This window comes from Epinephelus fuscoguttatus, linkage group LG22, assembly GCF_011397635.1.
Source record: "Epinephelus fuscoguttatus linkage group LG22, E.fuscoguttatus.final_Chr_v1".
In the NCBI taxonomy this organism is placed as follows: Eukaryota; Metazoa; Chordata; class Actinopteri; order Perciformes; family Serranidae; genus Epinephelus; species Epinephelus fuscoguttatus.
Window position 1 is genome coordinate 2,794,746 of NC_064773.1, and position 144,179 is coordinate 2,938,924.

Here is a 144,179-nt window from a genome sequence, read left to right on the forward strand (position 1 = left end):
TTTTTCTTCACACTGTCTCGTGTATTTCTTTGTACAAAAATCACCAGCTGCATCTTTAATGAGCTGCTGGTCCAGTTCAAAGTTACATATGAAGATTAAATATTTGTATTTATAGATCAGAGTCTTGGTTGCTGTGGTCACTTTTAATCATAGCGCTGTGTGTTTAAACTTTTCCGTTTGTTTCTTTGAGCGTTTTTCTTTAATGACTGTGCCTGAGTCTGAGCAGCCGGACTGTATCACCCACCAGTCGCCTTTATTCTCTCCATTGATAAGACTCAGACTCCATCTGTTGTCTCAGTTCATTCAGACATCACCAGAGTTGACTTCACTCTCTCACAGTTACAGTCGGCGGTGTCGGCAGCAGATCTGTCGAGGAGGGAAGCTGCAGATTAGGGGTTTATTTTCTGTGAACGCTCACTCGACTTTTGTTTGTTCCATATATACAGATGCAGTGACAGTTCAAACAAACGCAGCAGCGACATCCGGCTGAACCTTTTCAAGCCCCATCAATGACTGCACAACAGTTGGCTGGGATCGTGACTTCAGCACAAGCTTCAGAATAAATATCTGATGACAGTTTATCGTTTCGTAATCTCGAGTCAAAAGACTTTATATGCGCTGTCATCTAGGTCACTATCAATAAATAAAACATCCTCCTTTTAAGTCCTTTTCATCGGCCTGAGTGTGTTTCCATCAAAATACAAGCACGAGTCCTTCACTGAGAATGTGCCTGCAGTAAAAGTATGTAAGTATGATGTTGTTAAAGTATTAAAAATATCAAACTGTGACTTTTATCTCTGATCTCATTAGATGGATCTAACTCATGCATTAATGTGAATGGATTTATGGATTAATCCGATGATTATTTTCTAGTACCAGTCCAGCACCTTTGGAACCAGCAGTGACCCTTCAGACATGGTACCTAGACCCTCGGTGTGTTCAGACAGTCCTCTTAAATGTGGGCGGGGTTGTTGTCACTCACTGCTCCGTCCAGCACTCGCTGTATTTCCTCATCAGCGGTGACACAGATGGAAGTCTGCACCTGGTTTATCGTCCACAGAACGAGGCTGCACGCCCACATTTTCACAACAAAATAGAACAGGCTGCAGTGAGAGTCTCTCTCCATGGGATATTTCAAAATAGCAGCTTTGTGCATTTAGTCCTTCTCAGGCAAGCTCAGGGGTTTAGTGTTGCTGTAGCCCACAGGAAGTGAGGATTAGAATATATGACCTTCACATAATCTGCTCCAAATGAATCTATATTTTTAAAGTCATTACTAAAAGTGTGTGTCATATAAAAACTAAAGTGATGGTCAAAGTTGTCACAGTGAAATTTAAGGTGTGCTGATGGATTCACGTCATCAACTCATGCATTGAGTAACATTACAAGTTAACGTTCCACCTTAAAAGTTGCCGGCAGTCGGCCCAGTGAATGAAGTTATTTTTTTCTCTTTCATTTTATAGTTGTAGTTTACTGATGTATGAACAGAGGTTACATAAAACCAGAGTGAGTGTCCTCTACTGACCAATCAGACTGCAGGGTTTCTAGCTCCACCTTTTAGTACCAGATCTGTGTGCTAGGTACCCCAACAGAGGGGGGACCAAACATGGGGACGCTAAGGAACGCTGCTGTTGGGACCATCCACAACTTTCACTGTGGAGACAGAAACTATGAACTGAACTGCTCTGTGGAAACAGGGCTTAAGTGGGCCTATATCATGTTTTTACCAGGCCCCCAGGAACAGCGCTGGGTGTTGAAGCCAATTTTCATAGTGGCCAAACTGTGAAATTACAACTTTCAGGTTCATCATGTGATGCCATAGGCTTCAGAAAGACTTTCTCCTATTGACTAACATTGGGAAAAAGTTGGCTGTAAATCAGTTGATGTGTTATTTTGAGCGTCAACCCCAAAAATTGACTGGCTTCACCATCAGGATTTGATCCATTCAGTGCAATAACATTTCAAAAGTCTACAAGATCTGCGCAATTAAATTACTTCTTTACCCATTCAAGTTAATGAAAAGCTAAACCGGAAGTTAGCTGCTCTGCCTGCCAAGTCTTGAGTGCACCTGCTCTATGGGCCCAGTGATGTGGAAGCTACACCGATCATTCCAGTAATTCTATACCTGAACTTTTTGGCTTCAGTCACCACATTCATAGGAATGAACGTGGCCCCGCCTCCAACGTTTTGAAGCCTGGTGTTCGGCATTTTAGTCAACGCCATCTTCGATGTTTTTGAGCTAGATGTGACTATATTTGGAAGAGAGGATGGAGCTAACCCTAACGCTGTCTGCTAGCTTGGTTAGCTTAGTGCATTTACACCAATGGTTAACTTTGATAATGCTAATGCTATTTTTCGTGAGCAAAAAACAGGCTTAAACTCGCTAAAACAAAGTAAAGTGTAGAAACTGAGTAACAGACTCCTTCAAGGGTTTTAGTTCAACCAAACACTGAACAAGACTTTGAGACACTAAAATGATAAAATTAACTTTCATGAGCTGAGAACACACTGAAATATCTACAGCTACGTTTGTGACTCTGGTGTTACGCCATGATTACATTAGAAGTCTGTGGACTGAGTCGTCCTGAATTGTGGAGTTGAACTATTTTTCACCATTTCTATATCCAGGATTTTTTTGGGTGGGCCTGAAATCATGGCTTGATGATAACTGCTTGGAAATAACGTACATTTCAGTCCTTCAGCCAGAATCAGCGACCCGGCCCTCCAGCAGCTACTGCTCACTGCTGTAGGTGTGTGATTAGTGCTAACGTTAGCTATTGGATGAGGGGCTATCATGACACTGTGGCGCTCTGGTTCTTTGGTTTGGACGGTGTGCTGTGCCACTAAAGAGTTTGTGCGCTGGATGCTAACGAGGTGGCACACTTTTTGGCTCGGGAAGCGTGTGTGCTTTGTGCTACTGGGTTAGCTGCTGATGCGAGGCTGCCACTTTGCAGCTGCTCGTTCTTCAACTCGGTACCTTCAGTAGACACGCCCCCCGTGTCACAGAGCAGAGGTTATGCTAATTTTCTTTGTCATGATTTCAAAACCTAATTTTATACACTTGCTGATTTCTTTTAATCAATCAGATTTCACTGGGTGGTTAATACACATTTTTCTGTGGCGTGACAAACTTATGATGCACATTTATTTTTGCTTTACCCGGAATACCCAGGGGAACCAACTGGTTGCTCTGGTTTGTGAACATTAAATTGTTGTTACTGTAATTGACCCTTCACTAAGTCCCGCCCCCGGTGGCAGACTGACCAATCATAGTGTAGGATCAGGCCGGGTCCCACAACAACACAGCTGTGCTCCATTGATTCAGATTTCCTTCATTTTCAGGCTGGTTTTGTGGATTTGGAGCTAAATGTTGTGCCTGGGGCATGTCGTGTATTAATGATACTCGTTCCCTGGAGAGGTTGGAAAAAGATACACGTTTCTTCCCTGTTCCAAAACCAAAATCAGACCCTGAAAAATGTAGGGTTAGCTAGCTAGCTACTGAAGATGTAGCTGACTGAATATATACGCATGCTGCTTTCAACCAGCTCTGTGTCATCGCAGTGTGCACAGATGCAGGGGGAGGTCCGGGTGCTGGCAGCAGCACGGGGGCGAAGCCAAACACCGTTCATCTGCGCACACTGCGTTGACACAGCTGGTTCAATATCGGTGAAGTTTCACTCCTTACGTGGTGAAGAGGGAGCTGAGCCGGAAGGCGAGGCTTTCGACTTCCTGGTCCATCTACGTCCCAACCCTCACCTATGGTCATGAGCTCTGGGTAGTGACTGAAAGAATGAGATCGCGGATACAAACGTCTGAAATGAGTTTCCTCTGTAGGGTGTCTGGGCTCAGCCTTAGAGACACGGGGAGGAGCTCGGAGTAGAGCCGCTGCTCCTTCATGTTGATGTGGTTCAACATCTGATCAGGATCCTCCTGGGCGCCTCCTGTTAGAGGTGTTCTGGGCACGTCCCACTGGTAGGAGGCCCCGGGGCAGACCCAGAACACACTGGAGGGATTATATATCTCATCTGGCCTGGGAACACCTCGGGGCCCTCCAGTGTTGGTTCGCTTTTTGTAGTGCCGTATATACTGGTGTGTATTGGTGTGTACTGGTATGTGCACCAGTATATGTGAGTGGAGCAGTGTTTTTGCGCTGATGTCAGTGATCCTCAGCTTCCTGCCTCCGACTGAGGTTCACATGTGGAAAACACCCTCTTCATCTCCTGGCGGGGGTCATGTGACTCCTGCTGCCACGTGGCGTTCTGATTGGTCGCTCCCACTTATATAAAAAAAAACCGATGTCATGAAAGCAAACATTTGGTGAAATGATTGAAGAAAGGATTTTTTTTCACCCCCATCATGCACTATGGCTCCTCATCATTGGCCAGCAGCGATGATGATGATGATGATGCTTGGATGCCTTTTTTCTCTTTTTTTTTTGCTTTTGCATCGTTGCCATGGCGACGGGGCCGCTCCTCCACACCCACGCTGCTTACCCCCTCTCTCTTTTTCTCCCTCGCTCGCTCAGGAGAGGGAGAGAGAGGGAGAGGTGTGTTTTCTAACCCACGCATTAGAGTGGGAGACAGCGTGCGCACTCACACGTGCACGCACACACACACTCACACGCACATATGCACAGAGTGTGTGTCATGCTAGCAGTGTGTGGGCTGAACCGACCAGCCTTCCACTCATCCTGCCTCTCCCTCCCTCTCTCTTCCTCTCTCCTCTTCTTCTTCTCTCTCTCTCTCTCTCTCTCTTTTCGTCTCCAGATACACCTCCTCCTCCTCTTCTTCTTCTTCCTCTTCTTCCTCTTCTTCTTCTTCTTCTTCTTCTTTTTTTCCCATCCTCCATCATCTCTCTCCTCCACCTCTCTCCATCAGTCCCTTCCTTTTCTTTTCAGTTTATCATCATGGAGAACGAGTCGCCGATCTTCTGGGTGAGTCTCTCTGCAGCTCCGTGTGTGTGTGTCTCATGTGTGTGTGTCAAAGTGAATGCATGTGTGTGTGGCTAATGTCGCTTTGGCAATATGTTTGTGTGTGTGTATTGGTGTGTGTGTGTGTGTGTGTGTCAGTCACTTGCTGCCGGTCTGTAACTTTAAAAGTCGTGACTAAATTACCTTTGCACTTTACCTTTTTTCATACCTGTCGTCATCCTCTCATCTCCTCCTCTCCTTTCCTTATTCCCTCCCTTCCTGTCCTTCTCTCCTATCTGCATTCCTTCTGTCTTTTTCTTTCCTTGCTCTCCTTCTTTCCCTTTCCTTTCATCGTTTCTTCCATCATCTCTTCATCTTGTCTTTTTTGCTGTCACCGTCTGTCCTGTCATCTCCTTCACTCATCCGTCGTTTGCTTCCTTACCTCTCCTCACCCCTCCACTCGTCTCCTCTTTATCTCTTTTCCTTGTTTCCTTTCCTCTTCCCCTCATTTTCCTTCTTTCCTTTTCTTGCTCTCCTTCTTGCATCTTGTCTTTTTCTCCCTCTGTCCTGTCATCTCCTTTCCTCATCCCTGATTTCCACTTCATTTCCTTCCCTTGCCCCACTCCATTCACCTTTTCTATCTCCTTTCCTCACTTCATTTCCTCCTTTGCCTCCCCCATCCCTCATTTCTTCCATCCTTTCCTTCATCTCATCTTTTTTGGCTATCTTCCGTCTGTCCTGTCATCTCCTTCCCTGATCCGTCATTTGCTTCTTTCCCTGTCCTCACCCTCCACTCATCTTGTCTTTATCACCTTTCCTTGTGTCCTTTCCTCTTTTCCTGGTTTGCCTTATTTCCTTTCCTTGCTCTCTCTTCATTCGTCCTTTCCTCTCCCTCCTCTTGCATCTTGTCTTTTTTCTCCGTCTGTCCTGTCATCTCCTTTCCTCATCTCTCATTTCCACCCCCCCCTCCTCCACTCATCTCTTCTTTATCTCCTTTCCTCATTTCCTTTCCTCTTTTGCCTTCTTTTACTTACCCATCCCTCATTTCTTCCATCTTTTCTGTCACCTTGTCCTTTTTTGCTGTCCTCCATCTGTCCTGTCATCTCCTTCCTTGATCTGTCATTTGATTCGTCCCCTCTCCTCACCCTCCACTCATCTCGTCTTTATCTCCTTTCCTCATTTCCTTTCCTCTTGTCCTCGTTTGCCTTCTTTCCTTTCCTTGCTCCCTTTTCTTTTGTCCTTCTCTCCCCGTCCTTGTGCATTTCATCCATCCTTTCTTTCATCTTGTCTTCTTTTTCCTTCTGTCCTGTCATCTCCTTCCCTATCCCTCATTCTTACTTCCTTTCCATCCCTTGCCCCCCCCCCCCCCATCTCCTCTATATCTCCTTTCCTCATTTCCTTTCCTTCTTTGCCTTCTCTTTTTCCTCCTCCACTCCTCTCTTCCATTCCTTCTTTGACCTCAGTCCTGTCATCTCCTTCCCTCATTTGTCACTGGCTTCCTTCCCTCTCCTCACCCTCCACTCATCCCCTTTATTTCTTTTCCTCTTTTTCTCATTTGTCTCCTTTCCTTTCCTTGCTCTCTTTTAGTTCATCCTTTCCCCATCTTCCTCTTTCATCTCATCTTTTTTCTCCTTCCCTCATCTCCACCTCCTTCTCTTCCCTTGCCTCTCATTTCCACCTCTCCTCATTTGCCCTCTTTTCTCTCCTCCCTCCCCTCTTCCTTTCCTTCCCTTCCCACCTTTCCTCTTTCCCTTCATTTCTTCCTCTTTCTACTTCTGTCCTGTCATCTCCTTCCCTCATTTTCTTCCATCCTTTCCTTTCCATGCCTTCCTCTCTTTATCTCCTTCCCTCATCCCTCATTTGCTTCCTCGCCGTCTTTCCCTTTCTCTTCATCTCCTTCGCTCATCCCTCACTTCCTTCCTGTCCTTGCCTTCCTCACTTCTTTTCATGCTCTCAGCCCTTCATTTGCTTCCTCCACTTTCCTTTTCCTTTCCTTTCCTTTCCTTTCCTTTCCTTTCCTTTTCCTTTCCTCATTTGCTTCCATTCCTTTACTTTCCTAGTCTCCTCTTTCCTCTTCCCTCCTTTCCTTCTTTCCTGTTCCTTCCTCTCCACTTCCTCTTTCTCCACTTGTGTCTTTCCACCTTTATCCTCTTCCTCTCTGCCTCTCCCTTTCCTTCCCTTTCTTTTACATTTTCCTCATTTTCCTTCTCTCCTCTTGTCATTTCCTTTCCTTTCTTCTGCTCCTTTGCTTTCTCTGATCCCTTTTCCCGTGTCCTCCCTCTCTTCTTTTATTCATTTTCTCCTTCATCTGCTTCCCCTCCTTTACTCCTCTCCTCCTTTTCTTATGTTTTTTAAATTTGTGTCCTCTTTCTCTCATTTCATTTCCTTTTCTATCCCTCCTCCTGTCTCTTTCCTTCTCTCTGAGGGTTGTCTTTATTTCCTGTTTCCTCCAGCATCACTTTACCGTCCTTGTGTGTGTGTGTGTGTGTATGTGTGTGTGTGTTATGTAAGCTAAGCTGAGCAGAGAGAGTGTGTAGGCCGTAGTCTCAGACCGTCTATCTAAAGAGATGATCTGCCCCCCCCCCCCCCCCAAAAATCAAACACTTCAAACAGGAAGTGGATCTTCTTCTTCTTCTTCTTCTTCTTCTTCTTCTTCTTCTGCAGCGCTGACACTCTTTAACATCACATGGTTGTCATGGCAACATGTTAAGCTCAGCGCCACTGTGACTGCATGCATGAGTGACTCCTCGATGGTCAGAGGTGAAACGGCTTCACTGGCTACCAGAGAGGAAAATCAAACAAGCCTGTTTTATTTTTTTTAATTCTTTAAGCACAGTTACAGGACTACATTTCCCATGATGCAGCATGTGTTCAGACCGTCATGGTTCGCTTGTATTCACAATCGTGAAGACCTGCCACTGACTGTTAATAAAAAATGACTGACACGAGCTCAGACAGCCTCAGCCATCTTTTTAATCTACTGCCTACGTTTATGCTATGCTCTACGTACCACCCCTTCCTTAGTAACTGTTGCTATGTCAGATAACATACAGTCAATAAATTGGCAGTGTTTACTCTGCACTGGGCACCAAAATAAACTTATAATAAATTTAATAGTTCTCATGAAAAATAAGGTGAAGTCAGCTCAGTACAGATCAGATAAAGCCACGGCTGTAATGTCTGTGTTCATAATAATAATGTGTTGCAGTTAAATCTGCGGCTCCTCTCAGCTTCAGGGAGCTTGATAGTGAGTTTAAGCTCAATGTTTCTGTGTCCGGCTGTAACTTCACTGTCCTGGTTAACTCTCAGTGCTCTCATAGTGTCAGTTTCACTGAGCACGACCTGCTCAGCAGCAAACAGCAGACAGACACATTCAGGGCGTCTGTTCAACCAACGTTTGGGGAGCACTTCATCCCAGTGCTCCATATAAAATATATATGTCCTTTATTTAACCAGGTAAAAGTCTTACTGAGATTTAAAAAGTAACCTGGCACAACATTCAGTTAAAATACAACACACACAAAAAGTTAAATAAAGAAATAAATATGTACAATTTTCTGAAACGATTACAGTGAAAATTTAAGTAGCAACACACTGACCAGGAGTGTTTTTTTTCTCGACTGTTTGAAATTGACTGAAATTCAGACAATTACAGGACCTTCTGTAAGTTATTTCACGATGAAAGTGCAACGTATTTTAAAGCTAATTTGCGCTCTGTGTGAAACTTACACATGTACTTACACATGTTGATGAAGCACTGTGTGTATTTATTTTTTCTGTGACAATATTGTGACATTACCATCACGTAGGACGCTATCATAATGCTGTGAACTAAGGACGGGCGTTTTAAATAACTTCCATATTGGTGTAATCGCTTTAAATAATTATGGAGTGCTTGAGTCCTCGTATAAAAAAACAAAAAACAAATTCAAGATTATGTGATGGGCAAAGCAGTTCTTTAGATGTTACTGAATCACTAGAATCAGTTCATTAAAAAGATTCGGTCACTGAATCGTTCAGTGCTCAGTCTCTCCATTGCTGCTGCTGCGTCTGCGTCTGCCCTGCACTGGTAAGACTCATCTCTGGACGGCCTAACGCTTTAAGTTTGTTTATCTGGAAACTAAGTCTGTTAAAACAGTGGGGAGGTGTGTGATTGTGTTCATGCAGCTTGACTCCTGGCTACATTAGGGAGCGATCACACCGAGATGAAACGCTGGAAACGTGACGGCAGTAAAACCATTGTTTTCCTATGATATAGCGCATCTGACCGACATTCAAGCATCTTTTTAGACGGGCGTTTTTCCGGCATCTTTTTAGACGCACGTAGATGCTGAAAAGTTAAAATATTTTCAACTTTTTGAGCGTCAGATGCCAGTAGCTAGTGCGCATTGAATAAGCGCTTCCAGCGTTTCAAGCGTCTTTGAAACGTCTGCGTCTCTAGCGTCTCATTTCTGTGTGATCACCCCCTTAGCTGTTAGCTTGGAGAAAACGGTCCCTATGAAAGTGTATCGCTGAGAAGAAATGATTTGATACACTCAGGGATCGGGTTACGTCGTTCACCGAGTGATGCGTTCACAGAGTGATTTGTCATGTGGTAAGCAGTCCCTCCCCTGCACCCTGGCTTTTTCTCAATTCGCGAGTGATTCATCATTCGCACAGACCGAATCAGCAGTTCCACTCCAGGCCTGCACGCTCACTGCTGAACTTAACTGAACTGAGAGATGAACGAGTCAGTTCCGGAAGTGATTCAGTTCAGTACGTTCACTCAACAGATTCATTCTTTTGAATGATTCGTTCGTGAACGACACAACACTAGATTAGGAATGTCAGTTGGCCAACAATGGAAAATAAGTGCAATTTGAAATTAATTTATTGAACAATTAGCCTGTTACATTATTATTCAAATGCAACACAAGTTAAATCACTTTCTGTCACTACGGTTACTGTGAGACGCAGCACCGAAGCACCGTCTCCTCGCTGCTCTCCTCCCGGTCCGTTCAGCATTAGCCTGGTTAGCATGAGCTAACACAGAAGCACCAGGTAACATCCCACACGGAGGAGTTTAATGGTCCCAACAAAGAGCTCGACTCTGTCCTGTTACTGCCTGCTAGGAAACGTTAGCTATGTGGAGCTCACAGTTAGCTCTGTCATTGTGTTTGTGTGTGCAGGGGATGTGGAGCTCACACTCTTGCAGAGTTCGTCTTGTGATAAACAGAGAGAGAGCGACAATGAAATAAGATTTTACCCATTTCCTTTAAAAATATAATCATGTTCACACGTGGAAGGTTGGACTGCGATTATCCTTGGAACGAGTGCTTGAGTGCTCACGCCCGTCCTTAATGTAACAGAGGGTCGACTACACAGTTATTAACAAGCTTACAATGCACACAGTGATAAAAGGACACGACTCAGCAGCAACATTCAGTGTCCGCTGATCTGCTGACACAGACGAGCCTCTCTTTCTTTGTTTCTGACTGACGGCTTGGGATAGACATTGAAGGGACGACAGTGATGACACCCTTTTTGATTAGTGATTTTCATCCAGAAGCGCTCGAAGCAGCTGCACAAAAATGTCGGATATTTTCTCTAAGTGGCTCCATACAAATTCTGGAGCCACTGGCACTCAAAAACACACATAAAAAAAAAAAAGATGCTATGTAGACACTGAGCCTTTGAGCCCTCACACACCAAGCTGACGGTTGGTCGTTGGTCAGTGTCCATCAGTGAGTGTCTGTCGCCCTAGTTTTTGCAATATGTACCACCGTGTTGGCACCACTCAGCCATTGTCATTGTTATCAGCCATTTTAAGCCAATTCATCACGTTAGTAAAGAATCCATCTGATTGGCTGTTGAGCTCAGTGCACACAAAGAGAAACGGATGTAAGGAAAGCAAACAACTGAAGTCGCGAGGGAGTGTGAGCAAGACAAAGTTGTTATATCGGCCAAGATTTTTGTTTTTAGTCATCAAGCTGTTTTGCAGAAACATTTCATAATTGTTCATGTTATTGTTCACTAGCGCATGGTCAACATTCTTCAGGTTGTGTTGTTAACGTGCTAACTGGCTAACTAGCATCTTGAATCCGTTCTGTTGGTCTCCAGATCTCCCTTTTTGAATGATGAATACAGACTAACGCCACCTGCTGTTGTGGAGAGTTATTTCCTCTCACGCAGGTGCAGAACGTACGTGTTGGTTGAGTGTTGGTTTGAGTCTTTGCGTTGTGCTCAGGTGCAACATTTTAACCGAGACACAGGCAACGTGAGGCGACGCAACAGCCTGTCTTCGCTGCCAGTAGTTCTTTGATGTCAGTTTGGTGAGTCTGGGCCTTTTGAGACAGCAGAACATTTAGCAGCTAGTGAGTCAGATAGTTCCCTCAGGAGGTGGTGGAGACCAAACACAGAGCTAAAATTTTGGATGGAATTCATCAGTCTGAATTCATCCTAATGAATCATCACGTTGCTCTGTGACTGCTGTAAGAAACTGTTTGCGAGTAAGTTGTTGTGTTGTTTCTGCCCCCAAGTGGCCAAAACAAAAATTGCAGATTTAAGTTAAAGCTAGTATCATTGATTCTGATCAGTGATTCTGAACAACTCAGATGTAATTAGAGGTAATTTTTTACTGGATTTGGATTCAATAAAATGCAGTAGAACTCCAGCCCTGATCATCATTACGTTGTTCGGTTCATCCAATACTTGACTGCTGATGGCTGTGGTGAAGATTTGGACCTGTAGGGGGCGCTGACGGGATTATAGGGCTTTAGTTCTTGCTCCTATGTGAAGAGAAAGAAACAGAACAGATCTGCCTCAGTTTTTAGGTTCCCAGTGATGTGAGAAACTTGACAAGATAAAGTCTGTGTCTGTGTGTGTGTGTGTGTGTGTGCGTGCACGTGTGCATGTGCGCGCGCAATGATAATACAGTGTGTATTATCAGCTCCTGCCATTGGTTACCATGGTAATGGCCAAGAGAGCTACATTTTCAGGGCACACACATCCTGTTCACACCTCACAGTGAAAAGCTTCTGTCCACAACTGGGCGGCTTCAGATCGACGTCTCTTCACACCTGAGCGGCGCTTATCAGGATCAGATGGTTTAGATTCCGAGCGACATGTGAGCAGTGAACACATGATGAATGCAAATATAGTCAAATGACTCCTCGACTTCACTGCACGGTAGATACTGCTGGAAGGGAACTCAGTAAGTCGGCGCTAATTAACAGTAAGAGTCCTGAATTAATGTGAGTTAAAGGGTCATTTTAACACCAAGATTAGACTGAACTCACAACCAGAATCAGCTTTGTGGACCAAGTATGTGAACGCATACAGTTTATATGTCTTCAGTTTTAATTTGCTCTCATTATAATAAACATAAACTACAAACAAGGACAACAAGGCTGAACAAGAAGGAAAATAAAACATGTCATGTACGTACAAAGAGGTGTAAAACAGGTGTATAAATATCCGTAACAAGCAACATACATCTATATACACGCTTAGTGCTTCTGTAAGTAATCTAAATAGTGCACAGGAAGAAAAAGAGAGCGGGTATTGTAATAGATTACTGTCTATACACCCACTGCATGTATAGATTACTGTCTATACATGCAGTGGGTGGTTGTGTGCAGTATACATGTCTATTTACAGTAAATCCAGTGTGCAGGATTTACAGATGGATGATACATATATGTTAAAGGTCCAGTGTGCAGGATTTAGGGGGATATTTTTGACGGAAATGGAACATAATATAATGAGTGTTTTTTCCTTTATGTATAATCACCTGAAAATAAGAATTGCTGTGTGCTCGTTACCTGACAATGAGACATTTATATCTACATAGGGAACACGTCATAGACTGTAAGAATAATAAACGTAGCTACTGTGACGTCACCCATTTGTTTGACATTTTGGCCGTCGCCATCTTGAGTTTTAGTAGCCAGAAGTGAACATATTTGGGCGAGAATGTGCCGATGTGGAGCGAGGGGTGGATCTGACCGAGAAGCCAAAGACACGACCTGCAGACATTCCGTCACTCAAAAAGGCCCACCCTTAATTATACGTAACTTTGAGCCACCAAATATCGTCAAATCTGGCTCCAGACAGCTGTAATGCCAAACTTGAAGTTTCAGAACGGGGGTCCACAAACCAATGGGTGATGTCATGGTAGCTACAGCCATTTTTTTTTTTTTTTTTACGGTCTATGGTTTGTAGGCATGAAAGGCCCTAAAGCACAGTTCAGACCAAAAATTTGTGACGAGACAAAACCGTTCTAGAAGGTTTCAGCAGTGTGAACTGGCCGGTCTGAGCTCAACTCAAGCCGGCTGATGGTGTCACCTGACACTCAGCAGGTCAAATGGCCGGCGGCTGGTTTTAGATAGATAATGATAATGGCTGAATTTTCATTTTTGGGTGCACTATCCCTTTAAGTCAAGTCTCAAGCCATGAATACCAGGTTAAAGCCAATTCGAGTTTGTTTTTTTTTTAAAATCAATGTCAAGCCAAGTCTCAAGTTCTCAGATTTGTGACTTGAATCTGACTCAAGTCGTGTGGCTTGGAGTCCCCCCACCTCTGTGTGTTAGCGTTTTTGATTACCTGATGAACAACAGTGGTGGAAGACGTACTAGTTGTATTGTCACACTGAAAAAAATATTGTGTCACAAGTAAAAGTCCTGCATTCAAAATCTTACCTGGGTAAAATTACACAACTTTGCAACATATTGCACTACAGTATGTGAGATAAGATAAGATAACGTAACATAATGTAACATAACGTAAGGTAACGTAACGTAAGGAAATGTAACGTAACGTAAGACTTTAGTGATCCCACACCTGGTATATTCACGTGTTACAGCAGCTCAAGGGTCAAAAAAGGGTTAAAATATTACATAAATACATATGAGATAAAATGTAAAATAAAGTAATAGATAATAAAATCTATATACACCTTTCACTTATACAGACATTGTATGAGTGTATGAGTACATGAGTGCGATACTCCATGATTGATTGTTGCACAGCACAGCTGAGATATAAAAATATAACCTATAAATATTAAATATTATTGCACCGAGATAACGAGAATGCTAATTAATGGCAATCAGATGTCATTATCCTGACAACATGTTCAGATACACATCACATGTTGAGATCATGTGGAGACAGGCTCTTAGCTTTGGATGTTTCTACATTCTCACTGCTGATTGTCTTCAATATAACTGCTGCTGCTCCTCGGGCAAGAGCCACTTAGCGCTGATGCAAAAACCGGAAAATGACACAGTTTTACAATTTGACAAAATGCATCATTTCTTGTTTCCCACACAGTTTGACACCTGTGAGAAAACCCAACCAGGCACCTTCCTGTTCTCCTCAATGTGCTGCTCTGATTCGTATGTGCTGTTAGTTTTCTGTCAGCTGTGTCTGCCTGGTTTTACCTGGTTGTGCTGCTGCTTTCATGTTTCACGTGATCCTCTCAGAGAGATGCTTGAGATCCCGAAAGCCTGTTCTTGACCAGGTACCGTCTCCTCGAGGCAAAACAACAAAAGGCTCCTGGCAGTGAGAACCACTCTACGTTAAATCTGATTATTTTTACAAGAGGTTTGGCTTGTAACAGGATCCCACAGCTGGAGGTGGGCACAGAGGTGTTTAATCTCAAGTGTTTCTTCAAAAGGCGGACTTCAAAATCTGTTCTGTAGAAAATAATACACATTGTTCACGGTGACCTCAGTTACCATCTCCTTTAAAAGAGATACTAGTGTCTGACAGCCATGAGCTGCCGATGACAGGTTTCCCAGCTCGGGTCCAAACTGTTCTTTACTCATTCTTCATTCTTTATACGTTTTAGAGGTTGAGCTAAACTGTGGTTCATTTTTTATAATCCAAAAGTGTTTCTAGCTGTTATAAAATGATTGGACCAAAATAGGTAACAGAGAGAAGAGTGTTACCACAGCCTACACATAAAATATATATATAAAATATCAGTGGAGTTTTATCACTGATGCTTTAACAGGTACGCAGCTTTTTAATGTTACAGCCAGTGGAGCACATTTAGTTGAGTACTGTCCTGAAGTACAAGTTTGAAGCACCTTATTTGAGTATTTCCATTTAAAGAAGAAGAAGGAGAAAATAAACTTTATTAATCCCCTGAGGAGAAACTCAATTCTTTAACTTGAAATACTGAAATACTCACAGATGCACAAACAGGACATATTTATGCATTAAATGGAGAGCTGTCAGAGCGAGGGAGGTGTTGGGGGTTCTGTGCTTTCCTCAAGAGTTCCTTGGTGGTGCCCAGGAGGTGAACTGGCACCTCCCTAGCTACCAGTCCATGCTCCATATTTGGTCCTTACGGGACCTCGAATCTGTGGCCCTCTGGTTACAAACCCAAGTGGTCTGAGCTACTGCTGCCATATTCTGTGCTACTTTATATTTCTACTCTGCCACATCTCAGATGGAGGCATTGTTACTTACTTACTTAGGCCGTTGACAAGGGACCTCCAGAGTACCCGATTGATAGCTTTCTTTTCTATCTGTGACCAGGTGTATCCCATCTTCTTGGATTCCACATCAGAGCCTGTCTGGTGATGTTTGACATTGGTTTTCGAAGAGTGTGCCCTATCCATTTCCATCCTCTTCGTCCAATTTCATCTTTAGCTGGTATTTGCTGTGTCTTTGTCCAAAGATCTTCATTTGTGATCTCGTTTGGCCAATGGATTTTCAAGATTCTTCTCAGGCACCTGTTTATGAAGCTTTGCACTTTGTTAGCTGTGTTATTTGTTGTTCTCTGGGTCTCGGCTCCATAGAACAGGACTGATTTTACGTTGGAGTTGAAGATTCTTATTTTTGTTTGTTGTTGAATCTCCTTTGAGCACCATATGTTCTTAAGTTGTTAGAAGGCTGCCCTTGCCTTACCTACTCTGGCTTTGATGGAGGCATTGTTACCTACATTCATTTAACACCTTTGGTTACTTTGCAGATTCTGGCTATTATAGAAAATATAATTAGATCATGTATTATTGAGATGAATCTACCCAGCATTATTTAAAGTCATTAAAATGAGCTCCACCTTCGCCAGCTGCAACATTAAAGAGATGAACACATTAATGCATCAATAATTATAACCTAATAATATACATTATTCTGCATAATGAGCACTTTTCCTTTTGGTAATTTAAATATATGTTCATACTAATTATTATGTACTATGATATATTGGCCGAAATGGATCATAGTATAATAAGTATGTTTTCTTTAGTCACCTGAAAATAAGAGTCATTGTGTTTTTGTTACCTCAGAATGAGACGTTTATATCTATATAAGGAACGAGTCCTCATTTACAGAGATTGGCATGGTGCACCACCATGTTTCTACAGTAGCCCAGAATGGACAAACCAAACACTAACTCTAGAAAAGGAATATACGGTTCCGTAGACATGTAAACAGGATGGACAGAGATTTTGGAAAACGATGACGTTGCAACCCAGTTCGCACATGCCCATTAGGCTCCCGGGAACCACGACAACAATAGCGGATATATGCTGGGTTGTTTAGGTTTGTTAGCACTTTTGGGACTACTTAAGGCTATACTTGTTGCATGGGCACTTTTCGTGCACGTTTGGCTGCCATGCGTATTTTGCGGTCGTTTGGCGTGTAGGCCGCACACTGCGAGGTAGCGTGACGTGTACGTGAGATGCAATATTGACATGAACAAAAGCGGCGCTTGTGCGAAGTATACCTAGAGACTGTGAACGTGAAGTTGGAGGTGGACTGGTGAAAAGGACATAATGGAATGAAAGATGTAGGAGCAAGGTAGACCCAGAAGATGTCAGTAATGCAACGTATCGGATGTCAACTGCCGTAAAATTCCAAAGAAGAAGAAGAAGTGAGGTCGGAGGTCATCACAATGTGATTGGTTAAGGGGCCGCACATGCCATCTCCGATGGCGGCGGAGACAACACCTTTTCCGCTGCCGAGATCTTAACAGCAATAAAATATGATCTCCTCTTCACTGAGAGTGTCCATGTTTGTGTTTATCTGGAAATACACTGTCACCGCCTTCTTCACTTTTCGCGACCTCTGTGTCTGAGTGCTACGGTCTCCCCCTAGCGGAGACCACCAGTATCAGGCGTTTTGGCTGCATCGACGAACGTCCGTGCTGCAGCAAGTATACACACAGGTGCAGCACACCGTGTACGCCTACGTTTGGCCACGCAGCAAGTATACTTCTTGCTTTACGAGCTTACAAATTAACTTAGCACTGCTGCATCAACATCAGCGCTACATCGGCGCACAAAGACGTGTGCTGTGCCCAATATTACTTGGTCCACAGGTCCGCCAGAAACTACGGTTTTAGATCAGACCTGTTTTTATCACTAGCGCCAAGAGGAAAACAAAGCACTGTGCATGTGCAGAACGTTCTTCTATGGTGTTTGACATATGGCGTATCGCCACCTACTGGCCTGGCATGCTAATTGCAGCAAAAAACTGCCGTTTTTGCATTTTTGTTTAAACATGGATATCATTTTCACAACTGATTGTGTAAACCCAGAATTTTTTTTATATGGGATAAATAAAAATCCGTTTTTATTTGTATCCGTATCCGTGTAAACGAGGCCTAAATCAGCTGATCTGTTTGAAATTTTAACCAGGAGAAGTTTCAGCTGGTTATAATCCGCAGTCCTCACCGTTCAGTGCCACTAAATCCCCCTAAATCTGACTCAGTGGACCTTTAAGTAAAGATTTGAATGCACAACTTTTACGTGAAACAGAGCATTTCTACACTGTTGTATCACTACTTTTACTTATGTAAAAGATAGGGGTCATTGTTCCAACTGTAAGTAAAGATACAAAAGTATTATGTAACACTTGGTGGAGGTGGAGCACATTTTAACTACTTTATTTACTTTTGGAGAGTTTAATCTGTGAAGCTGTGTCCTGTTTTATGAAGTTATAAAATATTTTTGTTTGTAAAATCTTGATCTGAACAGTAACTGAAGCTGCCAGATTTTTGTAGCGGAGTAAAAGTACAATAATTACGTTGAGACATACGTGGAGTAGAAGCATGAAGTACTATTGTGTGTGTGTGTGTGTTATCAGTGCCGTCCAGCTTCTGGGCTTTTTCCTGCCAAACATCCGTTTCTTGGCAACCCAGACAGGAAACAGGAAGTGTGAGTCACAGGAAGAACTTCTAATCTTTGTCAAGTTTTTTTTAAATTGTTCTCTTGTTTCCAACATGTCCTCCTGCTGTCTGCGTTGCCATGGAAACACCCTGGTGTCCTCAGACATACAAACACACACCAGCTGGCTAGCATGCTGTTAGCAATTAGCTGGCTACCAGCTGGCTACTGGCTGACTAAACAGGAAGCTAGCAGCCCTCTGCTAATAGGCTACCAAAGGTCAACTGCTGGTTCCTCGCAGGCTGCCAGCCTTATGCTGCTATCTGACAACCAGTTAGCAAAAAGCTGTCTGCTGACAGGCTGAGCGCTAACATGACAGGAAATCAACAAGGACAGTTAGCTGGAATCATGATAGCTGTTATTTTCGTGATGATGGGCTACAAAGGCTGCGGCTAAGTGGCTAATATGAAACTAACTGACTATTACTCAGGAGTCTATTAACAGGCTGCTGAGAGCTAACCGTTTTAAGTGCCTGCATCCACATAGCAGGATAGCATAGTTTTTGTTTCCATGACAACAATATCTTGACACTAACATTAGCCAGGTAGCTAACATCATGCTACATTAACAGAGGGTTGACAACACAGTTAATAACAAGCGTACAAAATGAACGGTGATAGACGCACAACACTCAACAACAGCATCCAATGTCTGTCGACAATTGTGACCTAGCTAAAGAAATGGAACGTCACTCGTGTCACTGAAAAAAAAAAGATGCTAGGAGCAGCGCTTTTTCTTTAAGCAGCCGCATGCGGCCACATACGATCACTCCTTATTGAGAGCAACTGAAAAACAAAACTTGCGCTGAGAAAAAATGCTTTGTGGATACACTAGAGCACATCTCGGGCCACATTTTCCTGACCGGACCCGACCCGAGTCTGAGACAGTTAAAACCAAGCCCGACCCGACCCCGACAGACTTTCTGATTTCTAAGTCCGAACCTGACCCAAGCCTGACGCAGTTTGTTGCCTGACATAAGCTATGTTTCCATCCAAAAGTGATTGGAATCATTGGGAAATGTGCATCAAAAGAAATACGAATCCTGTGTGTTTACATTAAATGTACGGACTTTGGTGAAAACTACGAACTTGCGCGAGTTTTCCGCAGAACCGGAAGCAAAACAAGTCTCATATTCTTCTTCTATGTTTTCTGGCAGTTGGCAACCAGTTTGTAAATGCATTACCGCCTTCCCGACCCGGAGTGTGGATATCACCATGGAGAGAGGTGCGCTACGTCAGACTTAATTCAAACATAACTGTTTCCATCCCCCGTTTTGCGAATCAACATTTTTTCGAATCAACCAAAATCTGGCTAAAGCGAGTGTATTTTAGTTTGTGCTAATCAGGGGATTTTAATTCGAATTTTGGCGTTTCCATCATAATTTTCCGATGTGATACTTCTAGATGCGCATCTAAACAGGCTGATGGAAACATGGCCATAGTTATTGTTATGGACAGTGTGTAAATGACCATCAAAAGGCTGCCGTTACGCACAGTCAGACATGCCACACGCACCTGCCTGAAATGTAACTATTGGCCTGTGTTGCATTCAGACGTTGTCACGTAAATAACGTATTCCAACACTAAAATAGGCCACAGCACAACACAGCAGCATGTCAAGTGGGCCAAACCTGTGCAAAACTTCTGATTTGTTGTCCAAACCTGGCCTAACCTGTACGCCTCGGGTTGGTTATCCATACTCTAGGACACAGGCCCTAACATGACAGAACGTCAACAACGACAACTAGTTAGGCTGATGTTAGCTGTTATTTGTGTGATATGGGCTACCAAAGGCTAACAACTATGGCTAAGTTGCTAATATGAGATTAACTGAGTATTAGTCAGGAGTCTACTAACAGGCTGCCAATAGCTAACAATGCCAACATGACAGAAAGTCAACCAGGATAGCTAGCTGTTAGCTGTTAATACTCTGATAATGGGCTACCAAAGGCTAACAGCTAATATACAGCTAATATCAGTCAGGAGCCTACTAACAGGCTGCCAATACAGTAGCTAATGGCTGTCCACAATGACAACTACAAATGCTACTGGTTGCCTTCCACTGTTAGCATTCTACTAGCATGCTAGGCTAACACCTGAACAGTGACAGGCTACTAGCTCTGCGACACAAGAGCAGCTAGCTGGCTCCCAGTAAACTCATCAGTGACTAAAGATTCCTCACAGCTGCTGGCAGAAACTTGTAAAAGTGTTCATGTGAACTTGGATTTATTTGGTGCCTGAAAAACCAAAGCCAAAAGATATTAAACAGAGATAGTCTGGAAAATCTGTGGTTTGATTCAGGGAAAATTGCAATAGATAATAATAATAATTTAGGGCTTGAAATCTGGGGCCATTATGTCACTGTATCACCTCAGCATCCACCACAAATGACATTTTTGCATCCAGTATTTGACATACCGATGACGTAGCTTTGATCGCCAACCACTGGTTCGGAGAGTGTTTGGAGTTACTCTAGTGTGGACAGAGATCTTTTGTAAAACAAAAGCTGAGTAAACAGATGTTTTTTTCATATGTAGGGGAAAATATAAATTTAAAATATATCCATATACTTCCAGGGCCTAAAACTCCAAAGTCAGTTGGTTCATTAGTGTCACCACCTGTCAGGATTAGATCCCTCCAAAGCCAAACACAAAATCCACGTTATCATCAGTTTAATATTTTTGTGTCTCTGATTTTGGACATGACAGTGATTCAGTCCACAACTGCTACCTGAAGCTCACAGTAAATCCTAATCTTCTGCACTGAGCCCCACCATCAGTTTTATATTTTTTGGACTCCTCTGAGAATAGAAAGAGAGAGATGGATCAATATTTAGAACTTTACATAATACTACCAGTTAGAAACGTGGTGTGCGTCTCTTCTGTTGGCCTTGTTGCCATGCTAACAGCTTCATATTGTGTAACTGACTGAACCTGAAATGGCCTCCACAAAATGCAACTGTGTCTGACCCAATTCTGCTTTAAACTGCAAGACAGCTCTCTCCGTCGTCTCTGTACTCCCTCCACTCCTCTTCTGACATGTTTTTTTTTCTTTTTCTCCCCCTCCTCCCTCTCCTTCACATCCTGGCCTCCCCTTCTCCTTTACCTCCCACCCGCCTCCTCCCCATCTTCCTCTCGCTCTTCCTCCCTCTTTTCCTCCCTTTCTACAGGATGGGCAGGGCAGCTCCCAGAATACAATCTGAAACTCTGAGACCTCTCACTCTGCTGCAGGATTACTACACATTACCTACAGTTAGACTTCAGTAACGAACTCACCGTTTACTGTAAAACTACTGCGGACTCTGTTCATCCTACGAGAGGAAACTACAACATCTGAGGAAACTACTTCATCTGCTGCAGAAACTACTCACTCTGACACTACTGTCACTACACACAGGATTACAACAGTCCACCAGAGGTCCAACCAATCAGAACCCAACCAGAGACACAAGAACCTGGCACCTCAGGCTGGACCAGAACCAGAAGCCAAACCAGTACCGGACCAGTAAGCCAGTCAGACTCTGTAGAGTGGATCAGACCAGTCCAGGACAGACCAGAAGAGACCAGTAGAAATCAGTAAAGGCCATTGGAAAAGTTTGATGGGACTGCTGACGATAGGTGAGTGACTCTTATCTTTATTACTGGAAGTGTTGGGGTTACTGGGACTAAACTGGGATGGATCTAGAACCAGTCAGTCAAATTAAAGTAGGACGCCACAGGATGGTGGTTCCTGTAAAATCAGTTAATGTAGGACCCGAAGATGAGCAGCATTTTTTTAATTGTTCCATTTCCTGTTTTGTTTCCGTCTGGTTTCTATGAAAGTCAAAGTCTTGGCCCTGATTGGTTCACACAGCCTCCAATATATCATCAAGGTTGGAAACACTCGTTCACATTTTTAATGCGGTCAGTGAATATTAAAATGATATTTGAAAATTCTGTGAATTTCTGGTTAATTTTCAGTACATTTTCTGACATCATACGCGGGAAGTTGAGCTTTTTGTAAAATAAATAAACAAATAATTTCATGAGGTGAAAAAAGAAGGATTATAATAAATAAATAAATAAATAAACAATATTTTTTGTGACAAATAGATATATTTCCACAATTTCAATATAAAAACCCTTCTGTGCAATATTGAACTTATGTGTTGGGAAACACACATAAAATCTGACACGGAGGAAGACCATGGAGAGGATGATGAAGGCCTGAAAGCAAAATTATGTTTGTTTCCATTTACATATGACATAGAAAATAGCCTGAGCAATAGATTCAGTCATTTACATTTTCTTCCTGTTAATTCCCATAATGTCTAATTAATTTCTGTTAATTTTTATTTCATTTGATTTCACTTTATCAGAATATATTCTGAAATGTGTCACTGTTGTACACACTGCACATCATATCAGACATTATGAAAAGTGGATGCAGTGAGTAATTTAATTATTAATGTTATATTCAGTGTTGGACTCAGGTACACTGAGACTACTTTGAACCTAAACTCTGATTTAGCAGGAATAGAACAGACCTGTTCAACTGAGCCTGTTGGACTTTAAATCTTCTTCCCATGAAAAACTCCCCCCTTGAATCCTCCCAGTATTTTGCAACCCTTTAGTCATAAGGCTTGATAACATGAGCAGATGTCAGATAAAAAAAAAAGAGCATCACTGGAGCAAAGTTACCGACTGACCTCAACTCGGTCACGACCAGCTCAACTAGCGTCGCTGATGTCGCAGCAGTAAATTAGCTCAGTGTTTTTTAAGAGCTCGGATGTTTAACTTATCTGTACAGGTTATGAACATTATTTACACTCTTAACAACCTGCTGATTTTCACTTTGATGGTTTCAATGTTCTCCTAATTTCTTAACAAAGAAATGAAGATATCGATTGATGGAGAAAATAATCAGTAGTTAATAGTTCAAACTGAACTCCACCTCAAACAACTCCAACACTTAAAACCTGCTTTTACATAAATGCATGAGTCAGAATCATCTAATGAGATCAGATATGATAATATAAGAGTCAGTTTGGTACTTGTAAGACTTAACTACATTTTACTGATAATACTTACACAGTTTTACTGAAGGAACATTTTCAATGCAGGACTTTTACTTTTACCACCGAGTGTTTTTACACTGTGGCATTAGTTCTTTTACGCAAGTAAAGGATCTAATACTCCCTCCACCACTGTCTGGGTTTGATCATTTGAAAGTAAAAAAAATATCTCTATTGTAAGGTCCAGTGTGTGGGGTTAGGGGCATCTGTTGGCAGAAATTGAATATGATATAAGAAGTATGTTTTCGTTAGTGTATAATCAGCTGAAAATAAGACTAGTCGTGTTTTTGTTACCTCAGAATGGGACGTTTAAATCTACATACTAGGGCTGTAGTCTCCTGGTCGACGAGTCGATTATTTGGTCGTTATGCTCTCATCCGACCAAATTCTCATAGGTCGAATAATCGCTGTGTTACTCTCATACGGAGAAAAGTGCTACATCAACAGCTTTCCAGGATTAATCCATTATTTCCTGCGACGGGGGGACAGGCTGTGAAACCTGTGAAAATGGAGGTGTGTTCAAAACACGAGCAGAGGAAATCTCCGCTCGTTGCTAGGTTAATGTACAGTATACAATGTAAAATGCCATAGGCTTGTGCTAATAACGTTAGCATGTTGTATTTGTTTGGAAAACGTGTTTAGTATAAGACAGTTGTTTTGTCAGTGAATGTTGTGAGCTGTAATGGAGCCAAGTTATGTGCCGTTGCATTGTTGCTGTTGTCGCTGTATTTATATGAGAAGAGGAAAAGATCACTAGCTGCTAGGCTAATTTATACAATGTAAAATGCCATAGGCTTGTGCTAATAACATTAGCATGTTGTATTTGTGGGGAAAATGTGTCCAGATAAAGACAAGTGTTCGTCTGTGAATGCTGCGAGTTATAGTGAAGCTGATTTGTGTTTGAAACTGTCTCTATTAAGCCATGTTTAATGTGTGTTTAATGTGTGTTTTGAATCAACTATATAAACAAAGTTTGATTTGAACTAAACTTTACAGCACTTAACACAGTTTCAGTTCTGCTACCTCACTAATAGATGTCACTAAATCCAGCACACTGGACCTTTTAAACTGGACCAAATATTATTTAAAACTTTAACTAAACCCGCTGATTTTTACTTTGTTGTTTTGGAATCTGGTTTAGCAACATAACACCTCTTCACCCAGTTATATAATCCAATATTTTATTATTTAACACTGTCTGTGTCAGGGGTGCTTTAAGTTTTGATGAAAAGTGCCAATTTATGGAGCCAGCACGTGACTGAAGGATAAATGCACATATCTCACTCTCACATTAAACTGCTGAATTTACCACCAAGATGGCTGACTTCAGAGCAGCACTGTGACAGAACGTAATTCCTGTGACACTTGTGAGGTGCCAGTGGTTGCCTAACCTGACAGACACTTGTTAGAGGGGTGCAGTTTGACGCAGTTGCCAAACATAGACTGTATAGAGTAACAGACGTAGCCACAGTGACGTCACTCATTGGTTCGTGGACTCAAGCCTCGAGTTTGGCATATTGACTGTCGCCATCTTGCTTTTTTGGCAACACATCCTCACTGCAACCTCGTCACATGTCCACGTTTGGTCATGGACTTTCCACGTCCACATATGACGTCCAAGGTACCCTGGGTGTGTTGGTTGTTGACGTTCTTGGACGCCGTGTCAACTTCAGCCTGTTACATGCATTGTCTGTTTTCAAAATACACTTCTGTTTTCACAGGAAATGTACAGTTTGATACAGTCTCTTTCAAAATAAAAGCACCATGTCGGTACAACACAGCAAATTGGCATTTTTTTTCCCTTCAGCAACAAACACACGTGGTTAAGTATAGCCAACACATGTACGTGGTTGGGTTAGGGAAAAAATAAAATGGTTTGGCTTTACAATCTTACAGGAAGTGAACACCGGCCTCCCGCGTAAAAGTTGGTGGTTGCTGGACCCATCCACCACCCCTACTGCCCACCCCACTCGGACATCTGCCACCTTAACTTTAGTTGTTGTACCGCTGGTTTCCCCCTAACGTCGCTGCATATCATGCCGGCATGAAAGAACAGCTTCTTTCGTCTGTGTCTGAAGCTGGAAGTCACCAACCGAGCGCCGTTTTTTCGATGATTTCGGAGTGAGACCTGGTTGTTTTTGGAGTCAGAAGTGACCGTGTTTGGATGAGAGGATGGAGATAATCCTAACGTTAGCTTCTAGCTTAGTTGGCAAAGTTTTAACATGACGGGGATTGACTCGCTCTTGGAGTCAGCCTCAAGTGGACATTAGAGGAACTGCAGTTTTTGGCACTTTATTCTTCAGCCCTGGGGGTTGCAGCTTGTTGCCGAGTAGTGTCTTAAATGTGAGCTGCTGACAGTATTGAGACGGACTGTGGATGATTAAAATATAATGCATAGATTTCATGTCACGTTCGGGGGCCACACAGAATGTTTCTGAGGGCCGCCATTGGCCCGTGGGCCGCACTTTGAGTAACTACGGTCTACATCGTGGAAAACTGTTTGTAACGTATGTCATGACTGTGACAGTGTGAGCTTGGGATGGAGTATTAACACATTCTGAACGTCCACTCATACGACGTCTGTTACATCATATTGTTATAAAACACAAACACATTCTGATCAGTCACCATGACGGTTCTGACAATAACATGACCAGCTGATCCCAGGAGCTGTGTGGGAGAATGATCTGATGCCAGACGATGTTTGTCAGTGTTTACTCGACGTCTACTGACTGTTGTAGGGGAAAAGTCAGTCCTTCACTTCGCTGTATGTTACATTATGATACTGGTCATATTCTCACTTCCTGTGTAGACAGGAAGTTAAAGACAAAATATTGGAGCTGGAGGACTTCTTAAGATTAACATGATTCTTGTGAAGCACTTTGCAACACCTGTTTTAAAAAGTGTTATATAAATTATTTGTGTTATGATATACGCTCAATAGTACACAAGATATCGGACACCTATGAATTTTGATTTTGCATCATCACTGACAGGTGTAGAGAAAAATGACTGGAATGAAATGTGATGCACTGCACTGTTGGATTGTTACATTCAAAATTTAGACCCAAAATGGTGGACAGTGAATGTGGAAAATTACAGCAATACTGTATATAAAGTAATGTACAGTACAGGCCAAAAGTTTGGACACACCTTCTCATTCAATGCGTTTTCTTTATCTTCATGACTATTTACATTGTAGATTCTCACTGAAGGCATCAAAGCTATGAATGAACACATGTGGAGTTATGTACTTAACAAAAAAAGGTGAAATAACTGAAAACATGTTTTATATTCTAGTTTCTTCAAAATAGCCACCCTTTGCTCTGATTACTGCTTTGCACACTCTTGGCATTCTCTCCATGAGCTTCAAGAGGTAGTCACCTGAAATGGTTTTCCAACAGTCTTGAAGGAGTTCCCAGAGGTGTTTAGCACTTGTTGGCCCCTTTGCCTTCACTCTGCGGTCCAGCTCACCCCAAACCATCTCCATTGGGTTCAGGTCCGGTGACTGTGGAGGCCAGGTCATCTGCCGCAGCACTCCATCACTCTCCTTCTTGGTCAAATAGCCCTTACACAGCCTGGAGGTGTGTTTGGGGTCATTGTCCTGTTGAAAAATAAATGATCGTCCAACTAAACGCAAACCGGATGGGATGGCATGTCGCTGCAGGATGCTGTGGTAGCCATGCTGGTTCAGTGTGCCTTCAATTTTGAATAAATCCCCAACAGTGTCACCAGCAAAACACCCCCACACCATCACACCTCCTCCTCCATGCTTCACAGTGGGAACCAGGCATGTGGAATCCATCCGTTCACCTTTTCTGCGTCTCACAAAGACACGGCGGTTGGAACCAAAGATCTCAAATTTGGACTCATCAGACCAAAGCACAGATTTCCACTGGTCTAATGTCCATTCCTTGTGTTTCTTGGCCCAAACAAATCTCTGCTGCTTGTTGCCTCTCCTTAGCAGTGGTTTCCTAGCAGCTATTTGACCATGAAGGCCTGATTCGCGCAGTCTCCTCTTAACAGTTGTTCTAGAGATGGGTCTGCTGCTAGAACTCTGTGTGGCATTCATCTGCTCTCTGATCTGAGCTGCTGTTAACTTGCGATTTCTGAGGCTGGTGACTCGGATGAACTTATCCTCAGAAGCAGAGGTGACTCTTGGTCTTCCTTTCCTGGGTCGGTCCTCATGTGTGCCAGTTTCGTTGTAGCGCTTGATGGTTTTTGCGACTCCACTTGGGGACACATTTCAAGTTTTTGCAATTTTCCGGACTGACTGACCTTCATTTCTTAAAGTGATGATGGCCACTGGTTTTTCTTTAGTTAGCTGATTGGTTCTTGCCATAATATGAATTTTAACAGTTGTCCAATAGGGCTGTCGGCTGTGTATTAACCTGACTTCTGCACAACACAACTGATGGTCCCAACCCCATTGATAAAGCAAGAAATTCCACTAATTAACCCTGATAAGGCACACCTGTGAAGTGGAAACCATTTCAGGTGACTACCTCTTGAAGCTCATGGAGAGAATGCCAAGAGTGTGCAAAGCAGTAATCAGAGCAAAGGGTGGCTATTTTGAAGAAACTAGAATATAAAACATGTTTTCAGTTATTTCACCTTTTTTGTTAAGTACATAACTCCACATGTGTTCATTCATAGTTTTGATGCCTTCAGTGAGAATCTACAATGTAAATAGTCATGAAAATAAAGAAAACGCATTGAATGAGAAGGTGTGTCCAAACTTTTGGCCTGTACTGTATATATAAAATATGAAGAAATAAAAATGAGCTCCACCTTCACCAGCTGCAACATTAAAGTGATGAACACATTAATGCATCAATAATTATAATTTAATGTTATAATATATATTGTTCTGATATGAGCCATACTGCATAATTTGTCATTTTACTTAAGTAACTTTAAGTATATTTTGATGCTAAAACTTTTGTACTTTTATGTGCAGAACAGAGTATTTCTACACTGTGGTACTTTTACTTCAGTAAAAGGTCTCAGTACTTCTTCCACTGCTGCACATTTGTAGTTAAAGCTGAGGAAGGCATTTTTATTTTCGCATAGGTATTTGTCGGACCCATCCACTTCCCCTCCCGACCGTTGTTTTCCAGTGGCATTTCAAACTGACGCCTTTTCTTGTCTGTGTCTGACCCAGAAATTACTGACCACGCAGTGGTATTTGATGACTTGGGAATGAGAACAGGTTGGAATCACTTCAGTGGATAATATGTAAAGATTAGAATAGGAACTGTGACTTCCTGTTGGTGCATCCTGATGGAGCTGCAGCCTCTTTAAAAAAATACCACTAAATCATAATCTCGACATTATGGAAAATAAACTGCTTAAATTTAAAGCTGGGGTAGGCAGTTTTATTTTTGGCAAAAATCCCATAATAACCATTGAGCATGTTGTAATTCAAGTGTTCTGAGAGAAAACTAGACTCCTGCTCCTCCTCCTGCTCTGTTTTCAGACTTTAGAAAATCCAACCTGTGACGGGAGACTTTGGCCTATCACAGGTCATTTCAGAGAGAGGGCGTTCCTATTGGCTGTTGTGAAAATGCAGATGTGCGAACATGTCCCTTCAGATGCTGAAAGTCTGAGTTCAGCAACTTCGGTTGAGGAGAATCCAAAAGAGAGTCTGACAAACAAAATGGAGATGGAGAGAAAATGTTGCTAACTGTTTAGCCTTCTGCTAACTGGAGCTAAAGGCTCATGGCTGCAGCTTCATGTTCACGTTTATGTAGCTAATGTTAGCGAGAGCCTTAAGTCACACTGTGAACTCCCCCTCACTCCCCGCCGCTACACACCACCCCACCAGGGGTCTCATTTATACAACAATGTGTAGGATCCATACTAAAAATTAGGGATGGGTCATGATTTTCGAATTTTGAATAGTCGTTTTATTTTTGAAAAATCGATTTTTTAATGCGACGATTACTATTCGCCATCTTATTCCCCCCCTTTATTTGACATGCAATTCAGCTCCTAACCGCACGAGGGCAGTATAGGATTGCTACAGCGGTGTGAGATGGGCTACCAGCTAGTTGGATGCTCTTCTACAAACAGGAGAAACATGCAGAGACTACTACTCCGCGAGGAATGTCCGCAGTCATTCGGGCTTTCGTAGTCGAGCGCACTTCCGCGTTGTAGTTTCCTGTAAAAATGTCCGTGAAAAACCCCCGCGATGTGAAAAATACATGCTGAGCATGTATTCGACAATTCGAAAAATTGTCGAATAGTTGCCACAATTTTCGAATAGTGTTTTTGCTTGTGCTGCCCATCCCTACTAAAAATGTAGAAATGGACAAAAGCCAACAATGGCGTGCACAAAAACTATTAGACAATTTCCACAATCAGGCTTCCTTTTCACCGTCTGTTTTGTAAATCACAACTTTTGCGTGGGAAGTGGTGTACGCCTCTTTCAGGCCTTGTTTGGTGCGTACGCAATGCTTACAAATAAGACCCCAGGACAAGAGCAGGCAGCAGCTCTGGAGACAGACCCCCAGTCAGCTGCAGCAGCAACTTGAATCCAGCCAGCGAAACCCCAGCTCCGGAGGGGACCGGACAGCCCGACTCCCTGCTGGATCGGCAAACTTTCTGTTGCTGCTGTTACACAGTCAGACTAGATGCTGCTGGACACCAGCCCGCTGTGACACCCAATGCTGGGGGGTTTGCGCAAGTTTGAGCTGCTACAACGGCCGACTGAAGGTCTGTCTCCTGAGCTGCTGCTCGCTCTACTCATGGCGAAGCAGCCCACAGCAGCAGAGGGTGAGGCGGAGAGAGCGTGTGGTAGCTAGCAGCTAATTCTTGACTCATTTGTGGTCAGAGCGGGGCAGAGAGGGGCTGAGTGAATGACCTGTGTGCAGCTCATTGGAATGAATCAATGTATGGGAAACACTGGGTCACTGTATGAAGTGCGTACACATGCCTGTGGTCGTCTGGTGGGAGGGGCTGAGGACAGAGAGAAGAGAGCTGCAGGAGGAGGGCGTGTTTTCATATTCTGCCTTTTTTTTATGCCTTTTGCAGATTTCTGCCTACACCAGCTTTAACAAGCTAAACAGCGAAACACGAGGTCCCTTAAGCTTCCAGATAATGACACTATGAGCTCATCCCTGCTTGTGTTCACGGCCTAATTTAAGACCTGGTTCTGCCGGTTCCTCCACCTCTTCATCTTCACATTCGCTGAGTTCCAGGGATATTTAAGGTCTCAGAAGTGTTTTTATATCTCAGCCTTTAACAAGTGCAAATGACTCCTCGCTGGCTGAAGAACACAAACACAGAAACCTTGATTCATTTTATCTGGTTTGAAGAAGAAGTGAATAAGCTTTTCTGCCTTCGCTGGAACGCGAGGATGAACCTGACGCTGGTGATCCCCTGAATGCTTACGTGCACATGTTGAATACTTCAGGTCTTTGTTGCCTCCAATGATTCATGCTTACATTTACTTAAAGCTCCAGTGTGGAGGATTTTGGGGGTTTGATTGGCAGAAATGGAATATGATATTTACAACTATATTTTCTTTTGTGTATAATCACCTGAAAATAATAATTATGTTTTCGATACCTGATAATGAGCCGCTCATATCTACATATGGAGTGGCTCCTCTTCTGTGGAGTCAGCCATGTTGTGTCTACAGCAGCCCAGAACGGACAAACCTATGACACCTAGACGAGACGCCTGCCAAGCTGCAGACCATTGTTGAATGGTCATAACATAAAATTATTCAACACAGTTATACAGCACGTCTGCCGACAATACCCACCACATGAATTATAGCCAGTTGGAAATAAAGATTCCACTATCAGACTCCTTCCTGCTCCGTGAGGACATTTCTCTCACTTCTTGTGTCCGTGAAACTGATTTTTTTCATCCCGATCACGTCGCGTGCACAAAGACTGTGATCATTGTCAGCTGGTAACACAGACGCTGCTCTCACTATAGAGGAACACTCAGTGTGTCTGGATTATGCAAGAGGACGAATGGCAGGACGTCTTCTGCATCTTTTCATGATTTAAACCAGAATTACACCAAGAATGATGATAAATAGATATTATACTTTGTAAATTAAAATCTGCAATATCTAATTTTTATGTAGTTTGATGGCTGATGGAATTTTTGACACATAAAAAACATCCAAACTCATTTTTTACCTTTTAGCTTCATCTGTGGCTTTCTTTTTCTTTTTGATGAATGGTCCATTAATTTTTTCATTTTTTATATCAAGTTTTAGCTTCATGAAATCAGGAACTGTAGTTGTTGCAAAGCCAATTTTAGACGTGAGTAAATTCTTGATAAGAACACATTTTTTGCGAAGGGGTCAGATATTTGAATGTTGAGCAGTCAACTGACTCATTGATACCAATGATGATTAAAATATAAACCAGCTTCCCATCAGGACACACGGTCGGCCTCTCAGAGCCGTGTGGGCAAACACACCAAAGCAGCTAGAGTCTTATTTCCAGATGATCGTGGCTGCTGTGTTGTTCAGGCTGTGTGGGAGGACAGCGGCTCTGCTCAGGACAAAAACGGGAAATGATCAAAATGGTGACCCCGAGTTATTTCAGGATGAAGCCTCCCGCTGCTTGAGTCGAACGAGAATTTCACCTCTGCGCAAGACAATGATGTGGAGCCAAAATCGGACCTGAACATCCTGGATCTGATCGGTCGTGAAGGAAACCTGAGGACGGTCCTGAGGAGTCGTTACATAACTGAACTCTCTGCAGAGTACAATGGAGGAAAACAACCGCTGTGAGCAACACAAAAGCTGCCTCTGCTCCCACTGAGTATTACCTGAAGGACCCATTCACATTTACAACAGCCAGCACAAAGATAACCAGAGACCGTGCATTTTCCATCACAGAAATGTGGTGTGATTGCAAATAGCAGAAGTGTTCTGTGTACTGAGGTGTGACAGTCGGATTCTCAGAAAGAGTCTCAACTGTTGGAAGAGTATTAGGAGACTGAAGGAGAGGAGGAAGGAAACATAAAAAGGAAGATTGGAAGACCAAGGAAGGGATGGGCGTCCTGGTGGGTGGGGGGTCTCGCCTTGTTTTTTTTAATTATATTTCAGCTGTTAACTCAGATACAGGCATAAAAATATCACGTAGTATTTTTAAACAAATAGAAGAAAGAGAGATGAACTGTCCTGGTGTTAGAAGATGTACAGATTAAGTCCTGATCTACGTATCCGGCTGAATTTCTTCCATAGTTGTTTGATGTTCAGTTTTAAAGGGGCTGGGTCATGAGTCGCCCGATATCATGAGACCAAATCGCAAATGCAAGTTAGTCTGGGACCGCTCAGTTCATTTCTATTTCAAGTGCCCTTAGATCAAAATCCCTCAGCACAGTTGGATAGATCTACAACCTGTCAGAGCAACGAAACATGGGACCTAGCACTCAGCACGTTTCCAGTCACAGTGAAGTGGAGCTACAGTCCCAGCTGGACGAGGACATCTAACTGGCCTACTGTCCTTGTCCCAGTATACAAGCACGGGAGGGGAATCCATTTATTGAGCCAAGTATGTGCGACTCCTCTACGATAGGTGGAGATATGCCCCCTTTCAGCTTGTTAGTATTGGACCTTTTTCCTGTTGACCTATTACGTCACAGACCAAACAATGGACAAACAAGTTAGCTACGGTTAGCTAGCAGCTAACTGCTACCATGGTGGACAACTTTACAGCTCTGTACATTTGGTCCGTCCAAAAAGTCACGGCTCTGGATGTAGATTTCGGAGCATGCTCAGAGCGACTCGACCGGTTTGGGTCTGACTGACTGTATACATGCAGGAGTCACATGATCTGGGTGTGTTAGTCCCATGTTGAGAAATTCTCAATTTCAGTTGGAGCAAAATGTTTACATGGACTGACACGATAAATCGATTTTCGATTTTCTGAATACGGTGGCCAACAAGGGCAAATGCGCTACAACTTCCCTCTCTTACCGGCGTTAAACAGTAAAACACAAGTTATAGAAGGTGAAAATATACAAGCAAGAATGTAAGAAAATAAGAGATAAAGATGACGAAAAAAAAAAGCTGCAGAGCACTAAACGCTGCATATCCAGCTAGCACAGTAAGTAGAAGTTACCCAGACCTTTAGGGGCAGCTCTGTAAATCTGTTGCTGTTTCAAAAAAACCAAGGCCTAAAGTAAAAATCAGTACAGACCTTTTCTTTACACTTCAAAAACAGACAATCACACTCTCTGGTCTTGTTTCTCTCTCAGGCTCACTCCTGTGGAATGAAACCTAGTTTACTACTCCAGCAAGTAGGTCCACCCCAATGACCCTAGCCACAGAGATGATTGCTAGTCCCCATCGAGTCAGCCAGCCAACTTGAGCTAACGCTAATGCTTTGTAGAGATGGTCCGATTTCCCAAACTGAATAAATACCACGCATGTAAACACATAACTAGCTGCTAGATCTACCTTGTCGTGACTGAGTTATCCACTGGGAAAAAAAAGTATGTCCATGTACTATTAGTCTCTATATACAGACTCTACATTCAGTGACTGTAGAGTCTGTAGGCAAACCCTGGAGATCTTGCCTCCGGAAGAAGAGCGGAAGAGCCCTGTTTTCCGGTTGTAGGCTGTTTGTAGTCCGCATGATATTGACCAATCACGTTTGAGCCGGCTGCAGTTGTTGCCAGGTTAAACGGTCCGTGTGAACTAACGAGGCGGAACATAATTGGCGTCACTGCAAACTCTGAGTTCATCGCAATGGTTCAGCATATTTACTGATATATAAACGGAAGTCGGAAACGGAAATTCGCCTCCTCCGCCCCAAATCAAACCAGAATGCCAAAAAATCGGGGGTCTGCCCCCAGAGGCTGTATCGCCGTCTGCCAGAAGTCAGACGCTGAATACAACCGATGGGTTCCGAGAATGATGTACTATATCCACAAACTTTACATGAAGGGTCGTATGATGCAAACATTTCTAATAGCAGACCACCACCAGTGACCGCGTTGCAGCCCCAAAAGTTCAAAATTTATTGAAAAAAAGACAAATGCAATCATTTCCAAAATTCACAACATGATTTTATTAGCCTGGAAATCCAGACTCAAATCTAGAAAGATTTTGAGTCTGGCCCTCACCGATACACCATTCCTACCCAAGGGGCGGCACTAACTGAGGCATTTCAAATGCCGCTGTACGCAATTGGATAGCACGATGGCCAATCAGAGCAAAAAACAAGTTGACGTATTCATTGCACTAAGCGCCATGTGTTTGCCGACCAGTGGGGCTAACTGATATATTATCTTTTGCTGTATCCTGTCGGCAAAAGCGTTCTTCCTGGAAGCGAAGGCTTCTAGGGCAGTCTTCTGTTCCTCTCTCAAGGAGAAAGATAAGTGTAGTTGGCTTCCAAAGCTAAACTGAATGGACGCGGTCCTTCAGCAGCTGCCATCTTGGCTGTTTACTTTTCAACTCCTACGATGCAGCGCTGTCTTCATAGAGCCCACCTCTGTCAGATGGACTGATCTGATTGGTCCAATGGCGATTCACTGGGCTCTGCTCGTCGGGGTCAGATCCCCGTGCAGAGCAAATTCGAATTTGCTAGGGGCAGGGCATCTCCAGGTTTCCAGGTTACGATTTTATCTGAAGAAATATTAAGCACATACAGCCAGCAGCAGCACCGTCTGACACCGGCACACCGTGAGGACGTAAACAGAGGGCTCGGCGAGGACGGGGCACCTGCTACAGCAAGCCAACATACCATGCGGTCATTTTGACTTGACCAACGGGCTTTACTACAAGCTGATTGGCTGTTGAAACAGGTGTCGTGCTTTAAAACCAGCCGCCGGCCATTTGATCAGCTGAGTTGTACAAGGCTCAAACCGTCCAGTTTACACCGCTCACAACATTTCTGTGCAGCGTTCTAAAACGGTTTAGTCTGGTCGTGAATCTTTGGTCTGAACTGGGCTTTAAAGAAACAGACGATGAATTCAGTGCTGCAGCATGGACAGTATGTGGAAAATAAAGTGTTTTCTGAACACTGAAGCATGTGAACATGTTGGAGCAGAAACCCATAATGCAAGTGTGAATGAGCAGAACAGTTCCTCTGTAGTGAAACCCTCCAGTGTGTGAGAGGTTATTTCCTCCAGACTGACGCTGTACAGACGACTGTAACGTTGGGAATTATCATTTTAGAAATGTGTAATTGAGCTCTTTCACAACAGTGTGTGTGTCACAGATTCATATTTGAACAGCTGTCTGAGAGCTGGCTCGCTTTTTATCTTTACCTTCATTTTGAAGGTTAATCCATCAAACGGATTTGATGAGCTTTTATTCCGGGCACTGATGCATGAAAAGCCCCAAAACTGGTTTTCAGTTTCTGTGGTTTCTTCTTTGTTACGGCAAATAAGAGTTTCTCAGTTCAAAACCTCAGAGCAGGTCGAAGACTCGCAGAACACAAGATGGAAAACACTCTCGACAGCTCCAGGGTTGTTCAGAAGTGCTTCGTCAGTTTTGCAGTGTTTGTTGGCTCGTTAAAGCGACTCAGAGGGAGGTTCTGGGGAGGTGGGAGCTGCTCGTCACATTTATCAGTGCTAGAGAAAACATTATCATTTGTTTCAGATGAGTTTCTGTCAGGATCTCGACTTGTGGAGCTCAGTGTTTCTCTGTCAGCTAACGTCCCCCTCAGAGAAGTGGAGGTTTTGTTTTAAATGGCAGGAAGGTGATTCAGAGCCTCTGATTGGTGGATCTGAAGTGTTCTCTGAAGTGGAGAGAAACAATTGAAGGCTGAAAATCAAACCCAACAATTCAGAGCTGATTGCAGAGGCAGGAAATGGACAGAAACGAGTCATTGGGATGTTTATACCACAGATACGGTTTAGTAGGATTACATAAGCTGCTAATCTGTTGTTTGGGCTCTGTGTTTACTGCTCTGTCAAAACAGGGAGTTCATCAACACGCTGAGAACAAATGTAGTGAACTGTAGTGATAAAGCAACGACGGGTTTCAGCTCGCAGCTTTTGTTTCTGTTACAGAACATGAACAAAAGCAAAGAACTGATAAAACTGTGTCCTCTCTGCACGCTGACCAGCCAGAGTCAGAATACACAGTGTTATATCTTTATTAGCTGTTCATGTCTGATGAGTGAGAGACTCCTCTGTATGTCTGATGCTCTTTGATGCTTTCAGGTTGTAGAAAGACCTCTTTACTAACACACGTCATTTATTATGAAGGGTTTGTTTTGTACATGGAGAACAAAACGCTGTTGGATGGTTCAGCCAGACTGACAACTGAAAGAGACAAAGATCCCTCTGATCAGCAGCTGAATGAGAGAAGAAATCAAAAAGAAGCTTAGCATCAAAATGTGTTAAATATTAACAGGTTCCTGTTTCACTGTCAGGTTGCACAATAACGCCTCTAACAAGCTGGAATGAACTTTAGCAAAGCTCCTCACAACAGAAACAGAAGGTCAGTTTCAGGTTAGCTCTCTTGGAATATCAGCTGAGCGAGCTACGGACCAACAAGTCACAGTTTAAAGCTCTTCAGTTGAATCACTGAGCAGACTGCAGAGGGCCCAGAGAAAAACACTCTTACTCAGTATTAGGAACCGAGCTGCACCGTTGCGGTTTGATAACAGGGTTACATTAATTCATCTAAAAATAAGACCTTACTTACGGCCCGACACCAACTGCAGGCACACAGAGCTAGTTCTGTTAATCTAAATAACTCAGTCATTCATTTATTCATTCGTCCCTCGTCCTCCTCCTGATCTAACGCTAAGGGAGGTGTGTGTGGAACGAGCCGCCCACTGTAGCTACGCTAATCTCTAACCCCACCCACTTTTAGCAGTCCAGTCAAATCCCTTTTGTAATTGTACACTATAGGGCTGCAACTAACGATTATTTTCATTGTCGACTAATCTGTCGATTATTTCTTCGATTAGTCGACTAATAGTCTCGCTCACCAGACCTTTCTCAAGAAAAGAAAGGTCTGGCTGGGCCGACTCTCACTTTAAGAGTGGAGAAAAAAACGCCCCGGCTGCTTGTATTTCTTTGAACCAATCACAATTGTTCTGGGCGGTGCCACAGCAACGGTGCGCTTGCAAAAATGTTGCCGGGGGGAAACAGGTTTTGGTGTAACACGCCCACAAAAATATCTCCTACAGGACGCGAACCATGGCAGAAAAATTGCTACATCCTCGCAAGATCAAACACCGCAAAAGTTAGTAAAGGACGTGTTGAAAACTGCAACCAGAGGTGGTAGGGCAGGACTTCAGCGGATGGCTCGTTCCGCCCAGTGAGAGGCTGATCTATGCAGCGAATTTCTGCCCACTCAGACTAGACTAGATGTTGAAAAACGTCGGTCTGTCTCTCCCAAACCCCAGAATGATGTCATCTAATGTCTTGTTTTGTGCTCCGAAGTGAACTCAAACCGAAGGGTTTGAGTTCACCGTCATGGGAGGGTGTGTAAAGCTGCCAATATTTGAACGTTATGAAGCCGTAATAAGGGAGCGATCACACCGAGATGAAACGCTAGAAACGCGACGCCAGTAAAACCATTATTTTCCTATGATACAGTGCGTCTGACCGGCGTTCAATGCGTCTTTTTAGATGGGCGTTTTTCCGGCGTCTTTTTAGACGGGCGTTTTTCCGGCGTCTTTTTAGACGCTTCTTTTAAGACGCACGTAGAGGCTGAAAAGTTAAAATATTTTCAGCGTTTTTGAGCGTCAGACGCCAGTAGCTAGCGCACATTGAATAAGTGCTTCCAGTGTTTCAAGTGTCTTTGAAGCGTCCGTGTCTCATTTCTGTGTGATCATCACCTAAGAGTATTTTGGGTACTTTTACAGTACTTTTCTATGAAAAAAGACTCAAACCGATTAGTGGACTACTAAAATAGTCACTGATTATTTTAATAGTTGATTAGTCATTGATTGGTCAACTAGTCGTTGCAGCCCTAGTGCACTGATCAGGAGCTAAAGACACTAACGTCTGTTTCACTGAGACTTTAATGTGACAATAAACATTGGGGCAGAACTCTTAGTAACTGATATCAGTTCATTTATTCATTTATTTCTTATCCTTAATTTTGGTTCTTGTCAAATTCGTCTTAAATTTACTTCCAACTGGCAAATAAAAAAGTCTGAAAGAGTCCTACGTCTAAATTGCCTGAACTTGTAGGAACCCTGAATAATGATCAGGGGTCACTGACATTTTTCAGGACTGGAAAACAAATTCAACATTCGAGTTCACTCAGTTTTCTCCTCTGTAATGCAGCACAGTGGGAACATCGAGTAAATGACAGTTTGAATCATTTACTTCTTTTTCTTCTGAAATGTAAACAATACATTTGGTGTCTTAACTTTACTGAATTATATCAGTTATCATAATTATTATTGAAGGAAAGAGGAAAAATATTCATATAACCGCTGATCACAAACTTTTGATCAATACAGAACACACACTCATTGTCCAGTTTATTAGGTACAGCTAACTAAAACTAATGCAGCCTTAGTCCATGTTTACAAGAAAACAATCCGCTGAAAAGAGTCGTTTCTCATTTTAGTTTTGAAAAAACTTCCACGTTCAGACGACAACGTTTTGACAACAATCGTCGGATGCGCAAAAATGACCAAACACACTGCAGTATACATGCCAGGCCAGTAGGTGGCGGTGTGACTTTGTAATGAAACAACACATGAGCTTCCTTCTACAGAGCGGTGATGTATAAACAAACAAAATGGCAACCGCACAAACATTTGTCTGGACGAACAACAAGGTGGAGTTGCTGCAGTAAATCTACACTTTGCTGGAGAAGCGTTGATAAATCCAACAGGCTGAGCTGCACAAACAGAGCTCAGTATTGTTGTTGTGACGGTTGACTTCTCGCACATGCCTCGTGACTGGAAGCGTAATGAGCATGTGCGAGAAGTCTCTGTTCTCAGAGGAACCACATATCCAAGTTTACATGACAACAGAGATGGCGCTGTTTCCAAAAAATTGCACTCTGGAACCTGTTTTCAAAACGTTGCATTTTCAGGCACCCAAAATGCTGCTGTCGTGTAAACAATCGGCCAAAACGTAACTAAAGTTTACCGTTTTCGGTTGGAATCGTTGTCATAGAAACAGGACCTAATACAATCCAGTCATCTTCTCATGGATGAGTGATACTCATGATAAAGCAAGATGCAAACATTAATGCCGTCCTCCTCGGCTGAGCTGTAACGTTAGCTAGCTCCGCGGTGCAAGGTGAGCGAGCAGTAGATGCACTCTTCCTTCTGCTCAGTGATACAGTTGATGGGTGATGTTCAGTAGAAAGAAAATAGTCCCCACATGAAACTGCTCACAGCAAGGTCTGTGGATTATCTTGAGTAACTGAGTCATGATTTCTGGAAAGAGACATTGATGTTGAATTTTCATATGCACTACAACCCGAGAGCCTTCTAGTCCCGTCATATTGGAGAGAGAACAGACGTCTCCAACACTCGGCAACTCACGCCAAAACTATCTAGACTGATAAATAACACCACAGGTCAGAGGGAAACATGTATTTTCAATGTTGGGGTGAACTGTCCCTTTAAGCCTTGACGAGACACCAACATGAGAGACATAGAGTCAGAGTAAAACAAAAGAACAGATATAAAAACCAGAGTTACTCTACAAACACAGCGACCGTCAGCATCTCAGAGGTGAATGTTTGTGGTCGACCTGTCCGTGACCTCCACCCGGTGCATGCTGGGACACTGTGCAGCCTGTTGTGACCCTGAGTGGCAGCGCGTGGTGAAAGAAACCCAGTGAATGAGTCTGTAATTTCTTTAAATCTGGTCCTCTGGCATTTCAAAGATTGACATTGTGTGCCGAGGATTCCTCCGCAGGGTGAGATGTTAGCGTTAAATATCGCTGCAATTACCGGGCTTTTATTGTAGTAAATGAAGGGAAGTGATTCATGTCAGTGAGCCGCTTCTCTTGTGTGTCCTGCCAGCTCCGCTTCATTACAGTCACTTCATTTCAGCCGGCTGCGAAAAATCAACTTGCTGGGACTTAAAACATGTTTTGGATATTGACTTTCATGGCGAATTAAATTATCGTCGTGGGTTAAACGCAGCTGAGAGCAGGGACTGTTTAGAAAACTCTCTCCGCCGGTGCCTTCAAGGACGCTCAGACATCTGAGGCTTGAGAGGCGACCGCTCAGCTGCAGCGTTTAAATTCACATCATCCTTTTCACGTGTTTGCTTTTTGTTTGGCTCAAAGCTCACTGGAAACACCAGAGAGAGACATTTACAGAACTTTAGAGGGGCTGAGTGGATCCAACATACATGTTTCATGTGTGTTTCCAGGTGTTGCATACATTACTGAATACTAGCTGTTGTAGTAAGGAACATTACCCATCGTTATTACATTAAAACATCAAAAATCAAATCTAAGTACTTTTGTTTTACTTCACAATCAGACATTAAAGTGATTGCACCTTAAACTAAAAACAAAAGGACAGACTCAAATTTTATCTTTAAGCGTCTCAAAACATTTTCAGTGCATTTGGTCAAATCAGATTAGCCTTTAAAAACAGGACTGGCACAAACTTGTGCTGCATGTTTTTGAAGTTGAAGTTAGAGCGATGTTGCCAGGAATGGAGGCTGTTTTGGAGGGAGTGCTGCTGCTTGAACCTTCTGCCTTCACTCAGCACCGTTCTTTTTACCTCTCACCAAAGTGGAGCACTTGTTTAATGAACTCAATCTGGCACACACACTTTTCATGAGTTAAAGGAGCACTGGTTGTCCTGATTTTAAAATTGCCATAATGTAATGTCAACCTAACTATTTTTAAAAATGTAATCTAGGCTACTTACTTCTATTTGTGGTCTAGTTATATAATCAGATTACCTGTAATCTGAAACTACCGAACGATAAAAGTATCCAGGGTTTCCCACACATTTATTTATTTGTGGCGGCCCACCAAGATTAAAACATCTGCCGCCATATTGTGATTTTCTATTTTTGGAGCTTGATTGTTCATTTGGAGTTTTACTGAAAACTTATATGTTCAGTTATTTATTTCACCACACTGTGGGAGCGCAGAGCAGACTCAAGGCAGAGACGGAGCAGCAGAACGTCAGGCGCGTTGAAACGTAACCGTTTATTGTGCTTGGTCTAAAAGTTTGCATTCACTCACAGCAGCTGCTCCTCTCGTCCATCAATCTGATCTGATCGGCTTTGAACGGATCAGCAGATCAATTATCCACCCTGCGAGTCACAAACTTCTGCCGAGGATAAAAAGAACTCACAGAGAACTTACTGGCCGCTGGATCGTACGTTAGTGGCAATACCATATTGGAGAGTGAAAGACTTGCCTATAAATAAATGCAAGCAAACAGGAGCTGCTGTTTTTCTAGATAAAAAGCACCACAGCGTTTATATTTCTCAACCAAAAAAAGTTTTGTCTCAAGTTAAATAGACTTTTGATATTTAGGATATAATGAATAAATAACTTTATTTCGAACAAAACATAATAAAAAACAACAACACAAAGATAACCGTGTCCAAAAAGAAGTAGGTAGATGTAAAACTTAAATGTCCCTGACAATTTCTTACATTTCTTCTTTTAACTCATATTATTTCAACAAATTCCCAAATTTATTTACAGCTAGTAAACAACTATCCCCAGTCTGTTTACCACCAAATTAAATATATAAGTAATAAACCCAGTTTATTTACAGTCCAAGTGCCACCCAGTGTTACAAAATAAATATGCACTCCCCGAACACAACTTTTCCTCGTCTGTATATCTGCCAAAAATATAATAGTTTATTTTTTTTTTGCACAATTAAAACACAAAAAGGCAAGAAAAAATGAATAATGAAACACAGTGCAGGGAGAGGAAAAAAACCCAGAGGGCTCATTTGAAGCCTTCACCTAATAAAGTTTTCACAGAGTTATTCAGAACTCAGAAGTACCGAAAGATAAAGAACAATACGTAAAATAATACAAGTGATAACAAACTACTTATAGCAAATATTGTTTCATTGCAACAACAAAAAACCCCAGTAATAATAGTTTCCATTTAAGAGCAGAAAATGTGAGTATGTGAGGCGTTCCCAGACCAGATGAGATATATAATCCCTCTAGTGTGTTCTGGGTCTGCCCCGGGACCTCCTACCAGTGGGACGTGCCCAGAGCACCCCCAGCAAGGCGCCCAGGAGGATCCTGATCAGATGTTGAACCACCTCAACTGACCCCTTTCAATTTCGGCCTCTTGTATCTGCAATCTCATTCTTTCGGTCACTACCCAGAGCTCATGACCATAGGTGAGGGTTGGGATGTTCAGAAGGAGCTCGGAGTAGAGCCACTGCTCCTTCACGTCAAAAGGGGTCAGTTGAGGTGGTTCAACATCTGATCAGGATCCTCCTGGGCGCCTCCTGTTAGAGTTGTTCCAGGCACGTCCCACTGGTAGGAGGCCCCGGGGCAGACCCAGAACACACTGGAGGGATTACATATCTCATCTGGGAACGCCTCGGGCTCTTCCAGGACGAGCTGGAAGGTGTTGTTGGGGAGAGGGTTTGCTTGGCCTGCTGCCCCCACAACCTGACCCTGGATAAGCGGATGAAAATGGATGAATTGATGAAGGTGGTCTTTTTCTGTATTCCTGTTCTGACGTCCAACAAGACATTTTTATCTCGGGTATCTTGGCCGTTGCTCTCCAGTTTCCGCTGTTTTTCTGCCACTAAGATGCTCACACAACTGCTGTGACATAACTGTGACGTCCACTCCAAATCGGCCTATTGTTAACATCATGTTTAACAATTATGCGCATCACGTATTTTCCTCACACTGTGCACTTGTACTGACGACATGTTCTAGAGTCAGGCGTCAGCTGTGACAAACAGAACACAGGATTTGTATTTAAGAGGCTAAAACATGTAAAAGTAGTCTGGTCCTTTAAACACGAGTGGCTCTGCAGCTCCGCTCTGCACACATGTCAGACGCCCTCGACACCTGACCTCCAATCACTCCAACCGCTTCACTGATACTGGAAATCAATCACATGATCCAGGTCCTCGTCACCATCATGAGAAGACCCGAGGACAGGACAGACACAGAGAGAGAGTCAGCAGGTAGGGTGGTAGTTTTAAACGGGATCTGCGAAAATTGTTCAACTGCGTTGCCATAGCAACAGCGAGCATGTAGATCAGGGGGGCTTTTTTTAACACACACACACACACACACACACACACGCACACACAGAGTGACACTGTGAGGTTAGCACAGGATTCCCTGCTATTCCAGTTTCTATGACAACTCACAACTCATCCTCCTCTCCCTCAGTCTCTCTGTCTCTCCGTCTCTTTCATCTTCAGCTGTATTATAATGGAAGCAGCCATTAAGTTCTGACTTCAGCTCCGGCTCTATAGGCATGAATGGTAATCAAGTGTTAATTAGCACCAATGATGATTAATACAGATGATAATTAAATACATCAAACTGTCTCGTGTTGATTAGAAAATAACATCGGCAGCAGCAGAGGTTGTCGGTAAGGGACCGTACCAAAATTATTAGGGTTACCAGGGCTGGCTGAACTTTCAGTTTGTTGTTGTTGTTGCTGTTGTTTTTAAAGGAAGACCCACCTCTCCACCCACATCATTGTTACAGCAGCTATAATCAATACTTTCATAATTACTATAATATGAGAGTCGCTCGCAGTGATACAGAGAATTATCTTCTTCTGCAGCTGTGTGACGTTCAGTTCTCTGGTCATGACGCCTGTTAAAATATGAACGATCAGCGCTCTGCCGGTTGGATGATGGGATAGATTTCTGATAGATAAGTCCCTGGTGTTAAAAGATCTGTTATAGATAGCAGTGAGCTTGTTTTAATATGGTAATAGAAGTATTTAAAATGTTGTGGTCTGACCTATATGACCTCTCTTTTGCCAGACACGAATGTATTTATTCGTCCTGTTCTCAGTCTGAAGTCGTCAAGTACCTGCGCTTTGTCTGTGATTTTGGCATCAGACACTGGATGTCAAAAGTCACCATTTGCAAAGGGATGATGCACCACCAGGTGGCGTCAGTTTGTAACGCAACCGGATGGAACTTTTTGTGGTGTTATGATACGTCGTCAGCCGAACAAGCAGCATCTGTCGCGGCAGTACGATACACGGCTGTGTGGCGTCAGTTCATAGCAAGGCTGGATGGCACCTGCCACTGCGGTATGATACGCCGCTTGACGGCGTCAGGTTGAAAAGCTGCAGGTAACGACATATTATAAGGAGCTGGAACGTCCCTACAGGGCAGGCAGGAGGGGCAATGGATGGGTCAAACAAACTTCGGACTTTCACCCAGGAGGCCGGTGTTCGCTTTCTGTATGAATGTAGCGCCAAACCATGATGTTTCTTTCTGAACCTAACCACGTGCCTTTATTGCTGAAACCAAAGGTGCTTTTGTTGATGTTCCAGTGTTGATTGTGGCGTTGTGAAACGCCAACGCCCGATCAGGAGGTTACATAGCACGTAATACCCGCCTCTCCTCCACTCTGATTTGTGATATTGGGCTTTATAAATAAAATTGATTGATTGATTGAATACGTAGACGTGAAAGTCCACTGACAACGCGCCAATATGTGACGACTTGGGATGAGAACGTGTCGAAATATTGGATGATTCTGCAAAACCCCAAGTTACCCTTCTTGCTCTCTATGATATCTGCTCATATTAAACTACGGGGTGGTTAAGATTTCGTGAAGATCTTGGTCATGGCGAACAAATGAAGATCAAGATATCTACGTAGTTAAAGCAGCTGTAGTTGTTTGATGTTCAGTTTTAGAAATCTGTGTAATTCTGACCAAGGTTCTGGCTGTAGCATAATTCTATGAATTTGGGTCGGCTGTTGTCGAATTTTTCTATTTACCCATGTACCCTGTTTTATTTGATGTATCATAAACTGCAGTGCAGTGAGTTTGTTTTAACATCATCAGAAATGTTGTGGTGTAATCTATATAAGCTCACTTTTATGTACCTTTATAGTGAGTTTCAGCTCATTGTTCATCTTTCCGACCCACAACTTTACTTTATTTTGCAGCCATGTTAGCGCCCTCTACATTAGTGTTCTCAAAGGGTTGTGAATTTGTAGTTCAGTACAGTTTGTTAAAATAATTTGTTGTAATATTGGTGCAAAATCTGTGAGGGCAGGCACAGGAAATACATTCTGTGGTGTGTCTACAGACACACCCCCGAGACAGTTTAGAAAAACAAAATCATATATAGATACTGGTATAGCTGCAGTGTCATTATAGTTTATATTTTCTCACACGAGCAGCTCAACATTAAATTTTCTTTGGGCTGTCTCTCCTGAAAGGTCAAAACAATATAACAGTGTTGAACTAGTACATTTGGTTGCATCCTGTGTAACTAAACATGCATAAAGAATTCAATGTGGTATTTGTTTAACCTTAATTTTTTGAGACAATCACACTCTCACATCATAAATATGGAACTGGGTGCAGGTGATGACTAGCTTAGCATAAAGACCGGAGGCGATGTAAAACAGCTCTGTCAGAAGTTTCAGAAACACACGTCCCTGCATTAGTTAGTAATTCATTAAATTTCTGATTATGTACAGTTTTAAAACAAAAAGAAGTCACAACAGGCTCATTGGTTTTTCTTTTAAGCTCCAGACTGAGCTAGCCTAGCTGTTTCCCCCTGTTTTCACTCTTTATGCTAAGCTAAGCTAACCAGCTGCAGCTTGTAGCTTCATATTAAAGGGATAGTGCACCCAGAAATGAAAATTCAGCCATTATCTACTCACCCATATGCCGAGGGAGGCTCAGGTGAAGTTTTAGAGTCCTCACAACACTTGCAGAGATCCAAGGGGAGAGGAGGTAGCAACACAACTCCACCTAATGGAGGCTGACGGCGCCCCAGATTCAAACGTCCAAAAACACATCATTGAAACCACAAAATATCTCCATACTGCTCGTCCATAGTGATCCAAGTGTCCTGAAGCCCCGACATAAAAAGTTGTTTGGAAAAACCTCATTTGAACTCTGTTTTTAGACTCACTGTAGCCTGTAGCTCTTCAGGCTTCAGGACACTTGGATCACTACAGACGAGCAGTATGGAGATATTTTGTGGTTTCAATGATGTGTTTTTGGACGTTTGAATCTGGGGCGCCGTCAGTCTCCATTAGGTGGAGTTGTGTTGCTACCTCCTCTCCCCTTGGATCTCTGCAAGTGATGTGAGGACTCTAAAACTTCACCTGAGCCTCCCTCAGCATATGGGTGAGTAGATAATGGCTGAATTTTCATTTATGGGTGCACTATTCCTTTAAGGGGCCGTGTTTTTCTCCCAGCTCAAAACACTGGGTGCTCCTCAGGAAACACCCAGCTGGGAGAGCGTGAGAGCTCTCTGGAGGCGCAGCATTTTTTCACCTAATCCATTTTGGTTGCGTGTGGTTGCTATGATACGGGACAGAAACATAAATGTAGGTGCAAGGCAGCGTACCTGCTCTAGATGACAGGAACGTTGAAGCATGTCGGGAGAGAGAACAAACCAGCTGGCTTATGTGAGTTCATGAGAGGAGACAAATTTAAATATTTATACAGTATATTAACATATTTCTCTTCCAGTGTTGTTCAGATCTTGTACATATAAGATTAGATGGTTGGTCTTTGTGGTGTATTTGTCCTGCCTCTCCTCCACTGTGATTGGACAGCTGGGTAAAAAGTGACAGTGACAGGTGCATTGTTGACCCACAGTTGAACACTTCTAATTCCTGGTGAACGCTTAGCGCCTCGTCCTGCTGCTGGCTTTTGGTCAGTATACTCTAGCCTGGAAAACGCTTCGTTGGACACCACCCCCAAGTGTAGAGACATGTGGGTGGTGTTGAGTTTGTCATCTAAGTCTGCAAGAAGTGTTGAACTATTCCTTTAACATGCAAACATAACAGTTTTCACAGAGGAAGTTAATTGTGCATTAGAAGGAGAAATTCAAATCACAGACATTAAAACGCTGCGTCCTCTTGAAAAATGAAAGAACTCTCCCCTCTTATCTCTCTAATAATTTTCACACAGTCCCTAAACTTCCTGTAAAACTGGTGTTTCAACTTTCGTCCAGAACAATTGGACTCTTCTCTGTGTTGTGTGAGTCTGTGTGCGCGCTCAGGCTGAAAAACAGGATGTGATGTAACATCCTGCAGGCGGCCATTATTAGTGTCGGAGAAGGTGGAGGTCAGATCAGAGTCAGAGTCAGCAGACGATCTGAGTAAGATGTCGTCCCACAATCAGAGGGAAACAACACAGAGGCCTCGTTTGGGGAAATCACAGATGTCGTTAATTACTAGCTCTGAGGGAAAATTATTCAGATCGTTATCTGCAGTGACAGGACTAATAACAAACTGTGAAAAGAATCCACCACACGTAGAAGTCCTGTGTCCAAAACCTTAGAGAACATTTAGAGAAAATGGAAATGCTTAGGTCCAGTACTGTAGATGTATTTTGTTCCATCCCACCACTGTTACTGACACCAACATGGCTGTGTCACATTTTGTGGAACACCTCGATGGAGCGCAGCCATTATTGCTGTTATTACTTACACCTTTGGAAATGCAAAATGTCTGCGGTGAGAAGTGTCTGTGGGAGGCTGTCAGATTCATGCTAATGTCTCTCTGACACAAAGTACGAATCAGATCCAGCTGCTAATGTTATTAAAATGCAAGGATACCTCTTCATTTGATATACAAAACTTGTCATGTAACTCCTTCAGTCTGGGGCGCTCTGTATGTGTGTGTGTGTGTGTGTGTGTGTGTGTGTGTGTGTGTGTTTCCAATCCTAATAAGCACAAGTGGCTGTCATGTTAATATGCAGGGTTTACACACATTTTCATGGACAGTATTTTAAAACTTTTCCATGACATCAAAGGACCATTCACGATGTGAAACAGAAACGGAGCTTTATAATTGTTGGTTAATATGTTCGATCTACCCTCGAACTACCACGCTTTACTTTCACCGCAAAAAATGCCCAAAAAAATATCTTTAAAAAAAAGGAAAGCCCAATCAGTGTTTTTTCAGCATTGGCAGTATAAAAACAAAATCAGGGAGTGCAGCAAAATGCTGCCTACCTACTTTTGTTTATACAGAATGTGCCTTTTTCGGGGCAATGGGGGGCGTGAGCAAGTAACAAATGTCTTGTTTCGTACTCACGCCAAAGTGTTTTAGTGCACCATCATGGGAGAGTGTGTAAAGCTGCCAATATTTGAACATAAGAAGCTGCAATAAGAGTATCTGGGGTACTTTTATAGTACTTTTCTATGAAAAATGACTCAAACCGATTAGTCGACTACTAAAATAGTCACGATTATTTAAATAGTTGATTAGTCACCGATTAGTTGACTAATCGTTGCAGCCCTAGTAGTAGGCTGCGTTGTAGGGTGCACTCTGTTGATGCTGTTAGCAGCATTAAGGTTCATTCTCACTGCCGCGATGCGGAAATGCGGGACGGATTTGCGGAATATTTGCGCAGCACTTTTCCACGTTTAACCATACACACAGGCGCGGTACGGACGCGGAGCGGAATTTCACGTTGTTGTGTTCCAATTCCGTGCAGTGTGAACGGGTGTGGGTGAACATGCACATGCAGAGTAGTAGCAGCAGCAGCAGCAGTGAGCCAGCAACCTAAAGTTTAACAAGCGTCAACATCAACTTTCTTTAGCACTTACCACTCTCACCGCAGCCACCAAGCTGGACAATGGACTGCCAGACGTTGTCCTTTAATTTATTGTTCATAAAATCATCCCGTCTTTTATCAAAGGACGGGGTGCTGTGAAACGAGGTTTATCAACCTTACCATACTGTCCTGCCTGACCGGATTTTGGACTCTCCCGGGTCTGCGCAACTATAAACAAACAATTTCATTGGCCCAGCTGTGTAGTTCCACCGGCGAATTCTGCGGGGGTTCAAAGTCTGGGCGGAAACTTTTTGTCACTGCACGAAAGTTCCGCCCCGGTGTGCAAACTTCCATAAGAACCCATGAAATCAACATTTAATCCGCGCGGATATTCACCCTCAGTGAGAATGGACTTTTAGCACGGCTAGTGGTGCTAGCATAGCTAACAATGCTAGAGTGGGTTTTGTGATGACACCACTTACTCACCGTGGCAACACGTTTCCACTCTAATTTAGTCACATATCGACGTTTGGTCGTTAACTTTCCACGTCCACATATGGCGTCCAAGGTACCCTGGGTGTGTTGGTTGTTGACGTTCTGGGACGCCGTGTCAACTTCAGCCTGTTACATGCATTGTCTGTTTTCAAAATACACTTCTGTTTTCACAGGAAATGTACAGTTTGCATACAGTCTCTTTCAAAATAAAAGCAGTACGTCGGTACAACACAGTGAATTAATTTTTTTCCTTCAACAACAGCACGTGGTTACGTTTAGAAAAAAAGAACAGGGTTTGGCTTTACAACCTTACGGGAGGCGAACACTGGCTCTCAGGTGAAAGTCGGTGGTTGTTGGACTTCCACTGCATTAACTTATGTTGTTGTCCCACCGTATTTCCTCCTGACGCTGCCGGGTGCAACAACAGCGACCAGCCAGGTATCATGCTAACGTGAAATGACAGCTTTTTTGTCAGTCTGACTCCGGAAGTCACTGACCGAGTGGCGATTTTCGACAACTTCAGAGTGAGACCGGGTTGACCATGGCTACCTGGGGTGCAACTGGAGGGTGCCTACCACTGGGACTTCATTGCTAGCAGTAACGGCCACTAATTAACACTCATCCAACCCAGGTGGTGCAGAGTGGACACGGCTAACATTAGCTAACCAGTGGAGACCGGAGGGTGGGCAGTCAAGGGTGATACAGGAGTGGATTTTCACTCCTGTCCCGCCTCAGCCCCGTGTTGTCTTTTTAAATAACAAACAAAATCGAGCCTATTCTTGTTAGAACAACATATTAAACACATAAAAAGTTTTGGTTGAACACTGCAGTTTAGCATGGTGCTGAAATAAGTCTTTATTAATGTGACGATGATCTGTTCCCTCAGCTGCACGCTGTCATCACAGCTCTGTGTGTGTTTTTCAGCCACATGCCTCTGAGTCCGGCTGCTGACACCAAACATGATCGCCCGCGGCAACAGGCGGTTACTAACGGCAACCCGACAGGCTCTGCTGTTGCCAGGGACGAGGACGCGGATGACACGCCCCCTGGAAACAGCATTGTCGTCCGCATCGGCATCCCGGACCTGCAGCAGACGGTAACACACACATATATACAGTTATATATGCAGTATATATATAAGCATATATATATATACAGTATATATATAACCTCGAGTGGAGGTTATATAAAGGAAATGAATGAATCAGCACGACAAACCTGTGTGTCTGTCTGTCTGTGTCTGTCTGTCTCTTTCTCTGTCTGTCTGTTCCTCTGTCTCTGGCTCTCTCAGAAGTGTTTGCGGTTGGACCCAGAGTTACCAGTTTGGACCAGTAAGCAGAGGGTTCTGGTGACGTTGACTCAGTCTCTGTCGGATGTTTTGAACTATGGTCTCTTCCAGCCGGCGTTCAACGGCCGAGCCGGAAAGTTTCTGGACGAGGAGCGGCTGCTGAAGGAGTATCCTCTCCCTCCCATCACGCCCATCCCATACCTGGAGGTACGGTAGAGTTTATATGTTGGCATCATTTTAAAGGTGTTTTTTGTTCCTGTCAACTAATCCCACGAAAAGATCAAAACCAGTACATGAGTGTCTCAGTGTTGTCTGACTTCCTGTCTGCGTCTCTTTGCTCCGAGCCCATTGGTTCCTACTGAGGACGTAAATCTCTAAGAACACAAATATACAGGTTCATCAGTAACAGCTCCTCATGGTAGTTTGACTTTGACTTTGTTGGGGACTATTTTCAGCGGTGGATTCATTCGCATTTGGTGCTCCAGTGAGTTTTTGTGGCAGCAGGATGTTCCTGACATCACCATCATCAAACCCATCAGACTTCATCAAACCTTTTAAAACCTGGAGCGACATCACTTTCTTTGTGCTGTTTTCAGACGCCTTTCACAAGTCTTTAAACCTCTGAGCCCTGAGCTCACTGGTGTGATGTCTTTCAGAAACATGGGGGGGGGAATGTAGTGAGCAACTTGGTAAGAAATGTCCCACAAATTGCAAGAAAATAATAGATTTTGAAAATTATTTTTTAAAAAAACAGGGAACAAGAAAAAAAGCCAGGGAGAACTATATTTATGATTATTTTTAAAGTTTAAAATTATTTTGCAGAATTATTAGAATTTTTAAGCACCTTTTCAGATCATTTCCTTAATTGTTTGTTTTTAACTGTTTTTGAAGGTTTTAGTTCTTTTTACTAATTTGTTGCTAATATTTTGGGTCATGCCTCCTTTGTGCTCATTGCCTTCTTCCTGTGTTTTTAAAATAAATCAAGCCAATTCGATTCTCAGGTTTCAAAGGGTTAAATAAACAGTCCTGTTAGTGTGTATAGAGGCAGTATGATGTCACATCTAACTGGTGAATTAAGGGTTAATTTACACCAAACCAGAGCTGGTGGTTGTTGGAACAGTGGAAAGATGAACCAAGATGGTTTCTGTGAGTTTTATTTTCTATCTGTTGACTTCGAATGAAAATCATTTTGTGATTTACAATCATAAAACGTCTGTTTATTTAAATGGAGTCTGGTGGGTTTGGTGACGGTGATTTCAGGGCTGTTTCTGGTTAAACAAAAAGGATCTTACTCTTTAACACAAAGCTCTATCTCTGTAGGGATCCTTTCATAATGTTGTCAGACACTTAGAATAACAGTCTGAGCCTGTCAGTGACAAAAACAAACACTGTGAGTGGACGGACACGGACAGTGTGAACAGAGTGGAAACATTACAGCCTGTCTCACTTACACATGAAGACATGGGATAACAGGGTCCAGGTTATAAAATACCAAACATATCCTTTAAATGTATTAAATTTGAAATGTGTTGACATTATGAAATAAGTAACCATAGGAATGACCACAGACAAGATAGATGATATAATCATGAAACTGAAATAATCTGATTCGTTTTTAAAGCTCAGCTCATTATTTTGATATGCTATTTCAACCTGCTTCTTTACACAATCATAAATTTTTATTTCAAATTGCCCTTTTTTAAAGGTTTGTGTCATTTCATGGCGCCATTTTTCCTCCTATGACCATCTTCAACATCTCTATGTGTGATTGCCCGACCATAGCAACAGCAGAACGCCTACATACCTGCCTGAGTGTCAGACAAAGACAGTGATGAACAGTGATGTCATGAAATAAAAACTGTTGAAATTAAATGTAGTTAACTTCATTTGGAAAATAATCAGGATGCAAAAATTTTTCATGACAATTAGCTGAGTTTAAACTGTGTTAATTCAAAGGTGTATGTTTATTAGGGGTGAGGGAAAAAATCAAGACAGCACAGTACTGCAATATATTTGCCTGGCAATATCGTATCATTACATGGATGCAAAGTATGTTTTTTCATTATAGAAATTAATATAACATACAAATTAAACTTTTGGTAGCCTACTAGAATAATAAAATAAAATGTTTTCACAGCCCACGAGATACAATCTGCTGCAACAGACTGAAAATTTTATTTTAAAACAGATGCTGACATTGTTTTACTTTTGGGACGTAACTTGCAGTTGAAAAACGCAACAAATCACAATATATGTAATTATAATACTCATATTGCTGCACGTTTTAAATCGCAGTAATAACCCGATATAACTCGATATGTTGGTTTTTGTGTTTTCGTGGGATTTAATGTGACAAATACTGTGTGTGACGACTCTACATGTTTGTGTCAGCATCTGTTGTGTGTGAGCACAAACTAACAGTGACCTTTCACCTCTTATTCTACAGTTTCGTTATAAGAGGAGAGTTTACACGCAGAGCTACGTGGACGATAAGCAGCTGGCCAAGCTGCACACCAAGGTACACACACACACACACACACACACATACTTAGACACACACATGCATATATGCATAAAATGAGTCTGATGAATCACTTAAAGTGCAGCTGTAGACACAAATGTTGTGTTTTAAGTAGGTCTGGACAAAACAGCTCCTTAATAATCACGTACATCTGAACCCACGATACGTAACGCTAACAATCTGTCGCAGCTCTGTAAACTTCTCTGCCTTCATCAAACTGTGTCTGTGGGAGAATGTGTTTCCTTCTTCAGATAAATGCCTGATTTAGATTTTGTTTTCCAGGCCAACCTAAAGCGCTTTATGGAACATGTTCACCAGAAGAATGTGGAGAAGGTTTCCAAATGGTTGGAGAAGGGCCTGGACCCCAACTTCCATGACTCAGACACCGGGGGTGAGTCCTAACACACACACACACACGCACACACAGTGCCTCCTAAACATTCACACAACACTCAGCTGTTATTATACTGTTTGAAGGTTCTGTATGTGACATTCAGAGTGTTAATACAGACTCACAGACTGAACATAAAGATGGACGACACGTCTCAGCTTCCTCCCACTGAACAAAAGTGAAGCCAAAATATCCTGGCTGCTGCCGTCTCGGGCTGCTGACATCATTTGGAGCCAGAGTCTGTGCAGTAGCGATCTCCAGCAGGTGTCAAGTTCCTGCGCAAACGCCTGTCTGACCAATCACGAGCAGCGCCATTGATCATAGATACACTGACTGACACACACAGCTGCCCCTTTTTATAGCTTAAATTAACTAATTAAAATCAAACTTATCAGAAAAACAAGCACTTGAACAAAGATCAGAATGAGAACTACCTAAAATGGCAGAAACCATATTTGGGAAAATTTTATGTGAGGTGTACTTTCAGTTTTTAATCGGTTAACATGGAGGGGGAGGGCGGCCCAGATGTTTTGGCTTCACTTTTGGGGAGCTGTCATGTCATCCATCTTTATTATACAGAACAATCTCACGCTCAGTGTGTGTGTTGTACTCTGAGCTTCTCTGTTGTTTGTTGTGGTGAGCCAGCATGGCTGCGAGTCTCCGTGTGTGTGTGTGTGTGTGTGTGTGTGTGTGTGTGTCCCACTGACTGGCTCATCGCCGCTGCTTTGCACTGCGCTGACACAGCCATCACTGCTGATAACACCCTCCTGACCCACGGCGTTGTGTAGCGCTCACCCTCTGGTCCCCCCCCCCACATGCTAACACCATTAGCTCTGTCAGCACTGTTACTGTTGTTAGAGCTGTTAGCTGTTAGCTGCTAGCCGCCAGCTCAGTCACCTCCATGTTGAGAACCATGTGCAGACAACCTGAATCATACATGTGCTCTGAATGTCGAATACAACTCTTTTAATTAAAACTACAAACTTAAAGTAATCTATCATTTTATATGAATATATATATATATATATATATATATATATATATATAATGTTATGTCATGTAAAAAGTAATTATAACTGTAAATAAATATAGTGGAGTAAAAAGTAAAGTAGTGGAGTACAATATTTCCCTCTGAGATGACGTAGAAGTATTTTAAAGTGGCAGACAATGAAAATACTTGAGTACTGTCCACAGTACACATACAGTACTTACGTTCCAGTGATGTGCTGTTATTATCGGACAGTATTAACTTGTTTCATTTTGGTTGTTTGCGTCTCAGAGTGTCCTCTGACTCTGGCGGTCCAGCTGGAGGAGAGCTGTGACCTGATTAAAGTCCTCCGCAGTGGAGGAGCTCACCTGGACTTCAGGACCAGAGACGGTATCACCGCTCTGCACCGGGCCGTCCTCTGCAGGAACAGCGCTTCTCTCACTGTAAGAAAACAACACTCTCTGCTGCTCTAATTAAACAAGCTTTTACTGAGGCTTCTCACTGTGTTTGACCTGATGTTACTGTCGGAGCTGGAAAATGACTCATGTACATTCACTCATGTTCTGTCCTCACATACAGCTCGGAAGTTTACTTAATTTTATGCGACTTTATACTTATTAATTTTTTACTCTTAACTCCACTACACTTCTCTGACAGCTTTAGTTACTTTACAGATTCAGATGGTTAATACACAGTATAATAAACTGATAACTGATTACCTATTATCACAGATTAAACTAACCAGCAGTATATAAAGTAATTAAAATTAATCTGTCAGCATGTATGAACCATATGATTGCAAATTTTGGAACTTCCGGGACAATCTGTATGTCACAGAGACCCAGTGAATTAAGCTTTAAGGCCTTCACACAGCGGGGGCGTGATGGATAAACGACTCACAAAACTATTCATGCTGGCAGTGACAGAAATTTGTGACAGATGCAACAGGTCGTTTGTAGCTGTGACTTTGTGACGTGAGTCCGTTCCACACAAAGTGACTGGTTGGTGCCTTTATGTGAGGCGCAAAAGCTCGAAAATCAACTTTATTACCAAAAAAGTTATGTTGCTTCTTTGTCGCGTAATATTCTGCGTGAAAAAACAACAGTTTGTAAAAATATATTGATGTGCAAATTAACTGCACACATTTTTTTTTAAAATTAAAGGCCTTCATTCTGGTTTTGTCTCAGTGCAGTTTATTGAGTTTAGACATATTTAACTTAAATACTTCTTCAAGACTGAGGGTTTAATATTTTGGTAAATTCAACTTTAATATTAATAGTTTTACTTAACAAATGTAATCAAAGTTCTTTAGTCTTATTTTTTTGTCGTATCGTATTTATTGATAAATGCGTATCGTATTTATTGATAAATATGATACAATAGGATAAGATAAAATAAGATAAGATTAGTTAAGATGTGTTACAATTGGATACGAGATGAGACGATATGATACGAGACAAAAAGATACAATACAATGAGATACAAGACGATATGATATGATACGATAAAATAAGATGTGATACGATATAATATAGGATAAAATACAATACGATACAGTACAATATGATACAATATAAGATACAACGCGATACGATAAGATGCGACAATACAATACAATATGATTTGATCAGATGCAATACGATAAAATATATAATAAAGTATGATACAATATGATCCGATAAGATGCAACATGATACGGTACAATACGATACGATATAAGATATGATACGATGCGATACAAGATGATAAAATAAGATAGGATAGGATAAAATGCAAAACGATACAGTACATTATGATAAAATATAAGATACAGTGTGATACCAGATGGTACGATAAGATGCGATGAGCGACGATACAATACAATACGACACGATACAATATGATATGATATAAGAGGAGACGAGACAAAAATATCAGATGAGTTATGATACGATAAGGTGCGATACGATACGATACAATACAGTAAGATAAGATCAGATGCAATACGACATAAAATATAATAAAGTACAATACAATATGATACGATAAGATAAAATGCAACAGGATACGTTACGGTACAATACGATACGATATAAGATATGTTACGATGTGATACAAGATGATAAGATAAGATAGGGTAGGATAAAATGCAATACGATATGGTACATTGTGATTCAATTTAAGATACAGTGTGACACGATAAGATGCAATGAGCGACGATACGATACAATATCATATATGAGAGGAGAGGGGACGAGACGAAAATATAAGATGCCTTATGATACGATACAATATGGTAAGATAAGATGCGAGACAATACGATAGATGAGATACTATATGATACTGCGTGAGATGATATGAGACAATAAGATACAACTGGATATGATACCAAGTGAGACGAGATGATATGATAGATATGATAAGATGCGAGACGATGCGAGACACTCATATTGTCACTCGTTGCATCTTCGAATCATCTCGTATCACATTGTATCATATTGTACTGAATCGTATTGCATTTTATCTTATTGTATCATATCATATGGTCCTGTATCGCATCGTATCGTATTGTACCGTATCGTATCATATTGTATCGTACGTTAATACATCTTATATCGTATTGCGATGTGATGTGATATGTTTTTATTGATCTCCAGACAATATTCGATTGTGGTGGCAGCACAAGGGTAGAAACAAGTTCAGATAAATAGAGAAAGGTAAAAATAAAAAAGATAAAGAAAATATTTTAAGGATATGAAACAAGAATAGAGACGACAAAAGACTCGAATTAAATCGCAAGCCGTACACAAACAGTACTCAAGACCAGAGTTTACTTGAACTAACACTGCAGTGCTGTCTAAGGCAAAGTGAGTTATATGATACCAACTATAACAGTGAACCCCAGAATACTGTAGTGTAATATCATGTGGGATATAAAGGTAAATGCAATATGAGATGAAATCTGTAGATGTGGTGCCACATAATGTAGCATACATCACAGTGCACACTATAAGACATAATATAGTATTAGCTATGTGTACAATGTGATATATAAGGAATAATAATACTACATGTATATGATGTGCAGTGTTACAGTTAAATACAATTAATCTACATAATGTCTCGTCCTGTCCTGGTCCTCAGACTCTGCTGGACCTTGGGGCGTCTCCGGACTACAAAGACAGCAGAGGTCTAACTCCTCTCTATCACTCTGCCATGGTGGGCGGCGCCCCCTACTGCTGCGAGCTGCTGCTGCAGGACCACGCCACCATCGGTACGGAGGCTCACAGGGGTCAATCTGTTGTTAGTGATACAACGTCACCGTGTGATTATTTTTATTTGTTCATTTTGTTGGTGTCATCTGTGGAGAAAAAAAACAACACTTCAGTGGTGAAAGAATTCTTGTTGTCATGGTTGCAGGGATGACTGATGAGAATGGGTGGCAGGAAATTCACCAGGTGACACACGCACACACACGCACACACACACACACACACACACACATACATACATGCGCAAGCATCCACAATTAATTGAATTACTTGCCCTATACAATTATGATTTTTCTGTGTGTGTGTGTGTGTGTGTGTGTGTGTGTGTGTGTGTGTGTGTGTATGTGTGTGGGCGCATGTCTGTGTGAGTTCAGGCATGTCGCTATGGTAACGTGCAGCACTTGGAGCACCTGCTGTTCTACGGAGCTGACATGAGTTCCCAGAATGCATCGGGAAACACCGCACTGCACCTCTGTGCTCTATACAACCAGGTAACACACCAAAAAACACATCATAAGAATAATATTTTTAAGTCCTCTTACTGTTACTCTGTGTGTGATGTTTTTTTTTAACTTAATGAAATAATTGCTGCTGGTTTTGCAGGACAGCTGCGCCAGAGTGCTGCTGTTCAGAGGGGCAAATAAAGACATCAAAAACTACAACAACCAGACTGCCTTTCAGGTAAAATAAAAACACACAATTCTTATCTTGGATTATTATTTTGTGTGAGTAATTATACTCTGGATACACAGGATAATAATTTAAAGGGTGAGTTTGGTATTTTTTAACCTGAATCCTATTTTCCTGTTTTTGTGTCTAAGTGATGGGAAGAGCAGTTTTTTAAACTGGCCCAGTATTCAGAGAGAGCACTGCAGACAGCAGCGGAAAAACAAGCTGTAATGATTCACTCACTTGGGGCAACTGTGCACCGTCAGTGTCCGTCCACTAACAGTGTTTGTTTCTGTCACTGACAGGCTCAGATTGTTATTCTAAGTGTGTGACAACATCATGAAGGATCCCTACAGAGATAGAGCTTTGTGTTAGAGAGTAAGATCCTTTTTGTTTAACCAGAAACAGTCCTGAAATCACCGTCACCAAACCCACCAGACTCAATTTAAATAAATAGTCATTTTATGATTGTAAGACACACTTCATTAAAAGTTGACGGAAGCAAAATTAAACTCACAGAAACCATCTTGGTTCATCTTTCCACTGTTCCAACTAAACCCTTAACTCACCAGTTAGATGTGACAACATGCTGCCTCTATACAGGCTAAAATTACTGTGTTTTTAAATGGAGTCTGGTGGGTTTGACGATAGCGATTTTGGGGCTGTTTCACGTCGCCCTGTGTCAGTTGCATTTGAACACACTACACGGACTACATCTGACAGCCAAGTAGCACGTACGTTCTGCGCCTGCGTGAGAGAGAGTGGTACATCCTGTCAGCCGAGGGGTTTCCTATCTGTGCAGCCGAGCACCGCAGCACCTCCACGGACTATTACATCCAGACGATCCCGGTGTTTCCTCCGCAGGTTCCACTTCACTCAGCTGCCCGATAAACCCGCTGCTTCTTCCCACTTTAACCTGAATAACAAACCAGGGCTCGGTGCTCCGGTTGGATCCAAACGGAGAGCCGGGGCTAGCTGGGAGGCACACTGATGGTGTGAACAAACCTTGAGTCATTACATTGCCGCCTGTGTGGCTGCTGCCGGTTAGAAAAGGTTAGAAATACCAAAGTTACGTTTTAAAACACATTTGGATCTCTGAACATTTCCCTGTAAAACTGTTGTCAGGAGACCTCCACTTGAAAACAAGTGCAGGTTTCACCCTTTGTTTTATCACTGATTTGATATTTGCTAAATTTCCCCGGAGGCTTGAAATGTGCAACATTATCCTGAGTGTGTAAATCCAGCAGGACCGAGCGGGCGGATCTAGAAAAAGAAACACAGATGAACACGTTCAGTCTTTTCATGGGTTTTGTTGATAATTAGAATATAGAATAAAAGCCTGATGCTTTTTAATGGTGGTATATATAAAGCCCAATGTCTGATCCATTTGTTGTTGTTATGATAATGCACGGACTCTCCTTGTGTGTGTGTGTGTGTGTGTGTGTGTGTGTGTAGGTGGCAATAATTGCTGGGAACTTTGAACTTGCAGAAATCATTAAGATCCACAAAACCTCTGACGTTGGTGAGTTGGCTGAGACTGTAAACACATTTAAATTCTGTGTATATGTGTGTGTGCAAATGCACACGTCACAGTAGCAGTAGAAGTTAACTGTGTGTGTGTGTGTCTGTGTTTGCGTGTGTGTGTTAATGTGCCCAAGTAGTTCCCTTCAGAGAAACTCCATCCTACACAAAGCGCCGCAGAGCCGGCGTGAGCAGGACGGCGGCTGGAAATGGTCTGGCTTCACCGCGCTCCCTTATTCGCTCAGCTAGTGACAACGCTCTAGAAAGCCCCGCCTCCTCTCCTGGCCCCTCCCTCCAAAGCCTGGAAACGCACCACGACACGCACACACATTCGCTACGACGACACACACGCCGCCTCAGGTACACACATACGGACACTTATGGACACTATACTCAGACACAGGATCAGTATGTTTGATGTTTGCACACTGTTGTCGTCAAACATGTCATCCAGCTGTTACAACTATTAGTCCATGTCAGCACTGGGGTGTAGGTGACATCAGTGCTGATGTAGCTGGCTTTAGTACTGGTGTTCTTAGCATCAGTAATTCTGCATTTAGCATCAGTACTGGTCTAGGTATCATTTGTAATGGTATTGTTAACATTAGGGTTGGTGTAGTTGGCATCAGTACTGGTGTGTAAAGCCTTAGTACTGGTGAAGTTTCCTGAGTAATGGTGTGGTCTGTATCAATACTGGTGTATATAGCATTAGCACTTGTTTATTTTACATTAGTGCCACTTTCTTTGGTAACAGCATTGCATTGTTATTGGTAGTTAGCATCAGTACCGGTTTGGTTAGCATCAGTATTGGTGTAGTTAGTGGTAGTATTGGTGTAGTTAGCATCAGTACTGGTGTAGTTAACTTTAGTATTGGTGTAGTTAGCATTTCTGTCTGTGTAGTTAGCATTAGCATCGGTGTAGTTAGCATTAGTATTGGTGTAGCTAGCATTAGCCTCAGTGTAGGTAGCATTAGCATTGGTGTAGCTAGCATTAGCATTGGTGTAGTTAGCATTTGTGTCGGTGTAGTTAGCATTAGCATCGGTGTAGTTAGCATTACTATTGGTGTAGCTAGCATTAGCCTTGATGTAGCTAGCATTAGCATTGGTGTAGATAGCATTAGCACTGGTGTAGTTAGCATTAGTACTGGTGTAGTTAGCATTAGTATTGGTGTAGCTAGGATTAGCATTGGAGTAGTTAGCATTAGTACTGGTGTAGTTAGCATTAGTATTGGTGTAGCTAGGATTAGCATTGGAGTAGTTAGCATTAGCACTGGTGTAGTTAGCAGCGGTATTGGTGTAGTTAGAAACTTACTAGTGTTGTAGTTAGCATTAGTACTGGTGTATTTTGCATTAGCACTGCTTTAGTAGGCAACAGTAATGGTATAGTTAGCACCAGTACTTTGTTTGACATTAGTAGTGGTGGAGTTTACAACAGCACCAGATGCAGCCATATTCCTTGTTCCCAACTGCACACTCAGTATCAGTGTAGTTCTGTTTTGGTTTTGAGTAACAGAGTATTAATCCTTACTTGACTTTGTTGCATAAATGTGACTGCCATGTTTTAAAGCAATTTCAAATATTATTATAACTAATAATAGTTGGCAACAGATCTGCTGTAGATGACACAGTTGATAACAGTGCTGTTTAAACCTTGGTTTTAGTAGTCTTAGTCATAACAGTGTATTTGTTAACAGTATTATTGTAGCTAGTTAAGAACCAGTCGTTAGACACAGCCCTGGTGAGTTTAATTACACTGTCGTTGGTTGACTTGTCTGTCTGCAGCCCGAGTGGCGGAGGTCATGTGGAGACCAGTCCCCCCTCCTCCCCTCCCCTAACCCCTCAAATGAGGAAGAGGAGGCTGTACAGCGCCGTACCAGGACGCACCTTCATCGCTACACGGTCCCACGTCCCCCAGGGCACCGGAGAGATCCAGCTGCACCGAGGAGAGAGGGTCAAAGGTCAGACTGTAGCTCTGTGTACAGTTGAGACAGCAGTACCTGTTGGTGTAGTGATACTGTAACACTCTGTGTGTTGTGGATCTACAGTTCTGTCAATAGGTGAAGGAGGATTCTGGGAAGGAAGTGTTAAAGGAAGGACGGGATGGTTTCCTGCTGACTGTGTTGAAGAAGTCCAGATGAGACAATATGACCCGCGACTGGGTAAATACATATAAATATTTGTATATAAATAGTAGGACATTTGATACCATATTTATGTACAGTACTTTATAATATATGTTGATGTATGTTTCAGAAACGAGAGAGGACCGCACCAAGCGACTGTTCAGACATTATACTGTAGGATCTTATGACAACTACACCTCCTACAGGTAAGGCACCATCATTACACCTCCTGCATGTGCTATACCTACCCCCCGATAGTGCCCCTCACACAGGTCTGGTACTGATACTCCCACCACCGCTTGGTTAGTTAGTTTATTTATTGGCTTTAATATCACATCATTAATAAAATAACTTTACATAGTTGAATAAATACAGCAGGGTATGCTTACAAATATCAGTCAATAAAGCTGCTTTAAACACCATAATTAGTTGCTAAAAAGATTTAAAAAATCGTAATTTTACTCTCGATGTTGCTAAGATGACATTCATGAAAAGCTGGAGTCATTTTACGACAGCCTCATTTAATATTACATAAAATACAGGTAGGTTATTAAATTAATTAAATACAGGTTTTTGACTGTGATTTTTTTGTATTATTATAACATTTCTGTAATTTATTTTGTTTTCATATTTATTTATTAGTTTTTTAAAATTCACTCCTACTATTGCTATTGCTCTATGTCTCCACGTATAGAAGTATTTATCTATGTATATTTACTTGTATAAACACATAACATTATCTCCTAAAAAAGTTTTTAAATTCGCTTTCATTGGCAACAGTACTGGTACTAGTTAGCACTATTATTGGTGTCGTTACCATTAGTACTGTATTTTGTATTGGTGCCATTTTAGTTGGCAACAGTATTGGTGTAGTTAGCATTAGTATTGGTGTAGTTAGTATTAGCATTATTGTAGTTAGCTTTAGGATTGGTGTAGTTAGCATCAGTATTGGTGTAGCTAGCATTAGTACTGGTGTAGTTAGTATTAGTGTAGCTAGCATTAGTACTGGTGTAGTTAGCATTTTACATGTGTTTCGTGTAATCTTTGTAAACTGGTGTTGATAGTTTAACCTCTTACGTAAATGCATTTCACTAATCCCCCCAAGCATAATATTAGATCTTAGAATTATCTGTTTAGACTATATCTAAGGATTGTCCGGTTGCACAAAACACCTTAGGTTAGGATTTTCCTTAAACTCCGAGTTAAGGTTTTAATAAAATACCTAGAATTTTGACCAGCATTTAGCATTTGAACTGTGAAGCTGACATTACCAAACTCAGACAGTATCTTTCAGCTGAGAAGTTCCAAAAATCAAACTATCATTAATCTTTTCTTTTAGACTGTTGTGACTCCCTCTTTTCTTGCATCATTTAGTCCTTCCCACCTCGTTTTCAACTGGTGCAAAATGCCGCGGCTAGGCTGTAAACAAAAACTGTCATTGGTCCTACATCACACCAGTTCTTTCCTCTCTTTATTGGCGTTCAGTAAAGCACACGATTGACTTCACTAATCACTTACAAGGCCTTGCACAGCCTGGTCCCTGCATATATAGCCAAGCTGTTGAGCCCCTTTTTTAGTTGTTGGCTACTCCGATCTTCTGATCAAGGCCTTTTCTCTGTTCCCCATTCCTACTTCAAATCCAGAGGAGGCCGTGCTCATGGGGCTGTAGCTCCCAAACTTTGGAACAGCCTTCCCCATTCCATCAGATCTGCTGAATCTGTGGTTTGTTATAAGCGGCTACTGAAAAAGAATAGGTTAGCCTTTTTATAAACACTCTGCCTTTAGCTTTGTTTATTTTGGTCATGTGCTTCAATTAATTCATGTCTACGTATTGTGCATATGTATGCGTATGTGGGTATGTTTGTATGTACATTCTTAAAAATAAAGGTGCTAGGAAGAACCATACAGGGTTCTTAGGCTTTTTTCTCCTGTAGAAGAACCCTTTTCAGTTCCTGGAAGACCTGTTCATTCTTCAGAGAGCTATTCCATGGTGTAATACCTCCACCCAGAACCCTCTCTTAGGGTATTGTATTGGGGTTAAGGGTTCTATCCTATTCATATTATTAAGGGTGCTATCAAGAATGCAGACGGGATTCTACCAAAGAAAGTATATCCATATGTCCATCCATTTTTATCCACTTATCTGGGCCCCAGTCGTGGGGACAGCAGGCCAAGCAAGGTACCCCAGACGTCCCTCTTCCCAGCAGCGCTTTCCAGCTCCTCCTGGAGGACCCGAGGTGTTCCCAGGCCAGATGAGATATGTAATCCCTCCAGTGTGTTCTGGGTCTGCCCCGGGGCCTCCTACCAGTGGGATGTGCCCAGAACACCTCTAACAGGAGGCATCCAGGAGGATCCTGATCAGATGCCCGAACCACCTCAACTGACCCCTTTCAACGTGAAGGGGCAGCGGCTCTACTCCGAGCTCCCCGCAAATGTCCGAGCACCTTACCCTATCTCTAAGGCTGAGTCCAGACACCCCAGGGAGGAAACTCGCCGTTGCTTGTATTCGCAGCCTCATACTTTCAGCCACTACCCAGAGCTCATGACCATAGGTGAGGGTTGGGACTTAAAGCAAAAATTTCGCCTTCTGGCTGAGCTCCCTCTTCACCACCACGATCCAGCACAGTGTTCGCAACGCTGTAGACACCACACCAAACCGAGAAATGCCATCTTGACATGGTGGAGGGGTGGAGGGGTTTGCGTGTCCCTGTGATTCTGGGAGCTGTGTTGTTTGGGGCTTATAGCCCCTGGTAAGGCAAAGTGGTCCCAGGGGAGGGGCCAGATTAAGAACGATTCAAGAAAACCTTGATGGCTAATTCGGATACTGAGTACCAGCCTAGAGGGTTGTACCAAGAACGCCTTTATATTCCAAGGATTTCATCTAGAACCCATCCAAGGGGGCTTGACCAAGAACCTTTTTATATTCCAAGGGTTTCATCTACAACCCACCCTGGGGGTTCTACCAAAAACCCCTTAATATTCCTAGGGTTTCATCTTAAATCCAACCAGGTTCTAATGAGAACCCTTCTATATTTCAAGGGTCATGTCTAGGCGCACTCAGGGATATTTACTGAGAATATATTTATATTCCAAGGTCCTCATCCAGAAACCTGTCAAGAGACACTTGTGGTTCACAATAATGTTTTTAAGGGGGCGGAGATTTCGTGAAATCACTTCCACTACGACAGTCTGTACTATTTCAATAGCACATTAGGGTTGGGAAGGGACACTCATTTCCATACTAGAACTGAATACAAAATGCCAAGTACCAGGTACCCATAAAAAAAATAATAATAATAATTTCAGCAAACCATGTGTTATTGCATGGTGTTAAAGCGTGGTAAAGAGATCAACTGCGGCAGAACACAAGTAAAATTAATTAATTAAGGGGATTCTAGATACGTCTTACATTTAACAATACAAGTGAAACATGGGTAAATGTTCAATCCTTGAAGAAATGGTTCTTCCAAAAAGGGTTTTTCAGAAGCAATTGGTTCTGGGCAGAACCTCAGCCCTTGTGGAAGAACCCTTTTAGAACCCTTATTTCTAAGAGTGTATGTATGAATGTATGTATACGTATATGTATATACTTGTATTTGTACTTATATATGTGTAGCACTTTATAACTGTGTTTCTAAAAGTGCTACATAAATACAAAACACCCATATGTCTTCTCCTTAAGGTTTCCTTAAGATGTTCACTTAAGTGCTATACAAGGTTTTCTCCTTATCTTGGTCTTATACTTAAGTATTCCCTTAATGTTAGTTATATGGTTGAACCGTATCTTAACAGCAACGAGGACGAATTTATGGTGATAAGTGAAGAAAATGGACGCATCCGGAGAAGAGTGTTCCCTCTTGAATTGATTTGTTTAATTATCTTCCATATTTGTTGTTTCCCGTTGTCTGTTTCTTTTCTTCTGACATTTTTTTGATGATCTCTAGGCCAACTTTCTGAGAGGAGAACAGGTGAGGTGGTAACATGTATCACAAGCGCGACTGCACGCAAATGGTCTCCATGGAAGTTCTAGAATTTTACAACTGTAAAATCTATTTCAGTGCCGTACATGCCTTAACGTTTTTCCTTAACGAACGAAACCATTTCCTGTGCAACACCCTTAAGTAAGTTCCTCAGCTAAGGAGAAATAAAGCCTTAAGTGTAATATTTAAAGGTCCAGTGTGGAGGATTTAGGGGGATATATTGGCAGGAATAGATAATAATATAAGTATGTTTTCTTTAGTGTGCAATCACCTGAAGTTAAGGATCGTTTTTCGTTACCCTATGCCGGGTTCACACGACATGATATCAGCCCAATTACGGACCAACATAGGGTCGTACGGTATCGGCTCGGCTCATGAATAACGAGTGTTGTACGTGATAATCCATCGTTTCATCTTGATCATCACGACGTTCCAACAGAAAGTCTAGCATGTTTGATTTTCTTTTTGTCGTTCACGACTTCTCCCGTCACAGCCGTCACTTTGACCAGTAGGAACACAGAGTAATCTGCTGCCGTGGAAACTGTAGGACAACAACAGCCCAGCCTTGAAGATATTTTTTGGGCATTTTTGCCTTTAATCGATAGGAGAGCTGAGTGTGAAAGGGAGAGAGAGAGAGGGAATGACATGCAGCAAAGGGCCACAGGCTGGAGTCGAACCCGGGCCGCTGCGACAACAGCCTTGTATATGGGGTGCCTGCTCTACCACTAATCCACCGACGCCCCGACTTGTAGATATTTCCTGTAGGGACGTTAGGACACAGAGTAAAAAGGAAAAACTGATGGTGTGAAACAGCAGAGGCACTTTATCAACCTGCTGAGTACTGCCATTAGCATAAAGCTAGCAAACAATGCTATTTCTTCATAATGGAGACGGACATAAACTAAGAAAATTAAAAAATAGTGTCTTTTACTCAGCACAGCTGCAGAGGCTACCAGCCTCATTTCAAACAGACTGCATTAGAAACAGGCCGTCATTTCTCATTCTATTTTTACTTTTAATCGCCCCCGTTTGCCTTGATAAAGATAATGCATCGCGCCATCATTTCAAACTCAACACTTCCTATATCTGTTTCACATTAAAAGCCCATTATCATTTCAGCTGAGAGAATCCCTCCATTTTCCAAACAGGCTTTTATTGTGAAACATTCTCAGGAACTTGTTGAGGAGGTCCTCGTCTACGGAGATCGCCATTTTTGCCGGGTTTTTTTCTACAGTAGATCTGAACGGACAAACCAAACACTGGCTCTAGACAGGGACCTTCGTGTTTTCACATTGGCCACTGTAGTTAGCAGCCCCTCTGCAACAGGCTGAACAACAACGGAAGATCACTGATTTGTAAAGTGAAACTGCTTTATTCAGTGTTTGTACTGGTTTCAATCTCCTGGTCTGTTTGTATTGGAGAGAGAGGGATAATTCAGCTCCTGAACTATGAACACTGAAGGAATTCTAACCAGGAGAAGTTTCAGCTGGTTGCAATCCTCACTGCTAGACGCCACTAATTCCCCCTCAATCTTACACACTGGACCTTTAAGGAGAAACCTCAAGGTGTTTTGTGCAACCGGCCCCTGTATGTGAGCTTTCTGAACCTCTCCACGCTTTGCATTTACTCTACAGCTCATATAACTACATACAACCTGAAAACATTTCCTGTTTCTGTCTGTCAGTGACTATGTGATCGAGGAGAAGACCGCCGTGCTGCAGAAGAGAGAGAGCGAAGGATTCGGCTTTGTCCTCAGAGGAGCTAAAGGTAGAAACAGCAGGATGGATGGATGGAGGAGTGGATGGATGGATGGATGGATGGATGGATGGAGGAGCGGTGGGTGTTTGGAGGTGTTGGGAAAGAAAAAAGAGAGATATTTAAAACAGAGTGAAGTCTTCAGAGGAAGAGCAGTGAGCTTTAAAACTCCTCGCTGTGTCGTTTCATAATAATTACAGAGTCCACTGAGTCTTATCCTGAAAAGACTACAACCCCCATCCCAGCACCCAGTGATGGAAAAAACACTCAGATCTTTCTCTTAAGTTAAAGTACAACAGAGTAAAAATACTCTGTTACAAGTAAAAGTCCTGCATTTAAAAGTAAAAATACAAAAGTATAAGCATCAGGATACACTTCAAGTAAAAGTACTCTGCCTCTCTTTACAGCTGAGACCCCCATCGAGGAGTTCGCCCCCACCCCTGCGTTCCCCGCCCTCCAGTACCTGGAGTCAGTGGACCAGGGGGGCGTGGCTTGGAGGGCGGGGCTACGGACTGGAGACTTCCTCATAGAGGTAACGCACCTGTCCTCTGATGTGTGGCTTCATTAGATCTCTGCTACAGATCATTACAACTCTGTGACGTACCTGTCTGTGTGTCGTCCAGGTGAACGGCAATGACGTGGTGAAGGTGGGTCACCGGCAGGTCGTCTCTCTGATCCGTCAGGGTGGAAGTCGACTGCTGATGAAGGTCGTATCTGTTTCCAGGAAATCTGAATCCAACCTGATCAGGAAGAAAGGTCCAGCTCAGAGTTTTGATTTACTTATTATTTCATTTATTTATTTATTTTTTATTTATTTATTTTTATTTCATTCATTCACCTGGTTTAGCGCCCCGTTTTTTGGGGGGGGACAGATTTGACGTGTGATCGTACTTTATTTGGTCACACAAATGCCTTTGTTTTTCACTAACTGTGATCTGATTGGTTCTTGCTTTGTAGCTCCGCCCCCTCCAAAACGAGCCCCCAGCACCTCATTGACGCTCCGATCCAAGTCCATGACCGCTGACCTGGAGGACATAGGTAAAGCACACACACACACACACATACACACACTCACTCACACAGTGCAGAGTTAAGTCAAACTGTAGGAGTGCGTGTTGTTGACCTCTGTTCTGTCTGCAGCCAGGAGGAGACGCTACGGTGAGTCGCATCTGATCTGATGATGTCATAGTTGTTGTTTGTGGCGTTTGTTGATGTGTTGCGACACTGTAGTACACATGGATGTTGATCTCATGGCATGATGTTGCACTGATGTCACGGTGTGTCGGTTATGTAACAGCCAGGGCCGTAGCTGACGCATGTCCTCGCCAGTGTTGCAGGAAGTATTCAGAATAAAAGTACTTTTAACAGTAACAGAGTTGATCCAAAGTGCTCTGACAGCACACACGGAAAAAAAGTGAAAGCAAAAGGAAGGACAGAAACAAAAATTTGAGTGATAATAGCAAGAAAGTAATAACAGTAATGATAACGTGTCATTAGTGTTGTTATTGCACTGATATCAAAAACTGCATCCTTGTTGTTATTTTGTCACCACACTGTGTCAGTAACAGCAACAGTGACAATCACATTAGACGTAGAGAAGACGTTAAACCGCCTGTAGGGAGGGAACATTTATAGAAAATATATGTGAACACTTCAGGTAATAAATAAATGTGAAATTTGGCTTTTTTATTTGAGTCCTGGCTACAGCCTTGCTGACTGATGTCATGTTGTTGTTGTTGTTATGGTCGTGTCGTGATTTTGTGTTTCATTATTTTTATTTTTTTGTATTTTTCGTTTTGTTTTGTTTTTTATTTTGTTTATCTTGTTTTTTTTTTATCACGTCTCCTCCCTGCAGAGAAACTGGATGAGATGTTGGCCGGGGGTCAACAGGAAGTCGTTCTGAGGGGTCGACCGTCAGACGACTTCAGAGCGGCGACAGTGAAACAGAGACCGACCAGCCGCCGAATCACACAAGCTGAGATTAACGTAAGACTACCAGCAACATTACTGCGACTTATAGTTAGTGCTATATGACGAGTATTAAAGGTTGTAAAATATCCAAACATCAGGTGTGTATTAATGACTGTCAGGGACGTGATTTCTGAAGATCTTAAGATGGATAATTCTGCATTTAAGGGTGAAGTCTGTGCATACAGTCACTCTCAGTGATTCCCAGCCTAGAGAATGGGCAGAATACCAGACAATGGGCCCCTGGGCACAGATGTGCAAAAGGCCCCACCACCTCTCCTACACAGAAGCAAGACACACAGATTTTGTGGTGGTTTTGCGTCTTTTTTTGCAGAGTTCCTGGTATTATTCGGGGGGCAGCAACGTCCTCTCGCTCGGCTCTCTCAACCACCGTGTCTCCACTGAGAGAGCGAAGTAGGAGGAAGGTTCCTGTAAAGTTACCGGGCTCTGGATGTGACGTAATCGTTGTGCGACCATTTTGACTGGGGAGACGCAGCAAAGAAACAAACAAATAAGAAGAAGCAGAAGTACCAAGAAGAAAGCAGACATAAGAAAGACGATTATCAACATGGAAGGAGCTGAGGTTGTTACTGGGTTTCTGGCGTGTCTCTTCGTTTACATGGTGGTGGAAGGAGAGGAGAGGACGTCTGCTGAGTTTTAAAAATGCCGGCTATTTTGTCGCTTTCTGTTGACATCCCTCCTTGAGTATATCCAATCAGCACCAAGTAGTCCCCAAGCCCCAGCCAGGAGTTTTTTGGGGCCGTTCTGAATACCTACTCCGAGGCAGGGACTTGTTTAGCCCCTGTAAAAGTTCTGGAACTCTGTCCTTAGGGGGTGGTTCCTGTGGTGGAGACACGCACCAATTGCCCCGGCCCCGTAAAATCACCCCGAAGTTCCTGCGGTGGAAACGGGCCTAAGGTCATTGCAAATCTGGAGAAGTCATGGACTTTCATGATCACATTTTCCAGGCCTGGAAAAGTCATAGAATTTTGTTGTGTAATGAAATTGTTACAGTAATCTTCCATAACATAATGTAACATCGCAGTCATTTTCTGTAGCTTTCAACGCAACGTAGCTCTACGTGTGACATTTTGTTTACCATCATGTACGTGTCTCCATTTTCTCCACACGTTTCGTCTTTCACTTCATGTGTGGCAGCTGAATTATGTTTGAATTAAGTTTGAATCTGATATGTTTGAAAAACGCCAGGCATGTAGGGGAGAAAAATGATTATGGGTCCTTGAAAAGTCATGGAAAACTTTTAAAATTTTATCCATGAAAATGTGCAGGAACCCTGTTTGTGTCTTTTTGTCATTTTTTTGTCCATTTGTGGTAGTTTGTTCTTGTAGTTATTCTTTGCAGTTCCTTTACAACTCTCTGTGGACTTTTTTTGTCTGCTTGTGGTCAGTTTAAGTTTCTCTGTGGTTGGTACATGTTAATTTGAGTGACATTTTGCAGGTGAAAACTAGGGAGTCCTCTGGTTTTTTGGGGCCCCAGGACCTGTTCTGGGTAGGCCCGTTCAGTTTTCCATCCATGCCCACAAGGGTTCACAAGATAAATCTGAGAGGTCCTGAGGGGAATTAACTGAAGAGGAACCAGAGAGATATTGCTGCCGCACAGCATCATTTTTCTTGTAAATCGCAGCCTAACTTAACCCTTTCAGTACAGTGACCCTGAGAGCTCGACGTACTGCAAAGTAAGAAAAGACAGCAATAACCAGACGACTATATTAAAATGTACATTTTGAGTTTGTGTGTTTGTGTCTGCAGTCGTTGTTCGAGCGTCAGGGTCTGGTGCCCCCCTCAGCTCCAGAGAAAAGCACCATGGCTTTACCCCGAGGGATGTCCAGGACCAAGAGCTTCGGTAAGACACACACACACACACACACACACACACACACACACACACACACAGGTGGTATTTTATGCACGTAAGTACGAGAGACGGTGGTGGAAGAAGTACCAAAACTGAAAGTTCTCATTAAGCATTTATATACATTATTTATGTTCAGTCAGTTTTATTTAAATACTCAAAATCACAAACACATTTGTTTGTTTATTTAGTTTTAAATATCTGTTGGTTACTTTTATTTTAACGTCTCCACGGCAGGCACACCTGAGGACGACAGGATCTCAGCGCTGATCAATGAAAGTCGGTTTCCACGGAGCTCCTCACTGACAGACAGCTTCATCCCTCCTCCTCCTCAGACAGCTCCACCCCCTCCTCCTTCCGCCTCTGCTTCCAGCACCTCAATCTTCATCCTCGACTCTGGCCCTCCCCCCTCCTTCCTGCCGCCTCCTCCCCCGGCTAGAGGGGACGGTCTAACCCGCTCCAGCTTTAAGCCGGGGGCGGAGCCAAGGCTCCAGGAGCTCTCCGATTCACCGACGAGGAGCCACGCCCACGCTGAGCGTCAGAGGAAGGCGAGGTCCATGATTATCCTGCAGGACACGCCACCGCAGCTGCAACCTGATGCGCACGCCGCCGCCGCCGCCACGCACACGCTGCACACCGCCACGCACACTGCCACGCACACGCTTCACACCGCCACACACACCTCCACGCTGTCTCTCCACAGCACCAGCCCCGCCCTTGGCCACTCACCGCTGTCACGCCGCCGGGGACGACCAATAGAAAACCCCTATGCTAACGTGGGACAGCAGGCTGCACCCTCCAAGCCACAGAGGAGGAAGTCACCTTTGTTGAAACAACTTCCTGTAGAGGAGCAGGGTCAGGATCGCTCACACCTGTTGTCTTACTGAGTTATATTTGTGTTAGCAAGTTAGCCAATTAGCCTAGTTAGCTACTGCTACATGTCAGAGGTTAGCTAGCTACCTAAAAAGTACAGACCATCTTATAAATGAAATTTCATTGCGGTTACAAAAACTGTACAAGCTATTTGCTGTGTTGTCCTTATCATTTCCCAGTGCTTACCTACTGACCGTTAATTTACTTGTGATCAAACTGGAGACACAACAGCCAATCAGTTTGTGGGAAATCTTGGAAGCGCACAGAAAAGAAAATTTGAGAGTTTATTATTGTGAGCTAAAATGGATAATAGGAAACAAGCAAATAATTGAGTACTGAATTGATTTTTGTTTGCCAAAATTAAGTTTTTTTTTCCTTTAATTGTTTCTCTACAAAATAAAATTCATGTGCTTGCAGGAAACATTTTCATGCACTCAAAATGTCTCATTACGTGCTCAGGATTGAGTCACAAATTGAATGCTGTAGACTCTTAATCATCACTCCCACCAGTCTGACTCCATATATTTTTATTCTTCTAGGACTTGGAATCAAAGATCATGATTTGTTGAAAGTAGACGGAGGTGGACCCAGCAGCCCCAGTAGGGCGGAGCTGTACCAGCAGCAGGTCCTTTCAGAGCGCGCTCGGGTTCAGGGTCGCCGGTCATCTCTCTTCCTGTCTGTGGAGGGAGCCGGATCAGAAAACCAAGTGCCGCCCCTGCTGACTCAGAGCCATTCGATGGACGACCTCGGCGAGCTTCCCCCTCCTGCCCCGGTCCTGTCACCCTCACCAACGCCTCACACCTTCCTCCACCCGTTGACTGGGAAGCCTTTAGGTCAGTCTGACAGCACATTCTGGATGCATTCTGTATGACAATAATCAATTCTGGGAACTAAAGCACTACCTTTCTCCAACTTTTCCAAAGTTCTATGTCACTGGCATAGCACTGAAAAGAAGTGCTATGATTACATAGGATTTTGCTGATTCAAAGTACATAGTCAAATTAAAGATAGGACAGAACCTTGAGGTACTTCACAACATCGAAAAGGACAAGGCTAGAGCCTTGACATATTCTGCAAAATAGAAAAAGACATAGGCCAGAGCCTTTAGGTATTCCATAAAAGACAAAGACCAGTGCCTTGAGGTACTCCACATAAGAGTTCAGGACATAGGATAAAGCCTTGTGGTACTCCACATATTAAAAGCAAAGCTAGGACAGAGCTTTGAGGTACTCCACAATATATTAAGGTCCTAGGACAGAGCGTCAAGATACTTCACTACAGAGAGGGCCACTTCAAACAGAGCCTCAAGGTACTTTCACATAATAGAGGGGACCAGGGGACCACAGAATGGAAGGAGGTCTTAGGACAGTACCTTGAAGTAATTTGTAAAATTGGATCGGGCCTACAAAAGTACCTTGAGGGTCGTCACGAAATAGAAGGGCACCTTGAACAGACCCTTTAGGTACTCCACAAGATAGAAGGGGAACTAGGACAGTTCTCTAAGGTACTCCAAAGAATAGAAGATCACCTTAGACATAGCTTTTAGGTTTAACAAAATAAAGGAAACACCTAGGGCAAAGCCTTGAAGCACTGCACAAAATAGAGGGGCACCTTGGACAGAATCTTGAGTTACTCCACAAAATGGAAGGCCAATTTAGACACAGTCTTTAGGTGTTCCACAAAATAGAGGAATGAACTAGGGCAGGGCCTTGAAACACTGCACAAAATAGAGGGGCGCCTTGGACAGAGCCTTGAGGTACTGCACAGGTCAGAGGGGAGGTAGATGATTTTAAATGACCATGAATGATAGTAAGCTGTCTGCTGGAAAGGTAATCACTAACCCAACTGAGAGCAGTATCTGCAGCTCCAAAAATATACCGAAGCATGACAATCCATCCATACTAACACTTACCCACCTTTAATCATCTGCTCTCTTCTCAGACCCCTCATCACCCCTCGCCCTGGCTCTTGCTGCACGAGAACGAGCGCTAACTGCCCGCACGCCAAGCCCAGAGCCTCGACTTAAACATGTATCTGCCTCCACCACACCCATACCCACCCCAGCTGCCAGCCCCGAGGGCAGACATAAGCGCACTCCTATCACCACCCCGCAGAGCAGCCCAGAGCCACGGTCCAAACGCACTACCCCTCAGACGAGCCCCGAGCAGCGAACCAAGCGCACCACTCCTCAGACCAGTCCTGAACTGAGGCATAAACGCATAACCCCGCCCTTGTTCCCTGACGGACAGGTGGAGCGTCCTGAAACAGAGGGAGGAGTGACATCACCTGCTGCCCCCTCCCCTGAACGCTGGAGACCCACCCCCTTGCCAACGCTGGCCAATGAGACTCATGCTTTGATTGACAGGCGGAGAAGCCTCACAGTGGGCAGCTCAGAAGAGGAGGGCGGGGCTTACACAGTTACACTCCCACCGGCGTTGCTGTCGTCCAGTGATGAGGAGACTAGAGAGGAGCTTCGCAGAATCGGCCTGGTAACTCCACCCGCTGCCTTTGCCAGCCCTCCCGCCCCTCCTCCCCCATCCTCCCTCACCTTGTTGCCTCGGCGGGGCGGGGAGGGAGGGGGAGGAGAGGGCGGTCCTGACTCCCTGGGTAGGCGTGGTGATGAGGAGGAAGGAGGTGACGAACGGCTCCTCGACAGCTCCTCCTCCCCCAGTTCCCTCCCTCCCTCCATAACCTTGGCCTCCCCTCCTGCTCCAACCTCCCCCTCCTCTCCTCCTGCTGCTCACCCGTCACCCTCCTCCCCCTCCACCTCCCCATCTGCTCTTAAGCCACGCCTTCGTTCACCCATCGGTAGGGGCCGCTCTGCACTGCGGGACCCGCTGCTGAAGCAATCATCAGACAGTGAGCTCCTCCCGTCTGCTGCATCCTGCTCCTCCCCCTCCTCACCGCTCTGTTCCTCCCCCACCAGTGGTGGACGGCAGCCACGCTATCTGTTCCAGAGGAGGTCCAAGCTGTGGGGGGGCGGAGACGACCGTGATGAGCGGCGGGGCTTCAGCCCAGATGACGGGGGACGTCCAGCAGCACTAGGAGGTCAGGGGTCAGGGTCAGCTGTGGATCTGACCAGCCGGTCGGCATCAGCTCTGGAGCTGAGCGGCAGGGCGGGGTCCGGACTGGATCTGGCTAATCGGCTACAGCTGCTCAACAAAGACAGTCACTCTCTGGGGGAGGAGCCGAGTCCCCTTGATCCGGGCCGGAGGTCACCAGTAGGAGGTGCCAGGTACTACAAGATGCCTTATACTGACCTGATAGTACTACTGTGTGTGTGTGTGTGTGTGTGTTGTAACAGAATCTGTTTGTGTTGTTCCAGATGTGTGGACAATGGAGAGAGTAAATCGTAGGTTTTTATCTCTGGTAAACATTCCCGTTATTGCTAAGAGATAATTTTCATTGGCTAACAGTCAACTAACCTGCACCTTCTTGACAGATGACTAATGACTAAATGCCTGACATGACTGTCTTATCCGTCTTTTGAATAAAACCTTGGCATTGACCATTTCCCTAACACCTCTGCCCAAAAAAATCCAGTCCAGTTGTCAGCTTTGTGTTTTTCAACATGTGGTGTGCATGGTGCTGTTGTAAGAGTGATTTAAGCAAGCTGCGAACATTAGCATATTTGACTTACTAGCTAACCATCTATAATAGTACCTTAGCTTTACTTCTAAGGCTAAGAGTTAGCATAGCATTAACTAGCACAAGTCAAACTTATTTGTTGTTTGTCCTAAGATCCACACAGGGTTATATTTGAGTGATAAATTACATTATCTGACATTTATTCTTATGATATTGTTCTATGACTCAGCAGAAAGCTAGCTTCACTATAATGCAAAGACAATGCTGGCCCTTTGTTTTCATGTCCTCTACATCGATCATTAACTGGTGAGAGTGTGTCCTGAGACATATTAGCTTTAGCCTCAGTCTTTTAGGCAAGACAAAGCAACTTTATTTGTATAGCACATTTCATACACAAGGCCAATTCAAAGTGCTTTACAGAGCAATAAAATATAAAACATGATAAAGGATACAGAAAAGAGTAAAGACAAAAAAAAGATATAAAACGTAAAATTAATTACTAAATGTTAAATTAGCTTTAACTTCAAACTGTTCAGTGTCGGGGCTGTCTAACATCATCTGGGAGGTTGTTCCAGGTTTGTGCTGCATGATAACAAAACGCTGCTTCACCGTGTTTTGTTCTGACTCTTGGGACCGTCAGTAGGCGGCTTTTAGCAATAATATTATATATGTAATGATCAAAAGCATATTTAAGACCTTTTCTCACAGGGTCCACAGTTTCAAAGGGGTCAACTATTGGGTTAACATTAGCTTTAATTATCTAACTAGCTAGCTGGCTATGGCTAGCAGTTGAGTCAGTCGGCAAAATAGAAATGGACAGCTGCTTTCGTCTACTTCTTTTTGAATTAAAAAAAAACTGTTGCCTCCAAAATTTGTAGACTATTACTAAGAATAGAGTGCTGCAGGGATGGTGTTTTTCTGTAGGCCAATGCAGAAGTTAGCGTCACCATGGTTACCTCTTCAGAAAGCCTACGGGATTTTACCACTGGATTTTGGATTGTTGCAGAAAATAAGCTCTGTGGCAAACAAATGTTTGCGATACGTTTTGTTCAGCAAGATAACCATCACAAAACCACTTTCATAGTTTTTGAGACCTAAATGCAGTCACCAGAAGTAAATATCTAACATTAGGCTATTAACCAACTACACTAAAGTCACTTGACTTCAGCGTCACCACCACAATGAGGGTGTAAGGCCGTGTTTGGCGTGACGATGTTCTGTAGTCTCAGTTAGCCACTTGTTAGCAAACATCTTTTTTAAGACACATAAAAGCTTTGAAACTCATCAGCGGGATATTTACTAACATAGTTTATGTCATATAGAACAAAACGTTAACCACAGACCTTATTTCAGGCATCTAACCAAAACCCATTGACTTTAAGGCGAGGGAACCAGGTATGCTAACATGCTAACTCATTTACAGGTTTTATAATACATTCCTGCAGCACTTTAGAGTTGTAAATCTGCCACAGTTTTTGTGGTTACAGTTAGAAAAGAGAGGTTAACAGACGTAGCAACAGTGACTAAGCGTAGCGAGGGTGGTCCGTTAGTAACTCTGTAGAAACACCAGGTGATAACAATAAGTGGTATCATTCATTCACTGCTTGATGTGTTGCAGGTTGTTCTCCAGTCTTGGTGAACTCCACACTATCTCCCAGCGAGGATACGGAGCCAGCTATACAGTCCGACCAGGAAGCCGCTACCCTGTCACCCGCCGGAGCCCCTCCCCCTCTCCCTCCCCATCTGATAGGTCAATAGGGCTTCCCTCCTCCACCGCCCCCTGCTCTGAAAGGCCAGATCTGAGCTCGGGTCGAGGTCTAACCATCCTGAAGTCGTCCAGTCTCAGCCTCCCCTCAGAACCAAAAGAGGTTCGGTTTGTGATGCGAAGCGCCAGTGCACGAACCAGGTCCCGTTCACCCTCACCTTCACCACACGCCTCTCCCTGCCCGTCCCCGGTCCTTAGTGGGCCCCTGTTGGCCCTTCGGCCATGGAGGCAGCGGCCCCTCAACCTGTGGAATAAATATGACGTGGGGGACTGGCTGGAGAGCGTGGGCCTGGCCGAACACCGCCAGCGCTTCCAGGAGCACGAGATCGAAGGCTCCCATCTCCCCGCCCTCACCAAGGAGGACTACGTGGAGTTGGGCGTCACCAGACTGGGACACCGAATCAACATCGAGAGGGCTCTCAGACAGCTGCTGGATGGTTCCACTTGACCCCTCACCTCTGACCACTAACCTCTAGACATCCTGAACTGTGACCTCATAACCTCTGACCTCTGGTCAGACACTAGGCCATCTCTTTGATTAGGAAATCTTAGCAGTGACTGAATCTTTAGACCTTTTTACCAACGTTGAGCCCTTTCTGAGTGATCTCGGTGACGTTTTGGCTTATCAGCTCTTTGATCGACCCGAACAGACGGGTACCACTGAGGTCTGTGTCCAGTATTTATCTTTTTAAAGGTAAAAAGAAGTAACAGTTAACCACCAAGCTTTGTCTGAGTTGACAACCAGGCTGCCTTAGATCCAGTGTGTTCTCTTCAGTTTAAAGCCTTCTGGCAGATTTCTTACCAACAGTTCAAGTCCAACAATGCACAGAGCATAGCCATCATTTCCAATGGAGAGAACAGCTGCAGGAGCCATGACGGTGTGCACTGCTCTTTTTCCACCAGGTTTTGCAGTCAAAGATTAATTACATTGGACTTTACCTCCAAATATTCCAACCACCCCAACGCAAAAATTTGATTCGGGCATTGACCTGAGAGTCAAGGAGGAGACAATTTTTGGTTCTTACTTTATACTACTAATATAATGACCAAAAATATCAAAAAACCTTAAAGTAGAAAGTTAAAGACTAACATTTGATCCATAAACATCAATTTTTTAGGTTTCTAGGCAGAGTCTTTGTCGTACAGAGCTGGTCATGCATCGGTGTTCAACAAATTCATGTACATTTTGATCTACAGGAACAGAATGCATCAGGGATGACAGGTTTTTGTAGGCCAAAGCAGAAGTTAACATCACCCTGGTTCCCTAAACAAAAAGCCGACAGGATTTCTCCACTGGATTTTGGATTATTGCAGAAAATAATCTCTGTGGCAAACAAACGTCCACGATACTTGCACGTTGTGTTGCACACCACTTCATGATTTTGACTAAAGCAAAAAGTAAACATCACGCTATAAATGAACTACACTGCTGCTACATGACTTAACGTCGCCACCGTGACAAGGCTGTGAAGCCGTGTTTGGCGTGATGATGTGTAGTCTCATTTAGCCACTTTATAACAACTGAACCGCCTTTTTTAAGACACCTAAAGGCCTTAAAATTCATGAGTGGGGTATTTCATGACGTATTTTTTTGTCATAGAACAAAATGAGAAAGTCTGTTTAGAACATGTTAACCACAGACTTTATTTCAGGCAACTAACCAACAATCAATTGACTTTGAGTCGAGGGAACTGGGAGTGCTAACGTGCCGACTCAACTGGTGCCAAAATGGCTCCACAGCCAGTTACATTAAAATAAAATCCAATATTATCTCTTAATTTACTCTGACTGAGCTAATGAATTGAACTTTGACTCAGTGAACAATCTGAAGTTATTAATTTTACCGTTATAAAAGAAAACAAGCAAATTTTCATATTTGAGAAGCTGTCATCTGTGAATTTTCAGTTAAGCAATCAATATTTTTCTTTTTACCATCAGCCAACTAGTTGATTAACCAATTAACTGTTTAAGCTTCAATGTAATGTTTTTAGCTAATTTTGCATTTCTAGAATTTGCGTCAACTCACTTAACAATAAGACTGCAACGCTTACTTTAATCGTCAATTAATCTGTCGATTATTTTCGTAATTAATCGATAAGTTGTTTGGTCTATAAAATGTCAGAAAACGATAAAAAAATATCGATCAGTGTTCCCCAAAGCCCAACATGACGTCCTCAAATGTCTTGTTTTGTCTAAAGATATTCAGTTTATGATCATAGAGCAGGAAAGGAAGCAGAAAATAGTCACATTTAAGAAGCTGGAATCAGAAAGTTTTGATTTCTTTTGTTTAAAAATAACTCACACCAATTAATCGATTCTCAAATTAGTAGGCGATGAATTTAATTTATGACAATTAATGGATTAATCATTGCAGCTCTACTCTCCAAAGAATTGGAGAAATTTCACCTACAGTTGCTAACGTTCTGTGCTAGCTAGCAAAAGTTCTGTGCTAGCTAGCAGCCTAATTTGTAAGCTAGTGAATTGTTTTCAAATACTGACGTAATGTAGCTGTTAAACAGTTTGTTTTTTTAATTTCAATCACCAGAAAAAAATTAATTGGAATACCTGCGTTTTGACTAAAGCTAGCTCATAGCATCCACACAGTGCTCTACAGCATTCCGTTAGCATACGAAGCTAATCACAGCTGGACACAGAGCTTCACTGCTAATCTCAACAGGTGATCAAAGAGCTGATCTGACAAACTGATTACAAATATAACGAGACGGGTTCTTTTCCTCGTGCCATTCTGCTTCCCCAGACGAGTTTAGCTGAACTTTTTGCTGGCAGAGCTGGACGATTAGCGAGCTACTGGGAGTCTCTACCTTAACAACAACAACGGGAGATTAGCTGAGGATATTTCTCCGTCTTTTCTTGTGACTTTTTTTTTTTTTTTTCAAATATCACTCATGAAGAATTTGTGTTTATTTTGAGTTCATATCTTAACGCCGATCATTTAGAATTTATGAATAACAAGTAATAATAATGTGGTGGTGATGACTTACAGAGTTTATAATAGTTTGGAAAATGATTTTGAGTTCCTTATGATTTGACAATGAGTTGAATTTCAAGGTCGTTCTCGGTTTTGAGATTCATAATGATTTGTCAATGAGTGTGACTTTGTGCTGATGTGCTGTGTGTTTCAGGGAGAGCTGCAGCGGAGCTCCAACTGTAAACCTCTCTGGTTTCTAACCTGCTTATCGAGGGCTTACTGTACATGGTGCTATCTGTTTAAAGCCATCTGTACAGAGTATACCTTTCCTCTTCCCCTCCTATACCGTCCCTATACACTGTCACACAAAACTCTTATCTTAACCCCCCTTAACTCTGTCAATCCTAAATTAATCAACCGAGTGTGGCTGTACCTGCCATGACCATCTCACAGTAATGGTGACTCGCCAGGAACAGGCCATATATGGAGTTTCCTCCCTGCCATATTGGGGATTTCGTCCCTGCCATACGTGGAGTTTCCTCCAGACCATATATAGAGTTTCCCAGGGGCCGTAAATAGAGTTTAAAACAGACCAATTACACTTTACAATGTGATCACATCAAGACACAAAATCTGTGTTTATGAGTTAAAAAGTGGTCACACCAAATTTCATTTCAATGACAAAGGGTGTGAGTCGTATTTACTTCTAGTTGCACGTTGATCCCGTCTCACAAAAGAGCCCAATTTGATTGGTTCTCCAGTGTCCAGCCAATTTCATAGTGAAGGTGGAACTGGACACCTAATTTGGGAAGTACTCTCTGTTATTTATCTCTGCACAGTGAAATACTGTGAGTGTCAGAGAACAACAAATGCTGCTTGGTTCAACAAGAGCTATAGAAGTTGATGACATTTAAGTCCTGCACAGGTCTGATTTAAAGACCGACAGTTCCAAACAGGAACCACGATGTGCATTACCACACCCGCTCCACCACCCGCACATACGACCAAAAAGTTCCACCAACACAAGATCCACAGCCCGACCCAAAACCAAAAACCCTACAATAACTGTGTGCTGTTGGAATAATTTCTTTAGGCAGCACGTGTAAAGTGATTATTTTGGGATGTTTCATACATGTGAAACTAAGATATTATATTTTAAAACAGAGGTAATTTAGAAAATAATATTTAAATGACTATTTTTGGCTTATTCTCTTAATATTGAGCAGCACATCTGCACAGTTAACGTGCCTGTTAGTAACACACCTGACTGATGTGCCTCTCATATTCTAACAGAGCCGACACACGAAGTCAGAGGATTAAAACATTAAAATATTCCTATTTTCATTTTATTTTTATATATTGATCATGTGATGACCAGAATCCGACCTGCACGTTCTTTTTTTTCCACCCAAAACTGAACCTTAGTAAATTGAAGACCACCCACGAATCACCTTTTTTGTGCAGGTCATTTGCCGCATATCCAGATACATGAGCCGATGGAGGACTCTGTAGTTCAGAGGGGCCAGGCGACATGGCCGCATTTATTTATTTTAAGCATCAAAATGCAGAAAGGCTAAAACCTGATGGAAACATACTCTGAAGGTTATCAGTTGCAGGATTAACTATATAAAGATGGACGACATGTCTTCAGCTTCTGCCTACTGCACCAAAGTAAAGCCAAAATATCCCAGATACAACTGCTGCCATCTGGCATTAGTGAAGTCATTTGGAACCAGAGTCTGCGCAGTAGTATTGAGTATTGAGTTGTGCCCGACCCAACTGCAAGTAGCGCCATTGATCCTGAGCACACATGACACACAGAGCTGTCAATCAGGACATCAGACCCCCTTTTATAGCATCAAAAAACAAATTAAAACCAAACTTGTCAGAAAAATGAACAAACATCAGTGTGATGAGAACTGCGTAAAATCCTCTTTGGGGAACATTTACTTCACGTGTACTTTGAGATTGTAGTTTGGTCCCATCTGTCCCGTCCCCAAACATGGAGGGGGCAGGCTTTATGACCAATACTGCAGCCAGCCACCAGGGGGCGATCCAGATGTTTTGGCTTCACTTCTGCAGAGCTGTCCAGGCTGCCATGAAGTGCACCGGGCTTTGAAGCCAATTTTATATAGTGGCTAAGCATGGAATTACAACTTCCTGGTCCATCACGGAATACCGCTGGGCCCGAAAAAGACTTTTTCCCATAGATGTGAAAGAGACGTCTGTAAATTAGCGTATACATTTTATAGAGCATCACCAACCCTGTGAAATGACTTGTTCCACCATCAGAATTTGATCCATTCAGTCTGATAACATTTGGAAAGTCTGGAAGGGCCATATGATTATATAATTTTGTACCCAGTGAAATTAGCTGAGCGCTAAATGGAAGTAGCCAGCTCGGCTAGCGTAAGTCTTTAGTGCGTCTGCTGCATTTGCTCCGGAAGATTCAGGTAAATCTACACTTGTCAGTTGAAGTTTTCTGGCTTTATGCGCCGCTGAGCAGCTTCCATAAGAATTAATGGGCTTAGCGTCCATCGCTGTATCCAGTTCTCTTTATACATCCATGGAGCTGTCATGTCGCCCATCTTTATGTAGCCTACAGTCATTGATCACACAATATGCTCCTGCTGTTTGTGTCTCTCATATCTGCAGCCTCTTTGTGCACGTCGTTATAACTTGATTTTGAACACGTAGACATTTCGTGCAAACTCAAAACTTCATCAGATTTGGATATTTTGCCCAGACCTACAAGATAGCGTTAGATAAGATTGATTTGATTTACTGTTTTTGGATTGCTATTGCGACCCTGCCAGCCACGCTAGCTGACGCACTTTATACTTAAAGCCTTGCGCACACAGCACGACTGTCGAGCTTTGCACCACAGTATGCAAGTAAAGTTCACCTTTCAAAATCTGGTCTGACTGCACCGTTAAAAACATTAGTGGACACAACTCTTACAGAAACTGTCCCTGCTTTTGTGATCTTAAAGAGAGACGGATGAGGAGACTTATATCTGTGTGTCCAGGACGTGTTTAGCTTAGCTTAGCACAAAGACTGGAAGCAGGGGGAAACTGCTAGCTTAGCTTTTCTCTTTAAAATCAGAAGTTAATAATCACAAACTGTTGATTTTAACTGACGGAGACACTTGTTGTCCTCGTCTTTGCTACACCTCCCTCTTGTCTTAATAACTTCACACAGCAAACTAATTTCACACTGCTGTCAAACTACCTAACACGGGATCGCCCTCTGAAGCACAATCAACGTTCCAGTGCCTGTTTCCACGACAACAAATCTACAGCGTTTATGACGCTTTTTTTTCCCAACTGAAGAACCTGAACACGAGCCAAGACCACAATCATGAATCCCAAAGTTGTACAAGTTCACAGTGCCCTTTAGCACAGAGGTAAAGAATGTATAGTCTATGTACAGCACATTACAGTAGACTCTATAGTCTGTTTAATATATATTATGGTAGAATGATGTAGCTATAGTGTAAAATATAAAGTATAGTAGACAATAAAATGTATACAGTAATATTTTGGTAGACTGTAGTCTATAAAGTCTTTAGCTGCATGTGATATTCAGTCGTTGTAAACAGACACACATCAGCTGTTTATCCTCTATGAATCCAAGAATTTATATATATTTAAAAAATAATAATTTCACTCAAAACCAACTTGTATGATTAATTAAATTATATCTGAGTTCATCATGCTAGTTTGTAGTGTTCTGAGCAAGAGTCTGTTCAGTCTGATCTGAGCAACACTTCCCCAGAAAGACGTATAAAAACAGAAATCAGATCCCGGCAGCGTGAATCCAAACCCGTTAACTACATCTGAATTCTTTCTAATCTCTTATCAGTTATCGTTAAGTTGAGTTTAAGTAACTAAAGTTCACCGTCTGGCTGTCTGCACTTGACCCCGTATTTATTTCAGGTAACTTAGCGTCTCTTAGAACCTTGGTTACGCACGTAACTCCCAATTGGAGTTGTAGTTTGAAAAGAGAGCTGTGATTGGGTCACAGTGATCCTGCGTGCAAACTAAAAACATCTTCAGGCCCCGATCAGACAGAGCACTTTTTACAGGATGAAAAACACGAGGCGCACCCATACAATGTGTAAAAATAACTGATGTAGCAACCGTGACGTCACCCGTCGATATGTTTTGTTTCCTAGGATGGTGAAAGCATGACCCGCCCTACTCTGATTGACTTACCCAGATGTTTTTACCCCTTGTCAGAACCACTGTTACCCGCCATGCCTAAACCCAACCAAGCCACCCACCCACCCAACAGGCAATGCTAGCCAATCAGAGGGAGAGTAGGGCGAGTCATGCCTTCGCTATCCTAGGAAATGCAAAGTCACATCATGTTTTCGGCATTTTGACTGTCGCCATCTTGTTTTTTTGGTGCCGGAAGTGACCATATTTGGATGAGAGGGTGGAGCTACAGAGGAGCAAGGCGTGGATCTGACTCGAAGACCTTGTTGATGCCTCGCAGATGGCCAGACACTCAAAGACTGGCCCGCTTCTCAGTTCATCCAATCAGACAATGAGAAAAACACAACATCGGGCGCTTTTCTGCTTGAGTTAAATTTTTTCAGCTTAAGGTGTTCAGGTCGCTCCTGCAAAAACGCCAGGTGTTTAGCAATACAAACGCAGTGAGCAAAACTTCTAATGGCTCTGTCTGATTGGGGCCTTCAGAACGTGGTTTATATTTCCACTACACAATCAAGTTTCACTACGACAATCAATTTATATGTACTGTCAACAGTCGTGTAGAATTATGTCGTCTTTTTTACAACGTTAACTCACAGAAATGTGCGCTTACAAAAATTTGCTCGGCGAAACAGCTGGATGAAAAAGCAAAAGTTGAACTATAGGTTCACATTTTTTGCCTAACGTGGGGTTTTTGTTGTTTTTGGCATTTTATCAAGCCTCAAAATGCAGCGCGAATGTCGACCCAACACTAGCCTGAAATGCGAGTTGTAATGCCACCAGTGTTGAAAGCACATTGGTTAAAACCGAAAAGGACGACTGAAAACAAGCTAACGTCAAGGAACTACAGAGCACCTGTCTGCACCTTAAAATGTTACCTCCATTTGCTAACGTTCTGGGGTAGCTAACAAATTAGTTTTTTTTAAAGAATACTAATGTAAAGCAGCAAATTCTGTTTTCTGAGTTCAGACAGATTTAAATATTTGAAGCGAGTAAGCCAATCGGGATTTGTTAAGTTGCTCCTAAAGTTAGTTAACATTGTTTAAAGGATCGAGACAGCTGATTTAAAGATGCTCAGGTTGAAGTTTGGGGCGGGCTTGAAGCTAACTAGTTGGTATGAAGTGCTGTTCGTTCACCTCAAGGCAAAGAAAAGGTGTGTGTAGACGTTAAGATGGCGGCAGAAGACTTCTCGCCATATAGAAGAGGACACAACGAATCATACGTAGAAAAGTTCGTACTTGCTCTCCTCCGTATATGTAAATGCTGCTGATGTAGGCGAGATTATCAGGCTGCTGGTTTGGAAAGTAACAAAAATATTCCTATATTCAGACTTCAGATAAGACGGAGAAGTGTCCTGATGTCCTCAGAGTTTAGATTAATTGACCTTCTCGACATCATTTATCTTTATAACCACAGAAGAAGAAGAAGAGCGCGCTGGTGTGTAGCTGTTCCACAGAGTGAATATCACACACATCACATACACACTAAATGTGTAGTATATATTATAATGGACTATAGTCTACTGTACAGAGTCATCCACAGAGTGAGACGTGGGCTGTCGCTTTCTCTGCAGTGTAACAGTGATAATCAGCGATGGAGAGGTCATGTGACCTCGTAACCTCTGACCTCAGGTCCCCCACCCTGTACACTAATAGAAACATGAGGTCATCCACTTGTTGTAGGATTTCTCAGCCAATCAGGAACCAGCAAACCTGCTGCTAAAAGTCTCGTCAGTGACGTGACAATGAAGTGAGGTCGGCGGTGTTCCTCCACCTGGAAAAGTAGTTCCTTTTGTTGTTTTTATTTTTAGCTGAAGTTCTGCCTTCAAAATTAAACCAGTGTAACAGATTGTTCAGAGTCGAGATAAACACATGAATCAAAGTTTATTCAGCAACAACATGTTTTTTGTTTTTCAAATCCCTGAGTCACTGGTCCATCTGTCGGGTTCGGGCTCTGCGGGTGACTCACAAGCAAAGTTTTTCTGCCTGGTCCCGATTTATTTTCACCTATCACCAGACAGTTAATCAGACCTTTGTCTCCACAGCAGACAGTTTGTGAAAAGGGAGGATTTGTTTTGGCTTCTCTGGTTTCAAGTAAAAATCCTTTGTGTTTTTAATAGACGCTATCAGGTGACTGACAGTTTGAGGTTTTAAAGTCCTGGATGGACGGGTGAACTCTCGTAGCTGAATTATTTGTGCAAAAGATGAACAGTTGTGTCAGAAAAATATCTTATTCTTTGATTTAAAAAAAGTCAAAGGTATGAGAAGCCTGTCGACATAAAAACTGAAAGAGAGAAATCAACTGTAACTGTAAAGTATAATATAATCTGCAGTTGAAAGGAACTCATGTAAAATTCTGGCTCAGTTTTGGCTTCATTATCTCAAACACAAACTCCCTTTTTTATTTTATCCGCAGCTTCTAACGGCTGAAAATTACATTCTTACGAATCACTTACGACTGATTTTGGAAAGTCAAATTTTCCCCAAAGAAAAGACAGTGGAAAATATCTGAGTACATTTAGTCAAGAACTGTACCTAAGTACAATTTTAAGGGATTTTACTTGAGTATTTTCATGTTACACTACTTTATACGTCATTACATATCACAGAGAAATATTGTACTTTGTGCTCCACTACAGTTTTTTAGGGAGCTGTAGTTTCTTTTCAAATTTATTATTTTACAAACCGAACATGACGGATTTATGAAAACTGATCCACTGTTAACAGATCAAACTATAAAACGTATATAAAGTAGTTAAAATTAGTTCGTCAACATTAAAGTATCAGCTGACATATTAACACATTAATAATAACGACTCTGCGTTGTGAGTACTTTTACTTTTGATACTTTACGTACATTTTGTTTTAAATACTTTTGTAGTTTTCAGTGAAATTTTGAACGCAGGACTTTTACTTGTAATTGAGTATTTTCATATAGTAGTACTTTTACTTAAGTTAACGATTTAAATATTTATTCTATCGTTGTTAATTAGAACGTTGTAACAGTCGGAGACAAAATGTCGGAGTATTAACAAGAGGCTGACAGGAGATGATCGTATAAAAAGATGGAACCAAGAGCCAAAATGGCCGCCACTGCATATCTGACAGCGTTCACCATGGTAACGCCTCAGCTTCCTGCTGATTGGCTGAGAATCCTGGCTTTCTAACCTGCGTGTGAAACCCTCCTCCTCCTGATACCCACCCGGTTATAATGGTTTTATGGTTACCTTCCTCCTCCTCCTCTTCCTCTCTAGCTTCCTCTTTTTACAGTATGTTTGTAGTTTCTTCTGGAGTGAGTGGTGTGTGTACTTGTAGTTTTTTCTTCCCTTTTCTAAAAACTGAAGAGCACACAAACGACAACCGATGAGCTCTGCAACGCAACAGATTGTAATCTTTATAATAAATTGTCATTTATTACAAAGTTAAACAGCCGTGACTTCCTGTGTGGTTCTTTCACAATAAGAGCTGTCGGCTCAGGTCAGGGTGTGTTGGTGACCTCTGACCTCGTTTAGATCGTTTAGATGATTCTACCTGAGCTTCAACAGTTTGATAATCTGGTATCAAATATAATTCAGTTCTGATCTCCAGGTTCAAAGGTTTAAAACAGTCTGACTCTCTTATGTTTGTAAATGTGAAGCTACAGTTAGCAGTTAGCAGTTAGCTTAGCACAAAGACTGTAAGCAGGTGGAAACTGTTAGCCTGACTCTGTCCAAAGAAAACTAAACCCACCCAGCAGCTCCTCTGAACATCACAGATCATCATGTTAAATCTTTTTTTCTATAACTTATAGTAATAAAATTAGAAGTTGTGGTGTCACAGGGGGGTGATGTGCCGTATCTGCTGGTTGCCTGGCAACAAGACAAACAAGAAATCACTGCATCTGACCAGGAAATAGATCCTGTGTGTAGTTCAGGAAATTATTCTCAGACACAAGTTGAGTCTGAAGGTGAACATGTTGAGACCGGCTCGTGTTCAGGCTGTTAGTTAACGGTATAATTATAATATTTAGTTGTGTGGAACTATTATTATCATCCATACTTCTTATTGTGCCACAGTTTTTATTGGCTCACAGCTCGTCCCACAGTTTCAGAGCAACATATTCTTAATTTGTTTGCCAAATATTTAACATGTGCTTTGAGTTTGAACAGCAATCAGACAAACATTAGATTTTTCTGTGATTGAATTCATATAAAATGTTCCTCTCTCGTCCAGCGTCTCCAAAACTACAAACACTGCAGACTCCAAACTGTCAGTCTCTGTGATTTTGCTCTCAGCTGATTAAAAAAGGCACCAACAGCGCCACCGTGTGGTCAGAGTAAGAGCTTTGTTACAGCTAAAATACAGACACTGAAGGATTATGTAAAACTTCATGGCATTTCATTGTTAAGTAAAATTTGATTTGACTTGATTTAATTTAACATAATTCAATTTAATCTAAAAAGATTAAATAATAAATAAAAATAAACAGTGGTGGAAGAAGTATGCAGATCTTTTACTGAAGTGAAAGTAGAAATACTGGACACTAAAAATAATTCATTACATAAAAAGGTTTGCTAAATGTTACTTAAGTAAAAGTACAGATTTATTATCGTTAATGTGTACTTGAAATATTAAAAGTATAAATTATAAAGTAACACTCCTTTCAGAGTGTTTTATTATCAATATGTTGTATGACTGGATATTATTACTGAACATAATTAATGTGTCGACAGTTTCAAATACTTGACACTAAAATACACTGATTAGTTTCATAGTAAATTATTGCAACATGTTTAAAAGCTCCTCCTATGTTTGGAACATTTATTGAAAAGCCATTAATAACTTAAGTGTTAAAGTGTTAAGTGATAAATATAGTGAATAAAAAGTTATTTCCTGTAAACTTCTGGAAATTATTTGGAAGTTCAAACCTGTAAAAGACACTGACGTCATGTCCTGTGTTTGTTTCATCACTGAGATGAGTTCATATTATACAATTAAAAACTTACACATGACGTTTCAGAGGCTGATGCCTGCAGCACATTTAAATCTGACTACTGTTAGGCCAAAAAATAAAATAAAATAAAACTAAAATAAAATAAAACTAAACAAAAATGAAATACAATGAAATAAAACAAAACAAAACAAAACAAAAAATCAAATCAAATGAAATAAAACCTAAATGAAATAAACTAAAATGAAATAAAATAAAACAAAACAGCAATGAAATATAATAAAATAAAATAAAAAATATATAACAAAAATAAAAAAAACAAAACAAAACAAAAATCAAATCAAATAAAGCTTAAATAAAATAAACTAAAATTAAAAAAACAAAACAAAAACAACAATGAAATATCATAAAACAAAAAATATAGAACAAAATTAAAATTAAACAAAACAAAAATGAAATGAAATAAAATAAAATAAAGATATATAACAAAAAATAAAATAAAACAAAACAAAAATCAAATCAAATAAAGCTTAAATAAAATAAACTAAAATGAAATAAAATAAAACAAAACAAAAACAACAATGAAATATAATAAAATAAAAAATATGTAACAAAATTAAAATAAAACAAAACAAAACAAAAATGAAATATAATAAAATAAAGAAATATAGCTAAAATAAAATGAAACAAAACAAAAAATCAAATCAAATAAAACTTAAATAAACTAAACTAAAATGAAATAAAATTTAAAAAAAACAACAACAATGAAATATAATAAAATAAAAAAATATATAACAAAAATAAAACAAAACAAAGAAATCAAATCAAATCAAATAAAACTTAAATATAATAAAATAAAATAAAACACATGTTGCATTTTTGGGTCAATCAGGGTCATGACCTATGATCCCAGATCTGTCATGTACATCTCTCCTGTTCACTGACCAATAAAATAAGGAACTCCTGAAATACACATATAATTTTGTGTGTATGGCAAACATAAATAATAATAATAATAATAATAAAAAAACTTACATTATTTGTTTTTCATCCTTTAATAATAAATTAATAGAAAACATATACAAATAGAAAATAATATTAATATCAATGGAAATAATATCAAAAGTAAATAATTATATTAAATTATAATCATAATGATAATAATATAAAATTACAAAAATTAATAAAATTGTTGTTATTCTGTTATATACAGTATATTATTATTATTATTATTATTATATTCTTATTTAAAACAGGAATATCCCAGAATGCTCTTTGAATTAACGCCATTAACATATTTCTGTTTAACATGAAGGCTGACATGCTGAGTGATGATGATGATGATGATGATGATGATGATGTTCTGTTGTATTGTTTGATGTGCCAACAGGAGAAACCCCCTCAGCTCTGACAGACACACATGTCATCATGTGATGCTGCACAGAGGAGCAGGAAGGACAGAGCTCTCACTCTGCTGCGGATCCTGAGGACCAAACTACTGGATGATGCTGCGTTAATGTGTATGTGTCATTTTCCTGCTGTAGATGTTTAAGGTTGAGCTCAGTTTAACTCCTGTATGTCCTGCTGCGGAGTTTAATCTACAGCAATGCGGCATATTTTCATATTTAGCCATTAACTGTAGTGGAATAAAAGTAGCATACAATGTAAATGTAAAGTTAAGTACAAGCACCTTAATTTGTATTTGAGTACTGTACATGAGCAAATGCTCTGAGCTACATTTATGTGACAGATTTGTGTCAGTATTATTTGCGTAAACAGATTGACAGTCTATTAATGTGTTATCTATTAAAGAAGTGAGATTCACAAATAAAACCTGGATTCACAAATATCTGTTTGAGAGTTGTAAATGTCAAGTAGATATCACAAATGCTTGTCATTTATTTTTTAATTAATTTATCTGTAAATTAAATTAATTTGTGGAATTTAAATGTGTGTTTGCGAAATAGTTTTTGATTTTATAATATATTTTTATTATATATAGAATTCGTGGAAATCGTGTATTTGCAGATCTATTTTATAGCTGCAAAATGTGTATATTTTTAATTGACATTTTATTCATTTATTTTGTAGACAAATCTATTATTGATTCCGCCACCGGAAGCAGGAAGTTAAAAAGAGGGTGTGATGCTGCGCGTGCTCATAGAACGCAGTGAGTCATCCTCCCGGATATAGACGATCTTCGGCGGTGCTAGCCGGCTATCAGCTAGCTCAGAGAGACGCCATTAGTTGGGAGAAGCGCAGGGTTTCGGTATCAGGTAGAAACGGGACGTAGCTCAGTGTTCGGACCCGTTTCCTCCCACCTGTTGGTAGATATCAATAAAAGTCAGAGTCGCTTCTGCTGTCGACGCGTTTCTCTCCTGATTTTAGCTCCTTTTTTAAAAGACGGAAGCTGATGTGAGCTGCGCAGGACTTCAGCTGTGAACGGGGTTAGCATTAGCATCAGCGTCGCTAGCTTGATACGGCTTGTTTTGATTCGTGGGGAAAAAGAAGCGACAAGACTTGTTTGGTAAAACACTGCCTGCCATGGCGGCCGGAGGGACGGGCGGCAAAACCTACTCGTTCAAGGTGGTGCTGCTGGGCGAAGGCTGCGTGGGGAAGACGTCGCTGGTGCTGCGATACTGCGAAAACAAATTCAACGACAAACACATCACAACTCTACAGGTAAGACACCCAGGAAGAGGCTGCTGCTAGCCCGGGTTAGTGACAGAGAGGAGCCGTGACAGGTCAGCAACATGGAGGGCTGGTGAGGGCGGTGGAGCTGAGCTGCTGCTCTAACACACACACACACACACACACACACACACACACACATATAGACCTGTATTATTATTATTATTATTATTATAAATGGTAATCTGAATTACCTTTAATAACCAACTGTGTGCTCACATACAGGGGGTCAGTTACACTCCCCTAATGTTCTCACACAGAAACAGACATGACAGCAGCAGACAGAATTAATGTGTTCATAAATATGTGGATAAACAGCTGTATATTAGAGGTGGGGGATTTTATGGAGGCAGATTTATGTCAATATCATTTGTGTAAACAGATTGACAGTCCCTGTGTGAATGTGTAATCTGTGGATATAAAACACCTCCCACAAATACACATTATGGAAAATTTAAAAAAAAAAAAAAACTATTTTGCAAATCTACAAATACTCAAGTATGGAGATCGATTTGTGTCAATATTTTTTTGTCAGAACAGATTGATAATCTCTGCGTTAGTGTGTAATCTGTAAATGTAAAACATCTCCCACAAATACAAAGAAAGATTTGTAAAATCCCAAAACTGTTCTAGTTGATTTGCAAATACACAAATGTCATAAATGGAGAAAATTTAAGAAATATACATATCTGTGAATAAATGAAGAAATTGAATCAACTTACAAGTAAATTATTTTTTTTAATGTATTTATTTGTGAAGACAGGATGATTTTTGTGTTGTTGTTTTTTTAAGACGAAAACTATATGCTATAAAACTATTTTTTGTGTGCTGTTTTTTTATATATATATATATATATATATATATATTTGTGAAGACAAGGCGATCTCTTTTTTTGTGCTTTTTTTGTTAAGACGAAAACCAACTCTATAAAACAAATTTTTTGTGTGCTTTTTTTTGTGAAGACAAGGTGATTTCTTTTTTTGTGCTGTTTTTTTAATTTTATTTTATTCTTATTTATTTTTTGTTAAGACAAAAACCAACTCTATAAAACAATTTTTTTGTGTGCGGTTTTTTCTTTTAAATTTTTTTGTGAAGACAAGGCAATCTCTTTTTTTGTGTTTTTTCTTTATATAAAAAAAATGTTTGTGTAAAATATTTTTGTTAAGTTTATAAATGTTTTCCCTAAATGTGGAAATGGTTTTGCAATTACAGATTACACATTTGCACAGTTTGTCGGTCTGTTCACACAAACAGTATTGAGACAAATCAATCTCCATGAAATATCAGTACAACATGGATCCGCAGGTATTTGGCATGGTGACATCATATTGACACGCAGATGGCAAGTATTGATTATTAATATTACAAAGACACGACAGTAACAGAGTAACGAGGAGCAGCACGAGTGGAAGCTGTAAAATACCATATCAGAAATCTAGATTTGGACAATCAGCTGTTTCTATGAGGCCTGTCAAGTTTTGGGGCACTCAGTAGCTCAGTAGGTCAGGTGGACGCCCATTTTACAATGGCAGCATCCTTGTTGCAGTGGCCGTGGGTCCAATTCTAGCATGTGCCGCATGTGTCGTCCAAACACCAGATTTTCCCATACGTCTTCAGAGACATAATCAGTGCCATGTTTTTTTTGGAGGGGTTGGTGTTTGTGTGTTTGTGGTTGTGGGTGTTTACATGTTGCACAGTCCGAGTGGTCCCGGGGGGAGCGGGGAGGTTATGGCGAAACAGAGCTGATGTTGTGGCTGAAACCGGAGCAGCCCGTCTAGCCGGGATTATCTGGGGTGACGGAGGTGAGAGCCAAGTGGGCCAGAGCTTTCACTTGTAGTGTAGTGGAGTACTCTCACTGTGTTATACTTTTACTGAGATAAATACTCTGAGTACTTCATCCACACAGACATCACAGGCTGACTGTCACGCACACTGTTAATAATCAATGTCTCGTCAATAAGTAAATGTCGTCCTCGGCCTGAATTCTGCACATTAAACCGACGTCAATAGATCTGTGCTGTAATAACACTGTGCTGCTGTAATGTGTAACATGCTGCTGTGTGACCGGCCTCACTTTGTCTTTATCAGGTTGTAAAAGTGCTCAGTGTTTAAAAACCCTGCAGATAAACTCGCACTGAAGTCACAGCATCATGCGGGATGACCCCGTCTATATTAAATCATCTGAAACAATATACGACAAATGAAATTTAGTTTCCAACAGCACATAAAAAGAAGTCAGAGATTTAAAACAGACAACTGCTGCATCCAAAGCATCGTCACAGTTTCTAACATATTAAACACATCATGCAAATAATTAATGTGCTGTAAACAAATGAGCAAAACATCTGTTGATTATTATTAAGTTCATTTTATAGCCCAAAATCACAGTCTGTGCAGCATGTCAGCTTCATCCCTGATTCCAATTAATAGATATGTTGATAAAAAATAAATAAAATAAACTACTGCTGGTTATGTCAGCCGAGGGGTTTCCTATCTGTGCAGCCGAGCACCGCAGCACCTCCACGGACTATTACATCCAGACGGTCCCGGTGTTTCCTCCGCAGGCTCCACTTCACTCAGCTGCCCGATAAACCCGCTGCTTCTTCCCACTTTAACCTGAATAACAAACCAGGGCTCGGTGCTCCGGTTGGATCCAAACGGAGAGCCGGGGCTAGCTGGGAGACTAGCGGAGGCTAACTGGCTGTGCTTCCCTCCGGTCATGCTGCGGCTAACGCTCCGCTAGCCGCTCCCAGCTAGCTCCGGTTTGTTATTCAGGTTAAAGTGGGAAGAAGCAGCGGGTCTGTGGGGCAGCTGAGTGAAGTGGAGCCTGAGGAGGAAGCACCGGTTAGCCCCGGTTTCACTACAGGCAGATTCACTCGCTACAGGGGCGAGGAAATAAAACCTGAACAGCCAATCAGAGTGATCTCTCTCACCGACAAGCTCCGCCGCCGATTCAACATGCTCAATCAGCTGAAAAGGCGCCGACGCCGAAGTGCAGACGGTGCGGGACACACCGCAAAAACTAGGCCGACAGACACTCACCGACGGCCCGACTTTGGTCGACGGCCGATCGTCGGCTTGGTGTGTCAGGGCCTTTGTTGTCAGACAGAAGACATTTAAAGATGTTACGATAACATAATGTTAACGTAAGTAATCATGTCTATATTGAATATAATAGTGTCACTTATGTTAGTTTAAAAACAATTTTTCCAACATTGACAGGCCGGAGGAAAAGACTGTTGTCTCCACCTTCACCACACCTCCTAACTTTGACTCTACACCCACTGTATCTGTAAAAATGACGTAGTAAACCTTACCTTGCTGTCCCGGGTCAAACGGAGCTAAATTTAGCTCACACTGGAAAAGTTAACGTCACCGTCTCGAAGTTAAACAGTATCTGTGGTTTGCTCAGGTGGCTGGGTTGTACATTCATTTACATTTTCCACTGATTCCTCACCTCAGCATGTTTCCAGATGTTTTAGGAGTAGCTGAAAGCCTTTCGTGTCTCCAGAAGGAGGCGTGTGATAAATGTCCACAAGTGATGTCACCTGAGTCAGCGTCATGTCAAGACTGTGAGTTTGGAAGTCAAAAAATCTGCAGGTGTGGAGTTAGAGAGAAGTGAGAGCTCTCTGCTGCAGGCTGACGGCTACAGGACACATTAACTGCTGCTGCAACACACCTGAATCTCTGACTGAGCTGCCAGCAGGTGGAGTTGCATTGTGGGTAATGTAGGCAGCATGTTCTGACGAGGAAGGAGAATGTTTCAGAGTAACAATGACGATATCTCTGGCTCTGCTGCATGGATTTAACTCTCTATATTGAGTCAACATGATGAATGTGTGTAGTGTTTAATACGCTGCTGAGGCTGTGACCTGTGTAGACTGAAAACTTCTGGAACTGTAAACTGAGTTTTCATATCCATCTGTGTCATTGCTGAAGTGACCTCAGAGCTGATAAAATGCGTCCAAAGCCTGAGTGTGTTTGCATATCTCCTTCCAGCCTCCGCTCCGAGGCAGCTGCTCTCCTAATATGACTCTGTTCCTGGTTGTTTGTGTGCTGCGCTCAGGTTACAGAAACTCTCTCCGACCGGCCGACTGACTGACTGACTGTGGATTTCAGGAGAAAATCCAGGAAGTATGATGCAGCATTTCCATCAGAGCAGCCAGTGATGGAGTATCAATAATGACTTACAGCTGCTTACATCAGTGTGTGTCTGAGGACGGATGAGCTTCAGTTGGTTGTAGTTGTGTAATCTGGTGTTGCGTTCAGACACCTCGGGATGAGCGGGTTGCATCATTAGAAGAACTGTTGCAGCTTTTTGTGGTGAAGCTCTGAAGCCAAACTTCACCCTGAAATCTGCTCGTAATGGTCTGTTTGGTTTCAGATAAATAGTGTGTCATCGTCACATGAAGGGCAGGACGATAAACTTCAGTACACAGGGCTGCCCTCTGAAAGTTGAAGATCTGAATTAGTTGTCGGCCCCTCAGTTGACTGAGATTCCTCAAGCTGAGCTGTTGTTTTTTGTTAGTGTACGTCTTAGGACATTTCAGTCTCCAGATTTAGCTGCAGAGTGAGCGCTCCTTGCTTTCATGCTCCTCTTTGTTACAGGCTTTTTAGTTAGACGGCTAACTAGGCTTGTTAACCACATTATGTGAACGTTGCTGTCACCCTGAATGTCGAAGCCTGTTCAAACTCGCAAACACTAAATAGAAAAAAGGAATGTATAGTCGAATGTTCAGCCAGGTCTGATTCAACTGACATAATTTAGAGTCAGGTACAACTCTTGATGTGAGGTGTAGTGATAGAAGCACTGCAGTACTGGTGCCACCCAGTTGCCAATTAGAGTTAAATTTCTCCAGTCACCTTGAGGCGTCCTGTTCTACATATCTACCAAGTTTAGTAAAAATCCATATGGCGGTTAGGCCTAGATAAGAAATGAGCTCTCTAGCGCCCCCATTTTGTTTGATGGGCTCAATAATGGAGGGGTCCCCTCAGATTATGTGTGGTCATATGCCTACAAAGTTGCGTGGTGATGGGTGAAACCCTTGAGATGTTCTACACCTTTATGTGATGAGCCACGCCCTCCGCAATATTCATTGCCTTATAGAAGCTCAGTTTTAGGAAGTTTTCCAACTTTTGCCAAGAGGGAACTTTAGATATTGCTCCCTAGATTATGTTCACCCAGTTTCATGCAGATCGCTCAAACTTCCTAGGAAGAGATCCATTTGAAGTGTTTTTCAAAACATTCAAAATGGTGGAAAATCTATATAAGCGGAAGTTATGGGTTCTTGAGGCAAATGTGTTCCTCATGAGGAGAGGCATCTCTGTGCAAAGTGTCATGTCTCTACGACATACGGGGCATGAGATATGCCCATTCAAAGTTTGACGTTTCAATGGGTTGCTATAGCGCCCCCCTTTGGCCAATTGATGTAATATTGCTTCATTGGCATCCTCCCATGACCCTCTACCACTGTGCCAAATTTCACATGGATTGACCAAGTCAGTGAGGAGAAAAACATGGAACACACACACACACACACACACCTCATTATATAGTAAGATGAGGCTGACATTTTGAGTAAATGATAAAAAAAAATCTGTGGCCACAACCAAAAAATATTTGAATGAAAACACCTGAAACACTTTGACTACAAGAAAATATATAAATAAGACATTAAACTAGTGACTAGTGTCATTTGAACTGAAAGAACAGACCTTAAATATATATTATACTTAAATGCATTTAAGCAACATATCATGATATTATTCTTCACCTGTACCACAGGAGCTTTCAGAGCTGTGATTGGCCAGGAGCAATAAAAGCAACAGATATGACAAAAATGCAGAACCCATCCAATCAACAGAATAAATGTTGGCACTGTATGTTTCTGCAAACCACAGATAGGTTACATTTGTACATGGTTATGTGGTGGATATGTTGAAACTTGGCTTGGGCTGTATCTGATTTTAATACCTTCATACCTTCCTGAAATTTCAGCAGTGTATTTGTTATATGACGGTGTCAGTGTGGGGCGGTGCCAGCTGCCTTTTCCACCAGTAGAGACTGAAGACCATCTGGTGGTGTGAACTGTGCACTACATACAGTACAGTGTGTCTAATAGAAGGAGGAGCGCCTGTATTTTTGACAGTGTTAAAAATCCTAGTCAGACTTTTTAATACCGTGGTAAAGTGACAGAGCGTGTGTAAGTCCCACCCCCGCTGGAGGGGAAGCAGTACATCACTCTCCAGTGATTTGTATAGCATGAAGCTGCCTCCTTGTCATTTACGTCTCTGTACCAGAAACCCACTGTACTTGACAGGTTATTCAAGTATGTCACTACCGGCCGTTCAGTGGAATTATTTCTCCAAGATAAACGAGGAAAGGAGAAAGGGACAGAAAGACAGGCTACAAATATTCAGTTTGCCGATGTAGACGTAATGTGCTAAAATAATCCTTTAACATGCTGATGTCTAATGTTCAATGTTTAGCGAGCTTCAGCCATTGTGTTGGCATTTCAGCCCAGTTACATATTGTAGCGCTGTAAGTTTTCCCTCACGGTGGGCGTGGTTTTCAGAGTGTGACCATGATACAATCCAAGCCTAATTAAAAGTTAACATTTCAATGATGCTGTAGGTTTAACATCTGGATACCAGGTTACCTTACCAAGCACTACACATCATTCAGAACCTGGACAAACAGACTCAAAAGCAGCTTTTTCCCGCAGCAATAAGGACTTTGAATAAATTCAAATACACAGGGGGGAACCGTTTTATTTATGGGTGTAATAAGTACACTTTTAGTGTTGTCACGATACCAAAATCTTTGTTTCGGTACCAATACCAATATGAATTTCGATACTTTTCGATACTCTTCGGTACTTTTCCTAAGGAAAAGTCCTTTTGGATACAAACCTTTAGAACAATAAATAGTAGGGGTGTAACGGTACCAAAAAAATTATGGTTCGGTAAGTACCTCGGTACGGACATCACGGTTTGGTAACTCAAATGTTCCACCAAGTTGGTGTTGTCTCGTGTTGTCTCCCTTTGCGAGGCAGACTTTCTCTTGTCTTTTTTCACGTGCGCCAGCTGCAAATGTTACATACAGGTGTTGTCATACACACCACTTGCGCAATCTGTGCTCCAGTAGGAACAAGAAAGGCGTTTGTGTGCATAAATGAGTAAAATAAATTAACTAAATTAATGAATTGAATCAATTTCAAAGTACCGGTATTTTCCAAATGCAGTATAGTACCGTTTGGAATACTCTGGTATACCGTGCAACGCTATACACTTTACGTGCAATATTTATAATAGATTTACTACTCTATATGTGCAATATTCACAGACGTACCATGTGTAGTTTTTTACCTATCACACTTATGTATTGTCTGTTATTTATTAGTGTGAGGACTCGATGGTTGAATGTGTGGAGGCTGTGGTTTTAACTGTCAGCATTTCATTGTGTTTTTTTTAATGATAAAATGACAATAAAAGACATTCTGATTCTTTTTAGGCTCAAAAACCACGTCGTGAACATGATCATGTTTTGGCTGGAATCACCTGCTTTTGTTGGGCACCATCCCCGGTTGACATGCTTCGATGTTTCTGTTAAAAACAACCGCTTTTTGGGGCACTGTCCTTGCAGAAAAACAGTGACAATTCGCTAAGAAGCACCCACGTTCGGTGCCTAAAAAGGCGCTGAAAACTAGTGATGACTTGCTAAATTACAGCTGGTTTTGTTGCTTGTTGGTGTTGAACAGTGGTGTGCAGTCTGTCAGGCGTCTAGATGTCACACTAACTCCCGTCCCCTCCACCTCCTGATGACAAAGTCAGCTTCTGTACCACATCACTTTGGACATGTTGATATTATGTGCATGAAACATGCAAATTTAACGCCAGCATTTTCTTCTGGCGACTGCGCTGAGCAAAATGTGATGCTTTAATCTGGTCATAATCCATTATATTTCATATTTAAGGTTTAAAATAAGGCTGATAAAATGGATGTTAGCTCACTGATTTATTTGTGTCTGTGTGTGTGGGGTGACCCATAAGTAAGAAGTGACGACAGTCAGAGTCTCCCTGACGCAGTGTGTTTGTCCACCATGATGTGAGGAGGGGATGAATAATGTGTCGGACCCCCTCAGGTCACAGTCACATGGTCCTGAACGCTCCTCAGTCATTTATCTGCAGGGCTCAGAAAACAGTTTACACTCACTCACATGTGACCCACAGCCCAGAGGTGCATTGTGGGATCACAGCTGCATGCAGGGAGACTGTTGGCAAGAGATGAAGGATTATTTTATGGCTTGAGATTCTCCACAGCTCTGGTGTAAAGACTTAGGAGTCAGTGTTTAAATGAAATGACGATGAAATGAGAGGAAGCTGTGAAGAGACGGTCACCATCAGCCGATACGAGCGCTGCGTGATCAAACTGTCGGTTCATCACGAGACCGCTCAGTGTGGAAAGTTTCACATATTTTCCCTCATCCAGAGAGTTTGTGGAGAATCAGAGCTGCTGCACCATCATTCATTTCCCCTTTCACTGTGGTTATTATTCCAGGAACACACTACGTGATATCTGTCTGTTTCTGGATGCACACTGTCGTTAGATGAGCTTATCATAATCACCAAGAGACACAGCAGATCTATCTCTTAGTTTTATAAACCTCTTATTATTTATTACTGTTACATTATCTATGTATCTGTGCTTATTTCTGTCTGTGTGCTGAGACACTTATCTAATTTACCCGCTGTGGATCAAGTCACTTCGGTAGTAAATAGGCTTGGGAACGATTAACCGATACAACCGGATATCCAGTTTGACAAGCGAGAGATACTGCTGCGTCGGTAGCAGCCTCCTCAATCGATACGAATCACCCATGAATCCTTAGATGAATCGATTGTAGAGCCATGGATTCGGGTATCGTGAGACTAGCAACGGTTGACTGGCTTTAACAGTTTGCATCTCGAAAACAATGCGAGAGCCGACGGCATGCTCCGTAGCAGGCATTACTGACAACAATAATGGATGTAAACATCAGCGCCAGCTTGACCGGTGGAGCTGAGGACCAGAAGCTAATGCTGGTTGGATAAACCAGGGAGCAGCTAAACCGCAGCAGAAACTAAAGACGGATCCTGCCGGTTGTGAGTTGAACGCGGGGTCACAGACACAGACAGAAATACGTATTCCTGTCAAATACGGCGGCAACGGACAAGCCCAGCTCCAGGTCCAAGAAGTCTTCGTCGGTGTCATGACTGCCCAGAAATACCAGGCGAGCCGTGGCAGCACTCAGGTATGTGACGTGTCAGAGGAGAAACGAGCCGTTCACATTTCCACAAACCTCAGCGCACTTTAGGGACTGTTCTTTACTTGTCAGAGGAGGAGGGTGGCTGGTTGATTTTTATTTTATTTATTTATTTTATCTTGATCCCCCCTATGTTAATCACTCATTGATGCAGTTTTTGAAGTATGAATAAGTCAATAAGTAATTTATTCCATTGAAATATCATTGATGTATTATAGAAAAGTGATTTATCTTTTTATAAATGACAGAGTGTAGCAAACACAGAGAAATAGTCTGACATGCTGTCAGTGATAAGCTGCTAGTCATCACAGTCCATGATATCAGCTAATAACAGGAGACGTCAGATTCTGCCCCTACATTGCATGTTATTATTTTGTTCTGCTTTATGTTTATATTGTACAGCGTTATGATAAACTTTATTCCAGACTCAAGTCCATATAAGATACATACAAAAACACAGACAATACCATAAAAACAACAACAAGTACTGTAGGTTTAAAAGACTTAAATTTTACTTAAAGTTCACTTCACTTAAAGTTTAACACTTCTTCTCATTTTTATATTGATCCCATCCAACAAAATGATGTTCATTCAGCAAGACTTTTTTTGGTCCATGTCTAAAAATAAATACATTTGACATGTGATTTTGTTGTTGTTTGTCTTTTTATTTTATTTTTGCCAGTGCCATACAGCAACAGTGCTTGGGGATGTGGTCTTTTACAAATTTGAAAATACTGTAAGAATGTCAATTTTATAGAATTGGCTTCTTTATTTTATAATGTATGATTAATGTCTACATCAACAAATGTTAACCATGGAATCGTATCGAATCATATCGTTCCTACACTATCGAATCGTATCGAATCATTCTGTATTAAAAATATATCGTTTTTGAATCATATCGTAATCCATGTATCTAGATACGTATCGAATCGTCTATCATAGAGAGATTCCCAACCCTAGTAGTAAATCAATATTATATCAATAATGTGATACGAGACAAGATAACATCTTAGAATTTGGATATCGTAATGTCATTTGTGTTGTTTTCTCCTCGTTTTTAGAGCAAAGTAAAGTTATTTTCTGAACTAACCAAAGTGTTCTAGCTGCTTTATTATTTACCTTTACCCACTTAGTTGTTATATCCACATTACTGATGTATCTCATTGTGTAAATATTTCGTGAAAGCAGCAATAATCAATCCCATGATACTGTTGAATATCACCATCGAGGTATTGGTGAAAAATATTTTGATATTTGATTTTCTCCATATCGACCAGCCCTAGAAGGCCCATCCCGGCTCATCTCGTTTAGTCTGGTGACGTCTCATCTCATCTAGTCTCATGTCATCTTATATTGTCTCATCTTGTTTAGTCTTGTCTTATCTCGTATGATCTCGTTTAGTCTCCTCTCATCTTGTCTTATTTCCTCTCATCTCGTTTAGTCTCGTCTCTATATCGTCTCATCGTGTTCAGTCTTGTCACATCTCGTCTTATCTCGTATCATCTCGTTTAGTCTTATCTCGTCTCATCTCATTTAGTCTCGTCTCATCTCATCTCATTTAGTCTCATCTCATCTCGTTTAGTCTCGTATCATCTTGTTTAGTCTTATATCGTCTCATCTTGTTTAGTCTTGTCTCATCTTGTCTTATCTCGTCTTATCTTGTTTAGTCTCGTCTTATATCGTCTCATCTCGTTTAGTCTTGTCTCATCTCGTCTTATCATCTCGTTTAGTCTCGTCTCGCCTGGTCTTATCTCGTCACATCTTGTTCTGCCCCATCTCGTCTCGTCTCATGTTTATTTTTCAAACAATCAATTAATTGTCTCAAATGTCAAAAACACATCTCTTCAACTTTTGCCCCGCACTTTTTTCTCCGTATTGTATATGGTGGATGTATTGGTTGTTTAAATCTTTTACACACGTATATATATTTTGCCGATATTATCATGCATTCCTTTTTGCTGATTATGACTCCAGGTTTGAGCCACACATGATGTCACATTGTACAAATGTAGGTCAGTGCTCGAAATACCTTCCATATATTTTATATATTTGACAGAAAATGAATTCCTGACAGTTTTGCTGATCGATTTCTCATTTAAGTCGTTTTTATTGACTAAAATAAGCAGTTTTTTAGTCAGATAACCTGTTTTCCTCTGTAAATTCAATCCCTTTGGAAAGTGTGAGAACAGTCTCAGCTGTGGCAGCTTGTGATGAGCGTTAAAGTAATGATTATAAACGTGATTTCTAATAAATGAGACTATTTAAAATAATAATAATAATTGTAAAAATTGATAGAATAACTGTGTCTTACCATTTATAAAGCAAACTTTTGTAAAATAAGTGACTCAATCTGTAATAAAGCAAAAGAATTATTGATAAACCAAATAATTACGAGCACAACCAGGACACTAAATGAGTCGTAGCCTTAGTTGAGAGCAGCACAGTGTTAACCTCATTTAGAGGTCAGAGCACATGTTCAACAGCACACCCAGTCAGCTGATCGGCCACACACACAGATTCGCACACTCACTCACACACTCATTCATAAATACATACTGTCTAGTTCCTGCTGAGTCTCTGAGCCTTCACATCATTTCTCTCGTTGACAATGAATCATAATCTTGACCCTGAATTTCACTTTCCCACCAAACGGTCTCATAAATCAGAAAAACCCGACCTTTCACCCAGATGGACTTTGACCTTCTTATCAGAGCTGCGTTCAACAAACAGAAACTCTCACAGTTTACAGGCTAAAATGAAACTGATGGATGTCCTGTGACACAATGTGAGAAGTTACAGAAGTGCCTCAAACTGTCGCAGAAGGAGAGAGGAGCAATGTGAGAAAGTACATTTGTCACATTTTAGCCCTCAGCAGCATGCTGCACCTTGTCCGTAAGACACATCAGCCAGCAGGGACGTTTCTAGCTTTTTGTTTTGTCTTTGCTTCATATGATATTATGCCGATCCTCTTTGCAGACATGGGGTCTAGGGTCCAAAGAGGTACCGTACTGCTGAAATGTCAGATGGAATCAAAACAGCTGATAGCTGACACTGTAAAGATGAGCAAATGGGGAGACAAGGAATTGCGCGCCCTCCTTGTCCTCGCAAACGAAGAGGCCATTAACCGTCAGATGACGGGGACGGTGAAGAACGGGCCGACTTATGAGAGAATCGCCGAAGGACTGACCAGCCGCGGCTTCCCTCCCACGTCACTGTTTACGTCACACGCTGAAAAACCTATAACTTTTAGAAGCAGTGTGTCACACCTGACCAATAAACGCTTCTGCTGGTGGGTGATGTAATGCGAACACATCAATTTGACACAACAGCAGCCAGCTGACAAGAACCAGTCTGGTATTACAGTTAAACAGGAAGCTAAAACATGTTTCTGAAAACATTTGAGGTGAGAAATAGAAAACAGTAACAGAATCTTGGTTTATATTTGATCAGCACTGCCTAGTTTTACCACCATTTTCATCCACTTCCTGTTCACAGACCCTCACTATTACAGCTGAATAGGGCAATAAAATATGTTTCTAAACACATTGTTGGTGAGAAAAAAGCAATGCGATAACGATCCACAGTGTGGGCACGGGGAGGGCGGTTAATACAGAAATGCAGAAGTGAAGCCTGTGTTCAGAACAACAGCCCGAGAGCCAGTGAATCTCCGCCGGATGATGTAAATTACATCATCAAGCAGAGTTTTCACCAGGTGGTGAGGAGCGATATCTAAGTAGTGGTTAGATGGAGGGAAGGTTACCACAGTTCATTCACACATACGACCCACAATTGTTTTGTCTCAAAGCTGGTTGAAAATCAGCGAAGTAGGTCTTTAAGTACATTTAGCTGATTACATACTTTTACTTTGGTTTTAAATGCAGGGCTTGTAACAGACTGTTGTGACAGTGAGGTGTTCGTACTTTCACTTCAGTAAAGGATCTGAATTCTTCTTCTAGTGTGGTTTGGACACCTGTTTTTGTACTTGATTGTTTCTTTGCTCGTATTGAATCTACTTTTCTTTCACTTCCTGCAAACCATCATCTGTCAGGGTCTGAAAATACAAATATACTCATGTCTTCGTATTTGCATCCTCACTGCTTCTTTATCTGCTTGTTTCATTTTAACTGACTCCTGTTGACTTCCTTTAATCCTGACGACAGCATCAAAACTAGAACAGGTTTAATTACAGTGTTATCACGCAGGTTGTTTTCTTCTTCTGATCAGTCAGTTTGATTGATCTGTTTTTAAAACCAAAACAGTTGAAGAGTTCTCGTGAAGATAATCCACTAAGTGGATGCAGCATTCATGATATTATCTCCATCTTCAAATGGGACTCAAACGGACTTTCGCAGGAACAAAATTGATCACAAACATGTTTCGTCTGATACTTGGTCCCAAGTTTATGCCGTCTACAGATTCTGACTTTATCTTTAGTTTTAGTACTGTAGAAATGGAAGAGTGCAAAACAACATCGTTGTCAAAGTATCATTGATTTTAAGAAATGGTTTCTCCCACAATTCATCAGTGGTACAGTAATTGGTGAAATAGGACTTTATAGTTCTTAATTTTTTAAATGTAGGATTATTCTCGTCTTATCTTTGCTATAAATATTTGAATTACCCTAAATTTCGAGGCCTCACTTGCGTATTATATGTAAGAGAAAGATTTACATCTCTACGTCTCTTCCTGTGTTTTTACATCTGAGTTCTTCAGGCGTCTTTCCATTCCCCGGAGATTAAACGTAAGTACAGCAGTATGTTAATCCCTCAGGTGTGATCGACTAATAACGCTCCAACAAACAGTGATGAGGTCAAAGGCCACATCACAGTGAAGACGGTCATGTGATCACGTGAGAGGAAGCAGAGGAGGAAAGGGTGGTGGAGGAGACTCGGTTCAACAGAGCGCGATCATGATTAGAAACAAGAGTCAGCAGCTCAGAAACATAATGATCTGTCAGCTCCTGATGATATGCTGCTGTTTAGCATTATAACGTTAGCATGCTAACATGAGCTAATTATCAGTGAACAGAGTCCGGCTGAGGCTGATGGGGATGTCATCAGATCTGCAGGTATTTAGCCATTAATCAAAGTACTGGACACATTAACATATTGATCTGATGATGTCACTAGATGAGAAGTCAGGGGATCATCAAAGAACAAACTATCTCATAGAAAAACACTTAAAAACCAAATTCTGTTAAATGGTATTGATGAGAAATGGTCTCAATAAAAATCAGCTTTGAATGGAGAGTGTTTAAATCGACAGCTTATTGCAGATTCATCAGTATCGCTGTGTATGTCAGGTGATAGATGACTAGAAATCAAAGTACAGAAACACTAAAGATATGTTTTAAATCAGTGTGACAGTGACAAGCATATTTTTATACTATAAAACAGTCCCTCCCTGTACGTGTCTTGGTCACAGTTGTTAAAAAAAACAATGTAATTTTATTAAAAATGTTGATTTACATTTTATTTAAACCTCTTAACACCTGTATCGGACTCATAACTTGTGAAAATGAATGAGAGGAAATGATCTCATGTTGCACATCGCAGCTCACGTTGAAATTTTTGAGTTTTGATGTTGAAAATTTGGTGTTGAAATTTGTTAAATCCCCCTCGTCTTCTCTTTTTAAGTTGCTCTGACAGACTTGAGGCTTTAAGGCTGATTTATAGGTGTGCACTAGTGTTGTCACGGTGCCAAAATTGGGACCCACGGTATGGTACCAGTGAAAGTATCACGGTTCTGAGTAGTATCACGATACCACAGCGAAAATGAGGCAGATGTGCCTTTTGCCATTTATAAACAGATAAATCACTTTTCTATTATACATCAATGATATTTCAATGGAATAAATTACTTATTGACTTATTCATACTTCCAAAAACAGCATCAATGAGTGATGAACATAGGGGGGATCAAAATAAAATAAATAAATGAAATAAAATAAAAATCAACCAGCCACCCTCCTCCCCTGACAAGTAAAGAACAGTCCCAAAAGTGCGGTGAGGTTTGTGGACCGTTACCTGCCACAAAGACAGAAATGTGAACGGCTCGTTTCTCCTCTGACACGTCACATACCTGTGTGTCGCCACGGCTCGGCTGTTCAGGTACTACTGGGCAGTCGTGACACCAACGAAAGAGGAAATTACTGGACCTGGAGCCGGGCTTCTCTGTCGCTGGTAAGCCGTTATCTTGCGGTGGTCATAGTGCTCCGCCGTATTCCTGTCTGTGACCCCCGTTCAACCCACAACCGGCAGGATTCGCCTTTAGTTTCTCCTGCTGGTTGAAATCTGTACTCGCACAGCGTGCTCCTGAATGATTTCTTTTGCTCGCACAAAACTAATTTTAGTCGCAAAATGCGAGTGAAGTGCTCGCACAGTAGAGCTCTGTGGAAAACAAATCACTGTAGCATATATAAACAAATCTAGCCTACAAGTAAAAAGAGTTAAACAATAACTTTCAGTGCTTAACGATACTCAATAGCTCAGCTAATACCTGAAATGTCACTAGAAAACAAACCACTGCAGCAGCATATTGAGTGCCAGGTGGCCAGCGCACGCCATTATTGGACGGTGCATGGACACTCACCGTCTTGCGATTGGACTTTGAACTTATCCCACAGTGGTGGTACCGTGAGGCACCGTACTACTACGGTACTCCAACATTATGGTATCATATGTACCGTGGTGTTTAAGTACCGCGGTCTACCGTTGGTACCAGTATACTGTGCAACACCAGTGTGCACAGGCTCTACACAAGAGGCCTGCATCACTGTTAGCATTTGTGCGGTGGTGTGTCTTTGTCGCTCTGCAGTCACACCTCCAAAATGCTAGTTGATGGAGTTTCTGTGTCACTGTTAAGTTTCTGCCAAGTTATAAAGTCTGATCTATTTAACCCACACACCTGAAACACAATAAACATGCCTCAATAACATTAAATACAAATACTAAATTCATCTCACCAGGTTTGCAGACAAAACATTTGAAGCTACAGATTATATTCAGCCACAAAATAAGTCTGAAAAGCTGCAAATTAGAACAAAAGTACAGGTTTTTAGAATGCTGCAGAATGGCACATTGCAAGTAGTTGTTTGTTTCAACTTGCCTGGTCATGAACCTTCGGTCTGAACTGGGCCTTAAACCAGCCGCCGGCCATTTGACCAACTGAGTGGCAGGTGACATCATCAGCTGGCTTGAGTCCAGCTCAGACCGGCTCTGTTTTGTCTCGTCATGAATCTTTGATCTGAACTGGGCCTTACAGAAACAAGTGATGCATCAAGAGACATTTATTTTATTTTTGTTGGTCATTGGTGCTTTTTATATATACATTTATATATTCATCTTCTTTTATATACTGTGTCCTGTCTATTCTTTATTTTTTCAGCTTTGTTCTCCCTGTCTTTAGCTGTGTTTACATTATACATTGAGAACAATAAAAAATATTCTTGTATGTGTTCACACACTCAGCCAATCAATCTGATTCTGGACTCGAGACTTGACTTTGACTCACCTTGAAACGCTTGATCCAAATGTTTTGATTACAAGTGCTCATTAATCCTGATTTTGTTTCAACGCTGACGACCTGATATTCATAATTCATAATATTCATGTTGTCTCCTCCTCTTCCTCTGCAGGCGTCCTTCCTCACAAAGAAGCTCAACATCACAGGAAAGAGAGTTAACCTGGCCATATGGGTGAGTCTCAGTCTCTGCTTGTGATTTATCGTCGCTGACAGGAAGTAAAGTTATTAACTTTATGGTACATGTTTGTGTTCACAGGACACAGCAGGTCAGGAGCGTTTCCATGCGTTAGGTCCCATCTACTACAGAGACTCCAATGGAGCCATTCTAGTGTACGACGTTACAGACGAAGACTCCTTTCAGAAGGTAACAAGTCATTTTAACAGCAGGTCACACGAGTCTGATGCAGCTCTGCTGTTCCATAGAAGGAGGGTTTGTATTAAACTGATCTGAACTATTTTCAGGTGTTAAAACACTAAAGGAAATGTAGTTATTTATTATAATATATTCCATTTCTGCTGATATATCCCTCTAAATCCTCCACACTGGATCATTAATTGTCTGATTTGATTTTGTCTTCTCAAATATCAGATTATCTGATTGTAAACTTTTCTGTCTCCCATCTTCATCTCCTCTCCTCATCACTTCACATCTCTTTATTCTCTCCTCCGTATTCCTCAGTATCGCTTCTCTTTTTCATGTAATACAGTTTATATAAAGTCTGCTTGTGTGTTTCTGTGTCTGCAGGTGAAGAACTGGGTGAAAGAGTTGAGGAAAATGTTGGGGAACGAGATTTGTTTATGTATAGTAGGTAAGTCATCAGAAATCAGAAAATGCATTTATTCTACATGAACATATGAGAACATCAATAACAAAAACAAGAGCCTCTAACTTTCATTTTAGAAGTCGGTGTAGTCTGGGTCTGCTGGCTAATAAACTGTGTTGGAAATGTCAGACAGAAACAGGAACCTTTCTGCATGCACTGTAGGAATGTAAACAGGTTAATCCATTCTGGGCAAAAGTTGTGGATCACATAGGGAAGTAGTTAGGTATGACGGTACCTATATCACCAAGGCTGTGCCTAAATATGACCTCAAAACACGACCTTGTTGTGATAAATGTCGGGGTCGTCACAGCTGCTTGAATGATCCTCAGATTCTGAAAGAGTACGTCACCTCCAGAGTTTGAAAAGTGTAAGGAACCTATGTTCGAAACTGTCATATGAACGCGTGTTAGCTCAGGTCAGCGATGAGAGCTTTAAGAGGTCATGGGCAGGCTTTTTTGTTTGTAATCTAAGAATGTGTAACTAGAGCCCAGTCTCACTCCAAAGTCGTCGAAATCTGGCACTTGGGCAGCGACTTGTGGCGTCAGAAACCATCGAATAAAGGCATCCCTTAATGTCAGCATGATACGCGGACGGGAGGACATGCAGCGGGACTAGGACGAAAGTTAAGGTGGTGAAAGTTTGAGTAGGGCGGGCGGAAGTGGTGGTGGATGGGTCCAACAAACACAGACTTTCACCTGAGAGAGCGGTGTTCACGTCCCTTAAAGGGATAGTGCACCCAAAAATGACAATTCAGCCATTATCTACTCACCCATATGCCGAGGGAGGCTCAGGTGAAGTTTTAGAGTGATCCAACTTTTTATGTCGGGGCTTCAGGACACTTGGATCACTACGGACGAGCAGTATGGAGATATTTTGTGGTTTCAATGATGTGTTTTTGGACGTTTGAATCTGGGGCGCCGTCAGCCTCCATTAGGTGGAGTTGTGTTGCTACCTCCTCTCCCCTTGGATCTCTGCAAGTGATGTGAGGACTCTAAAACTTCACCTGAGCCTCCCTCGGCATATGGGTGAGTAGATAATGGCTGGATTTACATTTTTGGCTGCACTATCCCTTTAAGATTCTTAAACGAAACCCTGTTCCTTTTTTCCTAAACCCAACCGTGTGTGTTGTTGAAGGAAAAACACATCAATTTGCTGTGTTGTACTGACATAGTGCTTTTATTTTGAAAGAGACTGTATGCAAACTGTACATTTCCTGTGAAAACAGAAGTGTATTTTGAAAACAGACAATGCATGTAACAGGCTGAAGTTGACACGGCGTCCCAGAACGTCAACAACCAACACACCCAGGGTACCTTGGACGCCATATGTGGACGTGGAAAGTCCATGACCAAACGTGGACATGTGACGAGGTCACAGTGAGGATGTGTTGGTAGCTACCAGGTGCCTGTGGATATGTTGAGTTCCAATAACAATACTGTCCGTTTGTTCAGAATTGACTGAAGAGATAAATAAAAAGTGTGAATTATGATAAAAAAATGTCAGTGTGGTTGATCACAGAGGCCCCCTGCTGTCGTTAACCTGTACTGTTTTTTCTCGGAAGCAGCACAGTGTCGTAGGGATTAATGTCTGGTTATTGTATAATTTGGACAAAATCTAACAAACAGAAAGAGAAAAACATTTTATGAAAGCTGTTAAACTTCCAGATGTAGCAAGTACATGTAGTAATGCTCAATAAGAAGAGTATAAGTTTATTAATTTTATAAGGTGGTAATTGGACTAGATCAGAAAATGCTAAGGTTCGGCTCTGGGAGGTGCGTGTGGCAGTATAAAGACAACACAGACAAATATTTATGGTTTAGTGGCCAGTGCCTTATTATTAACAGTGGGGAAAAAGTGAATTCAACCAGTAGCCCCAAAATATTTACAATCTGCAGATATGACTTTGTTCAAGCTTGATTTGAAATTATTAGAGAAGTTTGAAGAGGGAAAAAGTGCACTTTGTTTTAACTTTCGTTCTGACCACAAATAAACAGTTCAGTTTACAGTTTCATAATAGCAACAGCAAAAGAAATGCAACAGTCCTAGTCCAGGAAAATACCTGGAGTACCTGTACTCCACCCAATCACCTCACTGATGATAAATCACAGTCCGCAGTAGAGATTGGTAGATTGATTGATTGTCCATAGTTCATTCAGAATGTTCATTGGTATTATAATTGTCCATGGGCGCGCAAAACAGAGTTCATAAGCGGATTGTGAATGAGGGGAAAACAAAAAAGGAGAGTGGACTGGCTGCAGCAGCCCCTACCGAACCACAGGAGTGCTGTTGCTGTGTGAGGATGGTGTTCGAGGCTCCTTCTTGGGCTTAGCTCGCCATCGGGTGGTGGCACCAAGCAGGGCACACCTGGCCAATTCCACTCCTAGACAGTCACACAGCGAGTACCCAGCATCAGCACGCGGTTGGTATCAAACTTCTGTTGCAGCCGTCCCTGCAGCCCGTCTCCCCTTGCCTGTCTGCCAACCGAGCAGGACACACAATTGAAGAGGACTACAGGAACGCGATTGGCTAACAGGCTCGCAAGGTGCTCAGCGTGCGTGCGCACGTAACTACGTGACTCAAGGGTGCGTTTAAGGACACGGGAGAATGTAGGAAATAAATATTTGTTACATTTATCCACCATAAGCGCATTTTCTATGTGGGTTACAAGACTCTTGATTAATACATAAAAGACATGGAGCAGATGGGACTTCATAAAGTTCTAACAAGATAATTTAATTATAAGACAAATGATCATTTTATTTTATATTTCTAAAAACACGTCGAACATGTGAGACATGAATTATGACCCAGGAAGTTCAGTTTTAGTAACAGATCAATGAGTTAAAGGCTCATCAAACACAGTGGTTTGAGTTACTGTGAGAAGTTTTCAGCAGAAAAAACTTGATTTTTATCTTCACAGAGTTTGTTTTCATGTTTTTGTGTCTCAGAGAGGAAATGTTTAGATCCTGTTGTCATAGAGCTTCTGGATATTAAATTATTTGTCTGCCTGTGACTTCACAAGAGAATATTTCTGAAGTGTTTTAACTGGATTATGTTGTTGATGTCGTGCTCATCATGTGGGGCAGCTGCAGTTTCAGAATCTGCTGCTCCATAATGTGATTTTGGTGTTTTTGTTAAAGCAGGAAATCACATCAAGACGTTTGCATAGAGATTTTAGGACAGTGAAGTTTGTGGTTCTGTTTAAATCCACAGAGACTTCATGAGGATCTTTGAGGGGCCGTACACATGCTGCACCCTCCATTGTTTTCAGTGTAGACTGTGAATATTCAGGTTGGAAACTCTCCATGGGAATTTAGAGGAACTAATGGGAATATAAGCAACATTTTCTCAGGCTGTGTTTATCATGTCATATGCAGATAGAACTAAAACTATCCGCACACATGCCGGGGTTTTTGCACCCTTTAATCCATTGTTTGCAATATAGACGTGCAGCAAGCGCGCTTAAATGCCAGAAAGACGCCGTTGTGATGTGCACACGTTCCAGAGCGCCTATTTGTAAGGGTGCGGTTGGCGGCAGGGATAACCAGAGCTTTACATCCATCACTCCGATAATATTTTAGGCCTACACATGTAAAAACAGCGTCTGGAAGAAGATCAGTTCTGCACTCTGCTCTTCAGACGCAACCTGTCTCCGCGCTCTTAAAAGTTGGCACAGAGTCGGCACAAGAGTTGCAGGCAGCGCCCGACCTCGTGTTTTCCAGGCATTTACGGCATGTGTACGTCCACTGATGAACCTGTTTTTCTCAAAGCGTCCTCATCGTTAAACAACAGAATTGGTCGTTTGCCAGCGACTCCTAAAACTACTTACGTCACCACTGAGAGGTACCAGCAACAGGCGCTATTTAACGTTGTGAAACTGTCACAGTTTGGTTAGGTTAAGAAAAAATACAATTGTTAAGCTATTGAAGCCAGCATTGATCTTTGTTTTTTTACATGGGACACATACAGCAGTCTCGTGGGGTTAAGTCCTGTGATTGTTGGACACATCCATTCACCCTGACCTCCTTATTATGCAGACTGTGTCACTCTTTATACCACGTCACCTGACCTCCTCTTTTTACTCCCGTCATAAACGCTACGGCCACTAGAGGTCGCAGCCTAATAGTAAATATGAGATAAAATAATAAGAGTAACTATGGGTGGTAATAAGCTGCACAAACGACCCAAACAGCCATTTTTTAAGGAGGGACATTCAACACATCGGCAGAGACTTTTTGCTTCAATTCAGGTTTTGTTTTCATCAGCTGTTAGCTCCACTAATCGATATTGTTTTTATTAAGTGATGAGTCATCAAACACGCTGTGATGAACCCGCTGTATGAGGCAACATCTCACAACTGTCATAGGATATGTTTGCTCTTTAGCAGGGGTGCAGTAGTGCCGCCGCAGCACACAGGAGTGACGTACTGCCACTTTTTTCTCCAAGTAAAGAAATAAAATTTTCAGAATCTGATTGAAATTCACACACACACATTTTAAGCAATCAGATTACAGCGTGTTTCGTGTAAGAGAGCCTCTGAAGACTAAAGGAATGATCAGAGCTGTTATTTTGACATTTAAGGTGCGGTGAGTGACTCATGACGTCGATTTTTTTGCATTGAGTAACATGTAAGAAAACATTCAAACTTGAATGTTGCCAGGAGCTGCAGGCGTTGAATTAAATGATTTTTCTCAGACTATAGCTGCTGACTGTTCACTAGAGAAGATGAAAAGGCAGCAAAACATCCTTTCATGTACAGTTTTAGCTGACTCATGTTTGTGAACTCGCCACTGTAGGAGCAGTTGTTACATAACCTTCAAAACAAGCCACAACTTAACTGTGTGTGTGTGCGCACACAAATTTGTGCATCATAGGTGTGCTCCTGCTTTTAAAGTAACAGCACTGAAACCCCCAAGGCCTGTTTCAGAAAGCAGGTTTAACAGACTCTGACTCTGAGGTGACAAACGCTGGGAAGGAAACTGTCTCAGAGCAGCTGATCAGAGTCTGTTTAGTCAAATTTCCTGGACAGTATAAATACTCACATGATGGTGCATGTGTTTGCTGAAGGAGTGTTGATTATCACGCAGAAATAAATACAGAATGAGTCGTGTTTGATTTGACGAGCCGGACTGATGAAGAACAAATCTGTTTCTTTCTCTGCAGGTAATAAAATTGATTTGGACAAAGACAGACATGTTTCAGTGGAAGAGGCTGAGAGGTAACAACACAACAACACACTGATTTGTTCATGTTTGTCTGGTGTAAACAAATAAAAACATGATGCTCAGCAGCCTCTTATCTGTGTGTGTGTGTAGTTATGCAGAGTCGGTGGGAGCCAAACACTACCACACATCAGCCAAGCTAAATAAAGGCATCGAGGAGCTCTTCCTGGATCTCTGTAAAAGTAAGACGTCACACGCTGTTCACACATAAACCGGACTGTTGCCACGCGCTGCGAGATCGAGTTAAAATCATAACATTTCCACAAATAATATTTAATAACGGGATGTTTTTAGAGGAACATTTTCATCTGACGAAAGAGGTGAGACACTGTTTCATCAGATCAGCTGTTTATTTCTGGACTTCACCTCACACAAATGTTATCCTCACTTTTTATTTTTGGATTTTAAAGACATTTTCGTTGGCTTTAACACTCAGAGTCAGAGGAGGAGATGGATTTTAGTTTCAGTGCAAAGAAGTTTATTTATAGAACATTTTTCAACACCAAAGTTACAGAGTGCCTCACAGAAAACACACAATAAGGACACAGGAATAAAAACACGACAGCTGACAGGGAAATTCACTCATTTCATTAACTGCACAGAATGAAGGGTTCAGATATGTTCACACTCTGACGTTTGTATTTTCACTATGAAGCTGCAGCTGGTTAGGTTAGCTTAGCTTAGCATACAGACTGTAAACAGAGGGAAACAGTTAGCCTGGCTCTGCACACAGCTCACTAATACACACGTTATATCTGGTGTGTTTAACTTCTACAGAAACCAAAGTGTTAAAATGACGTGCTGTGGTTTTACAGAGGATGATGTGGAAGGAAGGAAATTAACTTTTTCTATTAGTTTCCAGAGAAACGGCCCGAAACCACAACTTAATCTTTGTTTCCACTTCAGTTTACCGTAAACCGTTCCTTGTGTTTCTCTGTGTTAATAATGTGCTGATGGAACGGCCCAGTTTGGTTCGGTTCAGTCAAACTCAAGTATGTTTGTCCCCTCAGTGCAGTTCATTTAGGCAGGTGTGAACACACCAAAACAACCGGACTGAGACTTTCTTGAAGAGGTGGTTCTTAACGCTTTGTCTGTGTTTTCAGGGATGATGGAAACGGCTCAGGCTGAGGAGAGATTGAAGGGCAACGGAGCCAGCCAATCAGCATCAAGTAGGCGGGGCGTACAGATCGTGGATGACGAACCACAAGCCACGCCCGCTGGAGGATGCTGCTCTTCTGGCTAACACACACACACAGGCACACACACACAGTCTCTCTGCCATACATGCTTGCAGACATAATATTCACACACACATTTACGAGCGTCTCTGTCGTCCAGTTTCTCTGAACTCTTAAAAAAAACTTAATCCCAACTGTTGCTGCTGTTCATTCAGCACCGCCTCTGCTGCTAAGGAGCATGGGAACTCATATTTGAAATGGTTTAATCGCTGTTTCCTCCCAAATAAAAGATTAAAATGATTTAAATTTGACAAAAATCACATTTTCAGCACTTTAATTTCCTGCAGAAGCAAAACTTCGCCCAGAGAAACGGCGAAGGCCACACGTCAACCTGCAGCTGTTTGTGTGTCATTAATTCATCATTAATAAAAGAGCTGAAATAACTTTGAGGACATCGAACGGCGGCAGAGATTTATTTAGTTATTTTTGTTTATTTGTGGTGGGAAGTCTCTCGAGGGATGAAACATACAAACACACACACTGTATAAACCTCCATTAATCATCATATTTATCTCAAAATATAAACATGTTTTCTGTTTTCAAACCCAGAGGAGCAGCAGGCGGACAGCGCCACCTGCTGGGTGCAATGACAAATTATTAAAGGACAGGTTCAGATTTTTTCATGCTCATATTAATACACTCACATGTTGTTTTACTGCAGGTGTTTCACCTCGGACACAACCCAGAATAAAAAAAACATCAGTGGAAACTAAACGTGGGGATGTTGTGTTAAAAAGAAAACCTCATTTCAGCTTCAGCTGAACTTCAGAGCGGATTTTTACACAGAGTAGAGACATTATATCCTCCATCTCTGACAAAGTAGGAGTGACGATCACAGTGATCAACAACTCTTGAAACTAAACTCCCAGATTTGGAAGACTATTTCTGCCAGTGTGATGGAAGAAAAAATAAGTTATTATTATGAGAGACATTTTAGAGATAATGAGTTAGTATCTCAAAATATTGAGGAACTTCCACTTTTCCAGCTTTGTGATGGTAGGCTTGAGTCAGAGTTTTGATAAAATGAGTCATTATTTTGAGGAAGTTTCTCGTTATTTTGATAAAGCTTCAAACTAGTTAATATTTTAATAGTTACTCAGTATTTTCAGAAACTACGTCAGTAATTTGAGAAAGTTTCTGATTTTTTGAGAAATTATGTCAATATTTTAAAGAAGTTTCTCATTATTTTGAGATACTAACTCATTTCCAAAAAGTCTCAGAAAATAATGAGTCAGAATTTCAAAATAATGAAACTATCAAAATAACAAAACCAAGGCAATATTTTGAGAAATTGCATCAATATTTTTAAATGTTTCTCAATATTTTTGTGATACTAAATACTTATTTAAAAATACAAACTCAAAATTTCTCATCATAAAGACTGACATGTATTGGTGAAAATGGTCTTCCATACTGAGGAGCAACGATGAGCTGTGAGTGATTACTGGACCACGTGACTCCCCAAAATACACTTGTTGTAAAATAATAACTTTTTCTGAACATCATTAAAGGTCCAATAAAAAGTTGACAGTGTAAAAGAGTCACATCAGTAAATTATTTTTGTGTGAGGTTTCCACATACCTTCATGCTGGAGGTGTGTGAGTGTTGTATTAATATAAAACTGGAAAAAAGTCCGAACTCGCCCTTTAATCTGAGCAGTTTACTCTTCACATCTGTCAGTATGAACCACGACGTCAGTCAGAGCTGCACACAAATTAAAAACAATTATAAAACCTGAATATTTAAAATGTTTCCATTTCGTAAGAAGCTGCAGGTGTTTTATTGTAAACTAAAATTACATTTGTTATTGTTACAATTAAAACAACATAATTAAGTAAATGAAGAGGAAATCATAAAGTAACAACAAGAAAGAAAACAAATCAAAATCTCAACCTCAGTTTCATGTTTCACTCAGCTGCTGCTCAACCTGATATTTTTGTTTGTGAAATAAACTGCACTTTGTTAAAATCAAATTTAGGGAAAAAAAAAAGAATAAATTACCAGTTAAATGCAAACATCTCAGTTTGCTGCACGTTTGCTAAAAATAAACATGAAAACATTGATCAAAATGTGCCTGTACTGCAGTTTAACTGTTTATATTTTATTTTTCTGAATCCTGAAGATATTTAGTTAAAATAATAAGACAGCAAAAAACTGGAACATTCTGATTTAGTTTTCTTTCCATCGACTAATTAATCGTTTCAGCTCGACTGATGTTGGTCTGTTAATTTATCTTCATGTTGTAAAAACAAACAAACAAAAATACTTAATTTATAGATTAAAAATGAATTAACAAAACTCAAACATTGATCAAAGTGTGCAGTTTGAAATACATTAATATATAATATGTTTATTATTGTGACATTATAATCTTCAGTTATTTTTAGTTTATGCAATAAAATGTTAAAATATTTTGAGAGAAAAAAAACTTGAAATAATTTGCTTCATCCAAAAACTAACAAAAATATATTCAGTTTACGAAGATGAAAAAAAGATAAAATGATTTTTGGTCTTATCAAAAAAAATAAAAAATAAAAAATTGTAGTGATCAGTGTATTGATGAATTGATTCATTTTTCAGCTCTGTTGCTGATGATCTGGATTTTTGGTCTTTAAATTAAACATTGATATTTTTTGTGAATTTTTTCTTTTTTTTTTTTCCCCATTCCAAAATTTGATTTTATGTTAATAACCATCCCGTTTTAAAAATAATACACACACACACACACACACACACACACATATATATATTTAAAGAATGAAAATGTGTTATAGTTTGACAACTGAATAAAAATCATTCATCAACATTTATTTTCAGGTATTTGATGAATTAATTGTTGTTTTTGTCGTCCAAACTCCAAAATATTTGATTTAAATCAAAATAAAACCAGAAACAGAAGCTGGAAACAGATAATTTTTGACATTTTTGTGTTAAAAAGTTCCAATAAAATTCTCGTCAGTTCTCGCTGTAATTGATTAATTCAGCTCTGAATATTATAAAAGCTTCCTAAATATTGTGCAGCTCAAAGTTCAGCTCCTTCATCCTCCTCCTCTTCCTCTACATGGTTTTAAAACACACACACACACACACACACACACACACACACACACACACACAGAAATAATACAGTGCATGTTTGATTTCTGTAAAAGGCTTTTTTCTGTTTTACTTTGAAAAGAAATGGTGAATAAAAAACCTGAGCAGCGGATTATTTAATAAGTTATATTCACACGTGGCGGTGACGGAAATCTGTACATGAACAAACGTTTTCTCTGTAAACTCTCGACTGTGTACTTTTACTGTTGTTTTCCATCGAGGCCTGTAGCTCCATTAATCTCTCTGCTTACTGAAAGAAAAAAGAAATACAGTGACATTGTACAAAAACATAAACAGGAAGTTTGACCTGCCTTTGGGGAATAATCGACGCACATAGAAGAAGAAGAAGAAGAACTAAACGCTGTACTGTCCTCTTCATCATGGGAAAACAAACAAATGTGGTTGAAAGGAAAAAAAAATCAGCACACTTTTTGGAAATGTAATTTTTTAAACTGCTAGTGTCAAAAGTGTTTTGTAAAGATAATAGAACAATTATAACGATTTACACAACGCACTGAGGTGTCGCACACATTGTCGTTATTTCATTTTACAGGTTCACTCTGTTTGTACAGAAGCCCATCTGAGCCAATGTGATGAAATAAAAAATCCTGCAGGTCACTATTCGGAGAAACTTTCTGAAAATAATGACTCAGTATATTATTTTATTTATATATTATTTTGAGATGCTAAGTCTTTATTTCGAGGGAGTTTCTCATTATAATGATTTACAGGATTTTTTTTATCACATTGGCAGAAATGGGCTTCCATACATGGGAGCATCATATGGGATGGTAGGCCATTATTTTTAGGGAAAAAAAGATCTCATTATATGAAGATACTAAATTTTTGTTGTTGTTTACAAAGTTTCTCATGTTTATGCTAGCCCTTTATTTTGAGATGCTAAGTCATTTTTTTAGATACTAGTACTATTTTATGTTTTCATCACATTGACAGAAATGGGCTTCCATACATGAGAGATTTTTACGGGATGGTAGGTCATTATTTTAAGAAAAAAAAACTCATTATTTTGGGATACTTTTTTTGTTGATTAGAAAGTTTCTCATGTTTGTACTCAGTCTTTATTTTGAGATACTAAGTCATTACTTAAGATATTGCCTCTTTTTTTAAAACAGAAAATGCTCCTTATGTTGATACTAAGTCCTTATTTTGAGATACTATTTTTTCTATTTTTCTGAAAGTTTCTCGCTATGTTGATGCAAGCCCTTTTGTTTAAGATCATTTTGAGAAGATTTCTTATTATTTTGAGATACTTTTTAGACTCGTAGAAAGTTGCTCATTATGTTAAAATACTCATTATTTTGAGATACAAATTCTTTTTTTCAGAAAGTTTCTCATGTTGACACTGTATTTTAAGATATTAAGTCATTATTTTAAGTTACTACCTTTTTTTTAATTATGTTGATACGAAGTCTAAATTTTGAGACACTAACTCATTGGTAGAAAGTTTCTCATGATGTTAAAAACTTATTATTTTGAGAAAAAAATCTCCTTCCTTTGAGATCTTAATGTTAAAACTAGCCCTTTAAAAAAAAAAAAGAAAGGAAAGAAATTAAGTCATTTTGAGAACATTCCTCATAATTTAAACTAAGTTATTTTTCATTTTCATAACTCCTCTTTTCTGTAGGTTTCACAGTATGTTAAAAAACAAAGTCTTTATTTTGAGATATTAAGTCATTTTTAAGGGAGTTTCAGTTTATAATGATTTATATTTTGAAAGATACTAGATTGAATTAGTCTCTTTTAGAAAGTTTCTCATTATGTTAATACTAAGTCACTGTTTTGAGGGAGGTTTTTTTTCTCATTATAATGGTTTACAGGATTTTTCATTTCATCACATCGATGGAAATGGGCTTCCGTACCTGAGAGCTTCATACAGGATCTTTGGTCATTATTTTCACAGTATTTTTTTTTTTTTAACTTATTATGCTTATAGTAAGCCTTTATTTTTAAACATTAAGTCATTATCTCAAGAAAATATTTCATTATTTTTAGAACATTTTGAGTTTCCAATTATAATGATTTACAGGAGTTTTCTTTTCATCCCTTTGGCAGTAATGGGCTTCCATATGTGAGAGCTTCGTACAGGTGGTAGGTCATTATTGTGAGACGTTTTTTTAAATGAGGTTTCCCATTGTTTATACAAAACCTTTATTTTGAAACATTAAGTCGTTATTTTTAAAGAAAATTTCTCATTATTTTGAGATTCTTTTTCTTGATAAAAGTTTCTCATTTTGATGAAACTACATCATGTTTAGAGAGTTTCTTATAATAACTTAGGATTTTTATCCTTCATGTTGGCAGGATGGTTTTCCATACTTCTCTTCAAACTTTTTCTTTCACAGGGAATAATTATATTTTAGGGAACAATTTTATTAATCATAGTTTTAAAACGTGTTTTTCAAATCTCAAGTCACAATTTATGATATAATGCTGATGTTTACTGAGAAAAACCAGCTGTTTTTACTGGTAAGTATGGGTGAGTGAATGTCTCATAAATTAAAAAAAAAAAAAAAAAAGATAATGTCATGATTAATATTATTGAGTAATGTGAAATATGTCAATCTGATGTATTAATAAACTAAGCAGGACAATTTTTTTTCTGTAAGTTAAGTGGAAACTGATTTTCCTCTGAGGACAAACATATTCCTTCAAACTTTAAGAATCAGGAAATCAATTAAATGAAACCCTCATTTCCAACAATGCCATACATGAACAAAGACATTAAAAACAATCAATAAGCAAACAAATAACCATCATGCACATCTATTAAAATAAATCATACAAATCAACAGCAGCAATAAATGATCGCTGAAAGTACAGTAGAAACAGGATGATAAACATGTTAAGGTGCAGATGTAAAGTTAAAGTATTTTCACTCAATTAAAACAAGATGAGAAACGAGGCACGTAAACAACCATAATGGCGACAGAGTGTCTGATTGAAGGTGTTTTGCAGATTATTCCCCGTATGAGGAGCTCTGTGAGAGAATGACACTCCTCCAACGACGTGTTCTGTGAGATGATCAGAGGTCAAAGGGAAGCGACTGTATCAGAGCTTTATCTTGTGTAGAATCCTCCAGACCACAAATATGAGCCCAAAGTTTAACATACAAAGAATAAGCATAATGGAGTTATTTCCTCAGTTGATCCTTAAATGAAACTATATTTTGTGTTTATAAAGTTTTCTCCAGTAGGAACCAGAGGGTTTGGACATGAGAGACAGGAAGTCAGAAAGTGTTGAGGGGCGGGCGAATAACACCAGACTTCTGCTGTAAGTGCATTAATTTAACGACTTTAATGACTTTAATATTTCAGCATCTTCGTCTTTAAGGTGACTGTCTGGTTCTTCATTTAAATCAGAAGGTGAGATTCTATGCTTGAGGTCATTTAAACAGTGTCGTCATTACGTGGTTTGTCCACCAGACGGTGCTGCAACACTGGAAAATATATCTTTGCTACCATTTTACAGTGGGCACACATTTACAACAACATGCTCAGAACAGTTTGGGTTTATGTTTAAGAAAGTCTACAGACTAGCAGCTCTGTGACATGGCAGCCAGTTTTGGTCAGCATTAAATAAATGTGCCCATAGAATAAATGTGACACAATCATGTGACGCAGCCATGCTCCATTTGAATATCATGAGCAGGGAAATAAATGTAAATCTATAAATAAATAAATAAAAAGTAAACGAGTAAACAAATAAATAAAAATAGCTGGGAAGTAACTCAAATTACAATAAGTGATATTAGGAAATAAGTGAAAACATTTTTTAAATAAAAACAATTTATTGAACTACATTGACTCATTTATTTATTTCAGGCTTTATTTCAAAACTTTATTTCACCGGCTTTTTTTTTTTTTTTTTTTTTTTGTATTTATTCAATAGACTTAAATGGTTTTCCACACTGTGAGGATGTATTAAGACACAATAATCGCCATGCTGACTTGGCTGGGAAACCTCTGCATCCGATCTCCACCGGGAAGAGCCACGCCTTCCAACCCTTGTCCTTACAATCCTGGACCAAGGGCTGGTACTTCAAGGCCTTCCTCTTTTGTACTTATTCAATAGACTTAAATTGTTTTCCACACTGTGAAGATGTATTAAGACACAATAGTGATTTGGCTCTTTGTAAAGCCAGCGTCACTCAGCGTCGACTTAAAAAAGACACCCTTTTCCCTCATTGTGGCGTCTACAGGATTTAAGACAGTACTTCACACAGGCAGATTTTGGTTTTCTGGTTTTTATTTCTGTAAATCGTCGAGGATCTACAGTATCAGTTCACAGCAGAATCAAACGTAAAAAAAATCATGTAAAACAAAGAATATTATATTATATGCAGATCTAGTCTTCCCCTTTATTCTTATAGACTTTCCATTATAAAATTAAATAAGTTTTAAGTCTCCTGGACCTCACAGCACGTGCTTTTAATTTTAGCCTCTAAGGCTTTGTCAACACACCGCTCAGTTTTCAAAATAAAAGCCTTAACTTCTCGTTGTTTCTGACGGCGTTTTACGTCATGCTGGTTCACAGGGTGGATTATGAGGGGTTGATTCAGGATATAATGTTTAACAGAGGTTTTGTGTAAACAGCAGATTCAGACATTAACACAAGCGATCGACGAGCAGTTTCCGTCCATTGATCTCAGTGGAGCCGACAGTCAGGACTCCTCACAGGGACGTGAGGCACTCCGGACGCAACAGAGGAGAGAGGTGGCGTCACTCCTTTAGTACGCCAGAGGGTTGTGCAGCTCCTGGTATTTGGGAGGAGGAGTGAAGATGCCGGGGACGGACAGCAGGACGGTGGGTCTGTTGGGGCGACGCATCTGGTGGATGATGATGGAGGACAGGATCATGCCCAGCAGCTGGAGGGAGACACAGGAGGGTGAGTTTACATCAAGACAACACCTGCACTGTTACAGGTCTGACAGATGTCTGACTCCTCCCCCTACCTCTAAGGCTGAGCCCAGACACCCTTCAGACGAAACTTGTTTCGGCTGCTTGTATCCGCGATCTCATTCTCTCAGTCACTACCCAGAGCTCATGGCCATAGGTGAGGGTTGGGGCGGAGATGGACCAGGAAATCGAAAGCTTCGCCTTCTGGCTCAGCTCCCTCTTCACCACAACGGTCTGGTGCAGCGCCTGCATCAGTGCAGAAGCCGCGCCAAACCGCCGATCCATCTCACGCTCCATTCTACCTTCACTCGTGAACAAGAGAAGGTGAGGCCTCTTCAATGAAACCTGCACCAGCGGAGCTCGGCAGGATATAGGTAAATATGTCATTTATTTTGGTGAATGTCTGATAACCACATGGTAACTGCTTTCATTCTGTCAGCTTCAGTTGGTGTATTTTTCGGGGGAATCGCGATCAAAGCATCACTCACTTGTTATGAGGTGAACTTATATCAGAGGATCACATGGCAGTATCATGTACAATCAGAAGGACTCATCCTACCAAGGACGGATCCTTGACTTTGAGAAACATCCACTGTTTAAATGCAGTCTGCTGGGTTTAGTGACGGTGATTTCGGGGCTCTATCTCTGTAGGGATCCTTTCATAATGCAGTCAGACACTTAGAATAACTGACTGAGCCTGTCAGTGACAAAAACATATAATAAATAAATAGAAAATCAGTGTTTATTGAATCTTACCCCCAGGATGGCCAGAGTGAGGTTCACTCCGATTGTGATGTCGATGGCCCGCAGGACGAGGCCTCTGATGATGGGGAAGCAGCTCTGAAGACGGGAGGAGAGAAAAGGTCAGGTTGTGTTTCACAGGTCAAATAATCAGCTGATAATTTGTGTCAGTATGTTTGTTTAGTTTGTTCAACTTAAGTTTTGGCTCCACTCACCTGGCTGTAGACATAATCCCTCTGCAGTGTGACCTGAAGGAGACCATAGAAGAAGAAGAAAACGTTAGTAACCTGAAGTTTAAAAGCACGATTCAGAACGATGAGGTGAATGTTTTAAACTCACTCTGTATCTGACTGCCTCACACTTTCCCTCCATCTGCTCCTCCTGGTTGCACAGACAGGAGTCGGGGATGTTGTCCTCCCAGTCCTTGTAACTGAACAGACCGCAGCAGTGCAGCTAAAACACCAGAGAAGAAGAAACAGGGAGAGTTATTAATCCTGTCAGTAACGTTACAGTCCTCTGCCTCTATCACAGGCAAGAAATGATGCGAGTCAAGGCGCCCACTGATATTCAATTCATCATTTCTGTTGAATTTAAGCAAGAAAGTCCAGTTTTAATCTTTAGTCTTTTAGTCAGCTAAAACTGGACTAAAAAAAGAGGTTGACTTAATATAATAAAAACTAACACAAGACTAAAACATAATGTGAAAGAAAGACTAAATGAACACCAGCTGTCAGACATTTCTCATGTTCTTAGGTGATATTGACCAGGCGGTTCTTTGATTAATAAAAATAAAAAAAAAATCTGCAGATTAATTGCTGATGAAAAAGACACCATCATTTAATTACTTCAATTTATTGATTTCTGAGTCCAAAAAATGTAAATAAATAGATTGTGGTGGTATCAAATGTTAGTAAATGACATTCAGTTCATTTTATTATTTCTTAAAATAGTTTAGGCACGTTTCTTTTTTACTGCCAATATCTGGACAGCTTTGTCATGTAAGCGTAGGGCCGAACCTCCAGTTCCCCTGTTTGACACCGTTAGCTCTGTTTATGGAGTTAGCACTGTTAGCTGTTAGCTGACCAGATTTAATTCATCTTCTTTTTGAGAAATGTAGGAACTACAGATTAATTTGAATTTGATCCGTCACCCTGATGATAAATCACTTCCTCTTTCTTTGGTTTTTTGGTTAACGGACATGCTTGATCCTTCAGATGAAAAACCGTTTTTCACCTGAAGGATCAAGCATGTCTGTTCAGATTTCCTCTCTAAAAACAAGAAGTGATGATTAATGAAAGCTGTGGTGGCGACCAACGCTGACTTGTGCGGATATGTCAAGTCATTTGCATGTCAGTAAAATCATCCACTCCTCCCTCACTGCAGTTTTCAGACATTTCTGCCCGATGACACACCTTGTTAACTATATTAGCGCCACTGCTAACAGTGCTAATATTGAGCTTCGTAAAGGGGTTTTGTGGCTCCAAATTAAGCTCACTCATCACGGTCACCTGGGGAGGGAGACCGGAGCGTAGGCAATATGTTTCAGGAACAAAGCCGTCACACCACCACAGGTCAGGACGGCATCATCGGCAGTTATCACTAAAGAGCAGTGCTGCTAATCAGCTCCCAGTGTCAGTGTTAACCTGCAGACTGACAGCAACAACAATGCACTTTTACTGTTACTATATACCCTGCAGCAGGTGTGTGTGTGTGTGTGTGTGTGTGTGTGTGTGTGTGTGTGTGTGTGTGTCTCACCTCTTTCTGCTGGTGCTCAACCAGGGCCTTCACCTCTTCTGAAGCCTGGTCCAGAGGCAGTCTATTGTGAGCGTCTGTCTCCATGATGCGCACCAGCTGCAAACACACACACACACAGTAATTATTGGTACGTTTCTTTAATTCAACATGTAAAGACTTAAGAGTCTGAACAGCTCGATGAACATCAACAACTCATCATCAACACTCAGCTCATGTAGAAGAGACTGTCCTCAGTGCGGTCGTTTTGCTTTTATTAACCTCACACACACACAATCAAAGTTTTTTTCCTGTTGTGATTATAGTTCAGGTCGTTCAGCTCTGAACACGCTGAGCTATTATTCAGTAGAGAAAAAGCGTGGAGTCGACAGTAGAAGCATCAGGGTCGTTACCTCGGGACGGATGGCAGCAGTGCGGATACCAACTCGGAGCATCAGCAGAGTTCCAATAACCGTGCACACCAGGAACTGTGGATAAAAACAGGAAAAGACCGTCAGCACAGAAGTTTTTAAGGAAGGAAAATGAGTCATGACGGTGTTTCTGCAGGTTCAAATGGAGCTGTACGCTTTGTTAGAAAATCTGACAGTCCATGTTTCAGCTGGTCTTTGAACTCACCACGATCAGAGACACTTTGCTCTCCCTGTGGGCCCCGCAGGCTCCCAGGATGGCGATCATCATGGTGATGGCGCCCACGACATAGAGGCCGATGAAGCCGGGTGTCCAACTCTCCAGCTGCAGGCAGAGGAAGAGATTCACAGGTTAATCTTTTGTTTATTTGTTCTTTAAAACAACAAACTATTTTGTAAATTCCATGTGAACAGTGTTTGTTCTTACTTGTTGTTCTACATGATCATTTGTGAGGATCTGGAATATCAGAGCGACCACGATGATGAGACCGCCAATAATCTGAAAGAAAGGAAAAAAACAGAGTTTGATCAGAACAACAACAAACGTTAAGTCACAGTGCGTTAATGTGGTGACGGAATAATTGGGAAAATGACGGAGAAAATTCACAGTAACGCCCCCTCAAGTTGGAACAACTCGGAAAGTTGCTGTAACCACTTGCCGACCTTGACTTCTTGTACTCTGAACATGATGAATAGAGGTAAATGTTTGGTTGTTGGTGAGACATTCTTTATTAACTCACATATTACATATCAAGTTTTTGAGGTGTATGAGGCAGTGCTGGGACCAAGTCATTGTTTTGTAAGTCACGAGTAAGGCCCAGTCCCAGTACCCCCCCTTGTCCACTACCCCTTGGGCCTCAAAATGAAGCAACGAGGGGTAGGGGTTGAAATCTTTGCCAAGGAATTGGGACACCACTCACTACATCACCGCGTCAGTTACGTTCACGCATACGTAACTATTTTAAACAGGAAGCTGCGAGCCATCTACATTTCCAACCGGCATCTACAATGGAGTCTCATTCATCCTACCGATCGCATTTGCCGCATTCATCATGCTTCTTTTGATGAATGACAGACGACAGGGGACTTCTGCTAGTTAGCTAACCAGCTAACATTACGAGGCAGCATAGTTATGCTAGCTGGTGTGTTATCGTAATGTGAAAAGTCCCACAATTTTGCAGAACAGGACAGATGACAAACACCAGATTGTGCGAGCTAGCTAGCTAGCTAACAAGCAATCTGACGACGGTAACGTTAGCTATGTATGAACTTTTTTCCCCGTCTCTTGCTCGGTGGTAGCCATGGAGACGTCTACCCCTCGCTGGCAAGTCAGCATCTGAAATCCCTCGCTCCGAAGGGCTAGTTTCATACCCACTACCCCTCGTTATGCCCCCTACCCCTACACGCAAAAAGGAATTGAGGCACCACTACTACCCCTCGCGGGAACGCACAACTGTAGGGGTAGGGCCAAGGGGGGGGTATTGGGACAGGCCCTCAAGTCTTTACAGAGTGACTCTGGGAACAGACGGAGCAGCAGAGCGCCAGACGCAGTGAAAGTGAAACTTTAACGTTCATCGCACTGGGTCCAAAAGTTTGCTTTCACTCGCCTCTGCAGCAGCTGCTCCTCTCATCCATCAGTCTGATCTGATCAGCTCTGATCGGATCGACTGATCAATGATCCTCCCTGTGATTCAAACTCCACAAACTGCTGCTGAGGAAAAAAAGCACTCAGAGTTCCTGTTCACGGACCTACGAAAACCTCCGAATTTAGAGATAAGAGAAGATAAAAAAAAAAAAAAAATCCTCAAGTTTGAGTTTCAAGTCCCAAACGAGTCGCTCTCTATCTCCTCTGATTTACTTGTTCTCTTAACATAAGACTACAAACATATTAAATTATCCAGCAATGCTTAAAAAGAACACAATAAAGCTAGGAAAGGTATTTATGCTAAAAACAAACAAAGATTTAAAAGAATCCACAGCATCACTTCCTACATTAATCAGCAAATAAACTACGTAAACACTGCAGTAAATTTAAAAACACTACATTTCATGAATAATACAGAAATGGCCGAATCGTGTTGATTTAACTTAATTTTAATGAAACATTTCTACTTAATTTGCCCATAACAATCGGTTTGTTGAGCTGAAGTTTAACATAAATTAGCACCCAAACACGGTTGGTTATGTCATTTATAACATTAGACCTGAGCACACCTGCTCATTTATGACTCATTTAAGTATTAAACTACATGTAAGTTGCTATAATGAGTGTTTAAAAGTTGTCTTTAACCCGAGCACTACGCACTTTATATTCCCAGATATCAGAGTGAACCAGAAGATCAGAGGCCGCCATTTTGACTCACCGCAAAGAGGATGTTGAAGATGGTGAAGATGCAACTGAGGCAGCCGTTGACCTGAGCCATGTTTACAGGTGAAGATCCAGCAATGTTTCAGACACACTGAAGCTCCGACTGCGGTGAAGTGAAACGATGAAGGAGCGGGAGGGTGAGCTAGTTATAGCTGACAGGGAGAGGAGGGCGGTGTCTTCCAGTAACTGGATGGAGGAGATTTTCACAAAACTTCCCATTTTCAAGAGCTGCTCCTGATGGCGACATCCAAAGACAGTTCTTAGAATTGTGACGTTTTATTTTGAGGTTTAAGAGTTTGTTAGTCAGAGGGGGAAATGGTGGAGACACAAAGAGAAATATTCTCCAAACACTGGATGACAGTGAGTTAATCACTGATTAATCATTGATCATATGTGTGGTGGATGACATCAGGGATACGAACTGATTTCCCATCTACAGCCAGAACACCAGAAATAAAATTAAGACAACACTAAGATACTTGAAAATAAAATAATAAAATGGAAACAAAATAATAACCTACCATCCTGTAAGAAGCTCTCAGGTATGGAAGTCCATTTCTGCCAATGTGATAAAACAAAATTCTGCAAATCATTATGAGAAATAACGAGATTCTTTCCTCTCAAAACAACGACTTTGTTTTTTAACATAATAGAAACTTTCTAAAAATAAAAAGAGTTAGTATCTCAAAGTACACCTGTTATGAACATTAACGGCTGTTTTTTTTTTTTTTTTTGAGTTAGCTGCTAACTGCTATCTGCTGCTTTTCAAATCTCACATGGTGGGTTGCACGTATAACTCGTCGTCAAGACATAACAACCGTGCAGCCCATGATCCCGTCCAGTCAGCTGTCCCTTTTATCCACCTACTTCCTTGCGTAAATTATGGGTCAACATCCGGCCGTGGAAGCGAAACCGGCGATTTCCAAGTTTGTTTACAGTACTCTAATAAAGCAGGGAACACACCACCTGTTATCGCTCAAACAGGATCATGTGATCATACCTCTGCCATCTCTGACAGCCATCTCAAAGCAACCGAGCACGCTAGCAGTTAGCTCGCCTCGCTCCGTTAGAATATTAACGTTAACATGTCCCGAGCTAGCTTAAGGTAACATCTGCTCCCTCTAAAGATGATTTATGATTTCTGACGACCTATTAAGAGACACTCACACATAATTCAGTATTAACTGTAGAGTGAATAAATGTGATGTGTCCCAGCTAACCCTCCGCTCGTCTGCGTTAACCACGCAGTTTACACGTTTTTATAACTTCTGATTTATTAAAAACTGTTTTGAGCGAAACATGAAGCTGAATTTAGCAGCAGACTTCAGTCATAGTCATATAAATACCTTCATGTGTTTATATGATATAAAGGACGTACGGTAAATCAGTGGCACATTCTCAGCCCTGATGACTAAATACATATTTCACAGTTTCTAATGTAGGTTGAGAATGAAGTCAGACGGGGAAAGACAGGGATATCATGTACTGACGCTGAGTGACGCACCTGTCAGTCTACGTGTCATTATCTTCTGATAATTCTGATTTAATACTTTTTCGCTATGTCTGGTGAAACTCTTGTGGTTTTATTTCTCATATCAACCGTAACCATGGCAACAGGAGGTCAATAACATGTGATCTAGAGGGGTAAATATAATGACAAAGTGCAAAGTGAACCTGGAGAGCTTTGTGTTCACAAGGCACAGGTCAAGTGAACCGCACCTTGGACTTGAAGCGAACTGATCTCAGACCACCTCTTGATATCTTTTCAAAACAGCCTCCAAAGCTGTTTGATTTTTTTCCCTTTTACTGTGACGTAATGTCATTTTGTGACATTTTTGTGCTCATTTGTGTAACCAAGTAGTTCTTGTGCCTAAACCTTGCCAGACCTTAACCATGAAACACTTATTTTGTAACAGTGAAAAATGGGACTTCGTAACAATGGGTTTAATATGGTCGGAACAATGGGCTGTCGAAACATTGAGATTTCGGAACAATGGGATGTCGGAATTATGAGCGAGCCCCGTGGCGGTGGCATCGGACGTTTTACTAGGTTTCTCTCCTTGCACACATGGTCACTGTCAGTTTGTCCATCACACAACTTGTCTTTTATCGACAGTGGCAGTGGTTGGCCAAATCACTGCCTACTGTAAGTCGAGGAGAGGCCTGGGTTTGATGAATTTAAATATAAGAAGCTTATTACAAAATCATAAAATGGATCACAGTGGTGTTTTAAGGACATCTGCTCTGCCTTTACAGTCACATTGCTGCATCGGGACACCTTTTCCAAACCACTATAAGTCAGCTGAAGGAGGCGATAAAACTGATAAAAATAGCTATCGCCATATTTCCAAATTACGTTGCCTGGCTAAAAATGTAGGAGTCCCTGGTAAATCATCAACTTAGATCATATCTCTCTTTGTTTTCTGTACTCACTCCCTATCCGTCTGGTTTTAGGCCTAAGCACAGCACCACATCTGCATCCTCTCTGGTTCTAAATGACGTTACACCAGCCCTGGATAGCAAAATGTCTGGTGCTGCTCTGTTTATAGACTTGTCTAAGGCGTTCGACACAGTTGACCATTTGTTACTTCTAAAGAAATGATCTCGTATTTGTTTTGATTCTGTCAGCTGCCTGTGGTTTGAAAACTACCTCTCCAATAGACTGCAATGCGTAAAGATGGGTGATGTTCATTCTAAAGTTTTGAATATTACTAAAGGTGTCCCACAGGGCTCAGTGTTAGGGCCAATATTGTTTTCAGTTTAGTTTAGTTTCAGTTTAGTCATGTAAATTTCATCTGTATGCGGATGACACAGTTTTATATTGCAACATCTGCTCAGTCAGCCATTGAACGTTTACAGTCGTCTTTCAATTCACTTTCACTTCAGTTACATAACCACAAGCTAGTACTTAACTCAGACAAATCTGGATGGATGCTGTTCGCCAAGGCTACTCATGTCTTTCAATATTCATTCTGTGAATGGCTCATCCATAGAGAAAGTTTAACAGTATAAATACCTTGGTATCTGGCTGGATGACAATCTTAATTTTACGCACCATAGCCGACTTGAAGACAATTCTTGGCTTTTTGTACAGACATAAGAGCTGTTTTCCTTTTGTACACAGGCAAAGAATTGTAGAATCTGTATTTTTCTCTGTTTTGGATTATGGTGATGTCATATAGAAAAGCTGCTGTCTCTACACTGAAATCACTGGATGATGTCGACCACTCAGCCCTAAGGTTCATTACAGGTGATCCTTACAGCACCAGTCACTGCCACCTTTACCGAAAGGTCGGCAGGCCACAGTTGGCTGTGAGGCGGGAACAGCATTGGTATTTGTTCATTTATAAAGCTTTGATACAGATGCTTCCACCCTATATTTCATCACTCTTAACTCTGACCTCACATAATCATGGTACTCGTTCACAGAACAGGTTGTTGCTTCACACTCCTTTAATCAGAACTGAACTAGGAAGAATATCACTCTTACAGTGCACCTTAAAGTTGGAACAATCTACAAAAGATCTTAAACTTAGACACTTTGCCGCCCTTATGGCGGTTTAGTGCCTTATTTCGGATCTTGTTTTAATTGAGTGTAAATGTTTTTAACGATGCATCCACACTGTAGCATGTTCATCACTCTGTATTTCTACTTTTAGAGCCCATTTATTGCTCGTGTTGTTTGTTGGTTTGTATGATCTCATGTTTGCCGATTAATTGTTTTAATGTCTTTGTTCATGCTCGGCATCTTTGAAAATGAGGGTCTCCCTCAATTGATTTCCTGAGTCTTAAATAAAGGTTTGAATGAATGAATGAATTTATAGTGTAACTGGTGGACTCTGGGGATGTCTGCCTTGTGTAGAGTCCAGCAGGGATCAGCAGGTTGTGATCTGAGAGACAGGAAGTCAGTTTTCATTGAAAACTTTAATATTTCAGCTTCTTCATCTTCGAGGCGACTGTGCGGTTCTCCCTTTAAATTAATGAATGACTTTATTTTCATAAAAAAAAAAACATCAACAGACGTGCTCAAAAAGGACCAGGAAGAAGTGTATACTCATATAATCCAGCCCCCTTCTCAGTATTCATGTCTCATTTAAAAAGGAAATTGTCAACAACTATTCCAAACTTATTTACAACCATCAATACAGATAAACAAACAGTCTCAGATTTAAATAAACAAACCCCAGATGAATAAATAATAAACCAACCCCTCTTCATCTGTATAACTCCTAAATATACTGTGACTGTAGATCTTTTTAAATCGCTCTCTAGTTGTGCTTGTTCAGGGAACAGTTGATAGAAATCCTTAAGTCGTGAGTCTGAACTCTGAGAAAAGCTTCAGTTGGCAGTTCATACTTTAAATTTAATCACAGTCAGGGATGTCATTGTGTTAGAGATACACTAAATTCATACTTCAGTCATACTCTTTTAGTTTTCACCTTGAAACTACAACCCAGAGAAATGTTGGTCATTTAAAGTGTTGTCATTATGCCGTTTGTCCACCAGAGAGTGCTGCAACATTGGAAAATATATCTTGGTTACCATTTTACAGTGGGCACAAATTTACAACATGATCAGAAAAGTTTGGGTTCATGTTTTATTTTAAAGAAAAACTCTATATGGAATTCAATTTAAGTCGATATCAAATAAATAAATACATAAATAACTAAATGCGGTGCTTGGGGCTGGCTTTCTGCTCCACTGGGCTGAAGCGTTCTTCATCAAGGTTGTGTGCTATGGTTGTGAGTGAGTCAACCTTCTGGTGCACAGGGCCAGACAAAGTCACTTCCAGGATGCTGTCCAGGACGTCATCGAACTGCGTCCACACGGTGTTGTCTGACGATTTTGGCCATTTGATCCTCTTTCCTTGACGAATGGATTGGGGTTGCCGGAGGGGAGCTTGATGGGTCTGGTCTCTGGTGCTGGGGCAGCTGGAGTGTGGAGAGATCTTCAGCACTGTGGGGTGCTTCCTGGCTGGAGTTCTGCTTCGTCTCATCGGGCACTTGGGTTGCTGATGTTCCACACCTGCTTGAACTGATCTGGTGTATTTTGAGCCCTTTGGTGTTTTTGCAGACTTTTCCGCAGCGGCATCTGACCACAAATTGGCCGATGCCTGTGTGTCCATCCTGTTGAGTCTATCACCCCCCCACCACCTCTCTCAGGACTCTCTCAGGAGACTGTGGGGTATTGCTCATTTGGTTCCTTCGTAGCTTGAGTTGGTGCCCTTTTGCAAGTGCTGCCCAGCCTTTTGTGCCCGCGCCAGTCTTTCCTGGAGATCAGCTGTCTCTCCAGTATCACCGACCTTTCTCAGTTGATCTTTCCTGGAAGCCACTGGTTACCCAGAGATGACTTGTGATATACTCAACTCAACTCAACTCACACATAGACTTTCCATTATAAAATCAAATAAGTTTTAAGTCTCCTGGACCTTACAGCACGTGCTTTTAATTTTAGCCTCTAAGGCTTGGTCAACACACTGCTCAGTTTTCAAAATAAAAGCCTTAACTTCTTGTTGTTTCTGACGGCGTTTTACGTCATGCTGGTTTACAGGGTGGATTATGAGGGGTTGATTCAGGATATAATGTTTAACAGAGGTTTTGTGTAAACAGCAGATTCAGACATTAACACAAGCGATCGACGAGCAGTTTCCGTCCATTGATCTCAGTGGAGCCGACAGTCAGGACTCCTCACAGGGACGTGAGGCACTCCGGACGCAACAGAGGAGAGAGGTGGCGTCACTCCTTTAGTACGCCAGAGGGTTGTGCAGCTCCTGGTATTTGGGAGGAGGAGTGAAGATGCCGGGGACGGACAGCAGGACGGTGGGTCTGTTGGGGCGACGCATCTGGTGGATGATGATGGAGGACAGGATCATGCCCAGCAGCTGGAGGGAGACACAGGAGAGTGAGTTTACATCAAGACAACACCTGCACTGTTACAGGTCTGACAGATGTCTGACTCCTCCCCTACCTCTAAGGCTGAGCCCAGACACCCTTCAGACGAAACTTGTTTCGGCTGCTTGTATCCGCGATCTCATTCTCTCAGTCACTACCCAGAGCTCATGGCCATAGGTGAGGGTTGGGGCGGAGATGGACCAGGAAATCGAAAGCTTCGCCTTCTGGCTCAGTTCCCTCTTCACCACAACGGTCTGGTGCAGCGCCTGCATCAGTGCAGAAGCCGCCAAACCGCCGATCCATCTCACGCTCCATTCTACCTTCACTCGTGAACAAGAGAAGGTGAGGCCTCTTCAATGAAACCTGCACCAGCGGAGCTCGGCAGGATATAGGTAAATATGTCATTTATTTTGGTGAATGTCTGATAACCACATGGTAACTGCTTTCATTCTGTCAGCTTCAGTTGGTGTATTTTTCGGGGGAATCGCGGTGAGAACGGCCACAGTAGAGACATTAGAATATCCTGCAGGTCAAAGCATCACTCACTTGTTATGAGGTGAACTTATATCAGAGGATCACATGGCAGTATCGTGTACAATCAGAAGGACTCATCCTACCAAGGACGGATCCTTGACTTTGAGAAACATCCACTGTTTAAATGCAGTCTGCTGGGTTTAGTGACGGTGATTTCGGGGCTCTATCTCTGTAGGGATCCTTTCATAATGCAGTCAGACACTTAGAATAACTGACTGAGCCTGTCAGTGACAAAAACATATAATAAATAAATATAAAATCAGTGTTTATTGAATCTTACCCCCAGGATGGCGTAAGCGAGGTTCACTCTGATCTTGATGTTGATGATCTGCAGGATGTCTCTGATGATGGGGAAGCAGCTCTGAAGACAGGAGGAGAGAAAAGGTCAGGTTGTGTTTCACAGGTCAAATAATCAGCTGATAATTTGTGTCAGTATGTTTGTTTAGTTTGCTCAATTTAAGTTTTGGCTCCACTCACCTGGCTGTAGACGGACTTCCTCTGCAGCGTGCCCTGAAGGAGACAATACAAGAAAAAAACGTTAGTAACCTGAAGTTTAAAAACAAAATTTAGGACGACTAGTCCATAGCCATTGGTAGCTTTGTCACCTTCTACCTATGCCAGTCCTCAATGCCTATGTGCAGTTTCACATAGATTGACCACGTCAGTGAGTAGAAAAACGTGGGACAGACAGAATGACTGACTGACAGAATGACACACTGACAGTTTCTGTGATTATGTACAGCATACCATACCATGACTTAGTCATACCAAACATTAGAAACAACACCAACATTGGTCCACAGGGGGAGCCACAGCGATCGGTCGCATTTTAGCCATTTTGAAGCATTTTTCTGTTGTTATAGCGCCACCCAGTTGCCAATTAGAGTTAAATTTCTCCAGTCACCTTGAGGCGTCCTGTTCTACATATCTACCAAGTTTAGTCAAAATCCATATGGCGGTTAGGCCTAGATAAGAAATGAGCTCTCTAGCGCCCCCATTTTGTTTGATGGGCTCAATAATGGAGGGGTCCCCTCAGATTATGTGTGGTCATATGCCTACAAAGTTGCGTGGTGATGGGTGACACCCTTGAGATGTTCTACACCTTTATGTGATGAGCCACGCCCTCCGCAATATTCATTGCCTTATAGAAGCTCAGTTTTAGGAAGTTTTCCAACTTTTGCCAAGAGGGAACTTTAGATATTGCTCCCTAGATTATGTTCACCCAGTTTCATGCAGATCGCTCAAACTTCCTAGGAAGAGATCCATTTGAAGTGTTTTTCAAAAAATTCAAAATGGCGGAAAATCTATATAAGCGGAAGTTATGGGTTCTTGCGGCAAATGTGTTCCTCATGAGGAGAGGCATCTCTGTGCAAAGTTTCATGTCTCTACGACATACGGGGCATGAGATATGCCCATTCAAAGTTTGACATTTCAGTGGGTTGCTATAGCGCCCCCCTTTGGCCAATTGATGTAATATTGCTTCATTGGCATCCTCCCATGACCCTCTGCCACTGTGCCAAATTTCACATGGATTGACCAAGTCAGTGAGGAGAAAAACGTGGAACACACACACACAGAGTTTTCCTCTTTATATAGTAAGATAAAATGAATGTTAGTTTTAAACTCACTCTGTATCTGACTGTCTCATACTTTCCCTCCATCTGCTCCTCCTGGTTGCACAGACAGGAGTCGGGGATGTTGTCCTCCCAGTCCTTGTAACTGAACACACCGCAGCAGTGCCGCTAAAACACCAGAGAAGAAGAAACAGGGAGAGTTATTAATCCTGTCAGTAACGTTACAGTCCTCTGCCTCTATCACAGGCAAGAAATGATGCGAGTCAAGGCGCCCACTGATATTCAATTCATCGTTTCTGTTGAATTTAACAGCAAAAAAAGTCCAGTTTTAATCTTTAGTCTTTTAGTCAGCTAAAACTGGACTAAAAAAAGAGGTTGACTTAATATAATAAAAACTAACACAAGACTAAAACATAATGTGAAAGAAAGACTAAATGAACACCAGCTGTCAGACATTTCTCATGTTCTTAGGTGATATTGACCAGGCGGTTCTTTGATTAATAAAAATTAAAAAAAAATCTGCAGATTAATTGCTGATGAAAAAGATACTATCATTTAATTACTTCAATTTATTGATTTCTGAGTCCAAAAAATGTAAATAAATAGATTGTGGTGGTATCAAATGTTAGTAAATGACATTCAGTTCATTTTATTATTTCTTAAAAATAGTTTAGGCACGTTTCTTTTTTACTGCTAATATCTGGACAGCTTTGTCGTGTAAGCGTAGGGCCGAACCTCCAGTTCCCCTGTTTGACACCGTTAGCTCTGTTTATGGAGTTAGCACCGTTAGCTGTTAGCTGACCAGATTTGATTAGGGGTCCAAGCCCTCGGGGCCTGGGGAACGCGTATGCAAGCATACGCGTTCCCCAGGCCCGTGGTGCTGGGAACGCTATTGTATTTGTAGAGATTTTTATAGTTTTTCTCTATTTTTATTCTTCCTTTGATAAAAGTGGTGCTGCATTACTAAGAAATTCGGTCAGTATGATGTAGGGACATTCCTGAGGCCATATATTGAAGGTGGTCATGACTGGTCAGTGTGGGTGTGGCTTATTATAGGATAAACAACAAACATTTACTACAGCTGAACTATTATGCTGAGGGCCGTAAAATTTATAGAGTACATGTAGAATAGGACACAGATCTTCCGTACCAAAAGTTGTGCACATGTACTCCACTTGGTGGCGCTATAACGGATGCAAACACGTTTTTGCCTGTAACTTCCACATTTTAAATGACACATTCATAAACATTATATCCATGCGTTCCCTGAATAGAGCTGGGTTTTCTGACATAGGCTCCGCCCACTTCTGCTGCACAGTCTCTCTGCTAATTCGCCACATGTCCAAAACCTACTTTTTCGAACTCCTCCCACAGTTTAAGCACCACCTGCATGAAACTTTGCACATAGAATCTCCAGATGTGTCTGATCAAAAGTTATCAAAAGAATGTTGGCACTCCAAAAAATGAGCTAGTTATAATCAAACTATTTTGTTTGCTAGCTAAAAACACATATTGTTTCATATTTTGGTCAAAATAAATGCTTTCAACATCAAACTTATGTGACTTGTTCCCGACGTCATCAAGAGGCTCTATTCCAAATTTGGTGCAAATCGGCCTGTAGGTGTCGCTATAACAGATGCAAATGCAATTTTGCCTGTAACTTCCACATTTAAAATAACACATTCATGGACATCACTGCAATGTATTTCCTAAATAGAGCTGGGTTTTCTGACACAGGCCCCGCCTACTTCTGCTGCAATTTTAAACATGGGAAGTTTATACCTCTTAAATGGCTACACCAATTTTTATGAAATTTGGTGGGTATGATGTAGGGTCATTCCCGAGGCCATATATTGAAGGTGTTCATGACTGGTCGAAGTGGGCGTGGCTTATTACAAGATAAACAACAAACATTTATTTCAGCTGGACTGTAATTGTACTGAGGGCTGTGAAATTTATAGAGTACATGTAGACTAGGACACAGCCCTGCCTTACCAAAAATTATGCAGATACTCCACTAGGTGGCGCTATAACAGACGCAGACACGTTTTTTCCTGTTACTTGCACATTTTAAATCACATATTCATAAACTTTATATCCCTGTATTCCCTAAATAGAGCTGGACATTATGACATAGGCCCCGCCCACTTCCGCCACACATTTCCTTCGCTAAATTGCTATACATCCAAAACCTACTTTTTCGAACTCCTCCTAGAGATTATGTCCAAACAGCATGAAACTTGACACGAACACTCTCGAGATAGACCTGATCTAAAGTTATCAAAAGAATTTCGCCCGGTCAAAAAATGTGCAAATTATTAACAGCAAAAAAAATTTGCTAGCTAAAATACACATATTGTTGCATATTTTTGTCAGACTAAATTCTATCAAAATGACACTTAGCAAATCTTACTTCCCATTAATCAGCAGGAAGAGAATTGTTGAGTCAGTCTTTTTATCAGTTTTGGACTACAGTGATATTATTTACAGACATGCAGCAACTACAACCCTCAAACCTCTAGATTCCAACTATCACTCTGCTCTTAGATTTATTACCGGGGATAGATATGACACCCATCACTGTATACTAAATAAAAAAGTTGGTTGGTCCTCTCTTTCTGACAGACGCATGAAGCACTTGTATATATTTATTTTCAAGGCCCTTACTGGTAAGCAGCCCCCATACATTTCATCGCTACTAGAATGGTGCTCTGGATCTTACTCAACTCGATCCAGTGGTTTGATGTTTCTTAAGGTCCCTTTTGTACATTCTGAGCTCGGTAAATCAGCCTTGTCTTTTGACGCTCCAAACTCTCGGAATATTCTCCAACACGCTTTGGGGCTGGAGAATATCCCCTCTCTTGCTGATTTTAAATGTATGGTGTCTGACTTTTGTTAATCCCCTTGTGATTGTTTTCCACTGTGGTTGTATTTATGCTGTGTTGCTGTTGTAAACTCGTCGTCCCTGTAAATGAGGGAAACCTCAGTGACCAACGAGTTAAAATAAAGGTTTAAATAAATATTAGCACCACTGCTAACAGTGCTAATATTGAGCTTCGTAAAGGGGTTTTGTGGCTCCAAATTAAGCTCACTCATCACGGTCACCTGGGGAGGGAGACCGGAGCGTAGGCAACATGTTTCAGGAACAAAGCCGTCACACCACCACAGGTCAGGACGGCATCATCGGCAGTTATCACTAAAGAGCAGTGCTGCTAATCAGCTCCCAGTGTCAGTGTTAACCTGCAGACTGACAGCAACAACAATGCACTTTTACTGTTACTATATACCCTGCAGCAGGTGTGTGTGTGTGTGTGTGTGTGTGTGTGTGTGTGTGTGTGTGTGTGTGTCTGTGTTTCACCTCTTTCTGCTGTTTCTCAACCAGGGCCTTCACCTCTTCTGAAGCCTGGTCCAGAGGCAGTCTATTGTGAGCGTCTGTCTCCATGATGCGCACCAGCTGCAAACACACACACACACAGTAATTATTGGTACGTTTCTTTAATTCAACATGTAAAGACTTAAGAGTCTGAACAGCTCGATGAACATCAACAACTCATCATCAACACTCAGCTCATGTAGAAGAGACTGTCCTTAGTGCGGTCGTTTTGCTTTTATTAACCTCACACACACACAATCATAAAGTTGTTTTCCTGTTGTGATTATAGTTCAGGTCGTTCAGCTCTGAACACGCTGAGCTATTACTCAGTAGAGAAAAAGCGTGGAGTCGACAGTAGAAGCATCAGGGTCGTTACCTCGGGACGGATGGCAGCAGTGGGGATACCAACTCGGAGCATCAGCAGAGTTCCAATAACCGTGCACACCAGGAACTGTGGATAAAAACAGGAAAAGACCGTCAGCACAGAAGTTTTTAAGGAAGGAAAATGAGTCATGACGGTGTTTCTGCAGGTTCGAATGGAGCTGTAGGCTTTGTTAGAAAATCTCTTAAATCTAAATGAAGTCTTTTTAAAAAGCAGCTTTCAGTTTTCAGAGTCAAAACAACCTTATTTTAGGTCACTGAGGAGAAATTAAGTGTTGGACGGAAACAAACCTGCAGCTCCCTGTAAACCACACTCACAATAACAGGAAGTGAAAGACAGAGAAACCACACAAGTTGAGAAAGTTTCTCTGTAGACTAGAAATTGTAGATTGCAAATTGGTTTTCCACGCCACAGACACCACAGATGACGTAAATCTGGAAAAAATTTTCTACAAATTCATCGTTATGATGATTCACCGTATCAGATTTTGAAATAAACCTCACATCCTCTTCTATCCTGAAGTTTCATCACCCTGTGCAGTCCATGTTTCAGCTGGTCTTTGAACTCACCACGATCAGACACACTTTGCTCTCCCTGTGGGCCCCGTAGGCTCCCAGGATGGCGATCACCATGGCAATCACATAGAAGCTGAGAAAGCGGGATGTCAAACCCTCCTGCTGCAGGCAGAGGAAGAGATTCACAGGTTAATCTTTTGTTTGTTTGTTTTTTAAAACACCAAACTATTTTGTAAATTCCATGTGAACAGTGTTTGTTCTTACTCCGACTCCCTCGCCTCCATTAACATTTGAACCTGGACCTTGGACCTGAATCAGCAGAAAGAACGCGATGATGAGACCGGCAATAATCTGAAAGAAAGAAAAAACAGAGTTTGATCAGATCCAGAGACTAAAACAACAACAGTACAATCACATTAACGTCGTGATGGAATAATTGGGAAAATGACGGAGAAAATTCACAGTAACGCTCCCTCAACTTGGAACGACTCGGAAAGTTGCTGTAACCACTTGCCGACCTTGACTTCCTGTACTCAGAAACATGACAGATGAAGGTAAATGTTTGGTTGTTGGTGAGACATTCTTTATTAACTCACATATTACATATCAAGTTTTTGAGGTGTATGAGGCAGTGCTGGGACCAAGTCATTGTTTTGTAAGTCACGAGTAAGGCCCAGTCCCAGTACCCCCCCTTGTCCACTACCCCTTGGGCCTCAAAATGAAGCAGCGAGGGGTAGGGGTTGAAATCTTTGCCAAGGAATTGGGACACCACTCACTACGTCACCGCGTCAGTTACGTTCACGCATACGTAACTATTTTAAACAGGAAGCTGCGAGCCATCTACATTTCCAACCGGCATCTACAATGGAGTCTCATTCATCCTACCCATCGCGTTTGCCGCATTCATCATGCTTCTTTTGATGAATGACAGACGACAGGGGACTTCTGCTAGCTAGCTAACCAGCTAACATTACGAGGCAGCATAGTTATGCTAGCTGGCGTGTTATCGTAATGTGAAAAGTCCCACAATTTTGCAGAACAGGACAGATGACAGACGCCAGATTGTGCGAGCTAGCTAGCTAGCTAACAAGCAACCTGACGACGGTAACGTTAGCTATGTATGAACTTTTTTCCCCGTCTCTTGCTCGGTGGTAGCCATGGCGATGTCTACCCCTCGCTGGCAAGTCAGCATCTGAAATCCCTCGCTCCGAAGGGCTAGTTTCATACCCACTACCCCTCGTTATGCCCCCTACCCCTACACACAAAAAGGAATTGAGGCACCACTACTACCCCTCGCGGGAACGCACAAATGTAGGGGTAGGGCCAAGGGGGGGTATTGGGACGGGCCCTCAAGTCTTTACAGAGTGACTCTGGGAACAGACGGAGCAGCAGAGCGCCAGACGCAGTGAAAGTGAAACTTTAACGTTCATCACACTGGGTCCAAAAGTTTGCTTTCACTCGCCTCTGCAGCAGCTGCTCCTCTCATCCATCAGTCTGATCTGATCAGCTCTGATCGGATCGACTGATCAATGATCCTCCCTGTGATTCAAACTCCACAAACTGCTGCTGAGGAAAAAAAGAACTCATAAAGAGTTCCTGTTCACGGACCTGTGAAAACCCCCGAATTTAGATAGAAAATAAAAAAATAAAAAAATAAATTCCTGCTTAAGTTTGAGTTTCAAGTCCCAAACGAGTCGCTCTCTATCTCCTCTGATTTACTTTTTTTCTTAACAAAAGACTAATAATGTTTGTGGTTGACCTCATCAGGGATGAGCTGCAATCTCCGCTCTCGCTTTGGATTGCAGCACGTACCAGCGCTTCTCACACTCATCGCTTGTGCGTAAAAGGAGAGGGAATAACGCATTGATTTGTCGGGCAATGCGCTCCCAAGTCTGCCTCTTCCCTTGTGCCGGTGTTGTGTCCCTACTGGTTTCCAATTTAACTGGTTTCCTTACCGAACAGCCGCA

The 144,179-nt window shown here is 41.6% G+C and overlaps 5 protein-coding genes across 7 annotated transcripts in view; 2 read left to right on the forward strand and 3 right to left on the reverse strand.

Annotated features, from left to right (window-relative positions):
• Window positions 1-4,683: 4,683 nt before the first annotated feature.
• shank3b (SH3 and multiple ankyrin repeat domains 3b) lies at window positions 4,684-84,985 on the forward strand. 2 transcript variants are annotated; one of them, XM_049566940.1, is made up of 28 exons: window positions 4,684-4,933; window positions 21,241-21,688; window positions 50,154-50,325; window positions 50,521-50,724; window positions 52,964-53,035; window positions 53,321-53,429; window positions 54,709-54,860; window positions 57,541-57,670; window positions 57,817-57,854; window positions 58,043-58,159; window positions 58,272-58,349; window positions 59,793-59,859; window positions 59,999-60,218; window positions 61,640-61,815; window positions 61,903-62,016; window positions 62,111-62,186; window positions 67,645-67,727; window positions 68,123-68,247; window positions 68,339-68,471; window positions 68,673-68,753; window positions 68,856-68,873; window positions 69,571-69,701; window positions 71,453-71,546; window positions 71,793-72,410; window positions 72,968-73,261; window positions 74,370-75,663; window positions 75,754-75,780; window positions 77,635-84,985. In XM_049566940.1, exons 3-28 carry the CDS (start codon window positions 50,158-50,160, stop codon window positions 78,227-78,229), a joined length of 5,214 nt encoding a protein of 1,737 aa, XP_049422897.1. In that variant the 5' UTR covers window positions 4,684-4,933; window positions 21,241-21,688; window positions 50,154-50,157; the 3' UTR covers window positions 78,230-84,985. The 2 variants fall into 2 exon arrangements, with proteins under 2 accessions (XP_049422897.1, XP_049422898.1); XM_049566941.1 differs by lacking the exon at window positions 75,754-75,780 and having other exon boundaries at window positions 59,996-60,218.
• Window positions 84,986-92,048: 7,063 nt separating this feature from the next.
• Window positions 92,049-119,787, forward strand: rab21 (RAB21, member RAS oncogene family). Its single transcript, XM_049566947.1, has 7 exons — window positions 92,049-92,538; window positions 109,492-109,551; window positions 109,636-109,743; window positions 110,125-110,188; window positions 115,367-115,421; window positions 115,519-115,607; window positions 116,529-119,787. Exons 1-7 carry the CDS (start codon window positions 92,401-92,403, stop codon window positions 116,666-116,668), a joined length of 654 nt encoding a protein of 217 aa, XP_049422904.1. The 5' UTR covers window positions 92,049-92,400; the 3' UTR covers window positions 116,669-119,787.
• A 4,233-nt stretch (window positions 119,788-124,020) lies between these two features.
• Window positions 124,021-133,618, reverse strand: LOC125883184 (tetraspanin-8-like). The gene is made up of 9 exons (XM_049567403.1): window positions 129,939-133,618; window positions 128,003-128,074; window positions 127,784-127,900; window positions 127,561-127,635; window positions 127,172-127,267; window positions 125,756-125,869; window positions 125,632-125,664; window positions 125,432-125,515; window positions 124,021-124,644 (listed from the first exon to the last, which is right to left on the reverse strand). Exons 1-9 carry the CDS (start codon window positions 129,996-129,998, stop codon window positions 124,507-124,509), a joined length of 789 nt encoding a protein of 262 aa, XP_049423360.1. The 5' UTR covers window positions 129,999-133,618; the 3' UTR covers window positions 124,021-124,506.
• Window positions 133,619-135,671: 2,053 nt separating this feature from the next.
• LOC125882945 (CD63 antigen-like) overlaps window positions 135,672-144,179 on the reverse strand; it is a 25,230-nt gene continuing 16,722 nt past the window's right edge. Inside the window, exon 9 of the mRNA XM_049566944.1 lies at window positions 135,672-135,824. Within this exon, the coding sequence (XP_049422901.1) occupies window positions 135,687-135,824 (138 nt within the window). The 3' untranslated portion in view covers window positions 135,672-135,686. The remainder of the gene's footprint in view (window positions 135,825-144,179) is intronic.
• LOC125882946 (tetraspanin-8-like) overlaps window positions 136,141-144,179 on the reverse strand; it is a 14,220-nt gene continuing 6,181 nt past the window's right edge. For both annotated transcript variants that reach the window (XM_049566946.1, XM_049566945.1), the window contains exons 2-8: window positions 142,477-142,563; window positions 142,267-142,374; window positions 141,692-141,766; window positions 141,301-141,396; window positions 137,997-138,110; window positions 136,846-136,878; window positions 136,141-136,729 (exon numbers count right to left, since the gene is read on the reverse strand). In XM_049566946.1, the coding sequence (XP_049422903.1) occupies window positions 136,628-136,729; window positions 136,846-136,878; window positions 137,997-138,110; window positions 141,301-141,396; window positions 141,692-141,766; window positions 142,267-142,374; window positions 142,477-142,563 (615 nt within the window). In that variant the 3' untranslated portion in view covers window positions 136,141-136,627. The remainder of the gene's footprint in view (window positions 136,730-136,845; window positions 136,879-137,996; window positions 138,111-141,300; window positions 141,397-141,691; window positions 141,767-142,266; window positions 142,375-142,476; window positions 142,564-144,179) is intronic.

Excerpts from the sequence above, each read along its gene's own strand:
- shank3b (XM_049566940.1), top strand. The coding sequence starts at position 50,158 with ATGCCTCTGAGTCCGGCTGCTGACACCAAACATGATCGCCCGCGGCAA. Across the intron at positions 50,326-50,520 it reads TCCCGGACCTGCAGCAGACG|AAGTGTTTGCGGTTGGACCC; the intron begins GTAACACACACA and ends TGGCTCTCTCAG. Across the intron at positions 69,702-71,452 it reads TCACACAAGCTGAGATTAAC|TCGTTGTTCGAGCGTCAGGG; the intron begins GTAAGACTACCA and ends TTGTGTCTGCAG.
- rab21 (XM_049566947.1), top strand. The coding sequence starts at position 92,401 with ATGGCGGCCGGAGGGACGGGCGGCAAAACCTACTCGTTCAAGGTGGTG. Across the intron at positions 92,539-109,491 it reads AACACATCACAACTCTACAG|GCGTCCTTCCTCACAAAGAA; the intron begins GTAAGACACCCA and ends CTTCCTCTGCAG. Across the intron at positions 109,744-110,124 it reads ACGAAGACTCCTTTCAGAAG|GTGAAGAACTGGGTGAAAGA; the intron begins GTAACAAGTCAT and ends CTGTGTCTGCAG.
- LOC125883184 (XM_049567403.1), bottom strand. The coding sequence starts at position 129,998 with ATGGCTCAGGTCAACGGCTGCCTCAGTTGCATCTTCACCATCTTCAAC. Across the intron at positions 127,636-127,783 it reads GCAAAGTGTCTCTGATCGTG|TTCCTGGTGTGCACGGTTAT; the intron begins GTGAGTTCAAAG and ends TTTTATCCACAG. Across the intron at positions 125,870-127,171 it reads TTGAGCACCAGCAGAAAGAG|CTGCACTGCTGCGGTCTGTT; the intron begins GTGAGACACACA and ends CTGGTGTTTTAG.